This window comes from Molothrus ater (genome assembly GCF_012460135.2).
Source record: "Molothrus ater isolate BHLD 08-10-18 breed brown headed cowbird chromosome Z unlocalized genomic scaffold, BPBGC_Mater_1.1 matZ_random_MA35, whole genome shotgun sequence".
NCBI classification, from domain to species: Eukaryota; Metazoa; Chordata; class Aves; order Passeriformes; family Icteridae; genus Molothrus; species Molothrus ater.
In genome coordinates, this window is record NW_023416471.2 from 4,655,528 (window position 1) to 4,777,423 (window position 121,896).

The following is a 121,896-nucleotide window of genomic DNA, read 5'->3' on the forward strand; positions in this document are numbered from 1 at the left end:
GCCATTCTTTTCCATTTATTCCCTCCTGGTAGAAAAGCAATGAAATCTCTTGTTTCTTAGGTTGCTTGAACCATTATCTAACAGTTTTCTCCATATCCCATTGAGTTCATATATTGAAACTGAGTGATTTTGGAAGAGTATTACTAACCTTTGAGCTTTTGGCTGGGCTTGTTCCTGTCAAAAAATCCAATCTATCTTACTCCTTGTCTTTTACTTTTGGATTTAAAGTAAATGCATCAGACGCGTAAAGTGCTGAAGACAGAAGTGCCGGATGTGTTAACTTCCATATGAAAAAACTTCCTGCATTACATTGTGGGTTCTTTTAATACCCCAGAAAGTAAATTCTTGGGGGAAAACACCATGGATTTTTTGTTATACTATTCTTTTAATGAATGCTGGATGCTATATGGAAGATTTGGATGAATTTTGCTGGTTTTGTTTTGAGGCAAAATAAAAACCTAAAAGGTGAGATAAAAACAAAGGGATCAACATCAGCACTAAGAGAACAGTCTCAGTATGAGCTAGGTCTTCTAGATCGGCTTTTAAACTTACCCTTTTTGTCTGATTTTCTGCTTGTGCTTTCACTTACAACATTATAGGTGATAACAGCAATGGGAAATACTAAAAAAAACACCAGCTGCATGCAACTTACAGCCTTCTAACTTGGTCCTTCTCTGAAACAGAGTAAAATCTCATCTTCGTCCATATTGCCATCATTTTATATTTTGAAAGGAAAGGATGAGCGTATATGCATCCCAGTGTCAGGAAGCAATTTACTGTCTCTGCTTATAAAATAGGCATTCATGCAAATGACAATAAAAGTTGTTAATTTATTTAAATCAGAGTTTTCTGATCCCTATTGCTGGCAGAGAGCTTTGGTGGATTTCAGTCTGATCTTTGAAGTCAATAATAAAAAATTACATTCACTTTTCTGTGCAAATCATTTTTCAAGTCTAAATTCTAACACTGCCCCTCAGAGTGACTGCAAACTCTCCTATCATGGTGTTACCTGGAAACTGCACTGGTACATATTCAGCTATGAATGGAAATAGAGTTACAGAAAGGGTTTAGGACAGTAATCTGTCAACCCAGCCTGAAATTCTTTCTCTCTCAGAGGACTTTATTAATTGCTGATTTCTGAGAGCAGCCTTTCAGCCAGTGGTACATGAATGAACCAGTAATTTAATTTAGAACATGTTTCACTAGTTTGTTTTACAAACTGGGAAAGGCAGTAGCAGTAAAGTATTCATAAAAGGCCATGGACACAACAGCTGTTTCTTACTTAGTCTACTATTACTGTCCCTCTGTCAGGAATGAAATTCAATTGATTTAGCATGATTTGTTCTAGATAAATCCATGCTGGCTCTCTTACTGCTTTATTATCCAAATCTTTGAAACAGTCACATATAATTTTTTCCTGTCTCCTCCCAGGAATCAGCTTCAAGTGGGACTGCTCTGCAACTCTTCAGGTTGTCCCTTCCACATGCCTTTTTTAGAGATAAATAACACAGTGGACTTTCTTCCACTCTTCCTTTTTCTTTGAAGAGATCTTGGAAATAATTGCTGGGGTTTTCAGAGTGCTGACCGGAATACACATAACTCGTTTGGTATTCTTTCAAGGCTCTTCTCCCATTTTCTTGTCAGTTACTTGACTCCTAGCTAAAGCTATGTTTCGTTCAGGCAACAATCATAAATAAGCTCAAATTGCCTTTCTGTGAAGAAAGAAGCAAAAGAGAGAGATGAATGCTGCACCCTTCTCTGTTTCTCCTTTATTTCCTTTCCCCTTAGTTAAATTGCTGAATTATAAATTTCTTTGTAAGCCCCACACATGAGTTTTTTCCACAAAATTTCCACATTTTTTCAGCCTCTGCAACACACTCTGCCTCATTTTGTGCCTTAGTTTTGAGGTTTTTTTTAATTTACAGTTACATGCTCAGGTTAATCCTTTAAATTCATGTGCCACTTAGTTGTAGCTTTTTAATAACAATGTAATTCAGGCACATCATCTTTCCAGAAAGAATTCAGCCTAAACTGAACTTAATCCCTGCCTTTTCTGTGTATAAGAAAAGACCTAAGCAGAGGATGTCCCTACCAGTGATTGTAACATGAAGGCTGCAGTGGAACTGTTTTTCCCAGAACTCAAACAGTGCCTTGCCCTCAGCCCTGTATCACCTCTTCCCAAACACTCATGTGATGAGCACAGGAGTAGTTCCTCAGCAACTCTGACACATGGATCCCAAGAAAATGGGGAGAGCCTGGTGGGCAGCAATCTTCTTCATCAACGTGGCTTTTTGTTGACACAATGTGTGTCTTATTACAGTTAGCAACAGGGAAATACACTCCTTGTGAAATTTTCTATGAGGATTAACTGAAGAGGTAAGCTAGACTGGTGAATTCCAGTGACAAATGGTATCCCTCGAACTACATCAGTCAAGTCCAGTGTTTGTTTTCATCTTCCTTTCTGCCATAACTGGCATTAAATATTGAAGAGTCTCCATGAGTATCCCTTGACTGTCACCTCAGATAAAGTAGTGGTGTTTTCCAATCTCCTGTATCTTGGCAGAATAGAACACATATTTAAGAATTGACATCAAAATACTAGTTCCTATTTCAGCTGACAAAACAGTGGAATCAATTACTGACTTGGACGGAAGGAATGGATATTTGCATGTGATCTCTGGTGATTTGAGCTATGGAGATAACAAATGTATTCCAAAAAGTAATTTGCTACTTTTACAATGGAAAAAAAAAATCCCAGGCCCTGCTCTGTTATTTTCATGGGAGAAGCAAAAATGGTCTAGGAAAACCAATCATTGAAAAGGAGACTGAAACCAAGTGGTTTGATTGTTAATACTAAGTACCATTTACAGATGGCAGTAGTTGTGTTAAGTTTGTCAACATTCCATTACATAGTTAGGTAAAATGAAAATTAACTTTGAACTTTTGCTTCCCTTAATTATCCAGTTCACATTTTGAAAAATATATTAAAGTATAGTAGTATAGGTAAGTGTAACCTGATTTTGAGGGGTTTGTGATGTATTTTCCTCAAGCATCAAAGAATTTGTGAATCTTGAGTATATATATCATATTTAAAATTTTAAGCCTTGGCACATATGATTAGGCATATCCCACAGATCACTTGTTTCTAGAAAGATCTTAATATGTTCTACAGATTTTTAAAAATAGGAGTTGATTAGATTGCCCATTTGCAGGCATTTTTAATTTTTGTAAGACATATATTTAAAGTTATATTTCTTTCTCAAATTGCTAACCCAGTTTTGCGACAGTATTAAAAATGTGAATTTGTAGGTCTTAAACATTATAATATGGTGTGCTAACTGAAAACTTAACTAGAATGTTATTGGTGAATTCCTTAGTCATGAATTTCTCAAGCATAATTTAGCAAAGCATTAAAAATAGAAAGAGTTTTCATCTCTAAATAGCTGTCCTTACAGTTTTGTTTGTCATTATACTTCAGTGAACAAAATTACTTCAATGAGCTTTAAATTCTGTTTGCTATAGGAGAAAGTTGGTCTTGGATATTAGGAAGCAGTTCTTTCCTGTGAGCATAGTGAGACAGTGGCACAGCTTGCCCAGAGAAGCTGTGGCTGCTCCATCCCTGGATGTGTTCAAGACCAGTCTGGATAGTGTTCTGAGCAACCGGGGTAATGGAAGATGTCCTTGTCCATGGAATTGGATGAGCTTTGGGGTCCCTTCCAACCCAAGCCATTTTATGATTCAATGAGTCCATGAATAGGTGACATTGCATGTTTCTGGATGTGTTGCCAGGGCCTATTACGCCAGGGCTTGGCGTAAGACTTGCATGCCTTCACATTTTTGTCTGTAGTCATTTACCTAACCAGTCCTATCAGACCATCTTTGAAAAGGGTACCAGTTTTTATTATGATTTTTGCCATTATACTTAATGGCAAATTGAAAGTCATTACAACTTTAAACTATCTTACTAGCATTAAAGAGAAGCAGATTAGAATGTTACGATTTTTTTTCCTTTCCATCCACAGCAATAATTTTGCTGAACTATTACATTTCCTACCAAGAAAATAATTATGACATCAAAGAAAAGACTTAATAACTTATGGCATCTAGCTCAACCCACAAAAACCCAGAGTTCCCAGATTGCATATGTAATGAACGAATGAACCATATCTTTCCATCTTAAGGGACCTTCCCACAATTCACTAACAGCTTCAGGTCTGCCAAAAATTTTATAAATACTACAGTACGAGGAAGATTATGCATACATTTTATTAACTCCTGGCTTGCGTTTTAGGTTTCCCAAGAGACCATACATGGCAGACCAGTCATAAAAGTGTTGTGCATTTAGGCTCTCCTCTTTCTAAACCTGCCTTCCTTCCCTACAGCTGTCCACTGGTGTAGGGCTCCTATTAGCACATCAGGTGTCACATTTACAATTGACAAGAAAAGATACTCTTTTATTCTACTGAACAACCATTGTACAAACCTCGTGCTCTGGATCCTGATTTGTAACCAGGGGGTCCCCCAGGTAAAGACTGTTTAAAAATGTACTCCTGTCATCTGCCCATCCTTTACCAGTGGCACAAATATCTGACAGCTGCACCTTCTGAACTGTGGGGCTGATTATGGTTCCTTTTCATGGTTCCTTTTCATTTAATGCTGTGCTTTGAGCATTAGTGATTTAAGGTCTGGCTGTTGAGAAACGGAGCTGTCTGCAGAGCAGGGAGAAATGGAGCATCCCATCAGGTATCCCAAGTTAGGCTTCTGTTGAGCATCAGTCTGACCCTGCAGCTTTTGATTCACACCAATGGTTAGCAATGAAAAGATTTTTAAAGTATTTGGAGCCATTTATTTCCCCTATATCTTCAATTCTATATTTGACTAAAAAGAAGCAGTTTTCCTTTTATAAATTTTTCTCAAAACATACTTTCTCTTTCCAATAAACAGAACAAAACCAAATACAAAGAAATAAAACTTTCATAGGTCCTAGCAGCAGCAATATAATTTCTCGTTCCTGAATCACAAAAGACATTAAAAATCCTTAATTTACTGATGATATTGATCAATCTCTTTTATGTAGATAATTGCTTAGATTTACATATCTTATTTTAAAGCTAGGATTGGTGTATTGTGCAGGAAATAAAAATAGGCCACACTACTGTCACAATCCAACCAAAACATAAATATCCATTCTTCCATTACCTAGAAATTTTTAAGCAAAATGTCCTGTGTCATTGCTAAGACTGAGGAAAGAGCTAATAATGCTGAAAAGATCTAATTCTGTAACACTCCAACCCTGAAAAATCAGGGAGTGTGGCAACACTGCAGCAAGAAGAGTCATGCTGAGCAGCTGAACACTGCATTTTGAGTGATCAGGGGCTCTGCTGGACTGGAGTTCATGCGCAGTTCTGCTGATTTGCTGAACTCTGTGGAAGCAGGGAAGAAGAATCATCAGCCTGTGATGAAACTTTTAATCTCCCTATAATTCAGAAAGCTAGCCCAGCAGGCTTTGAACTCACTAGAACTCAAACTATGCACTTGGAGCAGACCTTTCAAGATGAAGCCTGTTTTATCTGAACACTGTGTGTTTTCTGATCATAAGTACAGGGAGGTCTTTCAGAGATGCAAAATCTTTCTATACTTAAATAGTTTTCTTTTAAGCCTTTTTATGCATGTAATATTTTTGGATCAGATAGGTTCTAGAAAAGCAATAAGGATCCCTTTGCATTCACAGTGAAGAAAAAATTAGAAAACATTAGAGAAAAATTTTCCCTTGAGGGAACTGAAAAGCTCTAAGAAAACATAAGCTCTGTCATGTAAAGTTTAATGGGAGGGGAATGATATCTTGTACCCAGCTCTTCATACTATCACTATGTTCTAAGGCAAAAAATAGTACTGAAGCTCTTCTGCATAGGAATTAAAACCCTTTTTTGGTATGTTTGATCTCTTAGTGACTGACTGCCTGAGTGACATTTAAGAATTTACCGTCCTTACCTGGAGCGGAACACACTTAATTGGGTATTACTTTTTCAAGGAGAAATATCCCAGATTTAAACCTGGCTCCTTAGCCCAGAGGGTTTGCTATTTTACTGCTGTCTCTGTCATGATATTAGCAGTCTTTGTATAGACAGGAACTAGAAATATAAATGCATTTAGTTATCACACTTTGGGATTTATGCTAACACCCCAGCAGAACTGTAATCCCCCTTGTCCCTGTATGCTAAGTAATTTTGTTTTGGAAATAAATGTCATTATTATCATTAGGTAAATGATATTTAAAATGTTAAGCTACTTACCTTGTTCCTCCTTCCTTTCTTCAGAACTGCTTAGAAGTCAAAGGCTGATGACAGTGTCAGGTGAATAACAAGAAATATTTTTGTCCTCTGAAGGACATTAACATACAGAACTATGCTTTAAAAGTGGGCAACATTACTGAAACTATATTACATTACCTATTGAACAGCAACTCATTTTGCAAGACTGTGATTCATTTATATTGAATATAGTCTCATTTCAGCCTCATCTGAGATAAGCACATGCCTGTCTTAGAAGAGTTTTTTTGATGAAAAATTGTTTGCACCCGGTAGGCTAACACAATGCTTATTCTTTAAAAGCCACTGGCCTGTGGAACCACAGAATACTTATTCTGTAGGAAGGAGAACAGGAAAGCAACTAGCTCAGTTGTGCCAACTTTTACCAGTTCACCAGGAGGTCAGGTGTGACTTGGTGACCACCAGAGAGATGCCTGGGACAGAAGAACATGAGCAGAGGGCAGAAAACACATGTTAATGATTTGGAGAAAATGTTGATTATACACATGTTTATTCTAGGAAAATCAATGGATACATATGTCAAATATTGTATATAAACAGGAGCTTTTTCTAAGATCAGTATGCACAGCTTTCTGGGGAGATACCCCCTCATGCATCCGGCCAAATAAAGAACACCTGTTTTGTAATGCGTCATTGGTGTTATAGAGTTTTATTTTTACTGATTTTTGGTGAGAGTTTCACTACATGGCTGTCATCCACACACAATAAATCCAAAGTACATCCTTATAATGGGATTTTCTGGTAGGATCACATAGCAAAATAAGGACTACCAGTCAAAAGGCACTAACTAGATTTAGGAGGAGACAGATCTGTAGGAATATTAAGAAAGCCTCAAAAAGTGGGTCATGAAATTTATATCAATTTATAGATTGAAGGCATCCCCCCATTTTTTTCTGTAAAATTAGTAATACAGTCAGGACAGTTGTATTGATACCTTAGTTAAAAGAATATGTATGGGCCACAATTTTCAGAGATACAGAGACATGGCAGGCACATAACATCCACTGCTGCATGCAGAGCTGTTGCAGATGTTGAGCCTACCAATAAATGTTGTTGCTATTAGTGCCATGTCCATGAGTTACAAAAACTACAGAAAAGCTGAAAAACATTGGTTTCTGTCTGTTCTCATTTCAGTTTTTCAACTGGTGTTTTCAGAACAGACAGTATGTTTTTCCTCCTTTGCAGATTCAGGTGTAAACAAAGACATGGAAGCAAGCAGCTGTTGTGACATGTGACCTACATTCTCTCTGTAATTTTTTGCATTAAAAAAAAAATCTAAAAGGGAAGAAATTGTGCATCAAACTAGCAGTTAAAGAAGATAACATAAAAACAATTATGTTTTAACATAACAATTATTCCAATACACAAGAAAACCGGGAAGTATATCACAAATTATTATATCAGACTCTTTATCATGCTTTGAAAATCAAAAAAGACCCACTGTAAGTAATGACATATTGCTGCAGTATGGTACAAAATAATAGTTGAAGTAAGTAGGTACAAAGCAGAAATATTCGATGGCTATTTTCACTATTCTATTTAAAATAAAAAGTATCCTGATGTAATTTTTCATAAATAAAAAGTAAACAAGGTAGTAGGAACACATAAAGGTAGTAGGAGCATCATAAAACAAGGTAGTAGGAACACATCTTTCAGAAGAGGAAATGAAGGCTAAAGGATATTTAAATGCAAGTATTTAAAAGTTTAGAATGTAAGGAGTTGAAAGGAGTGTGTGTAAGGAGTTGAAATCAATAGGGCCTGATGAAGATTACCATAAAGTAATGGTTCTCTATGGAATTTTTGACAGCCACATCTGACCACATTTCTCTCACAATACAGAGATAAATCATTTAAAAAGAACCTTTTTATTTAATTTTCTCAAGGGGAGAAAAAGCAGAGATTGAGGAATGGTTATGAGGCTTGTCATGTATACAGGAAATACTCTCACTATAATATGCTCAAAGCAGTCTTCAATCTATTATCCAGGTAGCTCACCATACAATATTTAAAAGTTGGACACTGCTTTGACAAAAGCTATCTCAGTGACAATTCTCCACTAATAGCACCTAAATAAAATACATGCCTTTTAATGTTTCTATGACTGTTTTTCTTTCCCCAAAATCTTGTTGTATTATTTTATTTGAGGGAGTATCAAGTTGTATTACTACTCAAAGAATTTTTAAAAAAATAAGAGGTAAATTTGCATACTGCAAATGTTAAATCGCAGAATTTCTTAATACAATATATTCTGAATATCAAAACCATAAATGCATAAAGATCGGCTGGACAAATTCATAGAAGAAAAAATCTGACCTGTAGTTAAAAGGCTCAGGAAATCCTGTAGTCACAACTGTTTCAATATGGAGTAGTAAATGGGGAAAAATACCCCTATATACTTCCTTCAGCCTCGAAAACTAAAGGCTGAATTTTTGAAACAAAATTAAAAGTTAAATTTTGCATTCATTTAGTTCTCCAGTTATAACCACTCAAATAAGAGGGAAATCATTATTTCCTAATCTGGCACAGGGAAGATATGGTGCATAATTCATGCTTTTGCAGCCAGCCTTGAAACACCAAGTGTTTTAATATAGGGGTAGAATTTTCTCTTTTTAAAGATAGATATCTCTAAAAATGCAGTATATTCCAAAGTGCACTGCCAAAATATTAATATAAATTTAATTCTTAATATCATGAATTTTGCTGAAGTCACTTATGCAGAGCGAAGAAATATCTGATAGAGCAGTTACATAAATTAACATTTTGTGCATGATGTATTTACAGAACAGCATGTGACTGTACAAAGCAAAAATGGTTATAGCACTTGGAGTATTTAAGATGAGAAAGCTGTCAATCACTATTGGCCTGTGGGGAAAAACAATTTTATCCAAAGCAAAAACCACAACACTAATTAGAATGAGTTATTATAGACAAGACTCCAAAAATAAGAGCCTTGGAGATTAAGATGTGGGAAAAAAAGACAAATAGCTAAGTTGTTTTTTTTTTTAAAGAATGGGTTTTGGTGGTTTTTTAAGTTAACTGCACATCAGTGTAGCTTTGCAGGACTCATAGTGGCTGGATGCTGGTCAAACAGCTGAAATAGGCTTGTGTTTGTGCTGCACATCATGTGGATGTATTCTCCAAAGCCCAGTGATTTGTACCCTTACCTTGTCCTCCCAAGACCATTTATGTGTTTTATGATAAACACTCAGCACAAAACAGAAATAAGCCCCAAAGAGGTCCAGAACAGATAATCACAATGACCAGTGATTATCACCACAATCCAGCCACTCCAGTTACTAGTTTATACATCCACAGCAACACACTGAAATGTGTCTCTAATAGGGATGTTCTTACAAACAACTGAATCTCTGACCAATGCTCTATCAGTGCTGAAAGTAAACAACCTCAGGGTTGAGCCTCTTCCTTGGCTGTGACCACTCCAGATGTCTATGAAACACAACAAGATACTGGCCAAAATCCTTTGGGCTATTAGTAAATGCCATTTCTGGTTAGAATCATATTTTAACAACTTTCAAAAATTTCAAATGTCTTCATGCTACAAATAAAACAGCTTCATTCTTGACCTTATTATTTTTCCATTTAACAGTTGCCTCTCTGACAAATCAACCCAGCAGAAAACTGTGGGTGAAATACTGCTGTAAGCAATGTATGCTTTACATTTTTTAACCTTGAAAATATAGACAAATTATTTTTTTCCCCCAGGAACTCCAGAAGTAAATAAAACTTGAATTTTTTTTCTCAAGTTTTCTTAACTGTTCAGGTCAGATTTGAAACTACAGGAGTACCTGACACTGAATTAGACAAGTGAACAAAATTATAACAACGGTCTCTATGTAATGTTTAACTTTTAGAAATCTGAAGTATCTACAAAAATTAATATTTTTTAATTTGAATATTATTTCTAAAATGTACTTCGACATCCCATCAAAGGAAACAGATCTATGATTTCTGTACTATGGAGGGCAGTAACATTCCCCTTTTTCACCACCTTGAAGCTCTCTGTTGAGGCAAAGCTCCAGATCATATAGCTCAGAAGGCATAAATTAAAGCAGTGAAGCTCTTTTCCCTCTTTCCCTTCATTCACTCACTGAATAAAATAATTTCCCTCATAATGCAGATCTGTTTCCTATTTTACTTTTCTCATGTAGAATAGCTGAGTTCACTTATAAGCTGTAGAGTATCAATGACAGAAGTGAAATACAGTGATTGTGCCAATATGGAGAGACTGATAAATACAAAATAATTAAATGCTCCCTTGCTGTTTTGGAGTTGTTTAAGATACAGGTTTCTTTACTTTTTTTCGTTCTCCTTGTGTTGTATTTTCCCTTTCCTCAGTCCATCCTTCCTCCTTTTCATTTACCTAACTTCCCTCCTATTGTTTTCCCATTGAAAATAACACTCCAGCTTCTGGTTTTTCTCATCAACTCCACAAGGAGGATATACCAAAAACAAACAAACAAAAAATCCCTATACTTCCTTTGGGAAATGATTCACCACAAGGCACAGATTTTCACTAACACTCTCACACAAACAAACAATGGGGGAAAGTGCCTCTTGCTCCAAGTGAGTGCACTCAGGCTGCCTGAATCAGAAATGTGGCTCTGAGGGTGGTTCAGCCCCTGTCCAGCCACTCTGTGAACATGTACGTGCAGGAGGAAGCATTCATTTGGCAGAGCTGTGGCCTTTTTCCTTCTACAGCCCTCCACACCAGTCTACAGAGATGGGTGGTTGCAGTGAAAGAAGCAGACTGAAAGACATGTGGACGAGAAGGAAGCATTAAGACTGGGTTACTGGTGTTTTCTACCTTGGCTACTTATCTCCCCACACTCCCTCAGTCAAGAGAGGGATCCTGAGCACCAAATATTGCAAAGCAGATGTGTAAAGCAAACAGGTCCGAATACATTCCCTAAAACTTTTTCTCAGTGCCTTTTCTTTGGAAGAGGGAGACTGTAGAAAAAGCAGAACAGACTGGACTAACTAAACCAGAGGGCTTCAGTCCACTTTCACTTTGTGGGTTTTTTTTCATTTCTATTTCCTTAATAAGAAAAAGTTGCTCTGCTGTACTTTTTATTTACTCCATAAAGGATTAAATAAATTCCTTAGATTGCAGTAGTGCTGCATATTTTTATTTACAAAGTGTCCAGGATAAAGATTTTATGCCAGGCAATTCCATGTTCAATATTCTGCTTACTGATGCAAAGCCTGACCATCAAATGTTCCTATACAATCACTCTCAATACAGTTGTGATATTAGTTACATTATTTTGAATGCTATTATTTTGTATTCATGTTTACTAGGAGGTATTTAGAAACTGGAATATGTAAAGGGCAATGCCTAAGGGGATGTTTTATTTGTAAAATGTATACAGATGAGGAGCCATTACAAAAGGACTAGATGGCAACCTAGAATAAGCAGGAGGTGTGTACTAGAGGAAAAGCCATCAGGGGATATGCATGTGTCCATGGTGTATGGGCACAGAAGACAACAACACCACAAAAAGTGTCACTCTGCTGACAGTGACTCTCTTAAAACCAATCCAGTTGCCTGAGGCAATGCAACACACTGGAAAACAGGATTGATGAAACCTACGTGACCATCATGGGAAATTAAAACACCAGTCCCCTCTGTTAGAAAAATACAACCTGTTTTTCAGAGGAAATGTCACTTACCCAGACATGCCCCCCTTCATTATTTGCATATTGTGTCACCTAAACCCCACTGGTATTTGGAAAGTAAACAGAGCTTGATACCATAACAGGAATACAGCACAAGCACAAATCTCTACATTGCGCAGCCTCCATGGTCCTCTTGGTTTAGTTTAGCTCTGTCTGCACCCCTGTCTGTGTCCAAAATCCACACTTCCTTATGATCTCAAGCTTTAACTCCATGAGAGTAGTGCTATCCTGATGTGGTAAATTCAGTGTAGCATTTACTGGTTAGAATGTGGATGAAACAGCTTGAGAATAACTTGATGAGGATCTAATTGCAGCCTAGAAGCTTAAAATAAACCAGTGACAATGCAACAGCTCTAATTTTTCATGGAATCACAGAATGGTTTGGGCTAAAAGGGACCTTTTAAAGGTCGCCTAGTCCAACACCACTGGAATGAGCAGGGACATCTTCAACTGGAAGGATTGCCCAGAACCCCCTCCCATCTGACCTCCAATGTTTCCAGGGATGGAGCACCTATCACCTCTCAGGGCAGCCTGCACTACTCCTTCAATTTTTTTATTCGGTTTCACATTATTTAAGAGCATTGTTTATTGCACAGTTCGACTTAAGAATGGCTATTTAGAGAGAAGATAGAGAATACATAGAAACGGAGATGTTATACCCTGTCCTGTCCATTTAGCATTAAGAAATTTTAAATGGCAGGAAAGAAAGAAAAATATTGTACACATTATCCCATATGTTTTACCAATTATTTTAAGACAAATAAAATAATTAGTTTCAAAATATTTTTAGATTCAGATGGGCCCAAATTGAACCTACTCATATGTGAAAAACTGCCTTATGTTTTCATATTTAAGCTTGATTCTCTTTTATTATTTTAACTTACATTACCATTCCCCTCCTGTACAGAAAGACTTTTAGAATTTGTTGCTTCTATTTTAAAAATGCAAGAAACAATTTCTAATGTGTTTATTGCTAAAATACTTACTAAATTAACTTGAATTCCAGAAATTAAGGTGCAATGTTAGTGTGTAAGCAGTGGAGAGATACAACCAAGGGATTGCTTTCAAAAGTGTAAATTTTTATGCCTGGAAACAGAGATACCTGTTTTACAGTGGTCACTTTTTATTAGCTCCACCACAAATCATGCTGACATGACAGTAAGACTGCACTTGAAACAGAAGTCTGTGTGTTAGCCAAGCCTCTGATGTAAAAATATCATTAATATACAGATATGCATTACTAATCTGTAAAAAGTAGAGCGAGTTGCTATCACAGGGAGAGAGAAAAAGTTAATCTTAAATAGAAAAATTTTCATAAGGCAGATTAAAAAAATATATGTAATCACACATGCAAGCTTGGAGGTAGGAATCTTCACAAATACCTGAGCTGATGTCAACAAGGGCAACTGAAGTCTAATTGCTGTGGTATCCCACTAATTTTTCAAGGAAAAAATATGAGAATAAATTCTATTTTGCTTCTTTTTTTTTTTCCCATTAATCAACAAGAAAGTACCATACTTGGTCACACAATGGCATAATGCCCAGGGTCATGTGATAGGATGTGCAGTGAAGTATATACCATGTTATCCAAACCAGGAGGAGCTAAAGAAGGGTGCATCTACTGTACCCCTTAGCAGATAGGAGAAGGATTACTTTCTTCCAAGCAGTGTTTTCATTTCTGGCTGGAGAAGACATTTAATTTCTCAAACAGAAAACATCCTTTTTAGAATGCACACACAGAAGCACCTGTATTATACTCTGAAAATTATTTTTGGCTATTTGCTAGGTGGTTAGTTTATTGATCTGAAATTACTTTACAAGATGTTAGATGGTAAGATTAAATTTGAGAATTTTTATTTATTTTAGACAATCTATCTATTCTTCCTCTTTTTCCTTAGACAACACTGTTTAATACAACAGCCCCTCATTAGAAGGAAGAGTACTTTCACAGCCTTAAAAGCATAAATTTACCCATCAAACTAAACATGAAGGAATGAGGATTTGCTTAAGTTTTAGCTTTTATATTTTTCAGATTCTGTGCTGCTTTAGTGTGTAACTCTGAGCTCCATGGTGGGTGTTAGCAAGCTCTCTTCACAGGGTAGGTAGACAAAACAATCCTTTTTCAGCTTGTGCAAGGACAACTGTTACAAGCTCCAAGCCCAAAAAGTATAAACAACAATGAATTGAAGAGAGAAAAACAAGGAGGATGGAACTTCATAACCTAAAGCTATAGTTGCACAATTAACCCCAATATGCAAATGGACCAAAACTTTATTAAAGTGTGAGACTGCATGACCGGTCATCCATTTTCCAACCATTCTGGGTCCATCTTGGGTGTAGCCCTTTCTGGGCTCTTGTACTGCCCAAGGTGTATCCACTGAAGCCTTTTAATAAATACCTACTTTATTCTTTGACTCTGTCTAGCCTCTGTTCTAGGTCAGCCTCCAGAAGGCATCAACAGAGAGCTCTCAAAGAAACTATGCCTGGTCCTCCTAGGTAGTGTATTGGTCCAGATAGGACAGCATTCCATGTTTAGGAGCTAGGGATCCACACAACAGCTCACCTGAGTAGGCAGAGGGCTGTGCTGAATATACAGGGTGGCATTCAGGGCTGTTCTGTGCTGCACAAAGTTCTTGGCTGCAGGATTAAACACAGCAAGTTCACTGGAACAGAGGAGCCCACAGGCAGCTCCCACTGGGTACCAGTGATTTCACCACCTGCCTGGCCTCACCTTTACTACAAGTACAGCAATGACTGCCCATTATAATCCCTTAGGAACAGTGCTGTTTTCTTGTAATGAAACAATGGGATATCTCCCAGTACTGAAAGGGAGAGTTTCTCTGCACAGACAGGATCTGCTCTGCACAATGTGCCATCGGAAAATCCATACAGGTCACATCTTGTGGTGCACAAACTCAGGGTGCCCCAGCCATTCATGGACCATCAGGTTTCACTCCTAGTTATATTACTCTTCTTAGTTTGTCTAATAAATGGAGCTATCTTATTGAGCCATTCGTTGTCAAAGCCTTTTTTATTGATCCAGAAAAAGCCCTGCATCATCTCTCCCTCACTTCAACTCTTATCTTCCACCCCAGTACAGAACAGGCAGGTACATGACATGAAGAGACAGGTATGCTTGTAAAGCTTATCCTCTGCATTTGACTTTTAAAAATTGTTGTTTCTATGAAAGTTTATACATATTTTCCATCTTCAGCAATAGTTTCAAGCTCAGACCTCAGAAGAATTAAATAAATGAATTCTATTGACTCCACCATGAAAAATTCTAATCCATAATCCATAGGCTGTAATCATGGAAATGCTTGCATAAACCCATAATCTTTCACAGCACTATTCCTCCTATGAAATACATTTAAGTAAAAGATCAAATACTTCCATGACTGATGCCTGAATTTCTTTCAATCCCACATATTTGATGGTTAAACTAAAGCATTTCTGTTCTCTTTCTTGTCTCTCTCCTTCCAGACATAGCAGCTTCCTATCATAGCACCTTAGCAGAGCAGATTTCTGTAAATAAGGTGAACAGAGAAAATCAGAAAGACATCAGGGAATAACTTAGAGGAGAAACGAAGACAGTGGAGATAGTAGCAATATATGGGTCTTTAGACTACCCAAACTACTTTAAGACCACACAACTTTTAGTCAAAGTAAATGGTGTAAATATTTTTTCTTTAATATCATGAAAACATAAAGCTGTAGATATTGAACAGTTATGCATAAAACAATTCGATTTGTAAAAAGTAAGCCTGCAGTCATTTGTTTTCAATGTCTCAAAATAAGGTCTTCTTTCAGGCCTACTTCTAACTATTTATCATAATCTGACTCTAGTTATTTTAAAATTTCTTTAATTTAATATTCTTTGTTGACAAAACAGGAATTTAGACTGCTTTTTGATGAAGTTGTGTGTTATGAGATATTTTGAATAATATATGATAATAGATTAATTTCAGAAACTGGCAGAACGTCTCACATAATCATATTAGGCTTGATTGAATATCTAAATCATAAATCATATAAATTTGAGGGATTCTGAATGTATAAAACATTATATGTGAGTTCCCGAATTGCTAGAGGCCAATTTCTTAATAACTGTTAAATGAATTTACCAGATGAGGTTTTGCTTATGTCAGAGTTGAAGGCACAGTTACTTACCCACTCTTCAAATATGTAATGGATAATCTATTCTGGTTGTTTATTTAAGTAACCCATAATAGCTACAGAGTTACAGGTAAGAAGAAGGGTAAAATTGGCTTCCGGTACTATTCTGCCCTTCCTTATTATCTCCATCTAATGAACTGTGTAAGAAGCAAACCATGCCTTTTTTTTCCCCATAGGGTATTTATAGCCCAGCCAGTTAGATTATTTCATGAAACTGCATCAGAATGTGGACAGAATATGTACAGGAGACAGCCTCTCTATTAGGATGCAAATGCTCAGTTAAAGTATTTAAGAATCATGTAGCAGCTGTGACAGTGCCAGAGGTAATTAAACTCAGGCTCTAAAAATAAGTTTAAAAGTGCATGGTGCTGCATCCCATATTTGATTTTTCCTCCAATTGCTAATTATGTAAATTTATCTTGATAAATTTTACTTAGACTGGAATTTTCCTGTTATGCATTCATGTCAATAACAAAAATCAAGTCAACCAACTTGTGTTTTGCTTCTGCCAAGGTCCCCACGTATAGTTAAGCTTCTGACAACTTTGAGTTTAGCTCCTGTGCTGGTATTATAATGCTGTTACCAACTGAAAAATGTCAAGTACGATAATAATCAGCCACTCAGGTAGAAGAAGCCAATTCTCTTGCTTAGGTTACCTCTCTTTGAACAGTCTCTTAGTTTCTATCTGTTTTTCATAATCAAAATCTTCACTTAAGGGACACTGTCCTTTAGTGTGAAGTTTAAGGGCAACCTGAACACACAGACATACAGGCATATGTGTTAATGTTTTGGAGCTACTTCTCATAGGGATTTTAAGCTATAATCATAGACACTAAATACAGTTTTTCCTTCACTTGTACATAACGACTCCAGTATTATATTTAGATCTCAGTTTATTCAGTTGTCTCTCTTTCTGTACTTGCTTAAAAATCGGTATGTTATCTTCCGCACCTCCAACTAAAAATGCTTCATCATAGTCAGAAGGTGGTTTTATTTACCTTCACCAAAAACTTCAGAAAAATACATTGGATGAATTATTCAGGTAACCAAAACTGACCAGGAACAGAAATCTAAGATAACAATTACTTAGAAAATTAAACTGTGATGTAAATATTAAATTACATTTATCAAAGTAGTTTAAGCACTCTAAAAGTCACAAATATTTAAATTCAGCAGTTTGACATTATCACATTCAAGTTTTTCAAATGGACTTGGAATATGTTCTTATTAATTCTATCCTATTGAACTACCAAATAAGTATGCAGTAGCGACAATATTGCTTAACAGAGATTCACTAGCATGCAATTCTTCTTGGACTATCAAGTTCTGCAAGATTTGGCTCCATTACTTCCTTAGGTTTCAAAGACTTTTCTAATTTTTTTCTCTTTGCTCAACTGCAAAATTATCAATATGACACTGATTTTAAAAGGCTTCCAAAAGAACTGCAGAAGAGGAACTAAAGAGCAGTAAACCTGAATTCTTCACAGGACAAGTTGGTGGAAACCATCCAAAAGAATGGGAGTCCAAAATTGATGGTCGTGTGGACAATCCAAAATTGACGGTAGTGTGGATTATCTTGACTGGGAAAGAATCTGTATGGGTATTTTATGAGTTTACACACAAATCCAGCAGCATTCTTCGAAGGAGTTAAAAATCATGTGCATTAGACAAGTCCTGCTGATACAGTCTACTTCAATTTTCAAATAATGTAGCCATGTTTTTGTAAGTTTAGGCACAATGGCAGTGTCTCTGTCTCAAAAGGCAAAGAGCAAAACTCAAAGAGGAACTCAGATGAGTCTGAAAGTCTTGGTACACCTTCCATATTGGGACTGACTAGCTCAACTAGGACAGTTCATCCTGGGAAAAAATATGACTGACAGGGCATTTCAGATCAGAAAGGATTACTAGAGAATGCTTTACTATCTCTCTGGACACATATAATTAAGTGGCTTTACAAAAAACTCACAGTATACCCATTCAGAGCAAACAGAACAATGCATTTTTCACAGAGAGCAATACCAAGACACACCACGTTCTCATATTTTCAGTAGATGTGGTTTGCTGATTGATTCTTGATCCCTGCAGAGAAGATATAATGATTTTATGAACAAGCACTGATTCACAGCATGAGGGAATAAAACAAATGAACGAATCAAATTAATTAATACTGCACAGGCAACCTTTAGATTTCTTAATATTTAAGTGCTTTTCTTTGCAAATAATGTTTTATAAGGTTGTCTGTACATTCTACCTAAGAGCTCTACCACTCCATGAAATTGTACACACAGATCCTGAAATTATTGCAAATGACAGCATTTAGATAGATATATTTCTGAAGAAATATACATCTCTCTCCAATACTCCTGCAGCACCCCACTGCAGTTTTCATCTGTTTCAGAACTGATTTTCAATTGTGATTTTTATTCTGCATGAGAGCTTCTGTCAGCTGTCCTGGTGCTGGAATTTACAAGTTGAGCAGCACTATTTATGACTGACCAGTGCCTCAAAAAATCTACACCTGTGAATGTGGAAACACTGTCTCCACTTCATGGTCTAGACTGATGGGCATGTCAGAACAGGTTTCTCTTTTAAGTAACTGAGTAGCTATTTAGAAGTATTTATTTCTGAATCATTATTAAAACTCCTGCAGTTTATCTTCTACAAAAACATGAAATGTGTGAGAGCGGGACAGTAGATATCTTAGCTGAGTTGAAATACATTGGTTTTCAATTGGAAAAATATCTATTTTGCTTCTAAAATAAGATTATCACATGTAGTTTTAGTAACATGCCAGGAATTTTTTAAGTGGTTTCAGATGTGACCTTTTGTGTGGTCTTTCCCATAGTGATGAACGTAGCAATACTGATATCTAAAGTCCAACTCCAACTCTCTTATTTTTTCTCAGAAAATTTATTAACTCAGTATTATTAAAATGTCACTTTATCTAAAATTAAATATTTTTTCCTAAATTCCTACTATTTCTCAACAACCAAATCAATTCTAATTATATAGATTCTGCTTCCTAATACACCCCTCCACAGTAAATGTCCCTGTAAATAATATAAATTTTTATATGAACTTCAGTAAATGAACTGTGCAAATGAAGGAAGCTTGGACACTACACAAAGTCAAGCTTTCAACAAGCTTTCAAGGAAACAACTTGATTCTAACACTTTTTTCTCAAAACTTGCATCAGTGATGTAGTTATAATAATGAGCTTTTCATTTAGGCAGCCTTCAAAGATTTTTCCCAGCATAGAGTGTGGACAGAGAAATCATGGTTATTTTGAACTTTACTTTAGGAATGCAAATACTGTTGCTATTGGTGAGCTATGATGCAGACTTTCAGAAAGAAAAAATGTAAAGATAGTCATGAGTGTGGCTATTTAATCTCACTGACATTGATGTGCTAGTTTAAATTGAGTTATATCTGACCTAGACCTAATAAATTAGGCTTCTGTGTTGGTTTGGGTTTTTTCCCAGGGAAACAGTAGTAATATCTCAGATAAATGATATATTACTTAAGAAAATACCAATGACAGAAGCAATCAGAAATGCAAACATTTCAGATGTTCAGATTTTTAAAATGTATGTCTTTTAGACAAAATTATCTACATTTGTTGATTCTCTCATAGTTTCTAGAAGTGTAATAGTTGCATTAACTCATTGGATTGTATCATATCTTATAATGTACTGATATATAATACAAGATTATCATGTTTTCTTTTAAGAACATGAATGCTAAACTATGACTTTATATTGGTCCCTTTTGACTCTACTTATAATCAGTAGACAGAATCAGGTAACTCTAGCAGGCAATTTTTCTTAAATGCCTAAAATAAGTTAGAATAATTGCCCCATATGATATGGTGAACCCAGCTTCAGATGGCTGAGCTGAATCTTATATATATATATGTGTGTATATATATATATATATATATATATATATATATATATATATATAAAAGATATTATATATATAATATATATATTTATATATATAATATATTATATATATATTATATTTATTATATATAAACTGAATCTTATATTATATATATATATAATACAGTGTACAAAACCATGTCCTAACAGCACTCTGTATTATCTGCCATATTTACTGAAATTTTACAGAAATTAAGGCTTAATATGGAAATGTTTCTTTTAGTATGTACTGTAGCATAAGCATGCAAAAACAAAGTATGAAGATTTTCATATAAAATATCATAATCTGGAGAACATTGAAATGTACTGCTCCATTCCCCATCAAAAATTTTTAATTCTTCATTCAAGAAAATTGCAAGTACAAGTATCAGCAATGTTAGTTCATTTATTCTACATAAAAACCAATAGAGGGGAAAAGTTTATCAAGCCCACATGCTGACACAGTTGCTTCCCTGGTAAAGAAGTCAATTCTGATCATAAGAAAAATTTGAGGAAGATAACAGAGATTTGCTTCTTTTGGAAGAATACATAAAAAATTGTTCAGTAACATTGCTAATTTTATTGGGTTTAGAGCTCATACAAAGTCCATATTATTCTTGCTGTTTGTAGCAGTAAGCTACTCCTATACACAGAAGAAGAAAGACGGATTTTAACACAGCTATATTTTTTTCCACTTTTAGAAATGACCGCATGAGCAAAAATTATCCACTTTTATTTTTCAAGTGCAGTTTTAGTGTCTTCACTGTGAAGTGTTTACCATTACTGTTTGCTCTGTGGTGGAACATTATCATGCAGATGGCTGCCTGTCTGCTCTTATCAGAGTAGCTTGGGTCACCATATGTAATTCTTCTATTTATCAAAGGCAATCTTTTAGATGCAATGACTGGATTCTCATTTCTCCAAAGATTCTGTCACTTGTGTCCTGACCTTTGGTAGCTATAGCCGACTTTTATTTCAACCTTTCCTCAAGAGCTTCCCTTGCCCATCTGTTAGATACCAGCTTCTCTACTCTTTGCAATACTTTTGAGTAATCCAAGAGAAAAATTTTTTACTCTGTGTCTTTGCCTAATGACATCTCCTGTTGTATAGCAAGAACTATTTAAAATCTTCCTGGTTTAAGAGATTTGGGTAAGCAAAACCCATCAACTGAACTTCACCTTTAGGATATCTCTATCCCTTCTATCTCCCAAGGGAAGCAACAATGTTGTTTAAAGATGCAGACATCTGTCTTTTGTGGAAAAAACACCCTTTTTTTAGAAAGCTGAAATTCAGGGTGCAAGTTCAGACCTCTTCTGATGTCAGGACTTGAGTGTAACTCAAAATTACTCATTCTCTGGACTACACTCAAAGCCATTTTTCATGAATATTCAAGACCCTCATAGCTCATTTTCTTTCCTGTTTCAGTTCCAGCACAGGAAACTTGGACATATTCCATTCAACTATCCCTTTCCTTTATATTGACAGGATAAGATTAACTAAAAATAATGTGGTTTTTGATCCTGTGATCCCAAGTTGGGATTTCTTTTCTGACATTAGTGTTTTTCTTTTTTCCTTTGCTTTCTCTTAGAAATGTGAACCTTAAATGAACCAGACTACCCAACACATGCTTCATTGCTTCAAGTTCTCTGATGTAATTAGCTAATGCATTGATATTTAGCTACACCAAAAATAAAATTATAAAAAAATAACAACCTTTACAGTTCTAATTATACTTTTAGGATTACAGGAAGTCATTCTTCTTAAGGGTGAATTTTCTTTGTAATTGGCAATCCATAAATAGAGAAGGCTAGTCCCTCTGTAGCAAACATCTGTAAAACTGCTACCTAAACTTTTTTGTCTATGCTTTTATTTACTTGGGGTTCTCCAGATTGGCCTTTGTCCTGAAAGATAAGTGTTCCTACAAAATGTTCTTTAAATATACCACACAGCAAACTGCCAATTGTAAGATATGCTTTCTTCCTGTAATTATACTCTCCAGAGTGAGGATAATATTATTATACTTAGTATTATAGTTAACAACATTGACATTTTTCATGCCTTTAAAATGTAGTTCTATAGAAAAGTTTTTCACAGTGAGCTGTAGAATTGCCCCAATGAAAGCACTTCTGAAAACATCCATCTTCCAACTAACATTTGAATATATGGGCCAATAGCTAGAGAGCTTATCTTGGTGGGCAAATTAGAACTATTCAGAGTGAATCTTCAGTATAATCATCTTGTTCAACTGTCAAGTTACTGAATTAGAGCTGCTGCCACTTTATATTGTTCAGTAGGTTCTGGCTTATTCTTGTGTATGTTGTTTACTGATTGAGGGCAGAAATTGATTTATGTGCATGAATCAAACATTTAAGTGCAATGGAATATTAATCTGATCATCATCTGAACATTGTCTTAAAAACTAAACAAGTGGTAATAACCTCCAATTGCATAACTAGCCAGCAAGCTGAAAAGACAAGAAAGCAGATTGTTTCAGAGACTATTTTGAGAAACACATCCACAACCTTCATGCTACCACAGTATACCCTTCACCTTTATTCAGCGAATTCCCCATCCAGCACACAGACAAATCCTGTGTTTACCTCTGGAATAGGTACTCGGCAGCAGAAGGCACAATGGGAGGAAAAGGAAAGGTCATAGCTAGGTTGTAGCAATAAGTTACTCCTATACAGAGAAGAAGAGAGACAGATTTCAACACAGCTATATTTTTTTCCTAGGGCAAATAGCTAGGGCTAATTCCTACTGATTTCTAATGGCATATATTTCCTTGTGGCACAATTTAGAGAGGTTACAGCCAGGTCCCTTGAGAATCCTAACTAATTACTGTTTTTCTACCTCTCTTGTATGTCTTTATCCCCTGTGAGGCAGGTTAGCTTGAGAGTCCCTTACTCTCCCTTTTCATGAAGACAGATGGTGTATTAGCCAAAGTTTCTTTCTCCACTAGCTACAGGTGTTCAGCCACAGGGGCCAGGGAGGATCTATAGCTGCAAAAGCTCTGCAGCAGCTGCTTGAAGCACCCTCAGCATACCAGTGAGCTGGCTTACACTGCTGGGGCAGATACATTCTCTGCTTTTCACCTGTGGCAACAGTCCCGTGCTGCACTTCAGCACAAAGGTGCAGCTTATACTTAAATGCATATGTTCACTTCATTACCTCAAGGAACCAAGGGTGTGCAAATTGTAAATGACTACTACTGTAGTTTCATTTTCCTACACTTGTTTGGACAAGGTCTCTGCAAGCTGAACATCCTCAGCTCCCTCAGCCTTTCATCACAGGAGAGGTGCTCCAGCCCTCTGAACCACTCCAGGGCCTTTCTCTGGACTCACTCCAACATGTCATGTCCTTCCAGTGTTGGGAGCCCAGAGTGGTGTCTCACCAGAGCAGGGCAGAGGGGCAGAATCCTCTCCCTCCCCTGTTGCCCGCAGGGCTTTGGATGCAGCCTTGGATGCACACTTGGCTTTCTGGGCTGCCAGTGCCCATGGCTGACTCATGTCCAGTTTTTCATCCACCAGTACCCCCAAGTCCTTTTTCTCTGCTCTCAGTTCTTTCATTCCTGTGCTTGTGTAAATAGTGGGGATTTCCCCAGCTCAGGTGAGGACCTTGCCCTTGGTCTTGTTCAGCTTTATGAGGTTCACATGGGACCACCCCTCAAGCCTGACAAGGTCTCCCCAGGTGACATCCCTGCTCTCAAGCACGTCAGCTTCATCACTCAGCTTGGTGTCATCTGTCCACTTCCTGAGAGTATACTCACTCCCACCGTGTCTGTCATTGATAAAGCCATTAAACAGGCTTAGTCCCTTGAGGGACACCCCTCATTACTGGTTTCCACTTGGACACTGAGCTATTCACTGTAACTTATTGGATATGGCCACCCAGGCATTTCCTTCTCCATCCTACAGTCAGTCCATCTATCAAGATCAAATCTCTCCAATAAGAATGTTGTGGGGGGGTCTGTACCAAGAGTTTTACAGAAGCCCAGTTAGATGACATCCATAACTCTTCCTTGTCCAGCTACAGTCCTGATACAGTTATTCCACTGTGGAGGGCTACTATGTTAGTCAGGAGGAAATCTGTTTGAAGACATTCCCATAAATTGGATTCAAGAAAAGTTGAAAGTTTCTCTCTTTTTATGAAGTGGAAGGTTATTGTGTGTACCACAGAGACATTCAAAATTGTCTTTATTTAGACTGTCACACAGCTGAACATTCTTTGATTTAATCCAAATTCCTTAGAATATAAAATTATTATTATTAATCTCATCCTTCAACTTTTGGGCAATATGCTAGCAAAACTAAAGGTGACTCAATTTACCAGAATATTACTGAGAAAAACTGTCTTTCAAAAAGCCATAATAGTGTGATACATCATATGACTCTGTAAAAGATACCACTTGGAACAGCTGAATCACAGGATCATTGAATGGTTTGGGAGGGACCTTACAAAGATCATCCAGTTCCAAACCCCTTGTCATGAGACACCTCCCATTAGACCTTAGCTGGCTCAAAATCCCATCCAGTCTGGACCTGACTTTCAGCACTTCCAGGGATGTGGCAGCTACAGCTTCTCTGGGTAACATGTGCCAGTGCCTCAACACCCTCATAGTAAAGAATTTCTTCCATATATTTAACTGTGCGAGTTTTCATAATATGGGTCAAATTTGTATCAGCTTGAATGTAGGTTTTCGTGATCATGGTTTGTAGGATACAATTTTATGACACTTGAAACAGGCATAATGATGAAACAGCAATGATAGAAATTGCATTTAAAAATTATATTCAAATCCTAGAAAAACTTCGTTGTTAAATTAAGCAGAAAAAACAATATAAAAACTTAAAATGCACAGACACAGCTATTCATCAGTATGTACCAGCTTTCTTAAATATGTGTTTAACACTCACAAACATTTGTGGTTTGACAGCCTCTTGTGAGAGGTTCTAGTGTGATCTTTGTCCAAGGCAATTCCTTTGATAATGAGGGGGCAGAACTTGTCAAGACCAAAATAAAGAGACCAGAAAGCTGTAAAACACTGCAGGTCACATCAAGGCAGGAAATGAGGACTAGAAAAGAATATCTTGCTAACGATGCTCAAAGTGGTAGTAAAAAGGTCTTTACATACATCAAAAGAAAGAAAGTAGTTACAGAACTCATAAGATAGGTTAAAAACAAATGTCTTAGTTGGGGGAGGGAGTACGATGGTGTGATCAAGGATGGCAAAGCGAGCAGAGAAGCTCAAAAACTTGTCTGCCCCAGGCTGCATCTGGATATGCTGGGAATTCATGGCACTAGATCTGCCTCCCACTGAAGATGGGATCTACATCAACTTGAAGTAACCTCACAGCAAATACAAGCCTAAATAGGGAAGAGACATACAGGCTGTGCAAACATTTCACCTGTAAATGAAGAAAGTAATCCAAACAGGTGACATTGAGGCACAAATGATGAGACATCTCAGCTACCAAACTGTGGAACTACTGGTTGTCGCAAAGAACCCATCCTCACAGTTGGGAGGTGACCACCAAAGCGTCACTGCCAAGCGAGGCCATGACAGCCCAGCTTGAGAGGGAGAAACTGGAGAGTCTGAGCTTGTCCATTGTGAAGCTGAAACGCTTGTGGCAAAGCTCACTGAGCACATGGACAAGCAGGGGCTGCCAGGGAAGATTTTATCCTCATGTGACCAGTGACAGGCTGCCCAGAGAGGTTATGGAGTCTCCCTCCCTGGAGATACTCCAGAACTGTCTGCACGCAATGTTGTGCCACTCAGGTGACCCTTCTTAAGCAGGGAGGTTGGACCAAATGAGGTGCTGTGATATCTTCCAACCTTGTCCATCCCGTGACTGTGATTTTTAAAAGGCAAACTGCCCGACTGCGTGAGGCTCTCGAGAAACATACCACGAGGGTCCTTCCCCTGGTTTCCTTCAGCTTCCACAGTGCCCGTGGGCACTCTGAGCTTTCCGCCGACATCCCCTCCCACACACACCCGGGAGCTGTTCGCATTCACCCCTCAGCAGGGACATCTGTTTGCTCTCACCCCGGCAGCCTCGGGCTCTTACCGCCCGCCGCTCGGACCGTGCCTCCCCGGCCCGGGCAGCGCAGCCGCAGCCCCGGGAGACTGACCCTGAGGGACCGGCCCCGGGTGACCGACCCCGGGTGACCGATCCCCGATCCTGAGTGAGTGACTCTCCTCGGGGTGACGGGCCCTGTGACGGGGATGAACTCCGGGTGACTGACCCTCCAGGGGTGACTGACCCTGGATGACCGGTCCCCGGCAGGTGACTGACCCTGGGTGGCCGACCCGCACCAGGTGACTGACCCGGAGTGACCGGGCCCGGGTGCTGGACGACCGCCGCGCGACCCCGTCTCGCCGCGGCAGATGCGCGCTCACGGGGCGGGGCAGGGCGCGCCCCCGCGCGTGCGCGCGCCCGCCGCTGCGGGCCCGGGATCGCCGCGGCCGCGCCTGCGCGCGCCCCTCTCCCCTCCCGGACAAGATGGCGGCCGTGGGGGCACCGGCTGGGGGCGGCGAGTGAGAGACGGGGGCGACGCGGCCCCGGCGCCGCGTCTGAGGGAAGGCGGCTGCTGGGCAGGGACAGCGGCAGGGGCTGGGCAGGAGGCGGCCGGGGGTGTCCCGGAGCTCCGCGGCGGGGATGAGGAGCCGAGAAGCCGGGGCAGAGAGCCGGTGAGGAGGGAGCGGGGTTGCTCCGTATGCGCGGCTGGCCGGCGCTCCTCGCCGCCCCGGAGTCGGGGCGTAGCTCGGCGGTCCGGCGGAGGCGTCGGAGGAACCGCGGCGGCTCTGGCGGGGGCAGAGGAAGGCGAGCAGGTGAGTGCCGGGAGCGGGATGAGCCCTCGGGGCGCTGCCCCCGTCCGGTCCAGTGCGTGTCACTCGAAGCCCGTGCAGCAGCTTTGCTTTGCTTTCCTTTTTTTAAATTTTATTTTGCGGTAGCGCGATGTAATTTGACATCACCTAGTGGTTTGGTCCTTCAAAATAAGTCTGAAAGCATTCCCGTACTCCATAGCTAGAATATTCCTGGAGTATGAAGGCTGCGTCTTAGGAAGAGCTGAGCCGCTCTCTCCTGTGAAAAGATACTTAAAAGCCTTGACCTCCAAAAACCATAGTTAAAAACTCCACTATTAAACGAGTAATTAACCTCGAAACTCTGTGTTAAGAGGTTTTGTTTCTTCTGTTACGTGCCCTCTGACCTCCGGTGATGAAGGGTGGCTGTGTACAGGTGTCTCTGACCACAGCCTCAGATTCTGTAGTCGTTTTAGCCTTAGCAGCCATTCACAGCTTCAGAATTGGCTGGATGTAAAGCAAAATAGCTCAGATTTCTGTAAACATCAGACATCGCTGAGTAAGTGCAGAGAAATGAAGATTCCGGTGTACTAAACTGACTTGTTTGCTGCTGCCTTGCATGTCCCCTCCCAGCTATAAACAATATAATGGTGCTGACCTGTAGAGCTGTAAGACAGGCCTTTTGTTAAGGCTGTCACAGAAACTTCTAACTTTTTGAAAAAATAAAACATAATTCTGCAGAATCTGTTTTCATGTAGTTGCTTCTACCAGCTAGTGGTTGAACTAGAGGAGATAGTTTTGTGTACAGGTGGAGAAGCACAGGTTTGCAAACTTTGCTTCAGAAGTACTGCTAACATTTTGTTAAGTTAAGGCTACATCAAGAGTTAAGTGAGATTAGGTCATTAATTGAAATGCATAGAAACAGAACCTTTTCCTCTCCAGGTGCTATAATATTACCTTTTTAAGCTGACTTTAAAAAAGCTTGTATGCCAGATGGGTTTGTCCAATCCTAAGCACTCAAGAAATATTGAAGTGGACATCATGAGATCATTGTTATGCTTCAGCTTCAACTTCCTTGATATGTTTTTTTCCTTTAGTTAGAGTGAAGACTATTTATAGCGTAATTGTGCCCATTGACAAAGGCCTTTCATGTACTTTCTCTCCTTGGATGCTTTAGGTGTCAAAAAAGTATAATACTTGGTATGGGGTGTATATGTACTCGGTTGCATAAAGGAGAAAAAAAGATTGTGGACTGCCATATGGTGATCTAGTTACTGAATTACTGTTTTTCATTTCTAAGAAATACAATAAGAAACTCTGCTGAGCATAAAACATGTATTACAGCCTGCCTTGTTTATGCACATCCCCCATGCAATGAAACCCATGCTCAGATGTGTCAAGTGTTGGTACCCAGAAATCTGTTGCACAAAATATTCCCCACGTAACTGACATCACAAATACACAAATGCAATTTTTCTGGAACATACAATAGATACCATCAGCAGTATGCTATGCCACTGTATGCATAGAGTTTGTGATACTGTTTTGGTTTGTATTAATGCTAAACTAGTAGCTGTTGACCCTAACAAACAAATACATTTTGTATTTGCAGTATCTCAAGTATGCTTTATACACAAAAATATATATTTTATGTCTACAACTCAGTGTAGGAATTTACTTTTCATAAATACTTTCAGGTTATTTTTAGAAAGTCTTCTATCTAGATAACCTCTAGAGTAAGGCAGTTATATCTCTCTGTCATTGTATTTAAAACTGAACAGCTTAGTTAACAATAAATCTTCCTCAATCCTGTCATGATTGAGAAAGAAAATTTTGATTTGGCTCACTTTATCTTGGCTAAACTCTAAAATTTCCTTCTTTCTGCACAAGCAAAACAGGTTGAATTGGTTTTTAATGGTTAACTTTTGTAGTGTCTTTCAAACAACTCAATAACAATAAACAGAATTATTCACACAGGTGTCAGATGTATGCTTTTGGAAATATTAGCAAGCTGTTCTGAAGTATCATGAATGCACGAAACACCATGGAGGAAAGGCTGAGGGAGCAGGGCCTGTTTTTAGTCTGGACAAGACCAGAGTCGCATCAATGTCTGTAAGTGTCTGAGGGAAGGGTGTCAAGGGAATAGAGCCAGACTCTTCTCCGTGGTGCTGAGCAATAGGAAAAGAGGAATGGGCAGAAACTGATGCGCAGGAAGTTCCACCAGAATATGAGGAAGAACTTCTTTGTGCAGATGATCACACACTGGGACAGATTTCACAGAGAGTCTGTGGAGTCTCCCTCGTTGGAGATATTCCAGAACCTGGACGCAGTTCTGAGCAATGTGCTCTAGGATGACCCTGCTTAAGTAGAGAGGTGGGACCATTTGAGCTACTGTGTCCCTTCTGCCCTTACACATCCTGTGAGTGGGAAGTGAAAAGACACCACTGATTTAGGGTAGTATTCATCTTGTCTCTACTTCTACAACTTCTCAGAAGTTGTTCCATAGCATTGTACAGTAGAAATCTGTTAAGTCTGTGGTCTTCAATCACACTTACCTAAAATTCACTGTAGGAATCTTTTGGGTTTTGTGTTGTGCCTCATATTCTTCTTTGAGTTATCTCAGTATAATTTGGACATTAGAAAGCAGTATGTAGTTATTTTATATCAAGTTACCATGTTTTCACAGTATGGTTTTAGTAACTTACCAGATATTGCTACAATAAGCAATCATTTAGCTTCTAGGTAATGGACTTGGTTAATAAAATACAGACTTTTAAACTTTTAATGGAGGTATCAGTATTACGTATGTTAAAAGAAAAAAGTGTCAGGATTATTTTATAATCATTGGAGTGTATTTGGATACATTGAAGTGTATCTCCCATTGTAAGTTTAAAAATGTATGTATGAAACATACTGAATGAATGTATGTGAACTCTGCTGGGAAATAGTTGTATCTCATTTTTCAGTGAATCTTCTAATTGTTTGCTGTTCAAACTTATATTATTTTCATAATCCTTTTTTTTACCAGTATTGGTAAAGTAAAACCCCTATTACTTCATAGCCATACCTCTTACACCCTTCAGATTAACATACCCAATTTAAAAAGTTTCAGTACTGTTTCAAACTGTTGGGATTTTGGTTCTAATCAACTTGAATTATCACTACAAATACAACTTTGGATAAAATAGTGTTAAAAATAACTATGATGGTTATTTCAGCAGCAAATCATGGTGTGCTGTCATAGAACATGAACTGTTGCCTCATTGCTGTTCAGTTTTAGTTGAAAGGTAACATTGAGTTGCATCAGTTGTAGCTGGGTGATAAAGCTACTGGGCAGTGAGCATTTCCTCAATATTCTACTTCAATTTAACAGGGATAATGAAGGATAGGGGAGAGGTATGTGGTTGGAAGAAAGGTTAAAAAGATAATACTTGTTTGGATTTGGTATCTCCATGTGCTACTCTGACACTACCTCTGATACTGCTTGCTGGTCATGGTCACAAAGATAGTATATGCTAATTTGAACCAACTGCCAAAGAGTAATTGGGTTCATGAGTATGTTCATTTGTGTCTTAAAGCAGTCATTCTTTATTAAATATTAGTCATCTCTAGTGGAAATAACACATTTTAGAAGCATTAATTCTTTTTGAGATCAGAGAGAATGCATTTTGCCATTACTTCCGCATGGATTTTAAGAAGATAAGAAATAAAATTCAGTAGACAAGACTATGGTCTGAATATGTAAATACAGTTGTATTACAGGACAAGTAGTTTGATTTCTCTATGGAGATGTTAAACTAAAGCATAAAGTTTAAGTAGCAATAGCATTTTGATATGGCTTTCATAGGTGTAGTATTATTCTTCGGGGGTGTGTTTTAACCCTAAGCTGATAGCACATTAATCAGTAATGGAAGAAGAAACCTTATTCAGGTAGACTTTTATTTTCAAAATAAAAAGAATTTATGCTGTGCAAAATAGTATAGTGATGCCACTCTTAATACAGTGATTTTTTGAAGCTACGAACTTTATATTCTTACCCTATAACAGAATTTTGGTGGCATAGTCAAACATTACTTAATACTTAGCTTTTCACACATAGATTAAATTGTTGGAGTGAAAGTTGCTTATTTTTCTGGAAATCAGATACCAATAAAAAGCTCTTACTTCTGCTGTTAATGGTATGATTGTTGGCTGCTTTAAATAGATTCTGAAATGTGCTGAGTTTCACAAAGCTGAGTTTGGCTTTTAGTAGATTGGCCTTTTTCTGTAGTAACTGGCATGTGGAGAGAACTGGAAGGAAACTAGGACTTGTCATTGTTGTGTGACAAGAGTGCAAAGAAATCATGAAAGCATAAATTGCGTGAGTTGGCTTTCCCTTTATTAATGGAAAAAGGTTCTCAGGATCACATGAGCTTTTTCTCTTCTCTGAAACCCCTGCTATGGAGAGTCCACATTGCTGCTGTTCTTCTTTTTAAAGAACCTCAGCCAAGAATCTCTTTAGAGCTAAGCAATATATTTTCTTACAGAATAGTGTTAAAAAGTCCAATTTAACACATTTTACTTAGGTGTGTGAAGCAAATATGCCTACTTCATCTCATTCTCTCACTTTAAGTGAAATAAGTCATAAAACTCAGTGTGGTACTTGGCTGTGCTTTGCTATTTCTTGGAATAACATTTAAATTTGTTTGCATACTATAAGTTCAAATTCAGCTGATGAATGAGAAGTATTTCCCTCAAGCTCCTACTGGCTTGTTGTGTTACAGACTCAGCTGGAGTTTGTGGGCTGAGGACTCTGTGTGGGTAGTGAGGTGACTTCTGATTCAGGTTTGCCAAGCTGACCTCAGTGCCAGGGCAGGCCATGGAGCAAATTGTGCTGAGTGCCATATGTCTGCAGGATGGCCGGGGATCAGGCCCTGCCTGCCTGGGATCCTGGCATGGATTTATGAAAGGCAGGTCTGGCTTCACCAGCCTGGTCTTCTATGACAATGTCATCTGCTTGGTGGCTGAGGGAAGGGCTGTGGCTGTTGCCTGCCTGGACTCTGGTAAAGCCTTTGGCACCATCTCCCACAGCATTCTCCTGGAGAAACTGGCTGCTCATGGCTTCAACAGCTGCGGTGTCTGGGTGAAAAACTGTCTGGACACCTGGACCCTGGGAGTGGCGATGAATGGAGTTACGTCCAGCTGGTGGCTCGGAGTTCCCCAGGGTCCAGTGTTGGGACCAGTCCTGTTGAATGGAGTGTTCCCTCAGTCAGTCTGCAGACAACACTACGTTGGGCAGGAGTGTTGATTTGCCAGAGAACCGGAAAGATCTGCAGAGGGATCAGAACAGGTTGGATCAGTGGGTGAGGCCAACGGCCTGAGGTTTAAAAAGAGCAAATGCACAGTCCAGCAGAAAGTCCTTGAGGGGCTGCAGCGTGTGTAGAGGAGGGAATGGAGCTGGGGAAGGGAGTGGAGCACGAATCAAATGAGGAGCAGTTGAGGGGTCTGTGGGTGTGTAGCCTGGAGAAAAGGAGGCTTAATGGTAACTTAATGGTAACCTCCTTACAACTGCCTGAGAGGAAGTTGTAGTGAGGACATTGTTTCAGTCTGGTAACAAATGATAGGACAAGAGGAAACAGGGTGCACCAGGGGAAGCTTAGGTTTGATATTAAGGAAAATTTCTTCACCAAAAGGGTCGTCAAGCATTGGAGGAGGCTGCCAGGGGAAGTTATGGAATATCACAAACTGGTAGAAAAAGTTACCATTTCCAGCTTCCTGGAGGTACTTAAAAGACATGTAGCTGTGGCACTTAGGGACGTGGTTTAGTGAGTGATGTCTTGGCAGTGTTATTGGTGTTCATGATCTTCAGGGTCTTTTCCAACCTAAATGATTCTTTAATCCTAAAAAATGGCAAATGAATGCCTGAGTAAACGTGTCAGGATAGAATTTTTTGCTGAAGTGGATTCCTGCTCCTCATTTTGGTTTGTCTTCTAACATCTGAATTGTTTGGTTTTGGGGTTTGTGATTTTAGTGTATATTGTTTTGTAACTGTTTTTGGTAATATGGAAAGGTAAGAGTGTGAATAAAAATACCATACTGGTTATAGAAATAAGAAATGAGGTTCCAACATAGAGGTGAAAATTAAGAGTACTGTAACATTAAATGTATCCATATAATTTCAGTGGATATTACCCACCATTGTCTTGCAAGACTTTTTTTGTGCAGAAGCTGTGTGAATATCTTTGGTCACAGACCTCATGTTCAGATATATACAGAATGTACAAATCTGTACACAAGCAGTATTCCATGTTGCTGCTTGTGTTATGCTTGAAGAAACAGAAAAAACTTCAGAGTGATAGAAGCAAATTGTTACTACATCAAAATTATTATAAGGAATTTGTCCAATCTTCTTGTTATATGTCATGTGGCTTCGTGTTGGAATAATTCAGTGGAAACTCCAGTGTGTTACTAGAAATGAAGAAACACGGCATGTAGTGTACTGAGATCTTTGTTATGATAAGTGTTTCTTGCTTTTGGGTTTTATAGTTAATAGGTTTTTTATAAGTCGTTTTGTAATAAATTTGTGTCCTTCTCAGTTGGGATAGAGTTGCAGACTCTTTCTTCTCTACAATTCATTACACAAGTCGTTACAAAGATGGTATTCCTGATTGCTGTAGGTAGTTGTGTGCATAGAAAGCTCTTGCTTGAAACTGATCTCTGTTCTCAGAAATTATTCATTTGCCAAGTAGCAGAGTTTGATGAAACTAATACTGTTTTTCATGCGACTCCTCGGTTTCTCTTAATTAAAACTTACAACTACAAAAAAGCTAGTGCTGCAGAGAAAGGGAAAATTTAGGCGAGTTTATAGCTAGACCTCTATTTCAGTGTTTTTATTTGCAGGGAGGAGAAGGGGAAGGTTTAGTTATTGCTGGCAGCAGAGACCTGCTTACACAGTCTGTTAAAAAGCAGTCATATATGCTACTACAAGAGGACTGCCTATCAAAATCGCTTTTTGCACAGGTATGCGGGCTCTTTGTTATACAAGAGGATAATACTTTTTTCACAGCTAGTGTGTACAAATTACTAAAATACTGAACATATATTTTAGAAAGTCTTGCTGCATAGTTAACATTAATTAACCTTTGGCTATGTTTTGAAGCATATGCAAGATGGAATGGGAAGGAAATCTACCATGTTGATACCTACTTTGAGACATTGGAATTTAGTGGCTTGGAGAGTACACTGGTTTAGTTTGTAATTTTTTTAGAAGTGTTCTTTGTTTCAGACTTGTTATTTGAATAGACTCTCCAACCAGTTTGTTAGGTTAGGATGTTAACATTACTCAGTTTGCTGAGTGCATGGGGATAGCTCCACCCAACATCCGCACCCATTGTCAGAACTTTTCACTATGCATTGTAGCAAAGAAATGAATGTTCATTGTCTATAAATAGGGTAATTATCTTCATTAATTAGTGTTCTGTCTTCCATTGGTTATTGTTTTCTTGCTTCTCATCCTAATTAGCCCACCTTTTCACTCATTTTATTATCTTTATCCCAGAAAGAGAGGGTTTCAATACAATTGCTGAATTTTCTTTGTTACTTTCTTGTTTTAGAGTTTTGCAAAATGTCCTTGTGGTCCATAAATTCTGTTTTCCTTGTGTCCAGTTTCAGCAGTAGATCTCTCTCCCAGGCTTTGTTAACCTCCTCCTAGGACTGAGATCACTGAAGCTTATCCAGGTTAATTGGAATTGGTTTAGAAGAGTTTCAGTAATTTTCCCAGACTCTGTTCCCACAACAGCAGGCTATGACAAACCTTGCTAAATTCTGGCTACAGTGACAGATGACAGAGCAGAAATTTACACTACTTATAATTAATTAAAATAATAAACTAGAAAAGTTAATTCGAACAATTAATTAGAAAAGTTATTGGGAAAGTTATATCATTAGCGAAGCACATATGGTACAAAACTAAGCATTAGTCCTGGCTAGGGATCAAACATTATTTTGTGAAGATTATAAGAATTTTCCAACATTTTCCTGCACTGCTACATAGACTCTTTTTTTAAAAAAATGTAACTTTGTATGGAAACAAACATAGTAACAGGACTGTCCTGTAATTGACTAGCTATAGGGAAAGCATTTTGTGAGGCTGTGGTATAAGAATTTGAGCAGATATGTTCATGTTCTACAAGAAGCAGTCATGCTGCTTTTCCATCATAGACAGTCATGGTTTCTTCTACTATTGTGATGTAACAACCACTTTTATTTTCATTTTCTTTCTATTGGAAACATTGAAACATTCAGTTGTCGCTGATAATCGAAATTCTTAAAATGCTTCTTTATTAAAAAAAAAAAAAAAAAAGTGGAGTAAAATTTGCCCAATTTCTGGTGTAGTTTACTATTACAGTCCATTCCTTGCCTGCTTGAAGAACTTGTTGGGTAGTGCAGCATTTTTTAAGTGCAGTTGTGTTGATTGTCATTTCAGTCATCAAGAGTTACTTCCATTGCTTTTGTAAGTCTGACATTCTTTGGAACAGGCTAAGCTTCATCAAACTATGAAACAGGACATTTATTTTGGAAATGGAGTTAAGTACTTTTATCAGACAATCTCTTAGTTTTATTAAGTTTTATTTGTGTGTACAGTGTCTGAATAAAAATACTGAATTCCTCAGCTGTTCCTCTTGGACACAGGTCATAGTAGCACTGTCTTTGTAGTTCTAAATTCAGATGCAAGTCTTGCAAATAACTTCCACTTTGTCTCAAGTCGCTGACATCTTAGTGCCATACTGCTACTGTCCATCTTGGTTAGTGCTGCTCAGATTTCATGTGTCTTCTCCATGGTTACTTGTTTCCAAAACACCATCCTAATTTTTGATGTGTTTTGAAAATACACATTGAAAGTACTTTTTTCTGTGTTGCAAAGTCTTTTGGTAATCATATTGATCTGGATGGTTTGTTGTGTTGGTCTTTACTATTCAAAAAAGTGTAAGCTTGTTCTCAGGACCAGAAATTTGGTATGCCTTCGTTTGTTAGCTTTTTCATGCAGTTAATAGTGAGTTCTAGTGCCCAACAGTTTGAAACATTGTCAGAAGTCTACTTATTGTCTTTTAAGGGTCCAAGTGGGTGACCTTTGCACTGCTTATAGCCTATTTAGTAAAAAATACTTTTCCTGTAGCTGATGTAGTTCCTGATTTGAAATTTTGGTATTCTGTAGCAACTTGATTATTTCAGTGAAAACGCTGGCCATCTTACCATTTTGCTGTTTAGTTAAAGCTTCAAGTACATAAGTAGAGACTTCATTTTCATGACAAAGGGAAATCAGCTTTCATTCTGAAAGAAAAGTTTTTACTTTCAGGCCTGCGCCGGTGCCCTTCCAGCACCCCTAATGCTTGCCCAAAAGAAAGAGTGTCTCTTATCCTCATGTTTAGAGATTCTTTGAGTGAAAAATTCCAATTTATGATGGGCAAAGCATAGATCATAAAGGGCTAAGTAGCTGTGCTGCTTCTACTGCAGTAGAAGCGATACCAGACCAAAGTCGTCTTGAACTCCTCAATACTTTTTTTTTCTTTTGGAGGTTGGGGGGGGGGGGGGGGGGACGTTGGGGTTTTTTTGTTGTGTCCTTTAGAATTCAGCTATGTTGTGGAGGGAGAGATACAGGTACTTGAGTTAGACATTCTACAAAGAAAATGCTGTATATGCCTTGAATAATGGGATTTCTGGAGTTAAATGCCTGCCTCTTCTCACTGAGATTGTTTGCAAAGTCTGTATTTTTTGCTCAGAAAGATCTACATTTAAGATCCCTATTCTTTCTAAGCTGTTTCCCAAGAATTTGCAATCCAAGGGCTCAAGTAAAGTCTCCTTGATTACTCTGTATTAGTCGTAAAAGACTTGGATGTGGAATGAAGTTTGGGTTAAATTGTTGGCTATCAGCAGGTGGTGTACAACAAAAATAACGGCTGTGTAGCACCTGCTATACACCAGGATCTAGACCAATTTAAAAAAAAAAAGCTGATTATGTTACAATTTACTTACTTCTGTCATCAAAAATGCATTTGTCGGCAGTTTTGGAGTAAATGCTTCAGTGCCAGTAACCCCAATGCTACAATTGTCACCTGTCATTGCTGAGGAGATAGTGTCAGCAGGTAGTGCTAAAATACCTGAGATTCCAAGGTTAGCAAATCCAGTATATGATCATATATCCTTCCACACAGTTACTTTTTAACATAAAGTTAAACTGATTTTTAAAAATAATTTTTTAGTATAATAAAATTTTGTTTACAGACTTTATAAATACCAAAATTAAAAACAACTGAATACTTCCCAATTTCTTTATATACCTGTTTCTTTAATCATTCTTGGTACCAATTTTCCTTCTCCTCTATATTTTAGCAGAATTACTGCATTAGGGTTTTTTTCCATGGTATTCAAATTGTTCAACTGCAAGCATTTCATTGTATAGGACTCTAATTTTAGCCCATTGTAGTGAAGCAGTGACTCAGTTTCCACAAAAGCAGGGAAAAAAACCTTACGGAATGCATGCAAATGATTTCTAGTATTTGCTCTAGCATTTTTTCTACTTCTTGATTTGTTATTTCAGTGAAAACTGCAGGTGTAAATTAGAAATACGAGGTGAAAAAGGGCACTGTGATTTTTCTTTCTTTCCAGATATAGCTTATTTGTTTGTATGTATTGTTATATACATTAATGACTTTTTAGAAATCTGATGTACTGAACATGTGTTGGGGGAGAAATGACAACATAGAATAATGATACTTAATTCACATGTGTAAGTGTATAAATATGTTCAGAGTGAGCTCTAGAAAGGTTTAAGAGCAGGGCATAGCTTGGAATCAATTAAACAGTTTTAATTAAGTCAATTTTTTTGCTTTTTTTTTCCTTTTTTTCACTTGATTGTCTCTTACATTTCATACAGGGTACCAAGAAGCACAAAGTATGCCCGAGTACCAATTCATATACATATATGGTATATGATTACATTTTTGTCCTATAACATCTTTGTTAATTTAACATGTATACATTGTAAATCTATATCCTTGCGCTCAGTTAAATTCATTCCACTGTTGTGTTAATGTATGCCAGTGCAATCAAGTAGCCAGAATATTACGAGGCTTCTTTTTAGTTAATATAAGACTAATGGGATGTTTGAATTGGCATGGAATTAGGTCTCTGACAAAAGCTTTAGATGCCAGTCCAAGTGATGGCTTGCTAATTAAATGTCTAAATGTCATTAAGACCTTGAGAACTAGGCTTGATTCATAAAGCTTTTTCCAAAAAAATGTTTCAAGTGCTGAAAGCTGAAAAGAATTAATTGAATGGAGAAAGAGAACTAGTCTTCCTCTAAAACCAGTGGATTTGTGTATTGCTTTGTTTTCTATGAAAGAGTAGTTGTCCATACATGACTGTCTTTATACTGTTCCAAATCACTCTCTCAATTTTACTTGTGAGCAAGATGTCCAGGTCTTTTTTTTCCACAAGTGAAATAGTGCCCAGAATGATGTAAAGCTACTGAAGAATCCATGTGACAGTCTGGTATGCATGCAGCCAGGAAGACCTGAAACTAGTTGTAGTGACAAAGCCTGGTTGTAATTCACTGTTTTCTTATTTAGAAAACAGTGGTTTTCTAAATCTCAGGTTTAGAATATTTTAACTTGTTCAGAAAATACTGGGAGATGTGTCTACCTTCAAGGTACCCGTGCTCCTGTGGCTGTTTTATTTTTGCTCTCTGCCAGTATATTAACTCTTGTCTTAAAGTCAACTGCTCTGAATATGAGTGGCTTTGGAAGGTACTTATCTGTTACTTTCTTAGCCAGTGTCTGTTGTTTGAAAATTTTCTGACTAATGACGTGGAAGTGATGGAGTTCTTTAGAATGCCAAGTAATTGTTAGTGTGGGCAGTTTGCCACCTGGTTCACTGTTTGAAGAACAGCTGTCTGTTTTATTCAATCTGTGTTCCTTTTAAGTTTAGTGTACCATTTCTGAACATGGATGGATAGTACTTTTCATCATTCTTGCCTCTGTTCAGAAGTTTCTAAGTTCTAAATATAATTATATTGCTTCTGTTTTCTAGAAGCCCCATAAGCTTCAGAACTGCTTTATGTTATGGAAACCTCAAATCCTTAAGAAGACACTGGTTTTGTGCTAAAGCAATTCTGCTGTTCAAAGCCCGCAGTGCAGAGCACTACCAGGCCCTTGGACTGAGCAATAAGGTTGTCATGAGCCTCATTACCAGCACTTGGGAGCATTTGCTCCTTGGGGGAAGGAGGAGCGAAAGTCAGTAAATAGGAGAGCACCAGGAAAAGTGTCAGCTAGGTGTAGACTAGAAGGCCCCTGCTCTTATAGCTCACTCAGTGAAGTCATGCTGTGACTCCAGCCTTTCCTGGAAGTGCTTGGACATTGTGGAGTCACACGTGCTATCCCACCCTTCTGTGTGGTGGGTGCACATCTGGGCACACAGAGCCAGTTCTGGTCGAGTCACTCATCCAGGTGACTTTAGTCACACCTGTGTGTGATAATGTGAGGAATGAGTGCCATGACATGAATGTGGAACAAAATTCCCAGTGTCCAGTCACAAGATGGGGCAAAAAAAAATCAAGTAAAGCAGAAAAATAAAGAAGTGAGACCGGACAACAGGTCATTCATAGTCTTGAATAAGAAAATTTCAATTACTGCCTATTGTGTTTCTGGAGAACGACTTTGGTTTTCTGTTTGAGTGACAGAAGGGATTTTGTCAATGGCATGGGATCTCTCCTATTGTTTCTTCCTTGTTAGAACAATTATTACCTACTGTGAAGATTTCTGCCTTTCTCTTGCCACCTGGGGTAATTAGCTTACAAAATTAACTCCTTCAGTATTGTGGGAAATACTTAAAATTTTTGAGGTCTCAGTTTACCTTAATTTTCAGGCATTAAGTTTCCTTGCAAGACTACTCTATTTGGATTTTTTCTTTGTGTAGAAAGAATGTATTATGTTTGTTTACCAGAGTTTTCTTGAGATTGCTCAGTTTACTTGAGTTTGCAAGACACACTTTAAACTTGAATAGTTTGAATTTTATCATTGAAATGTTACAAATTACTTCTGGCAAGGGATTCTGTACTTGATTAGAAATATATACATTTATAAAGAGTCATGGATCTGTGAAATGCAAACCCATGCTGAGAAGGACTGTTTGTGTCAAATATGACTAAAGGCTGGTGTTCTAACTGACTTGTCCTGGAGATTTTTGAAAATACAGTCTTTTCATTTAAGATTGAAGTATTTGGGTTATGTATTAGGAGGAAGAGTAGTCCTCTAGTACACTTAGTGATGGAGAGCTTTTATAGGTATTGTTGTGATTAACTAAAATTTTTCCGTCTCATATCCATAGGGATTGAAATCTAAGATGCAAAGTACACCAGTAATGTTAGTTTTAAATTGTTACATTTTAATCTGACTGTTTCTGCAGAGTTACAACATTGTATACTTCAATCATGCATTTATATTATGGATTCTAAGATTTAGTGCATGTAATTTAAGTATTTTGGTTGAGTAGCTGGTGACCTTGAATTCAAACTGGGAAGAGAAACTGGAATTGAAGTATGTATTCTATCTAGATCAAGAAATTCCTTCCTTCTCAGTTTTTTTGACAGACTTAAATGTGTTTTTTCAGCTCTTTTGCTCCACTGATGCTTTATTTGTTCTGGGCATGGATATCAGTCCTTTTCTTCAACTGCTTTTTCCCAGTACTGTACTAAAGTAACTTGGGTAGTGATAAATTTATCAGTAGTAGCTGTCTCAGATGGTGGTTTTGTTACTTTGGAGATGCATGGTAATTTCTAAGATGATGAATGGCCCAAAGAAAGAGCAGTTTTGTGTGACTCCTAAAAATGTGGATCACAGAGCACTGTTGCTACATGTGTAGAGCTTGGTACTGGAAGCAGCTTGCCTGGAAATACAATGAATATTTCAAATTTGTATTCCTTTTCTACTCCACAGATAGACCAATTAAAAAAAAGTATTCATGCTGCGTGAATACTAGGCAGAGCAGCTTATGCTTGAATTTTTACCCCCTGTTGGCTATTCAGTAAGCTGGACCTTCATTTTTAGGAGAATATATCATAAGATATTACAGATTTCTTAGACTTTTATTAAAACACTTCCCTCTCCAATCAAAGGAAAAAAAGTCTTTCCCCCCTCTCTAGTGTTACTGAAATTAAGATTTAGAGATATCATTCATTCAAAACCCCAACAAAAGAATGTAACTCCTAGCACCCACACCAGCAACACGTATTTTGAATTGAAGTTATGTATTTTTAACTTTAATAAACTGACTAAACAATGTGCCAAATGAGGAGGGAAAAAAATTAGTATGCCGCTATTGCCTAGAGGATTGTGTAATGGCAATTCCCTAAGGGAGTGAGACCCAAATCATCCAATGACACATTTTTATGGTGAATAAATAAGCTGAAGGGAGTAAAAATGCTTCCAAAACAAAAGCTAACCCAAAAATATGACATGAATCATTATTTGTAGTGATTAATATGGCAGTGAGCAGAAAAACTACATGTTGGCCAGGTGTCTTGGAGGGTTGTGCTACCTGAGAGCACAAGTCCATTCTTGTCCTGGTTTTCAGCTGAGATAGAGTTAATTTTCTTCTTTCTGCAGGAATGCTGCCTCCCACAGCAGCTGATCTTTGCATGCACAGAAATCAATTAATGGTGAAGTTCCGTATTGGTCCTGAGAAATGAGCTGGGGGATTTTCTTTCTTAACCTTACCAAGCAATCAGCTCGATCTTGGTGGTGTGAGACTTGATTATAATTGTTCCAAGACCTTATGAGTATATGCACACTGCAAGGAATTAAATTCTGAATTAACTGAATAATAAACTTTCATGTATTTCGGACCTGCAGTGGATTCCAGCACTTTTCAGTGTGATCCTTACATTAGAGGCTGTAGAACAGTAAAAATTGGTATTTTTTTAAATACCTAGTCTCAACTTGTGGGCTTAATTCCTACTGAACTTCTGTGATTTGATTAACTGCAGTAATGTTGAGAAATTAATTTCCAGTTTGTCTGATCTGTGCTGATGGATCTCTTTAAACTTGTGACACTTAAAAATATTTTCAGTATACAGTGATAAAAAACAGCCTACCTTTTTCTAAACCAGCTACGTTGTACTCCTTAAACCATACAGCATAAATCTTCCTTGACAAGCCATTTTTATTTGTGTTCTTTTTTCAAACTCCCTAGTAATTACTTTTATGTACTGAAATGTGGAATTTTTTTATATATCTGAGTATGATGTATGTGTCCTCAGATTCTTTGCCAGCACTTTATCTTGTAAATTATAGTTTTTCTAGATTGATTTGATACAGTTGTCCTGTTGTAGCTAAGAGCCTCTAAGGCTTGAGCCTTAATTTTAAGTGTTCAAAAGATTATAATTATGGTGAAAGAACTCACAGCCATGACTTAGCAAGATCTTTGTGTTTCAAGATGTTGTCACAGCCTTTCTTAATGCAGTAGGTTTTAAGAAACTTGCGTCTAGCTGGAACTTTTTTAATCTTAGCAGACTTGGAAAATGGTCATGGTTAATGTATGTTTTTTGGAAAAGGTCATTGCTTACAGGACTCCACAAAAATTTACTTTCCCTCCTTTTCAATACCATTGGCAAAAAATGTGTTGATGACCTTTAGCTAAATAGATGACCTTCAGCTAACTGATTTATTACCACTAAAATGTCAGAATGCTTACAAGAAATCAGCTCTTGCATTAAGAACATCTGGTTCAAACCAAACAAAGGGAGGACTGAAAAAAAGATTGTGAAGAAAAAGGTAAATATTCTACTGATAGACCTTCCATTTGTCAGAGTGGTGTAGAATTCTGGGATGCTCCTGGGCACTATAAAGCTTACATAACCATGTAGCATCCATCTTTTAGCAGGGACCTCTGTCAACCACAGTGTAACAAGAAACTGAATCTAACCATCCACTTGCACATGCAGCCATCCATGTGTCATGTGAGTACTGTGACTTCTTATGGTTAATGCTGAGTATGAAGAAGCAGCAAAACAGGGGTTTATCTTGCAATCCAGGCCACTGCAAGTAAGTGTTCCAAGTCTGCACTCAGAGCAGATCTGCCATCAGACAGATCCAGAGTCTGAGACTTCCCAAGAAACATGGGAATATATACTGGTTTTTATCTTTCTTTAAACATATTTTTCTAGTCTATGGCCCCAATGGAGAAAAGATAAAAAATATGTCTTTTTGAAAAAAGACCTCTGGGAATAATCTTCCATCTGAAAAATAATCAGCAGAGAATCCCTGAGGTATGCTGACCAAGGGCTTTTATATTGAAGGCCAATATTGAAGTTTGGCCTTCAATACTATTAACAGACTACTGAAACAGAATTACAGATGGGCTAAAAGGTGCAATTACAAGTTTTCAAATTCGCCAGATAAGAAGTTGGAATGAGTGTGTTGGCACATACCAACACAGCCTGGTCAGTGGGCTAAGCTACGCTTGAAAGTCAGCTCTTTATCTGATCACTGTGAACTCACTTTCTGCAGATTACAGACAAAGATTCCTAGCTCACATCTCTAAAATCAGCTTCCAAATCTCTTCAAAGGTTGAGCCACTTAGTGGATTGAATAAGCACTATCAATGAAGCAAGAAGTGAAAATTACAATATGCAGATACAGTAAACTACCTAACAAGCCTGAAAGAGCTACAGCAGAGGAAATGAAGTGATATAATGCCAGAATAGTGTGATGTTCTTAATTAGTGGAGGAGGAAATCATAGGTAATGTGACACAAAGTTTTGTCAGGTGGTGTTTATTATGTAGCTGAGATAGAAGAGTGGATGGTGAAATACAGTGGATTAACGGTTTTCTAAACAAACTCTTCATTATTGCTTTACTGTTTTTAGAAAATGTGACTAATATTGCAGCCTGGGCTATGGCTCCACACTAGAGCTAACAGATGTGAGGAAGGAAGCAGTATTTCTCCTTGGTTCTTTGGGTTTTTTTTAATTTAGAGCAAGAAAGCTTCATGCAGATGGAAAAACTTAGTGAGAGGGAAGAAAGTATGAGTGGGAGATGCTCCAGAGAGCAGACTACTTCTGGACAAAAGTTAGGAATTGGCAAACAGTAGAGAGCATTAAATAGTAAAGGATTTAAAGAGCAAGTAATGTATTTCTGTACTTCTGACTTAGTTATGAAATAACTAAACAGCATGCATTTTCTACTTTTCTCATTTAGCTTATGGTACATATCTGTGGGGTAATTAATTGACCCCACAGACAAGGAAAGACAGACCTTGTCATTGCTTGTGGAAAAATCTTCTGAAGTTCAGGAACTGGTAGCACAGCTTCCTGGGGAAAAAAAAAAACCAACGTGTAATTTTGTACATTAGTATAGTAAAAAATCTGTTCTCAGTACAGAAAATTCCTGGTTTGTAGGACTACTGCATATGTTCTGGATGATGCATTGGGAACAATGACAGAGTTATTTTCTTCATTCTTTATTCATGTGCATGAGAAAGGTAGTCCTTTAGGTTCTTGATCCTCAGGAAAACTTCTGATGACCTTTCTAGTGCTCATAGTTGGAAGTTCCTATAGTTGGGGAAATAATATGCAATATAGGTGAGAGAATTTTGATGGAGAAAGCAGGGCTACAGCTCTTAATGGCCAAAACAGTGATACTAATGCCAATGGGAGCAAGTTATGCATTTTCTCAAGTGAATATATACAAACTTTCACTGGTCCTGGTCCCATGGTAAGGACAGACCTCAGAGGAAACCTGGTCTTTGTGTGGTAGTGGGAGACATAAATGTATCTTCACATACTGAAGAGAAAATAAGAAACAAAGAGAATGTTTGGCTTCATTGATTTTTTTTTCCCCCCATGTAAACTTGAAAGACACAAGGACAACCTTTGGTTACAGCAGCTGCTAAATTTGTCATCAAGTCTTGTGTTGAGATAAAAACTTTGGTCTATGTAAAACAGATATGAAATGTCTTCAGTTTATTTTGTTAATGAAATCTATGAAGTACAATCTTTCTAAAAAGTGCAGTCTAATACAAGTCAATGCCTAAATCTTGCACTAGAAAATTCTGAAGGCAAGATCTCAGCAGCACTATTGTTTTACATTTGCAGGCAATGCCAGAACAGTTCTTGGCACCAGAGGGAGAATTTAGTTCATTACCCAACCACTCCCTGCCCAGGGTTTCTGAGGTAGGTAGTTCTGTACATGTTCAATGACTAATAATGAAATATCAATCACTTTAAGTGATTTACTTACATTAAGTATGAAAAGCTTCTACAGAGAAGAGTATTGCTGCAGAGGGTGAGGCTGCAAAGGTTGAAAGAATTGCCATTTATGAGCCAGCTATCTAAAACCAGAAAACCTCTTGAAATTTCTTTTGCAGTAGTTGTGATTTTATGTGGCAAATAGATACTTTGGGGAATGTACCTTATGTTTTTAAAAATTTAGACCTTAACCTACTCCGAGATTCTAATTAGCACTACTTAGTAGTGGGTTGTAACAGTTAATGACAATTTCATTTGGTCACAAAATATATTTTTATAAATGCAGTGGGAGATACCATAGAGATTGCGTCAAAAATTGCCTAAAAATACTGCTGATTCCATTTCTGAGCCCAAATTCCCATCTGACTGTTTGAGAATGCTGGGCTGAGTAGGCTGCAGGGAATTTGTCCAAAATCATAGAAGTAATTTGAAACTGAACAGGTATCTTTAGATACTAAAGTTTTTGTCCTTTGGATTTGGTAGCTTACATGGATTCATGCAGAGATTTGAGTCTTCTGATAGATTTAAAAGGGTGGGTTTATGTAATATCTTGCAGGTATTGCTAAGTCTGACTTGTTAATGGTTTCTTTCAAGGAATGAAAAAGTCATCTTGTTCCATCTGCCAGATAGGAAATAACTAGCCAAAAATAAACTTAGTCTAAAGACTTTTTCCTGTAAAATTCCTTTCTTTTTTCCTGAGAGCCTGACCCTTTTTTTTTTTTCTCAAACAGTGTTTCATTGGTATCAGTTTTATTAAGAAAATCCAGCACTGCACATAGAAAGCAGTTTTTGAGGGAATATATTCACCTGTATGGCAGTGGTTTGACACCACTGAAAGATGTAATCTGGGAAGGGTCAAAGCATGCTTATTCAGTTTATTAGACTGAATTTGACTTAATAGTGGATATTGCTGCAGAGGCAAGTACATGTGACACAGACACAGGCCATGTTTATGAAATCATAACAGAATGGGCATTACAATGAGGGAGGAAGGGAAGGCTTTTTCCCTCCCACTCAGCTGTCATCTTGGCATAAAGCATTAAAAAATTTGTGTTTCTGCTTGTTCTGCAAATAAATGTGGGACTTCAGGCTACAGAATAGTGAATTTGCTCAGGTTGTGACTCCCAGACTCAAAAAGTATTAACAAGTACCAGGAGTAGCAAAATCTTTTCATGTAGTGGGAACTACAGTTAGTTTTTCAGAGCTGCAGAAAATGAACTATGGTGTGTGTAAATAAATACATTATGTAGCCTTCCATCTTTAGTACACCTGGTTTGGGTTCTAGTAAATTACTTCTCAAAGCTTAGTTTTTCACTTTTAAGTATGGAATTTAGTTTTAAAGTACCAAGTATTTCCGTTTCTTTGGTTCTCTGGTGTAATCTTTGCACACATCGTCATTCCTGGCTGTGTGGCACTTGCCACTTCTGAACACTTGCCACTCTTCAGGTTTAAAACTATTACTGGAGTATCCTGGTTTGTTATTAAGCTACAACTCCTATTGCAACAATTTGCGAACTGATAATGAAGGTGTTGAGTGGTGTCTGTATTTATTTGTATGTACGCTTGTATGTACGCTTGAATGTATGCTTATACTAACGTAAAGAATTTTGGGATGGAGAGAGCTTCACAATAACAACTGAGAGCATTTTCGTTTGCTTTTCTGAGGGGTGGAGCAGTGGTGTATATCACTAAGATATCAAGTAAGATGGCATTAGGTCGAATGACTAGCTAGGTTCTAAAATTTGAACTGTAAAGAGTACTGTGACAATTTGTTACAGTAGGATAGGATAAACTTGGTTGCTGTGAAATGGAATCAAGTGGATCATAAACCACCATAAACCATAGGATGTCAATGATTACTGTAATTAATAGAAGCTTTAGAGCAAAAAAATCATAAAGCCTGGAACACTCTTAACTAATGGCCCACTTAAGTTTGGCTTAAAGTGTTTTACCATAACAGATGGAGTGGCAGTACCTCTGCAGTTAGCCTGAGTGATGAAGTTATAGAGAATTTTGTGCAAAAGTGTCCTGAAGATAGCAGATGACGTGTCACACGTCTTAATCGTGAAAAGTTTGATAAAAGGTAATCTGGTAAAGGGCATCTTTCCTGAGTGTGGATTGTTGCCTTCTCTGATTGGAAAAAGGAGGTATGAGGAAACAGCCGAAATAAAATTAGTAGCATTTAAGTAATGTGTGGTGCAATTGCTCGCATGCATGCACAGGCGTGCCAGTGCCTTTAATTTAATCTCATCCCAACCACGAGGTCCTACATGTTTGCTTGTCTCATGCAAATCAAAAAGATTATTATAAGCCAAATGAAGGATTATAAGAAGGCATATCAGAACATATGTTTTTAATGAGTTACCTATCCTTATGTCCCCTTGTATAAGCATACAATGCCATAATTTATGTAACAGACCACAGGGAAGGGCATTGTTCTGCTCTAGGTGGGGAACCACTGCACCTTTTCAGATGTCTTCTATCATGCCCTATTTTGTTGAGATGGGTTGCAGTGCTCATAAATCTATTCCTGAATCATTCTAGGGGATTAAAAAGGTTTAATACTGTGCTGTTTCTGCAAAGCTGACTTTGATATAAAAGTTTTTTTAAAAGATTCCTATAGTACCTGCTATATAGATAATTGTTTTATAAAATGAAAAACATAGCTGAAATACGGCTTAATTTCTGCTGTCTTTTGGATTTCATTAGTGTGCTTCTGTGAGATTTTAAGTCATCCTCATGAACACATTGTTACATCCTTACCCTTGGCGAGAGATAATTTCTGAAAGGAGATTATAAAATAGTTTCATAAATTGATTTCTTTCATAAATTCATTTGTCTTTTAGATTTTTTTTTTCCAACTGGTACTTAATGTTCTGATTTAACATCGCTTAAATGTTAAATATATTTGATTTGTTATTAAGCTACCAAGTTGCAGTAACAACTTCATATCTGAAAAGCACATGGAAACAATGTTTTGCTGAACCGCAGAGAAATCTGAGATTCCCTTGAAGGACACGCTTCCTTCTGCCTTTTTAATAAGCAATGTCTCAATTTATTTCTGGGTGAGCTGTGCCAGCTTTAATGCTACTACACGCAGAACCTCGTTTCATTTCTACACGGAAAGTGTTAAATGTTGTGTTTTGGCGGGCAGGTTGAGAGGCAGCGGTGCGGCCCGGGAGGGTTTGCGCGGCGCGGGTTCGGTGTCCGGGCGCTCGGGCAGCGCCGGGGCCGCGCCCGGGGCCGCGCGCGAAGCTCCGCCCGGGGCGGGGCGGGGGCGGCCGCGCGCGCCATTGGCTGCGCCGCACGTGACCCGCGGGGCCGCGCCGTGCGCGCGGCGCTGGCACAGCCGGTGGCGCGGGCGGGGCCGGGCGCTGGCGCTGGCGCGGGGATGGAGGCGCGGCGGCCGCGGCCATGGGGTGAGTGCGGCGGCGGCTTCCCGCGCGGGCGAGGCTCACCGCGCCCGGAACGGGCAAGGGTAGCGGGGTAGAAGCTGTTTCGCGGGTTAAAAAAAAAAAAAAAAAAAAAAAAAAAAAAAAAAAGCGCAACCCCTCTCCCCCCGAAAACCAAAAAGAAAAAACCGAAAAAACGGGGGTGCGCGAAAGGGCTTTCGCGCGGCGGGGAAGGGAGCTCCGGAGCCGCGGGGACGGGCGGGCGGGCGCGGCGGGGCGCCGCCGCGGGCGGGACCGAGCGCAGTGCGCCGCGCCGGCCGGAGGCACAAAGCCCTGCGCAGCCCCTGCGCGGGCTCCGGGGCCGGGAGGAACGGGAGGAGGAGGGGGAGCGGCGGCGGGCAGGGGTCTCGGTGCGGGCAGAGCCGTGGAGGCGCTCCTCGCAGGGCGGCGAGGCGCTGCCCGCGGGTGGCACCGGCCCGGCTTTGTTAGGGACGGGCGGCGGCGGCGCCTCCGCTGCCGCAGCGCGGGGGACGCGCGGGTGGGCGGCCGGCGGGAGCGCTCGGGGAGCAGCGCTGCGCCCTCAGCGCGCCCTGGGATCCGCTGACTTCTCACAGATTGATTTAACATCACAAAGAGGTGCTTGGGTCCGCGACTTAACCTGAATGCTGTGGGAAATCTTAATAAATTATGTATGAAGCAGTGGGTCCTTTCTTCCCCTTTGTCAGATACGCAGCTTTTATGCTAGTAATTAGGTCATTGCTAGCAGAGCGCTCCTTGCTTTTGCAAAAATGTGTGGCGATTTTTGGAGGACACATATATCATTTCATCCTATTCGGGTTTCTTGTCAAGATACGGAATTCTTCCTATCGATTCACATGGAGGACCTTGTCTGTGGGCTGTAAGGGGCATTTTTCGTTTGATTGGATTTTCTTCAGAGGACCAGTAGGGCCCGGTTTTGACTTGATTTGGAGAGTCATACCCTGAAAAATGCCTCTTAAAAGCATACCAAGAAACACACAGCTTCTTAGTGTGCAGAGAAGTATTTTCAGTAAATTTCATTTCATACGTGAATAGCACGATATAGATCTATTTCCGTTTTTAAGTACTTCTTCCACCCTTTGCTGTTTGTTCTGTTGAAAATGCTTCTTAATTTTTTTTCCCTACTGTCTTTTTACCATATGGTTATTTTTTTCTGTTATCTAATACAGGTAATAGATTTATGAGTATTTTGTCAAGATTATAGTTCTTTGAAAATGTACATAAGCATGTATTCTGAAAGCCATTTCCTGGAACCAACTCTTCTGTATTTTTAAGGAGACTTGAAGTAACTATAAAAAGCTCATCTCCTCAGTTCTGTTAAATACAGTGATGGGCAAAAAAGGTTTGATAAAGAAAAGCATCAGTTTAAATACCTGCTTTATACTAGCCCTCAAAACATTTTCTATACATACACCATTATTTTTAGAATCATGAATCTGCTGTTTTATCACTTACAGAGGCTTTGGATAATATTACATCTTAAAACATCACTTGAGAACTTACTGTTTGGAATAACTGGTTTCAAGAGGTAAATTGGTGACAATAGATATTTCTGTTTTGGCGTTCTTTACAATTGCTTAAATGTTAAAAGAAACGAAGATGCAGAGGTGTTTTCACCACTTTTTTTCTAAAAGGAAAGAGTGACATAAGCACAGTAGTGGTTATGATGATTATTATGGTGATGCTTCTTCCTGTACTTTTTTTGCTCTTAAATAGTATCGTTCTATGTAACCACTGTAGTAGTTCTGTAAGCCACACTCTTAAAATGATAACTTGAATAAAAGATCACTTTTTAATTTAATACTTTAATTTACTTATGGGTGCAAACTTTACTAAACATCATCCCTGAAGTATAAAATACTTGGTTATGATAAATGTTCTGGTACATCTTGTCACACTTTGCCATTGTTATATCATTGTTATATCATTATATCAGTATGGAATGATACAGCACAAGGTGGAAACGCACATGGCTACAATTGGTTCCCTTGATCTCTAAATTCTTATGTTGGATTTCAGTATGCATCTTGATTTAGTGGGTAAAACATTTATGTTGATGACATATGGTAAATTCTTTTATTATCAGTGTGGCAAAATCCTGTTTAAAATAGGCCATACTATTAATGGTGTGCTGTGATGGTAAGTTATTGTCAGCAAAGATCTGGTTTCCACTCATGGTTTTCCAAAATTCACGCAGCACCTGTATGATCAGGTGCTGATACATTTCCTGCAAGACAAATTGTCTTCTGGTCTTTAAAAGTTCTGAAGGGAACCCTGAAGATGGCCCTGATAGAGCACCCAATATTTATTGTAAATTATTTTTATAATATATAATAGAATTTTTATAGTATGTACAATGTTTTTAATTATAACTGATCTATTTCATGTTAGTTGTTTTGAGTTTGTTTTCAGGTAAAATAGGAAAAGAAATACTGGTCTCAGACTTTTTAATAGCTTAAACTTTCTAGCATTGAATCCTTAAAGATTACGAGAAATGTAAAAGTAAACAAGAGCAAGTCATGTGCAGTGAGGGCATACTCAATTAGTCATGAATTGCAAAGATGATCATCTTGAAGGATGAGTGTTCAGGCTTATGAATCATTCCTGATCCAATGTAAGTTATGATTCAAATGATGTCTGGAGTTGTTTGTGTTCAATATAGTATTTAAATGCAAATCATGGTTCGAATATTCACAGTCATATTCTGAATACAGCATGACTAACCAGCTAAGGAACTTCCCAACCCTGAATTATAAAGGAAGAAGTGGGAATTTTCTTGACAGTGTAAAGAAGCTGAACTTGACAGTTCATAGCCTGAAACATACAACTTCTTGATTTTTCTTTTTGTATTAATAAGAATTTTTTTTCATTGTTAGCATTCTTTAGTGGCATTCCAAGCAATAAATCATTTTTGTTTTTCACACAAACACACACTTGACCTTTATCATACTTGACGTGTCATGAGGCACACAAGAGTTCAGACCATGGTGTTCTCATTTTTTCTCTTACGGAATGCTGAGAGCATGGATCACTTATCACTTTTGGTTAAAATGAATAGATGATGCTTCTGTTCATGGTTGGTGAGTACAGGCCAAGTATTGCATTTACTGAAGTATCCCAAAATATAATGATGGGTTGAAAGCTCTTGCCAAGTTATGAATTAATTTCTGAAAGAATTAAACACAAAAACACAGTCTTTATCCAATCACCACTCAAAAGGATTTAGGAAGGTTGGGTATATTAACATTTGTTTTAGTCTGCTGTCCACAAAAATAGCCTTCATGCAGAAGTGGATAAAAAAACTAAAAAAAAAATCTTCTTCATGCTACCAAAGTGTAGAGAAAATTGTGCGATCCTCTTTTAAAGGGACTAATGCTTTCACAAGTTGTGTTCGGATAACTAATAACAGTAATGGCTCTTCATCTGGCCTTTGCCTTTTGGTTGAAAACCCTTTGCCATGGTTGAAAACCCCAGGAATCCACAGTACGCAAAATCTACAGATTGTAATTTGTTATCCATCTTTTTCAACGTCATCCTTTTCAAACGTATTAAAAAGAGTAGTGTTACATAACTTGCAATTAATTTTCTGTTATCAAAGCCCTTGTTGCTGAAAGAAACTGGATGAAGAGCAGTTTTCTGTGATGATTGCTTTTTATACTCCTTCCTCCATCTCTAATCACCTAAGTGTGCTAAAGCAGAGTGAATGAGAACATGAACAGATCTGCTGCTCCACTCATGGATGGTTCTCATTCTGGGCTGAGTATTTTCTTAGTTGTCTCTGACCACATTCAAAGCCACTTACAGACACCTCATTATATTTGTGTGCCCACATTGCCCAGTTGAAGAGAACCCAAACAAAATGGCTTCCCTTTCAGCTGCTCCTGACTCAAATTTGGGGGATTGTTCTTACATTCAGGTGGGGATAGGAGAACCAAATATGCTGGCAACAAAGGCCATTTTAGTAAAGGATGGATTTAGCACCAGATGGAAATAACATAGTTTTTCAGTGTGATGCTGGAGAAGGCAGAAATATTTTTTCTGCTGTTCAGAGGGAGTTAGGATAATGGGCTTTTATGATTTGAGTCCAGTGGAGTATTTTTCAGTGAGTAGGGAAGGAGAGAATTAGACAATGCCAGTGAAGGATAAACATTTTTAGATTGGCAAACCTTGAAACCTTGCCCATACTGAAATGGATTAGACAATCCCTGGCACAGTGATACTCATTTTTGATAAGTTCTTGAACACAGCACTTGGAGTGCTGATATTTTGCCAGAGCTGAAAACCTGAAGGCGAGCTTCAAACAAAATAATGGAAAATTCAATACAGTATTCAGTCAACAGAGAAATTGAACTAATGCAAATTGGCGTGGTTTGATATGTTCAAAATAAGAACAGCAAAACCCCCCCCCCACTTCTTTCTTATGACTGTATAGATAAGGAAGCTGCATGAAAATAGTCCACTTAAGGAACTTAGCTTGGAACAGCTGTGCTGGATTTTTTGCTCCTGTCAGCCTTGCCCCTCTTTTGGAAATAGCTCTGTAACAGCTGCTGAAGCATCGTGGCTAATGACCCAGCGAAGTAAGCTTAAACTGACACCTATGTCAGATTACCTTGGCAGTCGAGCAGTAATCTGCAGTGGTTTAGCAGCTGCCACTTGAGCAGCTGAGGTCTTCCCTGGGTGGGAACCGTGAGGAGATGGGTGGAGCAGACAGCTGGGAAGGCACCAGCACAGCCCTCCCTGCCACTAGCCACAACCACTGCTTCTCAGAACCCCTAGGCCTAGTGCTTAAAAATAATCTGTTTTTAAAGGGGGTTTAGCGTAACTAATAGGAAAAATGTCATGACAGTGTCAGCATTTCCTCCCTGAATTCAGTGTAGTGTGCCCTTGGAGAAACAATTCCCCATTAGACACATTCCTATAAACGAATTACAAAAATTGACAGAACGGTAAAGAATAACAAGGATGAGATCCTGGGCCACGGACTGAAGAGTTGCATAGAATTTGTGGATGTAGAAAGAAATCTGAGCAGATGGTCCTTCCCAGCCTTACTAAATTATATTTTAGATAGTCATGAATTTTGGACTAGAAAAAAAATTTAAATGTAGATACAAAAAATTTTCAGAATTTGGATACAAAGATCAAAAAGATCAAAGCTATAAGCATGTAGATGCATTGTATCTATGTGTAGAGTTAAATTTGTTACATCAAGATAAACAACATTGTGAAAAATCTAAGTTACAGAGTTTAGGAGTAAATCTGCTTGCTGGTGGTAGTACAGTGTGATGGTGTTGATAGAGTGTATGGATAAAAGCAATAATAGGACTCTGAAATATTTTCATAAGGAGATTTAATATATGACAGATTGTTGGGGTTCTTAAGTGGAACCTGTTCAGGGCCTATTGAGTATAAACGCTTGCTGAATTCAAAGAAGGCGGCTCTGATCTATTAAGAAATTCTAAGTTTTCAGGCAACATTATATTTTTCCTATTACTTGGGATTTGAGATCAAAATGATTGCATGTAAATTCCTGTCTGGGCAGCGGCTACTGGTGCAGTTTTCTTAATACAGGAAAATGCATATCTGAATCTTAACAGTATGTTTGCATAAATTTAGGCTTCTCATTAATTTTGATTTTAATGCATAAAAGAGTTCTATATAGCTTGAAATTCCTTTTTGATATGTATATTCATGCAAAGTGCTGATTCAGTAAAGAGTGAAATTTCTTGTCACAATTTCCTCTTACTCTGATAGGAGATGGAGAAGAAGCTTTTTAGTGATGAGAAATATGGGTCAGGGAAGTAGCACAGCTAGATTTTTTGGGTGTCTCTGACATGAGGGTATTGAATTTTAAACTTTCTGCATTCTGAGACTGTTATTTTTCAGAGTAAATCTAGGGAACTCAGGATCTGTTCTTGCCTTTGATGACCACTTCGTGAAGAAAAAATGCAGTTAAGAGTGTAAAAGGGAGCTTGATTTGAAGCATAATACTGAATTTCACAAAGGTGGGGTTTGTGTTGCATTTGTGATGCATTTTCCCTTGGGCTGGGTGAAATGTGGAATGGATTCTGGAGGTCAGAGTTCTTCCCTTCTCCTCCATTCTCCCTCATTATAATGGTTTCCTACAGGGGGAAAGAAGAGATGTTTTATTCTTGATCCAGCTGATTCTGACACTAGTGGTGTTGAACATGTTTGCATGTGTAGTAGTAGAGCTTCAGACTAGTGAGCCATGTCTAAAGTAGTCCTTGTTTTCCCATGGGCTGGTTAATTCTGCTCCAAATGAAGAGTGATGTGGCTGGGAAACCTGTGTGGCCAAGAGGGTTGAGAGTTTAACTCTTTCCTCATGGCTAGTAATTTAACCACTGAGAAACTTCCAAAAGGGGATGAAATGGTACAGTCAGTTTCTATTTATGCTGGGGCTTCTGTGATTAGAAAACCTATAATATATAATTTATAAATTATTTTTAATTTATAATTATTTTTTACTCAGAGCATAAATCCTAGGATCATTTCGGGACCTGAATTCTGATCTCATGTGTCAAGTTTGAGGCAGCTGGTAAAAATGTATTTTCAGAAGAGAGGCAGATTTTAATTTTGAGGGGTTTATCTCATACATGGACCAGCTTATGTGTAACGGAGCCCAGTGATTTCACTCTACAAATCACGTGCCTGAGAGATCACACAGTGTTCAGCATCAGAAAGCCTAAGCTGCTTTGTGGTCATACATTACCTTTGTTAGTTTCACCAGTTTTAAAATTAAATAACAGTATCTTGTGTGAAATACTTTGGCATTGTATTATTTCAGAAGAAGAGGCAAATATTTTGGAGATATCAAAAATAAGTACAGCATTTGTCTGTATTGAAGTTTAGGATTGGATTTCTCGAGCCATGAAGTCTGGCTCCTTGTGTAGTATGCTTGGCAGGGGTCCCACTGAACTACAAGTTCTAATTAATGTTGCCAGCCTAGGTTGATAAATGACCGATTTACACCCATTTGTTCTGTGTCAGTATTGTGTTTCAACATAAATGTTGTTCTCCCTCTTCAGTGTTTTCTGCTCCCTAATAGCAAAGTATGGCTGTGTCATTCCAGCCTTTGATGTGCTGAGGCAGCCAAGGTTTGCCTGGCTAATCTCTTCTAAAATACTCTGTCATCCCCTGATCACTTCAGATCTTTCTCTGCATCCGCTTAAATTCACTTTTCTTACCCACCTCTTTGTAAAATTATTTGCTAACTCTGAGAATCGTGTTTGTTCTCCTTGTGCCAGTCTCATTGGCAGCACATAGTGCCCCGCAGGCTGGCTGCTGAGAGGCTTCACTGCTCTAGGTTGAGATTCCTTTGTGAGTGACCCTGTGTTGCTATGCTCTGCAATTCCACCCTGTTTCTACTGCTTTATTTCTCAGTTCATCAAATTCATTGTGTATAATGTGGAGCCCTCTGACCTTGTGCAACCTCGTGAATTTATGGGAGCAAGTTTTGATGCTACTTCTTGTGCCAAAGTCAATCGCAAAACATTTTAAAATGCCTGTCACTGTCTGGTTTTGGGGGAACTTTTCTGACAGCCTACCTCCAGCCCAATAATTTGGCTCTCAGAACTGTCCTGTGTCCTCTTGATGTCTTTGAACTGCTCCTTACCTATGTACAGTTTTTCTGTTCATCTCTGTTGCAACTGTGGTGACAGTGTCGCTTCCTTTGGGCATTTATTTAGCACGGGGGAAAATTGTTTCGGGTTGCCTAGGCTGTGGTAGTTAGCTAAATTTTTTTTTTAATCTGAAAACCCACAGAGCCTGACATTTGAATAAATCAGGAAGTAACTCCTAGTCCGTGGTAGGGTACTGTCTCTTAGTGATGTCCTGCTTTCATGTTACAGGAATAAAGGAAGCTTAGGAACTTAAAAGGGTGGAAAGCCAAACCTCATCTCTCCTTCAGGATCCTTACTCATTTAGCAAAAATATACATAAGTTTGTTATGCATATGAAATACCAGAGCTATGCAATTTATGTATTTCTACCATAGTCCTCCCCTCGTCCATTTTTCTCCATTTAATGTATTGTGTGTGTACATCTTGTTAATAGGGCTGGCTGTTCTAAATTTCAAATCTGTACGTTAGAATTCCTAAAAATGGACCAGAAAGTGAAAAACTGGATACTTACTTGTTATTACCTGTCCTTTCATAGTAGTAGCGAATTATAGCAATGGGAGAAAAATACACTCTATCTAGAAACAAAATGCATGTCCTGTGTGGCACAGGGCAGCTTCTGTAAATCACATGTAGATGAATAAATGTGATATATTTTACTGATATACTTCAGTAAAAACATCCTATCAATATTACAATATAGTGCTAATTCGTGACAAATAATGGGGAAAAGTTTCCATTCTTCTTCACTTCTGTCTGCCTTTCCTCGGGCTTGTGCATGCAGTGTGTTCTGAAATGTGAACTATAGCTATTAATTTTCTTAATAATAATAGGAATTGTTACTTAATAGATAAAGGCATACATGAAATAGAAACAGTCTGTCCTTACTGGTTTCTTGGTGTTTGTGTGTTTGTTTTGCTTTTGCTACAACTCTCCTTGACAAGACTCAAACTTTTAGGTGAAACAGCCTGATGCCAAAATCCCAGAATTCACATTGTAGAGTAGTTATTTCAGATTGCCTTTATTTCTCAAAAAGGAGGTCTTCAGCAAAGCATGATCCAATTTTGAAAATAAATGTTACCGATTCTTTTCATTCATGGAAGTCACGATTTCATAAGTGGCAGGTGTCTTCTTTTTTCTTTGATGGTGGCAGGTGCTTGGAAAGGAAATAAACCAGTCATATCAACTGCACTACAGCTTTTTTTACTGTTCCTTGCTTCAGTGATGTCCTCTCTCCTTTACATTTCATTCCGTTTAAATTTAGAAAGGTTAAACAGAATTTTCAAAATTTGTACTGAGGAACTAAAATGTTTTTGAAAAATTTTACCTTATTTTTGGTAGACTGGGTAATTCAATTGAGTTTCATCAGGAAGAGGAAACATGATTTATAAGGGGTTACACAAGCAGGTTAAAGTAAATACAAAATAATAGCTTTTAATTGTTTCATCTTTTCCAAAGTATATATACTGCAATAACAAAGAAAGGGAATGTTGCCATGTAAGGGGTTTTTTTTGTTGTTTTTTTTTCCTCTGAGTTTCAGGCCACATACTCAGGAAAAGTCTGCAATGACATTGGAAGGGTAACTTGTCTTATGTGAAGTGCTAGGCTCCCTTTTTTTCTCTGTAATGGCTGATTAATAAGAAACTGATAGCACTAATTCTGAAGAGCTTCAAACATTCATTACCCATGTTTTAGTTAACTTATGTTGTTAGATTAACAACTGCCAGCTTTTGGTTTGGAAAGTCGGGAACAGTTTGTAATTCATAATGGAAATCGAAGTATTTGTTTCTTTCTCCTATATAATGGCTGAGCAGTTGTGCTGGTGTTCTGGGACTGTGTTACAGTTTTTCTGAAAACAGTATGGGGTGCCTTGATACCAAGAGTAGGCTTTCATCTTTAAATTAAATGGTGCAGTATGACCACTTTGTGTGGAAGAAATTTGTTTTAATCTTGTGCCTCGAAGGATATTTTTACAAAATATCTACATATTTACTACATTTGATGATGTGGAGTTTTTTCAATTAAAAATTCCCCAATATTTACTGATTTCCTTTAGTATAGCATCTCCCTCAGAGTGTGTGCTATTCCTAGGAACATTGAACATCTGTGACTACCATTCATTTCCTAAAATAAGTAGGCAGCCAGCATCTTTTAGATATGTGTGAAGATGCTTGTTATCTACCCAAAAATTACTATATATGGTCTATTATCTGCAGTTCTCCGTGTTGAAACTGAAGTGCCAGTAGTAAAGATGCTTTTGTGTGATACAGTGATTTTCTTTCATGTATTCTAGCTTCTCCTAATATCTGATGCAATTGACAATGAACTTTTTTCATTTGCTTAATCATGCACCAAATGGAAGCCCACAGAAAAAAAAGTCTTGATCTGGCACTAGTTATAGTCATTAACAGTTTGGTGCAATGGATTTAAATTAAATGTTTTGAAAGACGTGTGGTAAATGGGAGAGAGATGATTTTGTGGTTAGATACTTTCAGGAAGTGAAGGTTTTTTTCTAAAATGCTTAAATTTAATATCTTCTCTTACCTTTTTAAGGGCTGAGGGTAGCCCAGGATGGCCGCAGCTTCATATGATCAATTGTTAAAGCAAGTTGAGGCATTAAAGATGGAGAACTCCAACCTTCGGCAAGAGCTAGAGGATAACTCAAATCACCTCACAAAATTGGAAACCGAGGCGTCCACTATGAAGGTATTGCAAGCTCTATGCCTGTGTGTGGGGTTTCTGTCACTGCCCTTTGTGTCATGGACTGGGAATCGCTCGGAGAGTTTTGTGTACTTTTAGATTCCTATGGAAGTCATTTTCCAGGCTGTAAAGGAAAAGCTATCAAAGCTACATTTCTTTATTATTATTTTTTAATTTCAAAATTGTTTTCTAGAAACAGCTCCCAGCATGCTCTGGTAAGCACTACCATTTTAGCACAGCTGTGCTTCTCAGCAGGAAGTCCAGAGTGCTGACCAAGGTTGACAAAGCAAGTATTGTTTGGCTCTTGAAAATGTGGGAAACATTTTCAGTGGAGGAGGTTTTCAGTGTTTTAGGTAATTTTAAAAATTTGGGGGTTTACTATAATTACAATATCTAATGTCTTAACAGGAGTAGTTTCTTTTACATAAACCGCAAGTTCTCCAATCTTTCCCAAGGCCTAAATTAATACTTTAAAAATTCACCCAGATCAGTTCCTGCTGGTGTTTTTTGGCTGAGTGTAGACCTTCAGAGCCACTCATCCAAGAGCAAACACTACGCTCAAATGGAATTTAGATGGATTTTAATCAGTAGGAAGATACACTGTCAGCTGCATCTGTGTGATCCATGATAGTGAACATGGCAAAATTTTGCAAGCCTTAGAGCTGCATTAATGCAGTACTCTTCCTAAGCTGACAAATCCTACTGCTAGCAGCAAAACCGGTCTGCTTTTGATACCTCAGGTAGAAGGGCTCAGAAATTGTTGGTATTTCTCTGTATACTCCTGTATAGGGTAGGCATATTCTAAGTATTAAACTTAAATTAAATTTTTTTTCTCCATTTCCTTGTTTGCCAATCATTTTATGACAGAGTTACTGTTCCTTTACATGCAGTGTTTAATTTTTAAAATGTGGTAATTTGCTTAGCATAGCAATTAAAAATATTTGAACTCAATTTTCTTCTCCTCCAGCATGTAGACCATAAGAAGAAAAATTCACTGTAAGAAGTAAAATTCTTCTGCTTTCTGAAACACTAGTTACGACACTTGAAAAAAGCATAGATATTTCAGATACATTTAATCATTGCATTGCAGTGTAGAATGAAAACGACTTTGCTACCTAAATTAAAAGGATACTATAGTCCTCTACACTAGGTACTTGAAATGGTTGTCATTAACAGCTACAGAAAAAAAGTTCATTTGCTGAGTTACATGTCTGAAAACTAGTTCTGTCATTTATATTATTTTTCTTAAGATAATATTACAACAAATTTATAAGTAACTCCCTTACACTCCTTGTAATTGCAGTCTAAATTAAGGTAGGGAAGAACAGGACAGATGATCTTACTGCTAGTTTTACAAAAAAAGAATAAAAATGTCTTTTTTCCTTCTTCTTCATCCACATACAGGTGTTTTGGGGTTTGGTTGTTTGTTTGAGGTTTTTCTACCTTTTGTGCAGATAATTATTTGTGCAGATAAATTATAAATTTCCAGTGACCTAAAGCCAGTCCAGCTGTACAAGCTGGTCTCTGGGGCATTAATTTGGGATGTGGAATGGCTTAATGTTCTTACATTAAATCTGGCAGACCACCAAACAGAAAGTGGCTCTATTGCACTCCTCTGTGCTTATGAACATATGCAGAGTAGAGGTCTCATTTTTTTCTGTCCTAAAGTTCCCTTCTAGATCTAAGGAATGTAACACAAACCTCAAATATCAAACTCGTTATGTTTCTTTTCATTTTGGGGGATGGATGGAGAAAAGATTGTTCAGATTAATTAGATTTTTTTTTTTAAACCATCTTCTATTAGGAAATCATGGGTTCATTCCTGCGATGTATTTGCTCCTGCACTTGAACTAAGTCCTGTCTTTCCCCTGTTTGTTTCAGACCCCTTTCTTTGTAAAGGGTCACAACATAGTTTTGATTTGACTAAAATTTGAAGGATGGTGTGGGAATGATTTTGGGGTCAGATTGGAGTAGGTGGGTGAAGTTTGGTTGGGATAATTGCAGGATTCTCTTAAACTGGAAGATTATTTTAGTTTCGCAGGCTTTTGGAGAAAGTATGTGTTGGCTTTTTTTGCACTGAAAGAAACTACATGGTTTGTACAGTTCCAGTGCCATAATTAGGGATAATTACAAGCAAAGTCATTAGCAGAGCAAGAGCAGTCAGGATTGAAAGCCATTTGGCTACGATGTATGCAGTCAAAAAATTTCCCAAATGTCTTGGAAAAAATGATCCTTTGGGAGCACAGAACTGTCACAGAGCCCTTGTAACCCATCCTGCCAAGTGAAATCCCAGATATTAGCCAGGGAGCAGCAGTGGGGAAGACAAGCTGTGGCTCCATGGCAAACATCCCTGTTCTTGCAATGTGAATTTTGGTCTGTGGCCCAGTGCAGAGACATCTCACACTGATTCTTTGGACTGCTGCTTTGTTGGTGTCCTCATTTCTTTATATTCTTTAATCAGTTGTGAAGGGCGGTAGTTAGGAAGGACATTTTAAAGACAATATTTAAAGAATTTTATTTTGGAAGTAACAGTATTAAAACGCTGTGTAAGTGTGCCCCATCTTTATAATCCCTTCATTTCAGAATTATAAGGTAATCGTATGGGAATTAAAAGCTTAACATGAGCTCATCTTGCACATGTATTTATTATAAACTACTACTGACCTATATAAGAACTATTTCTGAATGCTTCCTGTTTAAAGCTAAATCTCTTATTTAAAAGTAAAAACTCTATTTGCTGACCAGAAAAATGATGGGTAAACAAAGAGAAATGTGATAATGGGGGGGTGCCAAAATGATCAGTAAAACAATCTCCACTTTATTTTTTAATTTGTGTTGTCCTAGGGATTAACTGTTCAAACAAAAGAAATCCCTCAGAGTGTTATGACTAACTTGGGAAATTCAGTTGTTTTTATTGGCTTACTGTCAGATGAAATACAGCAGTTTGGTATGATAAAAGTTTCTCTCTAAATCAACAAATACCCTGTTTGATGGCCAATGAAATAATAATGTTGGACCATAAATAAAGAAAAATGGTGTCAGTATCCAGATGTAAGAGTAACTGCATAAAACACAGACTAAGGACAGATTTAAAAAAATATTAACAGTTTTATCTGAATTCAAAACCTGTAAAATGCACAGAGAGACGAGAAGTAATCCAATGTCAGCTATACTACTTTGTGCATATCCCTACATGTCTCCTACATTTGCAAAAGACTTTTTGTGAGACTTTTCTGCCTTTTTCTCTTTAAGGATGGCATTTATTTTTAATGTCATAGCTAAATAATATCAGCATTTTTCCCCATATAAAACCTGGGGTGGAGCTGGTATGTTCACCTTAACCTCCAGAAATCACTTAAGAGTGATATCATGCTTGATTTGCACACTCAATATTTGAATGCTTTGATTTTGTAGTAAACCAGTAATTCATGATATCATGTGTAAGAAAGCCATTTTTAGTAAATGTGATGCTCTGTGAGCTAGACATTTTCTCTTTTGTTTTCATGTAGTGCACTTAAAATTTTATTCTACATATGGCTTTTCAGTTTATTCAGTGTCTTCTGTATTGTGTTGACATGTATCAAAAATAAAAAGACTGTTGCTAGAGGTGATTCAGACATGTTGATTTTTTTGGAGAAGTGCTCTAACCAGATAAATATACGCTATAAAGAAACATGGTAGTGGTTAAACTCTTTTCAGAAAATTATGAGCTGTTCATTTGTGTGTTGTGGAGGGTGGTGTTTAGGCAGATCATTTTCTTCATATAAATATTTTAGTTGTAATTATTTTCTGTGTGGTTTTTTTTTATTTAGTTTGTGTGTTTGAAGGAATTAATGTTTAAAAGACAAAGTCCTAGAGAGGACTGTCATTACTATCATGTCCATTTCAGATCCAGAGAGTGATTTGTTTTTGACGTTGACAGTGTTTTGAGTTTCTTCTGCTAATAAGCCAACTGGGCAATAAAACTTGCAATGCTATTATGTTGGATTCAAGTATATTTTCACTAAATAAAAAAGCAAGAATGAAGATATTTTATTTTGAGGATTTTTATTTTAAATGTGTTTGTAAAATATTAAGCTATGGTAATTTTATGTGATAGCAAAAGGAATATTAAGTCTCTGGAGTATAATATCCCATATTTATTTCAGTGCTGTGGATACTTTGGGATGTTGATGAATTAATATGCACATTCTCAGAATTAAAGGTAAAAACAATGCCAAAGAGATGCCATGGGGCCTGGTTTTCATCTTCTATCATGATGGCTTTGAAAAAATTGTGAGAAAGCTTATATTGTATTAAAATTACAGTGTACTTCTATGTCTAAATATGATTTAGTTGTATTTTACCTGCAAATTCAACTTTCCATTATATTTTTTATGTATATTGGAAAGAATGAATATACAAATCCTTATCAGGAATAGCAGATTGACTATTGATAATTGATAGAAATTTAATTGACTAATTGATAGCAAGCTAGCAATTTAGCAGCTACAGTAGCTTGTTTAACTCATTTTAAGAAGAGGGACTCTGGAAAATGTGCTGATTGCAGATTGAACCTTGTTAGCCAATGTTTGTCTATAAAAAAGGGAAGATGGATGTTCAGAATGTTCCAGAATCTTAACTGAAGTGTCTTGTACTGTTTTCAGATGGAAGCTGCACTTTGTGATCTCTAAGTCATAAGAGTTACATGAAAAATTTTAAAAGTGCTGATCCTTTACATCAGGTATACTCTTGGCTTAATCACACCCATTTTTAGGAGTAAGATTTCAGATACTATTTGTATCTGTTATGCCCCTTGACTAAATTTAAGGTTTCCTTTTAAATGTCTACTGGGCCATTCTCTCTTTAGGAATGAGTAGCTGCTTTTATCAGATGTCTCCCTGATCAGGCAAGCAGGTGATCCCTTTTTCTTTTAAATTGACAAACCCCACTTGGTGGCCTTACAGTCTGCATAGCCATCACTTCTTGATATTTAACCTTGAAAACATGTTTTGTTCTGATCAGCTGTCTCTGATCATCAGTGCTTATTGATCCTTATCATAAAGCATAGAAGGTACTGGCAATGATATTCTAATTGGCACAGCAATTTTTGGTTCAATGTGTTGTGGTAAGCTGTATGCTTGCAAATTAGAATTTGAAGCCCAGCATATTCACAGAGACCTCTAATACACGCTGCTTAACATATTGCCATGTGCTATATGTGCTTGCAGTTTCCATCTGTCTGTGTGTGTACTTCTCAGGTAGGTGGGAGATGAATACATTTGAGAGATACCCAGGTTTGCAATAGCATTTCCAGAAGTCTAACAGCAGTTTTTCTTCTAAGGTACCAGAAATGACACATTTTGCTGTGAATACTTACTGTGTCCAATAACATCACTTTTCCATCTCTGTGCAAAGGGAGAGTGTTTTTAGCTGCATCCTGCCTTTTTTTAATTTTGTCTTCATTTGGTTGGCATTGCATGCAGTGAAATGTTTTGCCAAGGCATATATAGAAAAACACAACTGAAAAATTACATTAAGCTATGAAAACAAACCATTCAGACGAGAATGAAATGGTTAAATATGTTTCAATATGTTAAATATGTTAAAATAGATATATTTGATGTGGAATTACTGTTAGTGAGTAGGCTACATGTAGTAACTAAACTGCTGTATAACCTGAGATGCTTTATTTGAATCCTGAATGTAGTACAATAGGCATTTCTTAGTGTATCCTGTTGCGCATAAGAATATTAGCATTATTTCCAGAACTGGATTCCAGAATCTGATTTCTGATTAGAGTTATCTGGTATGTTGTTATTTCTGCTAAGAGATCAAGTCAGATATAGCACAGTGGATTATAGTTGCTTCATGGACCAAAACCAGTGTTGTGAAATCTCCACAGCAACTGGTCACAGAGAACTTGAGGGTATTCCCTAGTATGCTGAGAATATCTAAGTAGCCCTGTCTGGAATTTTAAGGTTCTTGGTTCTTTGATGATTATTCAACTTAAAGGTAGAAAATGAAGTGCAGAATAAATAGTCTTTTTCTTTTTACTTTAGAAAAACACTAGTATCTTAGTGAGATTTCTGCCATTACCTGTATTTCTTTTCAACATAGTCTTATGTCATGTGGAAAAAAGAGATAGAAGAGTTTGACTGGTGATTTTCATCATGGTAAAAACGAACACAGGAGTGTGAAGAGTGTCAAAAGAATCTTCTGGTGTTGAGTGAGTGAATACATGGAAAATAAAATTCCATGGCAAAAGCATAGAAGAATCATAGCTTCTAGAAAAGAGCCTTAACTTTATGTACACCATGAGGACTGAATTAATATGGCAACAGTGTAGAGAGAGGTATTAGTAATACTCTAAATACCTGAAAAATGAAAGGGCTTTTCCATATAGTGTCAAGTTAATGCTTAGTTTGGATCCACAAAGTTGGTCTGATATTGGGAATTACTGGGCATAAGTAGGGAAACAGAACGATTATAATTGTGCCAGGATGAATACATGCTGATCCAGAAGATGAGTATTATGTTCTGTTCTGATCAACCTCCTCAGGGACGACCTAGTAGAATTCATCATATTAGGTGCCAGAAAAATCAAGTGATCTGAAAATCTTCCTTAAGTGATATGATTGAATAAAATGGGACTTTTCAGGTGAAGACACAGGAAAAGGAGAGGGACAGAGGATGGATGTTGAGCTCTAATAAAAGATCGTGTCATGAGGAAAGTTACTAGGGAATTAGTAATTTTCCTGAATACTAGATCTAAGGGCATCAAATAACATTGTGAGATAGACAGTGGAAAACAAACAAAACAAAGATTGTTTTGCATCATGTGTTTGCCATGGGAGGTAGAACCACTGGAGATGTGGTTTTAGGAAGTCTGCAAGTCAAGGCCAGAGGGAATCTGAGGAGAGGACATTCAAGAAAAATGAACAGTAGGTTTTGTTCATGTATCCTCTCAAGGTTCCTGCTGTTGGAGAGGAAGGAGGTTGGTTTGGAAAGATGTTTGGTCTCTCTCAGTGTTAAGGATGGTGTTTGCTCTTGATTCTGTTCTTGATTCTTGTCTAGAGCACAAGTCATATGAGGAGCAGCTGAGGAATATGGGGAGGCTCAGCCTGGAGAAAATAAGGCTCATGGGGACCTTCTTACTCTATACAACTTCTGACAAGAGGTTGTTGGTGAGTTGGGGGTAGATCCCTTCTCTTAAGTAACAAGGAACAGGCTAAGAGGAAACGGCCTCATGTTGTACTGTGGATGTTTAAATTGGATGTTATGGAAAATTTCTTCACTGAAGGAGTTTTCAAGCCAAGGAACATTCTGCCAAGGGAAGTGGTGGAGTCACCATCCCTGGAGGTATTTAAAGGATGTGTAGATGTGGCAGTGAAGGATATGGTTTCATGTAGGACTAACCCAATAGTAGCTTTAATGGCTGATCTTAAAGATTTTTCCCAGCCTAAGTGATTCAGTGATTCTGTTATCATCCTGTAATGTCAGTACTATGCTGCTGTGAGGTTGCAGACATGTTACCACTTTTACTGCATCCTTCAGTTGTGGTATTTTTTTGTTTCCCATCATCTTAGGTCTGTCTGTGCATGCCTGGCTTACAGCTCTTCAGAGAAGAATTCTGTTTACCTGGATACCAACTGTAGTAAATGAAACATCTTTTTTTCACTTCCTACTTGAAGCAGTTGAACATAAATTTTCCCTCCTTAATTAGCCTATGTGTCACCAAGTAATGAGAGCCTTCTAGCACACTCTTCATTTGCTCATTGCTATGCAAGGAGTGTACCTGACAAAGTGGTGCCTGTGTTGAATCTGCCCTTGTCCTGGCATTGTTTCCTTGCAACTTCCAGCCAACTCTAATGAGTCAACTTCATTTTGTCTGACTGATTTTTCAGCACTATGGCTGATGTGGCCAAAGTTAAGGGGTTTGGGATTTTTCAGCACTTTTGTACTCCTGGCTCTTAGGAGTTGTTTATATGGTAGTGCAGGCTCTGCTGTCTTAGCAGAGCTTGTTTTTCTTCTTTAAACTTACTGTTCTTTTAAAGCATGTTTTGATCTCTACTCTGTCTGGCACACAGGAGGTGCTTTGTCTTAATTTCTCTGATACTTCACTGGATTTGTTGTTTCATTCCACCAACAATGGTTGTTCCATTTTGAAGAGCATTAAGCAGGAACATAAATTTCAGCCATCAGTAAAGGGAAATGCAGAAGGATTTGGAAATGCTTTGAAGAGCAGCTAAAGATCCTGTAACAAGTGAGGAGTTTGTGCTATAAGTTTCCTCCTTTTGAGAAGGAAGCTATGTGAGGGAATCAATAAATTAAAAGCATAAATGAATAAAATTCATGTGCAATTCATGTTTGTATCAGTTGCAGTTTGACCACCAGATCTGTTCTTTGCTTCTAGCAATAACAAACTTTGTGTTTGAGGTTAGCTACAAAAATACCCTTAGTAATTTGCACAACTGAGTTTATTTTTACTCCTTATTTTTAGATTTAAAACCCCAGAACAAACAAAAACCCCAAAAGCAAATAAACAAAGGCATTTTATTTGGGTTTGCAGATTGAAATATTAAGGAAATTACGGTTTTTAGGCAGATGATCTCATCCTGATTTTGCCACTTGGTTCGTACATTCTATAATACAACTTTACCTATTCTACAAAAAAATTTTCCAAAGTCAATGTGCTCAATGCTTCCAGGATGGATGAAAATATATATTTGTATAACAGTGTTATTTTCTAATTTGCTTCTGCAAAAGAAGTTTTTAAATCTGTACTTTTCAGGCATATAGTGTTGTGCAATGAGTAAAGTATTTCTCTTGAAAGTTACTCCTTTATAGAAATAGACTCTACAGGAGGAATTGAACATTTTTAACTAGAAACTATTTTTTTTTTGTTCACATTATTAAAAGTAAACTAAAACTCCATCTTCCTCTGTCAGCTGGATTTCTTAGCTAAACTCTCTCTTTGAATGACTGTGGTCTCATTATGAGTGGATCACATACTTTCTGGAAATTGCACTCCCCATCAGAAACACTGTCTTTGGACAGCCAAGCTAGTCAGGGAGAAATAAGTGAGAATTATGAGATACACACCTCAGACAGCACTGAACAGTGGTCAAAATCCAAATGCACTCGATCTAAGCTAACAAAATATTTTGCTTTGAGGGTAACCGAATTGTGTTTTGTCTCTGAAATAATACAGCTTTTAAAAAAATTAGTACATTAGCTGTGAATCAGCTAGATGTAGAAATTTAACATTTTACCTGCTTTTTATTGGAGAACATTGGTAACATAAGAGTATCTGACATTCTAAAAGTCAGGTCCCTTCCAAAGGGCTGGCTACACAGGCACTTGCACAGCAGGTGCATATATGTCCCTGCTCTCAGTGTGAGCTTCTTTTAGCTTTCAATTCATCCCATTCTGCACAACAAGTGTGATAAAAATGGACAGAATATGGTATAAACTAGTTTTCTTCTTTGAGTAGCCATGCTAGCTTTCAGATTTTTTCAAATTTGCTGTTTTCAACTGCCTGAATGAACAGCCTTAGCGTACATGATAATAGCTGGTCTTGTCTGGGAGTGAAATGATGCTTATTTCTCTTTTTTTTTTTTTTTTTAGCAAATGCATTGTTTGGTGAACAAATAGGGAGAAAAGGGATTGATTCAGCAGTAGCATTCCTTGTCTGTGTTAACATTTGTGAAATAGGTGCTAAATTCTGAGCTTCTGTAACTTGTGCTGTGTGAATTCACCCAGTATTTTCCTTTTCATATCTGCCTGGTTTTCAAATAATTTCAACACATCCTTACCCAGCATGCAAGCACTTGAACTTTTGAAGTCTTGCAAGGGAAAGCAGTGATCACAGGAAACATTATATGTACTTATGATTTTTTTCCCGCTAGTGAGAACCTTCATCTTCATTCTCAAATTATTTTATTTGCTCTTAGCTGGATTTTGCATTTGCAGAATGTTTTTTGTGGCTTTTTTGTGCCCCATGCACTCAGTCCTTTCAGGAGGGAAGAGGTGATGTTGTTCTGAAAGCACATTAAGTCACATCAGGATAAAGTGACATAGGGAATTAGAACACTGATAGGCATGGGAGATACTGCAGGAGATAGCACAATAGTTAGATCCTCCAAAACAGAAGTAATTTTGAAAATAATGATGTGTATTGATCATTCAGTAAATTCGAATGTGTTAATGGAAGAAACAGTCATAAGCCAAATTGATTCTTACAAAGTGTATCAAGTGATGAATTCTGGGAATTCAGTGATGGCACATCTAATGCAGTCAGGGATGTTATTAGGCTCACATGAACTAAAAATGTGCTTATAAAAGTCATTTAGCATTCTACAAAACACAGATATTTTAAATATCAGTGAATTTATTTAATCTGCAAAGAAGCAGCAACAGCTTTACATTGTGGATCTGTGTGTTTTTATGATTTTACATTAAGAAATATTTTTAGATCTTTGCAATTCTGAAGTTTCTAACAGGATCCAAGTTGGCTGGAAAATTAAAGAAAATATTTGTTTACTTTTCTTTTTAGAATTTAGGTGAAATTAAGCTGGTGATACATATAGTTAATTCCATTACTTTAGACATCCCTCTTTCTGAGCATAAAATCAGATAATTTTAGTTGACCTGACAGTGTACTTGCACTAAGAACTTGGTACTGTCTTCTGTAAGTGGTTATAGCAAGTGACAGCTCCTGAGCATGGTGACACTGGGTGAATATTTTCCATTTAGAAAATGACATTGTTGGAAATTAAAATGAACAACATCATTTCACATAAGAAATGCATTCCTCTTTCTGCAAGGTTGAAAGTTGAGTTGCTCCAGTGTTCCACCTCAGTCAGCAGTGCTGTCACTGGTGATATTATCATTTGGACCTGGCTACAGGGTTGAGCAGCCTGAGCAGTTCTTTGCACTTGAAGGGCTAGAAGGGCTCCCAGCAAGCCTGATTAAGCAGCCGCATAATTCACCAAAATGTATAGGAGCAAAGAGCTCCTTCCAAGCACTCTCTCAGCCACTGTGAATGTTCTACCATATGTGACAGAATTAATTGCACTGTCTAGTTCATGTAGTTATGACAGGTCATATAAGACCTTGAACTTAAAATTTCTACTATCTCAAAAAAAAATAGTATTCTGATGTCTACCCCCCCCCCGCCCTCCACCATGGTTCTGACATTTAATGGTTTTGTGGAATTTGAGTGATATTCTTTGAGTATATGTTACCTTTTTTTCTGCTTTTCTAAATAGTAATTGAAACTACACTCAGCTCCATTGGAGGTCAAAAATTACTTTAATTTAGAAATTTTATGTTACATTTTCAGCATACCAGGTTAAAATTATGCATACCAATGTGGTCAGAAATACTGTAATTTAAAAATAACGCTGATTTGGTAAACCATGATTTTTTATTCATTCATTATGCATATTCCCCTCCTGTATGCTGCTAATAGATGTTGGATTGCTCTCTGAAATTGTGAACACTTTCATGTGTTTGTGTGATTAAACCTGGTTTTATACTCAAATGTTGTAAATAGAGTGGTAACCAGCATAACTGGCCTGTGAGTATATCTGGTGTCCTGCATCCAGGAGTTTCATAAATTTAATTTTCATTGTGATTTTCATAGATTTTGTCATTCACTGAATCCACATAGCTATGACAAAAGTGAATACAAGTAATAAGGCTTAATGTTTAAGGAGTGGGGGAGAGAGAATAGTGTTTACAGAAGACCAAACATATCTGAATTGTCACCAAAATGTATTTTTACATATACCATATTTTGAAATAGTCCTAGGTATTCATATTTATACTTAAAGTTCCCAAAAATGGAATACACTTTAAGTCTTAACTCCTTGGGATTTTAAATCCACCATTGTAAGCATTATTCCTCTGTGATTCCTTTCCTTATTAGCAGCTTGAGTAAATTTACAGCCTTTAAGCCATGTTATTTACAAGAACCCTTACCACTTAGCTGGGTGCATCTACTTTTAGTTAAGGTGCTTTTATTTACCATAGTTGTGCATTTACATGCTGACAGATCTGATCTCTTTTATTTAATAATTCATAATGTGGGTTTTATGTCAGGATTATATTCACAGAGTCCAAGCAAAAAAACCCACCCAACCAGACAAAAAATAGACAATGTTTCAGTACTTCCCAGTCCAGAGACTGTGAAGACAGAAACCCTTTTAAATGATGATGAGTCATAGGGCCTGCTCCATTTCCAGAAACATTCTTTTGTACTTCTGCACAGAACAAGATATGTTATACTTAAGTGACCATTAAAATAATTTGACTTGTATTCTTTAAAAGAGCAGAAAAAACCTTGGAGCCTTTTCTTATAGATTTACATTTGTGTATATTTTCAGTAAGTCACTGCTAAGTCAGTAAACAGTTTGCTTAGAATAATGCTGTAAACCACTACTAAAATACTTACTGAAATTTGCAATAATAAACAGATACTAATTGAACCTTGGAGACTATTTTATGCTTTAGTGAACATGATATCAAATTTAATATAAAATTATCATGGAAAAATACTATTTCAAAGCACTATATGCAGGTAAACAGCGTTACTGTTGAATCCTAGATTATAAATAGTGAATAAATAAAAATTTTCATTAGCACAGTAACAGGTAACTTGCCATGTTTCCTCCAGAAGGATTATTGCAGGAAATGGCTCTGTTCCTTGTTCAAGTAAAAGCGCAAATTCCCTGACTTGTCATTTTAGCACACAGCCTCATTTTCTACCAGTACCTGGCCCAGGGGCTGCATCTCCTGCTCTAAAAATTTCATCTCCTTTATTTAACTGCCTATTGAGTGGTCAGCTTAGATTTTGAAGTGTACTGTGGTGGAGTTTAAAATTGATGTCACAGCCTCGTAATGGCATTGTTGCCTTAGCAATAGCACTGTAGAAAAGAAACGTAGAAAAATACAGAAAAGCTAACTTGAGAAAAGTGCATGTGCTGTTGGAGGAAAAAGGGGATGATACAAAAACTAAAAGTTAGAACTTAAAGTTTGAATTGAAACATAAAATTTGAGCAAGGTGATCCAGTGTGCTAGTGTTTAACTGTTGCCAGTATTTAAAAAAGAGCAGTCCCTTGCTGCCTGGACACCTCAGTCATGTAATTTGATAGGGCAGGAAAAGCTGATGGTAGTTCCATTTAGCATCTCATATTGGCTCTTAGAGCAGGAAGACTCATTACATAGGGAAGTATCCTGAACATGCTGAAACAGCAGATGTGTCACACATTTGAGAGAGAGGCTTCTAAAAAGGGAATGGAAGGAGATGTGGGATTTTAGGTTTCTCCCTTGTAAAACAGTGCTGTTTTCAGAGAAAAATGATCCATTAGTTATTTCTATATTTATCTGAGTTGACAGGTTTCCAACAACAGTGCAAAACTCTCTCAAGACCACTTCATGTATCATACTGCCCTTTAGACTTTAAGCCAAGACTGCTGTCTGCAGATCTGCTCTTGCATCACACAGTGCAGGAGCCCTTCTTTGAAAAACACCATATCAGTTGTTTGTCTGCCTTTGCTGACAGGGCAGATGTTACGTATAGAGATGGCTGGGCCATATGGCTGATGAGGGTGCCCTTGAACATACTTATAAGCACAAGCAAAGGGAAGATGTCTTTCCAAGAGTATGGATTTTATCATCCCAGGCTTGATCCTAAAGGCAAAGCTGACATTAACAGGCAGTGCAGTAGGAGAAGCTCTGTCGGTGAATTGTCTTGAGGACCCAGCACACAATCAATCTATATATCAGAGTATTTTGTCTGGACTAGTTTCAGCCTTGTCCCATGGAGTGAATGCCCATCAGCAGTCCTGGGTGTAACTGCTGGCTTGACTGGATCCAAAAGGAGTTTGGTTCATGCTCCAAGATATCTGCAATGGGAATCCAGGTACAGCTGGTGTGGGAGGATGGAAGTTTGGCATCAAACTTGTCCAAACTAAGACATGAATGTGGACAAACATCTTGACTCCATCAGTAAACTGGAAATTTGGGTGTCTGTACTCCAGAATTCTTCTTCCCAGAGCAGCATGGCAGAGGCTGCAGCACTTGGGCTGCTACCATTTATCTGAGTCTAGGGCTTGAGATTATTTCCCCAGAACTGCACAGTTCTGTACTCAAAATCGTTTTAGTCTCCTCATTTTTTTTTTAGTTACAAGTAACAACACTTGGAATACAGAAAAGCTCGTTGCTGCACTGCTTTAAAAAAAAAATCTTGACTTTTTGTAGATGCCTTTTCGTATATGTTTTTTTTTTCTCTTGAAAAGAGAAAAATGCATTTAAAAGGTACCTTTTGTGTAAGTTGCAAACCCCTCTAATATTGACAGTAAGGTATGCTAGACTCTTAAAAGAGCAAAACTTTGGTATGGACATATTTTTAAATTGTCTAGAATTCATTAGTTTTCAGTACAATCCTTCGTACATAGACCCTTTCATACAGGGTCTATGTATGAAAATTACAGAATACCTTCCATTATTCAGAATTGGTTTCATCTTCTGACTGTTGCTGCTTCTAAAAATATTTTCTGTGGTTCAGTATGAAAAATGGTACTTTAAATTCCATTAAGGGCTTTTTGCCTTGTAGCCAGTCTTTTATTTGTTCTTTCTATTGATACATCTGTCATGATGATATTGAAAAGACTTTCATTAAGTTGCATTTAATTTTCTATGTGAATTTAGGCCACTGAGCATTTGGGACCTGGGGGCTTACAAGCCCCTCTAGTGTAACAGTCATTATTGACTATGATTTTTTTGTACATCAGAACTATGTTCCTTCAGATGTGTAATTTTAGCATGCACAGCACATGGTAGCATTCTTGGATCTGAAGCTTCAGCTGCATGAAGGAGTCTACATCTCTTTCTGGTGGGCCTGAGGGTGGTTGAAATAGAAGTAGTAATAATACAAATAATAGGTGCCATGAAGGAAACCTAAATCTTTTGCTCACAGGCATGGAAATGGTAGCATTTCTAGTAAGAATAACATGAGTCTTCTTGTGGGTTTACAGTGGTGCTAGGGCCTCAAAGAAAACACATCCTGGGGATTGCTTCTAGTCAAGATGCTTTTCTGTTAGTTACATAGCCAAAATTTATTTTTACAAGACTGACTGATTTCTTTGTGCTTAATTCAAAAAACTGTTATTCACTTTGAGAAGAACTTCCAAATAATCCAGTAGATTGAACTGCCAGATAGGTTTATGCAAGATACACTTTACATCATGACAGTGCTGGGGTAAACATTGTAGAATATATCTGATGGCAATTAAAATTATGACACTTGATCACTGCTCACATAAATAATTTAATTATAATTTACATCAGTGTCTCAGCAGCTGTTACATGAGTGTGCACTTTAGGGCAGGATAGGATGCATTTACCTTGTGTGTTACTATTGTAATGATTTCTTAATTAAGCTTAATTTCTTATAGGAGGTACTGAAACAGCTACAAGGAAGTATTGAAGATGAGGCAATGACATCTTCTGGACAGATTGACTTACTGGAACGACTTAAAGGTAAATCTAGAATTATGCTTTAAGTAGGTTAGTTTCTTTGTCCTTTGTTTATAGTTTGGGATAACATTTTCAAAGTCATTTGTATCTTCTTTTCAGTGCTGAGCTTGATAAGTAGGCATAGTCTCAGTGCCTAAATATTTTTGCTAAACATTTTAAGACACATCCTCAGGGGAAAAAAAGTCTCCATTTGTACTTTTGCTACTGTAACTCTAGAATTTCATATAAATTGCATTTGATATAACTCACATTTGTTTCTTCAGAAAAAACAGTCAATGTTGGTGTAGTTCTACCAATTTTCTATATTTATTTGCATATCCTGCCCTCTCCATGTCATATTACTGAAATTGTTTCTGTTATTCTGCAAATTTATGGTCCCTTCCCTATAGCACGTGCTGGAATGTGTATATCCCATTGTGTGGGAAGTGCCAGCAAGCCCAGACCACTAACTCCCTGTATACATCCATCATCCCTGCCTCTGACCCAGAAATTTCATATGGATGTCTAAGACCCCTGTGATGAACAGGGTATTCATCTGTTACATGATGGTGAAACATTTGCAGGACCTCTGGAAAAGAAATTGTTCGCAAGTGGGCCACAAGGTAATTCACATGATGTTTATGCAAAACCCTGCCCATTTCTTAAGTCCTCTAAGGAGGAGGCAGGCAGGCTTTTGTAGGATACTGTTCTGATTGCCAGGATTGTAATTTGGCCATCTGCTCAGATAACTGCTGTTCCCCGAGTCCACTGTATCCATTGTTTTTGTTCACAGTATTTTCACTGCATTTCTGTGCAAAATGCTGCTGTAAAAAAGCTCATGAATTTGTTCAGAAAGTAAGAAATTAAGATAGAAATGATCTTTTAAGTTTGTGCTACTGAACTTTCAGCTCTGAAAAATGTTTGCTGTTTATTATCCAGAACTGAATTTGGAAAGCACCAGCTTTGCTGGGGTGAAGTTAAGGCCAAAGATGTCGGTGCGCTCGTATGGGAGCCGGGAAGGGTCCGTGTCGAGCCGCTCAGGGGAGTGCAGTCCAGTCCCCATGGGGTCATTTCCAAGAAGAGGCTTTATGAATGGAAGCAGAGAAAGCACTGGTTACTTAGAAGAGCTAGAAAAAGAAAGGTAAATTTATTTGTTTATTCCTCCAGTATGTATTGACTTCTCATTTTAATGTGGAAGCTTACTGACACACCTAGTATTTAGCTATCATGAATATGGTTTTGATCAGTGGTGTATTTACCTGTCATTTACCTTGACAGGTAAGAAACCAGGAATCTACATTTTATTTAGATGCACATGGAGAAAAATATTTTAAAAATAATGAAGTATCATTCAATTTCTACTGTTTCTTCATTTGTGCATTTCATTGTTACTCTTTGTTGGCTCTTTTATTTTGATAAGCAGGTTGTCACTGTCTGAAATATGTTTAAATAGTGAGGGTGGAGCATTCTAACCCCCTCCATATCTCCTCACCACTGTTGATAAATGCTGAAGCTGTAACAATGTGATGGTGAAATAGTTTTCTCTCTTTTGCAAATGTTTATTAAGTACCATAACTGGTTTATCAATTATTTACTATTAGCAGACATTTACCTAGTGACTTTACTCTCTCAGCAAATATATCAGCTAAACAAAATACATGTTCTTATCTTCAAGGTGTTGTTCAGACATTTTGTATTGATAAAATCCTGGAATTTCTTTTCTTGAAAGGCAGTGGTACCCATTTATAGGAAGAACATACTTTCAGGTCATAATACAGAATTGTAGCACTTTATCAGTCACTTACAAAGGAAATGCAAAGTAAGAGATGTGCAGCTGTTTCCACTGAATTCATCTTTATTTCTTAAAATGAATCTGACTGAAATACCAGGTGTTTTCAGAAGCCCATCTGCAAGATAAGGTTTCTTAAAGATTTGGTCCTACTTAATGGATGGGGTACCAAGCTGTGGGCTGCAAAACCAAATAAACTGGAACACAGTATTTTTATGCCTAGTATACATTAACAAGCAGAAAAATCCAATTTGAAGTTGTAATAGAAAAGCTTTGTGGGTAACAAGTGCTTTGTGGATAGCCCTCTAGAAACCCCTCCTCTAAAGGATTTTCTCTGAATATCAGCAAAATTTTTACAGCCAAGACCTGAAAGGACAATGCTTTTCTTCCAAGATCTAGGTCCCTGGGGTTTTTTTGTCCTATCAGCAGAATAAAAGTAACTTCCCATGGGTCCATACTGAGCCTGTTCTATCAAAACCACTGTTTTTTACCTTCTCCTAGCCAGGACCACCACTAATGATACTTGTTCTGTTGCATAAAATGTAGTTTCCTGAGGAGCTGTATAAGAATATTTAGGAATTTGGGAAACTATCTACTTGTTCATCTCAGTCTTCAAGAGTCTGATGTGTCTGTTATTTACTGTCTTAACAAACTGTCCATTTGTTTATATTCTTCCAGTGCTATGTTTTACTATGGGTGATGCTACAATCTTTAAACACAGTTGGAACTTCCAGTGTGGTTCCAGTGAACTCCTGCTCACTTGGAACAAGCAGTATTTTTAGCAGCCAGAGTTCTTTAAGGTGATTAGCACCTCTGATTTATGATCTATGATCTTTCCTCATCATGGGGGATTCTAAGGTGATAGTTTTTAGGACATTTTTCTTGGCAGTGAAGACAACTTAGGCAGTGAACCAGTCTGTGTTCCAAATAACACTGGAGAAAAGGGATGAGGATATTTAATTTCAGAGTAGCTTAGACACTGTTACTGTTGTAGCTGATGAGGTAAATATTTGTGCTGTGGAGAAGATGGATGTATGGAGGCATGGCCAGATCACATCTAGCTTTATTATTAGTGAAATGGTGGATAATCCAAAACTGCTCTGTTCTTTAAGCTGTTTCAGGGTACATGTGGAAGCATGTAGGGCATTGATAAGAATCCTGGGTAGCCAAAAATGAATCAAATCTTAGGGGGGAGTGGCATAGGACTGTGCATCTAAAACCACTACCATTTCTAAAATTAAACACTTCTTTTCCCGTGTTTTGTGTATGAACTTGTTTGGCATATTTACTAAATTTCTGTGTATCTAAATGTATATATTTGCTAATCAAGTTTGGATTTTTGCACTTAAACAGACTTTCAAGAACTTGTTGAACTTGACAAGACTAAAATAATTTGGAATAAAATAACACTTTCCAGACATATGCAGCAGGAGACCATTTCCATTCAGTACTTTAACAGGCTGGCACAATATATACTATTAATGGGCAACAGTGTTTGTGGGAGGACTAAATTATGTATTTAAATATTTACAGCAATTCAGTGGGCACCTGGCATCCAGTCAGGGTCAACCCACCGCACTTGACTGAAGGTGAACTTCTGAGAGGAAGACAGTTTATCAATTGATTCATCTGCCAGAATAAAGATTAAATTATTGGCACGTATCTCATTTGCTTGCCTCTCCTCTAATTCTAAAGTTTAAAAAAACAAAGAGAAAAAAAAAAAAAAAGAAGAGAAAAATTGGCAGTGGCAGCACTGTGCTTTTAAATTGCCAGTTTAGAATACTCTAATAATGAAATAGCTCTTGCTTTTTCTGGCTATTTCCAGGAATACTTGGTAAGAGCATCATATCAACAACAAAACTTTTCAGAGTATACTGCAGGTTAATTTTTGTGTTTGCCCTTGGCAATTTAGCAAATTTAATAATCTCACCTTTTTAAATTCTGTAATTGGCTACTAAAGATGACAGTCTTCAGTGAAATTTAATATATTTTTATATATTTTATATGAAAATGTTTGTATGCCTTCTTTATTCCTTCTGGTTTATGCCATTTCCGTTTTTTATTTCTTTAATGTTGATTTGGAGCATTTTCTATCTTTTGGCTGGTTGGTAAAACTTACCTCAAACTTTACAGCATCAGAAATGCTTTTCAAGATTTTATTTTATCTCCCACCAATTGAAGTGAAAGTATTAATTATAGTTGTAATTTACATAATGCAAGTAAAGTAGCATATAGTTTGTTTCTATTCTCCCTTTTAGCCAGGAATAATATTGACATAATTATGCAGAAAATACTTGCAAAAGAAGTCAAGAGTTTTCTGCATTCATTCAGCTTCCTCTATTGTTGGGAGCTTCAGAAGTGCCACATATGAGAAGTCTTTGAAAAACCCACCCTTCAGAAGAACAGCTCAAATTGAAAACTTTTTGTTAACTCATAAAAATAGTGTCAAGTTCCAAAAGCTTTCTCCATTTGCTTTGCTGAATTCTCCGTGAACTTGACAGGGTATGACACAGAACAGAATTTTCTCTGATGAAAAAAGTAAAAGTCCTAATGTACACATCTTGGGGGTATAAAAAAGATGGAATAACTGCACTGGTTTTTTTCCATCTTGTTTTTCATTACCAGTAGCAGCTCTTCCACTTAAAATCCTCTCCTAACCCTGAGAAGCTCCAGGAGGCTGAGAAGCAGCTGTACTTCTGGTTAGAGTAGTATCTGAGAGTAGTGTTCAACGTGGGGAACAGCTTATCAGACACATCTACAGAGAACTGCTGTTTCTTGCTGCTTATTTTCAAGAAAACTGAAGTGCAGCCTGCTGTTGTTGTAGCAACCTTTCAGGTTCTGTGCTGAGAGAACTTAAAGACTGTTAAACCTGCATTCTTACAGAGCAGTGATACCAAACTAGTAATCCCAAATGAAGCATCACTTCAGAAGACAAAATGACAATATTAAATTAACAAGTCACCCTTGGGTCATGCATTATGTTATTTATGCAGCACTGATGGTTCCTAAGTTATTTTCTTGCTTCCAGCATCCATTGTACATGTCAAAGCAGATTGAATGACACACTGTCTCACATACTGAATACCCTGCATTTCTTAAGAGGAACTTAATCACATGTTTACTTAGCTGAAAGTAATCCCTCCGGTTTCTGCTACCAGTTCTTTGACATCCAGAGGCAGAATTAGTCAGTCCTTTCACATTTGCAAGTCCTCAAAAGTGAAAATACTTTTTATAAGGATTGCATTAATTGTGCTTTTGCGAATTTTATTTCACAGCCTGAACACAACTGGTGCCTGGGCACTCAAGGTGGTAAAAAGGGAAACTCTGCAGAATTCCACTCTGTCCAGAGATTAGGCACTAGGGCTGTGTGGCAAGAGAATAGGCAGGTGGGAGGCAAAAAAAGCTTTCTCAACAAGCTTTTCCCAAGCACCATCTATTAGTTTTGCCTTCAGTCTGTCTAAAGGACTTTAAGAATTTCTGCCAGCCACATCCTTGTGACTGAAGAATTACGGCTGTCCTGTGATACTGCTCCAGTTACCTGCCAAATTATGGTAATTGTTTGTTACTTCTCTTCAATCATTTTTATTGTAAACCATGGCATTCTTAAAACAAAAAGGTTTCAACGTGACTATTGGATCAATTCTGGAAATTTATGTAATTTTGTTCATGTTTACAAACATTTAGCACTCTTAGATATGTGGTTTTCCAGTCTCCCATTGAAGGGGAGGGATCCTCTCATTCAATTTTCCATTTGCAAGCAGGCCAGGCCACTTGTATAGGATATGGACTAAATGTTAAATCACCAAAATTAGCTTGAAATATTTTTAAAGCAGGAAATAGTCAAACAGATTCTTTTAAATACAAATTTTAAAGTTCTTTCTTCTTTGTTTTGTGTGGAAGATGGATTACTATCTCAAATAATGTCTGTGATGCATGATCAAAATAGTCGGGGGAAATTTGTACTTTTGTTGTCTGCTGTGTAATTGTTCCTTAATGACTTACGGTAATTATTTATAATGTATTTGTGTGCTTTGTAAAGGTTCATATGCTCTTGCTCAGAACTGCCACAGCCAGAGAGGGATGCAAAAGTTAAGGGATGGAAAATAATAGTGGGCAAACTTGTATGCAACTTTCTGTCTTCTGGCTAAATGTTGATTTTTGTAATTTCTGTTAATGAGCAATATTAAAATATCAGAAGGGAGAGCAATACTCACAGAAAGCATTAGAAAGAAAATAATAAACTTGCATATTGAAAAGAGTGGATTTCTGTTTATTCCTACTAGACAGATTTTGCTAAAAAATTTTAGTATCTATTTTGAGGAGTGTTGTAGACATGAGTATTTTACTATATTCATAAGATTTAGAATTATATAAAATTCAATTCATGAAGGATTGATAAAGTAGCATGTGAAATTTTTAATAATTTTTTCCCTGGTAGTCTGCATATATTACTCATTTTGTCTTTCCCAGTTATTACTCAGGTATGCAGTGTGCTTATGATACCCATTTAAAATAAAGTTTCTAACAGCTGCAAACGTATCTTGTCTATAACATTTGCTGGAAAATACTGATTTAAAATATTTTAGACACTCATAGAAATGGCTTGTTTTGTGTGCTTTACCCATAGTGTTGCTATAGGTGACAGATGAGTAAAAGAACAGTGCAAAGGTGAAGATTCTCGATTCAGTAATTGAGGACTGATGGTTGTACATGTTTCTTTGACAGACCTTTTCTTAAATGTTTGCACTATACAAAATGTATTTTTCAAAGAAGCAGGGTACAGGTTAACACACCACTAATAACTGGTTTTGCTTTCACAAAATGTCTCTTAGCTTTGGATTTTGAAGTGGGTTTTTTTGAGAAATATGTATATTTTTCTCTCTCATAGATGAGGACCTGAAATGCTTAGCACAAAGGAGTGGATAGGTTGATTAGCCAGGGCCAGGGAACTGAGCTAAATGTCTCCTTAGTGCCTTCTTCAAACTTCCACATGGAAATGAGGTGTTAATGGTGAGAAACTTCCTCCTTCTGCTTTTAATAGATCTCTGCTGCTTGCGGAGCTTGAGAAGGAAGAGAAAGAAAAAGACTGGTATTACGCCCAGCTTCAGAACCTGACTAAAAGAATTGATAGTCTTCCCCTTACTGAAAATGTAAGTACCTTCTGAGTGCTTGATGAGGTGTCTGGTGCTACAGTCTCTGTTTAGATGCTGTCTGTATTTTATTAATTTGGTGGCATTCTCTACTATCACTTTAGTTCCAAATTGTTTTTTCATTCAGTATGTAATGATAACTTAGCCTAAATAATGCATTTCATATAGAATTTTACACATCAAAATTCATACATGTCAGTGAAAAGAGAGGAACATTAAGACGTCATTGTGACAAATTAATTGCATGTCAGTATACTTCCTTAACTCTCTTCTCTCCTGTTCTTTTATTTGGTGGATTTTTCTAGTTTTGAGAATAATATTAGCATATGACAATGTACACAAGAGCTGTTTTTTTATAACAATCAGTAAAGTGATTCTATAGCCTATGCAGGTGTTTGCTGTAAGCTTTTACCTTGGCGTCTCCAAACTATTTATAGTCAAGTCACTGTTATCTGGGATAATAAAGATGTCTGATATCCCACATAATGCAGGATTCCCTGTTAGATGTCAGCAACATGGATGTATCTTCAGTGCATCCTTCACACATAGAGTTGGGAAGGTGTGGTTGAGAGAGTCGCACCTGATGAAGGTTCAGTCAACCTTCTGGAAATGGAAACAGATGGCAGAAACACTTCCTCAGTGAGCAGAAGTAACACTGAGTCATAGCTGAGCTTAGCAGAGCACCAGAACCAAGGCAGAAGGCCTGAAAAAGATTTTGAGGAACTGCAACCCATTCTCAAAGCACTGTCAGCTGTTTCTGTGTCACTCTGTCATAGGTTTTTAAGTTTGTCTCCTCTGTTCCATGGATAAAGAATTCACTTAGCTGCTCTTAGGATTAGAATGCATTACTTAACATCTACACTAAAGGTCTTTTTTGGCAATTTATATCCATTACTACTTAGGCCAGACACAGCAAAATGAGAGGTCCCATTTGGTCCTTGCAGATGATTGTCTTGTTTTGACTTTCTGAATTGACCTTGGTGAAGTCTTCTGGAAAGACTGCTCTTGGAAACTCATTTATTTACAGACTGAGTAATTGTCCAAAGCCAGTGAAGAGCTTTGCTCCTGCCTTGAAATTTCTTTTAGTTCAAAAGTCCCTTAGGCTGTATTGCTGCTCTTGGGTTTAACACTTGTGCTCTTTTCACGGGGTAGTTAGAAATAATGTAAATAGCAGCAGTATGAATACCACCACTATGTGCAGTAGCTTAATACATCTGAATATTTTTGAAAATGCCAATTCTGATGGCACACATCACAGTTTTGTTGGTAGCAGCCATGTGTTCCTGTAAGCAATTATACTTTCTCAATGCTTATTATATTTAGTCATTTGACAAAACTCAGGTATAGTCTACTGGTTGAACATTGCTGTGTACTTGTTTTTCACGATGCAGTCATGTTTTAAGAATGTATTACTATGTTTTGTTTGTTTATGAAATTTGTTGTAGAAAAGTAATAGTTCTGCCTTTTGTTCTGAGAAATACATTGGTTACATCAATGTTATTTGCTAAAATGCCTTCCCTGTACTCTTGTTTCAGTTCTCCTTGCAAACAGATATGACCAGAAGGCAGCTGGAGTACGAGGCCAGGCAAATCAGAGCTGCAATGGAGGAACAACTGGGCACTTGTCAGGACATGGAGAAGCGAGCACAGGTAGAGTGTCTTTCACCATTAAAAGCAAGGGAAAAGGTTTTCCTGCATATTTATTAAATTATTGGTAATTGTACCTTTAAACTGTGTGTAAACGCAGCACTTAGTTAGCCTTTCAAATATACAAATAGGAATCAGGACATAGGAAATAATTACTCGGCAAAAAGTACCCTCATCTGCCTGTTGTAAATAATTCTTTTTATTCAGCAGATGTAGACAATTTATCCAAGAGAAAATACTTTTTAATGATAATTTCCTTACAATTCACTACCATTTTAGCTTTAGAAAAGCCAATGTATTTGCAACTGCTTAATTTTTCATCTTTTTGCTGGATTTCTTCATGCTTCTATGTCAAATAAAATCCAGCTACTGTTCTTAATTTTCCTTAGGCAGAAAAGATGTATCACAAGATGTTCAAGTAAAATGTAATTCACATACATATCTGGAAGTTGTTTGCTCTCACCAGGAGTTGTTTTGCATTCATGATGAGGATATGTACATATCTAACCACATGGCCCACCCATTTGGAAGTATAAATTAGAATGCAGTCATGTGCAAATCATAAATTAATAATCAGTTGGTTGCTGGTTATAAAAAAGAATCCTCCATAGTAGGAAAACAATTTGAATTATTTATTAGCATGCATTTCTAGACGTATTAAATAACCAATTTAGTAAGATTTGGAGTTTTTTTGGTGAATGACAATAATCAGTTTTTTTCAGTACAAAGTCTTCTTAGGCTCTATCTCCCTCACTAGGTTGACTCAACACAAAATTTTGCTACATGAGAAACATTTCTCATTTGGGTTTACATTTAAAGTAAAGCAGCTGTTCTGATTACAAGAGGTAATCAAAATAGTTGCTTTAAAGTGAGTAATCTAGTAGGACTTCTACAAAAATTCCTACAGTTGAAAGTATTTAGCCAAAGAGATACCCTGCAGCTGTCGGGTTATGTGCGCAGGGCTGTGCAGAGAATGTCTGTGCTGATATTCTCAGGCAGGCACAGGTTCAGTGTGTTTGGGGAGTCACTGGCTCTGATCTGGGAGCTGTAAGGCAGTTACCAAGGTTTATCAGCAGGGGTGATGCCCTCCACAGTTTCAGCTGTGCACTTTGTGTCAGCCTGTCCCAGGTGAAGATCGTGGGCAGCAAAACTCCTGGGAAACTTCTGCTGCTGTTAACAGGCTTAAGTGAGAGGAAGATGAATTAAGCTAAATAGAAATAAGCTAAGCAGGCTAGGCTTCTGGCAGCATTCTAAATGCACTCAGGCAGGGATCAAAAGAAATTATTCAGACACACAACTTGGCTGTGGTTTTATCACTATATGGAAATAATCAAGCTGACCATGCATTTGCTTCTTCCCTGATTGTTGGGGGTTTTATATTTGGTGGGGGGAAGAATGCTGCCAAGATGTTGTTGAAACATTTTGAATTAATGTTTGACATGGGTTCTGTCACAGCTGTTTCACTCTCTCTCTGTATGTGTGTAACATTTACATACTTGCAGAAATTACAGTGCCTATTGTGATTATATACAGATTATTGAATACAAAGTAACTACTTCTACATGTGCTTCTTGTGAATTTAACTGGTAATTCCCCTTGGTTTCATTCTGCCATGGACCAGTGCCAAAAATGTGTAGAAGCTCACTGATGTACAAATACATAAGAGCAATTTCTGCATTATTTCACTGTGATCTTTAAATTTGCAAAATGAAGCTTCTGTATTTGGCAAGGATATTCAGCTTAGTAGTTTTACCATTTTCTTTCCGCTCCATATTTTCTTTCCACCCAAATTGATAGTGATATATAATACTATGCAAAATGTAGGCTGCAGGGAGGGAATATTTCAGCTACATAAAGGCTGGCATTGCAGACATCTCTGAATTAAGAGTCCCAGAGATTATTCTGTGAGGGAGCTGGTAACCTGCAGTTGCCCAGGTAGTCACTGCTCTTTCTGTGGCTGTCCTTTCTCATGAGCCTTGAAACAATGGCTTTCTCCCATTTTAGTGTGGCATGATTTGGCTTTGTTTCCTTCTGAAGCAACTTAACTCACAGCAACTCACTGTTGATGTCTTCTATGAAGATTGTTCACAACTACTTGCCCAGCAGTTGCTCATAAAGATGAAAAAGAAGGGTTTTGGCAGTTTATATCAGCTACTTTAATGATTTGTACTAACTTAGAAACTTGTAACTATTCTCTGAAGCCAATAATTTCACATAGTAGTGCTTACTTGAAAAAAAGGAAAAAAGCATTCTTAACGATGTTTTATTTTTACTTTTTTTATTTGTTCAAAGGTTGTTACTGTAGCAACCAATAGTTGGCAAGTAGCCAATATATTTAGTTATAAGTAGAAGCAAACTTAATTTCTGTAAGATATATTTTAAAATATTTCAATTCTAAGACTGAATTCATGTTCACATAGAATTTATTTTTCAAGCCAGAACAAAAAGGCTCTAATTTTTTTGAGGTTAAGAGTTCCTTAAATTCTTATGTTAAATTACCATTCATATAAGAATTTATCCCAAGATCTCTAAAAGTTGGCTAAAACAGCAGAACACTAAAGATACAAGAAAATTTAGTTCCTGGACTTTCACACAGATAAACATTTCAGCACTGTTATATTTATATGCTGGTCTTATATATATACCAAGCCGTTAATGCATTTGTCTATTATATTTGTTTATTTTGGAAAAAAACCCAACCAAACAAAAAAGGCAGACAACATTTTAAAAACAAAATGTTATTCCCTGTTTTTACTTTCTATATAGTGATTATTTTTCTCTCACTGTGAGTGTGGAGGAATTTTATTTTTGCTTTGTTAGACATGTTACTGGGGCAGTGAAAACCAAATAATGTGTAACTTCAAATGTAAAGTTACTTTCTGCAACTATTTTATGTTTATAAAAATTACAAGTAAATACAATAATAAATGGGAATGTAGTATGAACAAATAGAAATCAAAGGTGATATTTCTCAAGTAGGTTCCAAAGTTAAGAACATTGTTGCTTGTTCCATTGTTTTGCCCATTTGCCAGTAGGCTTCACCCCTTTGTGGCAAGAAATGCATCCCTTTTTTCTGTTCTGCAGTGTTTGGCACAAAGTACAGTCCTGGTTAGTGGAACTCCCCAGTTTCCCTGTACTAGAAAAAAGTTAATTAGAAGTATGATCTGATGTTTAAATCTCTGGACTGAAATTGGAAAGGGTGGATAGAATTTCTGTCCCTTTGGAGGACTCAGTAATACTTGGCAAATCATGCAGTAGTTAATTGTTTTCATCTGCACAACATTTTTTTCCTGTGTTTAGGTGCATATATAAAGATACTCAGATATTCTTGATGCCCTTTATTGGCTACATTGCTGGTTACACAGAAAGAAACTCGATTTATGGGAAATTTTGGGGAGACCTGTGTCTCTTGAGTGCTTGAAAGGGGACCTATAAGAAACTTCTTAGCAGGAAATAGTGATAGGAGAAAGGTAATGGCTTAAAATTAATGGAGAGTTGATTCAGATTAGATACAAGATAGAAATGTTCTATGGTGGGAGTGGTGAAACGCTGGAAAAGGTTGCCAAGAGGCAGCAGGGGCCCCATCCCTGGAAACATTCAAGGTCAGACAGGCTTTCAGCAACATGATTTACTTGAAGATGTTCCTGTCCTTGGCAGAGAGTTTGGAGTGGATGACCTTCCAAGGTCCCTTCCAACCCTGACTGCTCTATAATTCTATTAAATTCAAGTAATTCTTAAGGACAATGAGAAATGTATTTTGTCAGTCATGCATCATGTCACCAATATAGATATTCCCAAAATATTTTTCTATTATCTTTCTAATACTTAAAAATTTCTTGAACTAGGAGCAAAGGGTGGGATAAATTATCTGTTTACCTCTGTGCTGAAGCTTTTTTTGTATTTTCCAATACTTTGCTTTACAAAATCAAATCAAATGTATAGCTTAAAGTTATACCTTTCTAGCTCTGCTAAATGTTGATGCTTATGGTGTTTTCCCCACAGCTGCTTCTGATGCGTGTTTCAGTAATTCATATTTTTTGGTTATGTTTTGTGTTTCTAAATTTTCTAGATAGCATTGTGTTTCTATTGCATGTGCATCTTCTGGCATTAGCACCTTTTGAAAGTTCATCTTATTTCCATTTTCAGATTATAAACATGTCAAATAAGGTCGGTTATAATGCTGATCTTTGCAGTGTCTATTAGATTGCTTTTCTAGTATAGCACTGTAAATGTTAATCAAATAAAGGCATTAGAACTTTTTTCAACAATATGTCTATTTTATTAATCTATCCATGGCACCAAAAAAAAATACGCTTTAATCAGTTTGGTCTTCTGCCCACATTTAAAGTCAAATAATGTGAATTTATTAAATTATCAAGGTTATACACTAACTGTTTTACAGACTGATAATGCATCCTGTGCTTCACTACAATTTGTGTGGAGTACATGTATCCTTTTACATTTGGAGTCTCTTAATATTCCCTGTTCTTACCACAGAATGGTTGCAGTGGGAAATGTGTAGCAATATGCCTGTAAAAGACTGATTCAGAGATGTCTGTAAAATCCCAGATAAACCAAAGAAGCAGTATGTAGATTTTTTTTTAATATATATATACTTAGCCTGTTAAATTCTTTGAGATTTGTAGGAGCAGAGAATCATCCAAGGTTGGACATAAGCAAAATTCTCACATCAGTAGAGCAACTGAATGTAATAAAAATCTGTCAGGGTCTCATACCTTCCAAGACACTCTGCAAATAAAAATATTTCTCAGATCACTAAAAGGCAAGTAAAATTCTGATACTATAGATGAAAGTGAAGTAATATGCCAAAGATCTGCATAAAATGTCAGTTTCAGAAACAAGAATATTGTGCAAGTTAAGGGGAGCATTTTTAAATACCTAAATGTGTGCTGTGTGACAACCTATTACATCCAAATGAGTATTCAGTGTTATTAGAACCCCAACTATTCCCTTGCTTGTTTTCATTACAAAGAACACATGAATTACTGCATGTAATTCCTTCCTCTGCTTGTATCTACTAAAGTAAGTTTTTTTGTAGTCAGCAGTATTTGCCAAGAACTTTTCATGCTGTCACTCTGTACAGTAAGTAAAAGGAGCTTTTGAACAAAATTAAATGTGAAAATCCATTCATTTCAGGCAAGGGTGGCCAGAATTCAACAAATTGAGAAGGACATTCTTCGTATACGTCAGCTCCTGCAATCACAAGCAGCTGAAGCAGAGGTTAGTGAGCAATAACTTGCTTTTTTTTATTGTGGGATGTGTATTTTCTCTAAAAAACCCAAAATATTTTAATAAAGTGGTAGGCAGGATTATTCCCATCAGCCGTTGATGTCACAATCAGGTAGTCAATATTCTTGGACTGTTACTTGCTCTGTTTCTAATGAACTGAAGATGGAATACTTGGATTAGTCCTCGTACTACTGTGGATCTTCTATCCACAGTAGTATGAGGACTGTAAGTTAAAAGTTTAGCTTGAAATTTCACTGAAAATGTCAATGTGCAATGTGCTTACGAAGGCTGAGTCCTGGTTTTAGAAATAATTAAAACAATCAGTTGCACATGCCTTTGTAATTATGAATCTGTGATAAGCACCTTCATTTTTGTTTGTCTTTTGAAGGAGATAAGATGTAAGAAAAGGATGAATAGAGCTTCTGTCAGACTTCATTATAGAAACCTGGTATATTTTAGTGTTTAAGTACAGGGTTCTATATTAAGAAATGCAGGATGTTTCCTGTAAATTACGAAGTCCATAGCAGTAATTGCCATTAGCAAAAACTGCTCTCATGGAAATTCACTTAGAATGTCAACTCCATTTCTTGTACTGGTAAATTAAATTGTGTGTTTGACATGAATATTTTATGACTTGCCTTCACCCAAAATAACTACAAAAAAAGCTCAGAGCATCATTTGAATCACTAAAGGATGTATATTTTTCCATTTTGTAAATGGAAATTTTCCACTTGTTTCATAGTTCCAGGATTTGGGGGGGAAATAAATTCTTATAAGTGATGCAGACCGTAGTGTGTGAAATTAAAGTTGCCTGGGCTATTGATATCAGTCAGTCCAGATGTTTATAGATATTGACAAGATCTCCCTGAGCCTTGTTTTTCTCCAGCTGAACAGGCTCAGTTCTCTCAGCCTCTCTGTGTGTGAGAGATGCTCAGGACCTTTAAGGACTGCTGAACCCTGCAGAGGACTTGTTTCAGTGAATCAATCGTAAATCCAGCTTTATTGTGCTGGGCAGGCCTTAACAGGACTTTGGATGCTGAGGGGAGAGGAAGGGCCACCTCCCTGGCCCTGCTGACAATATGCCCCTCACTGCAGCAGAGGACAGTGTTGGAATTTTTGCCTCAAGACCTTTGAAAGGATGGCACAGCAGGACCTCCAGGTGCTTCCCAGCTGGACAGCTCCAGCCTGTGCTGGTGCCTGGGGTTGTTCCTTCACAGATGCAGGACATTGTACTCCCCTTCTTGAACAGCCTGAGCTTCCTCTCAGCCCATTCTACCCACCCATCTAGGCCCCTTTGGAAGGCAGCTGAACCCTATGCTGTATCAGCTTCTCCAGCTTGAGGAGAGTGCACCATGTCCCAGCATGCAGATGTTGGACAGTATTGGACTCAGTTTGCTTCCAGCTGTACTTTGTGCTACTGATTGCACCCCCCTGATTGCTAGCTATTCCAGCAGTTTTCAGTCCACATCCCTGTCCCTCACCTCCTGCTTGCTCCCTGAGCAGCACTGCAGGGATGTGCCAGAGAGCAGCACCCAGCCATGCCCATTGCCCAGCACAGGCCTAGGAGTGTTCCCAGCAAGGCAGCTGTGCTGCACATTGTTCTTCCTTGCACACCTGTGCTCAAGGACGTGCTCTTATCTCAGCTGTGTGCTTTGCCCTTGTGTTCCCACCAGCCAGGGCTCCTGCTTGCCAGCCCTATCTTCTGTCCTCTGTTATTTCTGGCATAATGCTCTCACTGCCTGGTTGACCAGCCTCTCAACAGATACTTTTGCCTCATATAGTCAGACAGAGTGTTTATCTTTTACTCTGGTAGAAAAAGAAAGACAATATTTTGTGATGCAACTATAGAAAAAAGGTTGTTTCATAGTTTTTCACTCCTGCCAAATCATTTGGCTGCCTCATACACTAAAGGGCTGATATATTGAAATTTTGCATGATGTGTCTTATCTGGAAAATGTTTGGATATCTGGTTGCATAGTTACATGTTTTAGGACAGACTTACCAGCATGCTGATGGTGGTAAAGGAGGCAGTCACAAGACACACCCTAATACTTTACAGTGTGTTTCAGTAATTTCTGAGTGATGACCATCTCCTACAGAGAACAGCTAGATCTGAAATTGTCTGGTGGTGCAGTAACACTGTGAAGTACATATAACTGAAAAATACAAACATGAGACATTTTTTATATTTTTATCCAGTGCCTGATACTGAATAAGTATATTTTTTTAAGAAGAAGTCTATACAGTAGTGGGGAAAAGCTGGAAAATTCTTTTAACCTTAGCACAATAGGGTTTGATCCCTGTATTTGTGGTTAATGCTTAGTTTGGTACCATTCAGTGCTTAGTACAAACGCCAGAAATTAGCACAGCCTTGTGTTAACTCCCTACATCTGTGACTAATAAGTTGTGTTCCAACTAATGCTTCCTTATTTACTTATATCAGTAATTATTATGTACTAGCTGATACATTAGTTTTGAGAACAAGGATTCTGTGTGACAACAAAGAATGATAAGAGAAGTACATTATGGCATGATCACATATTTGAGATACTCTCAAGGAGAAAAGATTCATCAGAAAATCTGAACTGTATCCAGATAAGTCCATGAAAATAATTAGCATATATGCATATATTCAGGAAATGTGATGAATATGTATTTGTTTCAGGAATATACCCTGGTCTGTTAGTCTGTTACTGAGCATGCTTTGAGCAGAATTCCCCATGCATTCAGCACTGGTAATAAAGAAATGTTGGCTTTCTGAGCTGGTAAATTGGTTGGAGACTTTATTTCCTGGTTTTCGGTGCCAATAACCAAATTGAATATGCTCCTTCTGTTATAAAGATCTGGTAACAACAATAATAAATATCACAGCTTGTCTGCTGATACAGTAGGCCCTGTGGTGATACCAGTCACTGTGGAACCCAAGTGCAATATATCTTGAAGAGTAAGACCTAATATAAAGCTGTGGCGTAAAATCAGCTTTTGAGAGTCAATGAGCAGAGAAAATTCTCACACACATTTTATCACATTTTTAAGGTTTGGCAAATTGCTAAGTCTCATGAATGATTTTAGAAAAATTATTCTAGACCTGTCCAGAAAGAATTTTCAGCTCTTGGGTACAATATGAAATTATTCAAAAGGAAAAAGGAAATTTTTGGCAGTAGTTGTACAAGCCCTTCTTTCATAATATCTGTAACTTGAAAATACTTCCATTGGGCAGTGTTGCCATAGATAAAATGTAAAGGATTTTTTTCTTCCTGAAATTATGCTCAGCAGGTTTTATACTGTGATGGACAAGAGCATTCTCAGTCATTTTTCTCACAAGAGTTTCTTTTGTCTTCGAATCAACCGTAGCAAAATAATTTCTTACAGTTTCATTTGTTGCATTTTCCATTTTCTCATATATCTCTTACTTATACATGTATATCTATTGTGTTTAATATGGAGTAATGGCAATTCCTAATGAATATATAAGCGTCAGCATCTCAGGTTGACAAAGCATTAGGTAAAATTATTTATAATTGGGTTTCTTAGCAGAAATAGTCAAGGTCTAGTGTGCTAGCTAGAGTTTATAATTTTCTACTAATAAATACATGGAAATTAATAACTGATAATGATAATTCTTGCTGACTTCAGAAGCACTTAGAACATTGTGGCAAATGCGATGGAAGGAGTAGCTCCATGTCCCTGTAATCAGCACATGCAGTCTCCCACAATTTTGCTGCAAGAGCAAACAAGAGAACTCTGTCAAACTGACTTTCATGGTCTGATGCCAAAATTCAGCAATGGCAGGGGTTACAAAGCCAGCTTAGGCCTCCTCAAAAGTCATGCTTCAAAACAGGTTAACCCAGGGGACCTGTGTGCCATTCTCTGGCTGCTGTGCCTCACGTAGGGTTTACAGAGCCTGCTGCTGTTCACATGCTGTTCTTTGCTGATGTGGTTGGTGGCTTCTGTATTTTCTTCCACAGGTCCTGTGTTGAGTGTTAAAAGGCACCATGAAGGAGGGATATACTTTCAGTGGTTATATGGCCTTTCTAACCATTAATCTGCAGTCTGTCAGATGAATATTAATTCATTTACAGTAATACTGTATCTATACAAAAATATTTTTACATTATCCATCTGCATGGATATGTGCTATTTTCATATGTAATAAATAAAAATGTTTAATCATTTAATACATTATAATAATATAATACATATTTATATAAATACTCCATTTTCAACTAATAACCTGCTTTCTGCTGCCTGTGTTGTTATTAACTCTTTTGTGCCAGTCTGCATTAAGAGAACAGTTCACTTCAAATTACTTCAGTGGCTGAAGTGGTAGGGAGTCTTCACTGAGAATTCACAGATTTGATGTTCAAGTCCAGCTGATAACTCACATGACAGTAATGGGTTTGTATGTTGTGAGCACATTCTGCATCTCAAATCAGATAAACCCTGCTAGTAACTGTTAAAAACTGCCTTACAAATTAATTTGTGCGTTGAGTTGACTACATTTTGTATTGGCATATTCTTGAGAGTGCTTAGGGGAAATGGGAAAGTATCTCATTCTTAAATAGCTTGTAGAAAACAAATGTATGTTAATAGAAGCAGAAAGTGTTAAAGGAGAGCAGAAACTTTTCTTGTCAGGGAATGAAATATCTCTGTGCTGTGGATGCAGCAGAACTATTTAATAGGTACACCCCATTTTGACCACCCTGTCCCAATCCCCAGGAGTGTTCTTGGAAAAGGAGTAGTATTCCCTCTCAGGTGACCCAGTGGGTCAGAGCCCTGCTAATGAACCATTCAGATTTTCACCTCTAGGCATGTCCAGTACTACTTTCTTCGTGCTTTGCAGTCATTTAGTGACTGGAAAAATCTGTCTTGATTTTGTCAAACTCATAATTACATTTTATTCAAGATTGAAGTGTGTTGTGAGACAGGAATTTAGCATTATACTGAATTCACTTCATGTACAGCAAGGCCTGATCTTAACTGAGTGTCCGACTCTTGTATTGAGAACCAAAATTTCTTCAGTTACTGTATGAGCATCAATAGCAGTTTCATTTTATACACAGTGACAGAGAGGGTGAAAAATTAGATCAGATTTTAGAAAGAAGTAACACTGTGTGTGCTAAAATACTTGGAGATTTGCTTTGTGGCTTATTTTCTGTAAGTGAAGGTATAACGTCAAGGAATTTTTAACCTATAGTTGTTTCCAATTTCCTCACATTACTAGTTTGTATAATAGCCTGCATTTTTTACATACCTTATTCATTTAGTTAAACTATATTTACACTTTTAAATTTTTCCCTAAATTAATTACTTCACGTGCTGATTAGTGGTTTCTGAAATTCTGCTTAATGTTAAGTGAGACTCTTCTGTCTTAGATGAACAAAACAGAGTTATTTATGCCAGTGATACTGTATGAATTTAATCACTGAGAGTATCCAAAGATGTTTCAGGGTGTGTACATTGAAGAGAGGTATTGCTAAAAGTCAGAGATAAATATCCTTAAAGCATGATGAGGCAGACTGTGCTATGCTAGGCTCTGCAGCTCAAAAACATTGCAGAGCCACATAGAAACTGGATGACATAGACCATATGTGGCTAAACAAATTAATTAAGATTGTGTTGTCTGTTAGGTAGTAGCCTTTCAGTATGTGAAATGAAGCTTGGCAACAAAAGCAATACTTAGAAAATAATATTGCTTTCAACTCCAAACTTCAGCCATTTCCATGGATTATTCATGTCTTTCTGAAAATCTGAAATGTTTTAAACCTATTAATAGCTGATGTTTGATACTTCACATATTTCATAACTGCTCATTTAAATGCCTATCAGCATCAGGAAGACCAATTTAGTTTTTATGTAGATGTATAAAAATCTGTTTTCCTAAAGGAACTGAAACCTCTCTGTACCAGCTTGCCACGTCAGTTAAATTTATTTTGACAAAATTTTAGATGGATCAGTATCGGGCTGTATAAATTTCTTTTCAGTCAAAGTGGTAATTCCTGCACTGTTTGTCCTTGACATTTAGAATATTCTTATAGTAGAGATATCCTTCTGTTCAAGCAGAAATTATTCATCTTTAAACGTGAAGCTTAATTGAACAGTGCTGGCCATGCTCCCCAGTAAAAGCAGGGATCACGTGTCCAGCAGAGTAGACAGTCGTTTGCTCCAATTCTGTTACATTTCTGATAGGGATGTGAGCACAGCTGGTGGAAAATGGTGCTGCTGTGTGTCACAGCAGATCCTTTGTCTTGCAGGGCTGTAATCCTCAGAGGAAATGCTTCTCTTTCATCTCGCAGTTTTTGAAGGCGCTCAGTCTCTGCTGTTAATTTTTGAGGCTCAGGGTTATGAAATGCAAAGTGCTGCTCAGTGGCTTCTGAGGATGCAGTATTGATGTGCTCACAGCCAAGGAAGCTTTGAATGGTAAATTGTACCTCATTTCTGTTTGTAATTTCATAAACTCTTGTATTAACAGAGAGCACCTCAAAGCAAGCATGAGGCAGGTTCCCATGATACAGAGAGGCAGAATGAAGGTCAAGGAGCAGCAGAAATCAGTGTGGCAACCATCAGTACTGGTCAGGTAAGTAAGAGTATTTTCCTTGTTTTAATATAATTAAGTATTTAAGACATATGATGCTTACATGCTGGTATTTAACTTAGTGTGTTTGCATGTCTACTCATTTAAAAAAAAGTATATTTTTCCTCTTTCCATCTATATCTGGGAAATTTATTGTATTTACTGTAAGGAAGTGTTTGAATAAAGGGACATATAAATATTCAGTAATGCAGGGAGCATTTTTCTTTTGTTTAAATGATTAATGAGCCTAATGGTGTGAAAGAGATGGCAAGAGTGATTAATGGTGTGAAAGTGATGGCAAGAGAGTATTTCATTGTAGGTGAACGGTAATATCAGAAGTGCTAGTAAATTACGAAAATTGTTCAAATTTTCATTTTAGAAACTACCACTAAGATGCTGGTGATTTTTAAAAAAAGAAGAAAAGCAAATGACAGGTTTATTATTTGAAACTGAAGTATCAATGAGGTAATCTCCTGAAAGTTGGCTGAAGGGTTATTTAAATGCTTCTAAATAATCTTCCATTGCTGTTTCTCCTTTTATTACTGAAATACAGTAGTGGAATATTTTGAGGTATACATTAAATTCTTTACTTATCCTTTAAAATCAATATTTATTACTACTCTCTTTGGCTAAAAATACTTTCATTTATTTACCATGATTATTTTCTTTCATGATTTCCAACTGTAGCTTAGACATTCCCACTAGTAATTTGGGTTTTTAAAACTTCACACTACAGATTTAATAGCTGAATTCATATACAAGATGTTTTTGTTACTCCAGGGAAGTAAAATTATTTAAATATTTCCGAAAGTGTCTTGTAGAAGATTTATCAGAAAGAATTGTGGTTTGGCTGGAATATTTCTCTTGATTAAACATTAAGCACAGCCCATAATTTTGCTTTTGAAATACATTTGATCACCATTTGGAATTAAATTCTATCATCCATATCTTATTGTGGTTCTGACTCTTAATTCTTATGACAGCTTTATTGTTTGGGAAGAAAATAGTTCACTGCTGCTTTTGGGCTGAAAGCATAATGTATTTAAATAATTGATGCATTGTTGCTCTATCATCCATCTTCAGAGAATGAATTAGGAGTTTTTTCTGGACAATGTATTTTACAGAGAAGGAAGGAAAAAGGGATTGACATGTCTTGGCAGACTTATGCAAATGGAAGATCCGTTCATAATTCAGTTGAGGCCTTAATGTTGAGGACTTGTGCAATTTTGACCTTTGCCTTGTAAAAATATATAAAACATGGCTATTCCTTCCTCCTGGTGGGGGATAGAGCCATGGCACTCTATCTATTTTAAAACAGCCATCTGGGGATTATTTACTTTCAGTGCAAGTCCAGACTGAGAAGGTTTAATGGATTGGACATAACATTTATTTCTGATAAACCAGCTCAGTATACTTAGAGCAATCATCATTCAGTGGAGTGAAAAAAAAAAATTTTCACCAATTTATTTTGTTCTAATTGATTTTGTAGTCAGTGTTAATTGAATCCAGGATTTTTCACTTTTCAAGTGTGTCCTTTTCAGCACCATCTTTCAGCTGTCTTTTCCATTGCACTCACTACTTTCCTGCTGGACTAAAATTTTGTTTATAGCTTCATTTTGGAAGTTCTATAAAGGAATTTGTTGAGATTGACCATGTTGTTAAGAAAATACATCACAAAACAGAGAAAATTACTCAGCTGGCATGGTAAATAGCAAGGTAAAAGAGTGAGTGAAAGATAGTGAAGTATAAAAGCCAGAAACAAGATGATGTAGACAGGAAAAGATTTTGAAGGAGGAGGTCCTATACAGGAAGGGTCCACCTAACATTTCCTTGTCATTTCCCATTTTCTTGGATAAATGACTGCTCACCTGACATTAGTTCCTTGGCATTAGTCTTTACAAGCCAGTGAGAAATGTAGTTACACTTCAGCTGAGCAGGTGGCCCAGCCATGTGATGGCCCTGAAGGAATTGGTTACCTGAACTGAGGTTGCTTTTCCATCTACACCATGGTGAATTTTAATAGATAGTGCCCCAGACTTGAGTCCTTTTTTACCTTTTTGCATGAAACAATCACACTGAGCTTAATAATGGATAATTTTGGTACGTACATTATGTTGAACCTGTAATCCTCTGAATGTAGTTTGAGGAAATATGAAGGGATTGCAGGGTGTAAAATTCCAGGAATTCATCCCCATATATGTCACATATTCTATAGTGAAGTGTATGGGAATATTTCCCATATACTTCACTATAGCACTGAACATTATTTAACTGAATTATGGAGAAAATGTAGTGTGATTTTCTTCCTAGGCTTTTAGATTCTGATTTTTTCCCTGTAGCCAACAGAGAAAATAAGGGTTTGTTTACATAGGAAATATAGAATGGAATAAATGGAGTTAATATAAATAATTCCAGTTATACTCTTGTAGCATAAAATACTTCTGGAACATGTATCACATTTTCTGGATTCAAACATGGAAGTGAAATGAGTATAATAATGTTAATGTGTTTAAATATTCCAATATAACTAGATTCTTTTCTGTCTATACGAACACTTCATTAAGTTACTCCTACCTTGTACTTACAAGTCTCTTTCAATTTCATGTTTAAGATGTTGAACTGTATGAACTGCAAAATTCCTCTTTCTTTATGGAGCACATAGAAGAAACAGACATTATTTCAAAGTGTTTTCCATGTAATTTTCTTCAGTGTTACCTATTTTTACTGGGAAAAAAAAATTATATCCATTGATCCTCATAGTTCGAAAATGTTTTGCAAATTAGGCTAATAATTCCATAAACTGATTTTAGCTTTTTTAGAGGATCAAATTAAAACTGGTGACTACCTCAGGAATATAGTTATTGATACTAGAAGTGTTCTCTAAACAAATATATTTTTAATTTCCCAGAGCAGAAGGGAAGGGAGTGATATAGTAAGGGAAACATCACAGATAGAAAACAACAGCAAATAAAACGTAAGAATATGAGTGGATAAAAAATGGCAGAAAAAGGAAAAATGTAAATACATTAAATAATTAAAATAAGACAAAGATGCTAATAATTGAGTCTTGCTAATACGGGTAGGAGCATACCTAGATTCTAGGAAAATTACATCAAGTGTTGTCAGCATTATTCTATAGTTTTCACTACACCATTATGCTTTGCTTTTGAAATAAACAAATTCAGGTGGAGTTATTCATTGCCCAGATCAGTCTCTTCTTACTGGTGGGTTCTCAGATACTTCTCCAGTGCGCTACAAAATCTGACATAAAAATGGAGTCTGCTTTTTTCACTGTCAAAATTATTATTCAGTTTGTTCCAAAATCTACTTCTTCTTGGTGAAAATAGTAATTAAATCCATTCAGTTGAAATTACAGTTCTATTGAGACTGAATCTCAGGAAAAAAGGTTAATAGAACCAAGTTTAACAGTGACCTCTCTGTTGTGTCAGGGCAGAGAGGACCTAAGGAGAAGCAGGTTGATAGTTCATTGCTGTCGGCACAACTGCATCATCCAGTGCTGAAACTCAGTGTTGTTCTGTCCCTCAGACTTTGTTTTATATGAGTTGTTGTTTAAATCTGTAGGGTTCTGCTGCTCGAGTGGACCATGAGACAGCCAGTGTTATGAGCTCTAGTAGTAACTATTCTGTTCCTCGCAGACTGACAAGTCATCTGGGTACCAAGGTAACCGAAGATTACAAACCACAGGTCGCTAATGCTACATTTTTACTAATACAATAACCTCATTGTTTCTGCCAGTAGTACTAATATTATCTGAAGAGTCTTGTCCATACATAGTAATTTTTATTAAGTTAAAATTTTAGTATATTTTTCAGCTTTGAAAATATGTGCACAGAAATCTTTTTTTTGACTTGTTGATGATGAGTTAAGAGTTGTTACAGTAAGGAACAAGCAATTCCTAGAAGCTACTGGGATATCAAAAAACCTTGTGATGTTTCTTTATAATCCATGATGAAAATTAACCTTTTTAAGAGCGTTTCTTCGAATACTTTTGCAGAGTCCAAATCCACAAAACAGACACAGTTGCCAAGAAATTAAACAGACCAAAAAAATTTATTTAAGCCCTTCACAGCATCTGCCGATAGAAGACTGCACTAAAAAGTACATATGAAGCATGAAAAGAGAGGGGAAGAAAAGGGCAAATTCAGGAGCCACTGGATCTCATACTGCCTCTGGAATCAGCAGCAGTATGGATATTGTGGGTGGTGTGCTGAGAACAGTTCTCTGGGAAGGTGGACCTATTAATTTTGCATAGTGTTAATGATTTTGGGCCTTAAAACAGTATCACAGTGTTGTAATTTCAGTCCCACGCTGTATGCACATCCTAAATGGAGTTGATAACAGCTGTCTGTCTGCCAGTTTTCACTGCAAACTGTAGAACTCCACAAAGTTACAAGCGGTGGGAAAGCCCTGAACGCAGAAGAGGAGTGAGTGTGGAAGGATACAGGCAAAGACACAGGTTTAACTGAGTGTACTCTGGGGTAGGAAATTATTAATATTAATGCCTTAAAAGGGAAAATGGTAGAGATTCTAAATGGAGGAGTACATTTACAGGTGCAAAAAGAGATGAGTCTGTGGGCAGTCAGTCTAAACAAGAGAAACAAATAGATTTGTTTGTTTTTCCTATAATACATGAGCTGCAACTTGGAGGCCTGATTTGGTGGCTTCTTCAGCTTTATTATCTGCCAAAAACTTAACCTTCCAAATCCAAGTAACACTGTATTATAGCTGCCAGTTGAAACATTTGCAAAGAGATACACATAAAGCAAATAAATTCATTCTCCTTTAAGAATCAAAGGCTTTGTTTAAATGCTACATTTGGGGTTTCCCAGACCAGGAAGACAGGATCTCCAAACTGGGATGCTAGACTGTCACAGAAGTCTATTTCAATGGGTTTTGCCATGTGACCATACATTTTAACAAACTCTTAAGATTTGTATTGCCTCAGCAACCTGTAAGTGTTTAGAGAAGTCCATGTTACCAGACTCACTATTTAGTCTATTTAGTCTGCCTGCTGATGTTCTTTTTTTTTTTTTTTTTAAACTTGGTATGTGTATTAATCTTCAGGCACATTGGAATTGTCACTGAAGACACCAAATAAAATCATTCATTGACAGGGCAACCAGTGCAAATATCTAATTGTTAGTAGGAAAATTTGTCTAATGGTTCTAAGTCTCATTTCTTCCTTATTTACTATATTCTAGAGAAACATACATGCTGCTACTTTATAATTCCCTTTGATAGTTTCTTTATGTTGTGCTTTGACTTTCAGTGTTCCTGTTTATCTTGGCTTTACAAGTTTGGAGTTTTTTAGATAGTATCTAAGCTCATCCTCTACATCCTGTTATTCTGCTAAAAGTTGACTAGAAGAATCAAATGTATTTCTTGATTGAAAGATGTTACTGAAGAGTGGGAGTACAAATAGTGCCTTGACCACAATATTACACAAAAGCCAAGGGAATCACTAAAAAAATCACTATTTTTAATTTTAAGAAGTGGGTTACTCCAAGTTAAATGGGTAATTCTGGGTTTTCATGGCATGAGTTAACTTGACAAATGCTCAGTATTTTATACATATTAAATAAGCATTTGTTTGCTTTACTGTTTTTATCCCTGTAAACTTGAAAAAGTATTAATTTAACTCTTTAGTTTTGCATTTGCTCAAAATAATCTGGTTCATATAAAAGTCAGTGATTATAACAAAAAATTATCAGTTAATTTGAGGTGTTTTAAAGGAAAACTTTAAAATACATGGATGTTTTTTCAGCATGATGTAGACTATAAATAAAGTGTAATGAATTCACACACAGGATACCTTTTTAAAAAAAGATTAAATTTTGAAGGTATTTTGGTTTCCCAAAATGAAACACTTTAATTATACAATTGTTTAATCTTTTTGTATGATGGAAATCTGGAAGTCTTTGCTATTGGTTTTCTAGATTAATACAGTTACACACAGCTACGCCCCACTTCCAGCCATTTAACCACTAAGTGGAATTTATTAAGATTATGAATGCTGAAGTAGTACAATTTTTTTCACCATTAAATAAGGGGCTTTTTTGCTCATATGTACCATTCAAGTTTCGTTTCAATTTTATGTGTGTTTTTAAAACGTAACTGTATTTTTAAAATCATTTGACCTGCAGGTGGAAATGGTGTATTCATTGTTATCAATGCTTGGTACTCATGATAAAGATGACATGTCAAGAACATTGCTAGCAATGTCTAGCTCCCAGGACAGCTGCATAGCCATGCGTCAGTCTGGATGTCTTCCTCTCCTCATCCAGCTTTTACATGGCAACGATAAGGACTCTGTGTTGTTAGGAAACTCCCGTGGTAGTAAAGAGGCCCGTGCCAGAGCCAGCGCAGCGCTGCACAACATCATTCACTCCCAGCCCGATGATAAGCGAGGCAGACGGGAAATCCGTGTGCTCCATCTCTTGGAGCAGATCCGTTCTTACTGTGAAACGTGTTGGGAATGGCAGGAGGCACATGAACAAGGCATGGACCAAGACAAAAACCCAAGTAGGTTCTGCAAGCCATATAAAAGCATTTCAAAGATATATTGAAAAGAGTGAATTTACAGAAAGTACAGCTTTAATCTAACTTCTTGTTGAATGTATGCAAGTTTTCTTATCTATATATATGTGTGTGTGCGTGGTTTCTCCTTTATTTAAGTTCAGCTACTGTTGAGAAATAGTATGTGTCACAGATACAATACCCTATTTAGAAGCTTTTTAAATTTAAATCTTGGACTTTGGTGTACTTTACAGATAGTAATTCTAGTGGTTTATATTTGTAATTTGTAAAATAATATTGAATATATACTCATTCTGATTTACATTTTTATGGATAAACAGTCCCAAATTGCTCTTCATGCAGATGTTTAGGAGATAGCACTTTCCATTTGGGAGAGGGGCAGAGAGAACCAATTAAATAATCTCTATCTATCAAAATGAACTGCTGTTTATAATGTTATATGTAAATGTAAATTGAGAAATGTAAATTAATAGGATTTTTCTCAGGGAACAGTTAGAAAAATAGATTTAAGCTTAGAGTTACCTTCATTGCTCCTCTGAATTGAGGGCATCCCGTGAGTGTAGCCTGTAGGTGTCCATGGCAGGTGTGTGACTGAAATCAGGGCTGCCTTTTGCCTGATGCAATTCAGCAGAAGTGGCCTCTGCAAAAGCTGTATCAGTACCATTTCTGCATTATTCAGAACCTAGCTCACAAAAGTATGAACTTAAAAACTTCTAGGTTATGAAGCAGAAGGTTTAATTAACCATTCGTAAGGATATAGCACCCAAAGAAACAGAATATTATTTATTGCCACCAGAATATTTGACCATATTGATTTGTTTCACAAATATTATTAATTTCTAAGAGTAATAAGGTAATATTTTTTGCACTGCAAGTTGTGTTTCTAGCTCAGCACATACATTCAGAATTCTCCCTAATTTGTTTTCAAGCATCAAATATATTTACAGTACACACTTTCTTTAGTAATGGTTTAACTAATTGTGTGTTCATGGATTACTGGGAAGATACAGACCTGACCAAAGCTGCAGCTGGTTTATTTTTAAGATTAGATTTGCTCTGGAGAACTTATGATCTAGACAAAATCACCTGGAAGGTACTAATTGTTACCTGTTTCTGGATCAGTGCCTGCTCCAGTGGATCATCAGATTTGTCCTGCAGTGTGTGTTTTGATGAAACTTTCATTTGATGAAGAACACAGACATGCAATGAATGAGCTTGGTAAGATTGGACTTGTGAAGCTTGCTAGAAGCCATTGCTAGAAACTTTGTGCATGTCACTGCATATATGGCTTTTTTTTACTAACAATTTAAGCTATTAACAGCAATTCATTTGTGTCAGTTGTTGCCCCCTAAGTGCTGAAAGCAGTTGAAATTAACTATACCATTTCCCAGTGCATAAATTATTACGTCAGTTACTGTTTTTTCTGGCATGAATTGTGAATTTCTGAAGAGTAATATTATTGTGGAAATATTTGCAATTTTACAAGTATTGGACTTAAAATTGAGACTACTTTCCAGGATGGGTGGTTTTTTGATTGGTGTTTTAGTGGCGTTTTTTATCCTGCATATGTTCTTATTTGACAGCCTGAATTTTTTTTAGTCCATGCTCAATAAATTCCATGCATGTAATTTTAGCAATTCGTATTTCTTTCTGAGCATTGTGGTTTTCAGACATTTGAGGTTTCTTCTGTACATAAAAATGCAATTTGTTCCTTGCTTCATATGTCCTGTATGTACAACATTAGAGTACAGGTATGACTGTTTTTCTTACCTGAATCTTTTTAAAGGAGGTTTGCAGGCCATTGCTGAACTGCTGCAAGTGGATTGTGAAATGTATGGACTCACAAATGATCACTACAGTGTTACCCTAAGGAGGTATGCTGGCATGGCTCTGACAAACCTGACTTTTGGAGATGTGGCAAACAAGGTGAGAACAGAACTGTAAACTTGCAGTAATTTCAGTTCATAGCTGTTTGAATTACAGCTCTCAACACAGGTGATTAAAATCTCCAGGATAGGATATTGAGTTTAAACTCAAGGCAGTTGAGTTCATATACTATCTCTATTCCATCCTGTTGCTGACAGAGAGCAGCACAAACAGAATGTTCCATCATACATCTATGGTATTGGCTCTCAAATCACTTTTGTCACTGAAAGCAAGGATTTTATCTATTGACCTGCTTTTTTAATGAGAACTAGGTTAGAACAGCACACAGTGATTTTATAGTAACTGATTCTTTCTGAGAATGTTAAATTAAAATATGTAATTGGGTCGTTTTCTGAAGTTTTCAGTTATTTAACAATACTATTACTGTCTAATGAAATTTTTCCAACCTCAATTCAGGGTAGAGCTTGCTTTTAAATATATGGAGTGTATCTGGATCACACTGGGCACCACTTCAATCATTATAAAAGAAAATTGGTTCCCCTAATTTCTGACAAAGACATTTCTTTAAACTCTAGAAACTTCCAATAGATTTGCCAGTCTGTGTATCTTAAAATAACTCAATACTGAAGACCTACCCTTCTGCTCTAGAGGGAAGAGATTTCAGCAGTAAATGGAAATAACAGACTTCAGAGAACTCAGGATTTGTTCTCTCACTAGGCAGTAGGTAACAACACATTGCTGGCTCACAGGGGTTTTTATGTGGTGCAAAGGAAAGAAGGCTTCTAAGGCAGTAAAGATCACATCCTTGAAGTGCTGTAAAAAATAAATACAAAATTTTAGCACAATTTTGCCACTTATGTATTTACACTGATAGCTGTGCTGAAATTTTTTAGTAGTTGTAAACCAAGTATTTATTGTTGACAACATATTTACTAAGATAAATAGATATGAACATATGATTTGCTTAAAATATCAAAACATTGTGCAGAAGCAGCCATCTAACCTGCTATTTAGTACTACTCACTTTCTTTTTTGATCCTGATTCCTAACAGGCTACATTATGTTCCATGAAGGGCTGCATGAGAGCTCTTGTAGCCCAGCTGAAATCTGAAAGCGAAGACTTACAGCAGGTAATGCTCTTTTGAGATAAAATACTTTTTTTGTTGTCTTATCTGCCTTAACTTTGATGTAAAATTTTTCTCATACTTCATTAATTAGGAAGTACATTCTTCTTGTAAAATGTTCTTATCTGTGGGATCACGGTCTGGGTTTTTTGTGGTTTCGTTTTTTGTAAATCATAATGCATGGGCTGCAAATTTTTTTTTTATGATTCTGATCTGTTACTGTCTGTTCTAATGGGTCCTTCTGTGTAAGGAAAACAGCCTGAAATAAAGCCTTTAGGAAGTGCTTAGGATAATCCTCAGAACTGAGAGAGCAGAACTGTTGGAACTTGTGTAAAATTACTAAATATTAAATTATAGTCAACTTTAACTAATGCTTATTGCATACAAAGTGGAACACTTCTTTAAAATAAAACCACCTTTTTCCTTGCAGTCTGACTGAATCATCTGACATAAGAGCAATTTTAAATAAAATTGACCTTACCTCTTAAAATGCTGTTAACAAAATATTCTCTCCTTAACAGGAGGAGCTCACTAGTTACAATTGAGGAAAATACTAGAATTACAACAGAGACTCTTGGATAAACTCTGTGATGTGGTATTAGGACAGGTATTGAGTATTCTTGAAAGGAGAGTCACAGCCCCATGGGCCCTCTGAACTCTGGGATGTCTCCAGCCACTGACACTTAGACACCACACAAACACACACACAGAGCATGAAATCCTCCACTCAGGACAAGTTATAAATGAGATTTAGTAAGAATATGGGATCAGTGTACTCAAAAGGCATGTCCACACAACTGTATCAGCCAATCAGCTGTTCAGACGTCACTGTGCCTTTCTGTCCCCTGTGCATTCCTGTGCTGAAAGATCACCTCAATCCATCTGTTTTCCTGCACTTGAAACCTTTGGGTTCTGCCATCCCGCAATAAGTTCTACAGTTCTAGAGTGCTCTTCCCCTGGTTCCCACAGTGTCCCACATCCCCTCTGTCCAAAATGGGCAGACAGCTGCTCCCTTTGACTCCCTTGAGTGTCACAGCCATGCCACGGGGTGGTGGGTTCCCTGGGAGAGTCCTGGGAAGAGCCTGGACAGGGCACAGTTCCCACCTGGCTTTGGGCTCCTGTGTTGCTCTGGCTGTGTTGAGGTGGGTTCTGAAGGGCTGGTGGCTCCTTGGGAGCAGCCAGGGCTGGGTGTTCCCAGGTTCTTCCATGTGCCACTGGCTCCCTGTGCTCCACTGGGTGGGTGAGCAAGGGAGCATTCACCACGTAACCTGAAAAGTTTATGCACTTCTGTGACAATGAGAACACCCATAAGCAAAAGTTTTCTATCAAATTAATTTCATGAGGAATATGCATGCTTACAGCTGCTCATGAATGGATGGAGTTTAATGTGTAATGACTGCCCACTACAGTGACAACCTATCTCAATCTAACTGCTGCCAAGTACCAGGACATCTTCTGGACATAGCTATTCTGCTTGTAAAAGGCAGAGTGTATTTTAAAAATACTTTAAAGAGCTTTATAAACATCAAAATAATCATACCACATGAGAGACAGGCAAGTGGTATTGTTCTAAGTGAAAAAAGTGAAAAAAATATTATATAAATCTCTCCTTTGAGATAATATAAGTCTAAAACAGACATAAGAATAGAGAAGCAGGAAACCTGACTTCCAATCTCTGTTTTAAGTACCAACACACAAAAGCCAATACCTTTGATCAAACTTGATGCTGAAACGTTAGACAGTCTAGCAGACAATACAACAAAAAGCAGATGTTAGCAAATTTTAGTTCAGTAACTGAACATGACCACTGTTAATTAACATAGCATTTTGATAAGTCCAGGAGGAAAGTCTGATAACCTGCTAAAAACATACCTACCTTGAAATATGTTACTTTTCTTTCTCATTTTGCAGGTCATTGCAAGTGTATTGAGGAACTTGTCCTGGCGAGCAGATGTAAACAGTAAAAAGACTCTAAGAGAAGTTGGAAGTGTGAAAGCATTGATGGAATGTGCTTTAGAAGTTAAAAAGGTATCTTCTATAAGTTATTAAATTGAATTTTTGAGAGATTGCATTTATTTTACACAAAACGCTAATATGACCATTGACCATTTTTAATAACAGCAGTTGCTGAAACAGTTGATGTGGCTCAGGTAATTTTTTCTGGAAGAAGAGTTTGATTTAACATAGCAGCAGACCACAATGGAGCAATGTCACCTCAAAACTAGTATTGATCTGATTTTATTTATGAGGGTTGACTGCTTTTGCTTTTCAGTTTCATGAGCTGTGCTGTTAAAATAGTCTTTTTTATAATTTTGTCATTTAATAAAAGCTCTTTTGAGTTAGTTAGTAGGCATCTACAACTTTTTTGGTATGTAGATGAGAGTATATTCCATCCCAGAGACTGCTGCCAACTGTTCTTCAAGCCCTTCTATCATTGTGACAGCAAACAAGTATTGAGGCACATATTTCTGATACTTCTGAGGCAGGCAGTACCAAATCCATGGCTGAAGGAAGGAGCAAAGTAAACAAAATACATGTGCACTGCTGCCTGCACCTTACCACCCCAGAAAACAGAATTGGAGCGTACACAGCTCCTTGAAGCTAACTTAATGAAGTTTCTGAGAGCTTAAGGTCAATAGCTCAAAACTTCTCCTGTCATGTTGCTGTTTTCCTAGGAATCCACCCTGAAAAGCGTTCTGAGTGCCTTATGGAATTTGTCAGCTCACTGCACTGGGAATAAAGCTGACATATGTGCTGTTGATGGTGCTCTTGCATTTCTGGTTGGCACACTGACATACCGGAGCCAAACAAACACTTTAGCCATCATAGAAAGTGGAGGAGGAATACTAAGAAATGTTTCTAGCCTAATTGCTACTAATGAGGACCATAGGTGGGTACACTTCTGACAATTTTAATTGTTCTACATGTATATTTATTAGATAGTTTCTATGACCAAGCCTTAATATGAATGCATGTATTAAGTATAGTAATTAAAAACAGTTAATTTGTAGTACATTTGATGAAGTGGGTATTTCACTTAGATAACAGGAATGTGCAAACAGATTAAGAGCTGCTGCTTGCTAATGATGAACTGTACTAAAAGCTAACTATTCATATTTGTAATAGGATTTTGTTAGCATTCAGATAAAAGCTAGTGGAAATACAAGTTATTTGCACAGGAGAATTCCTAATTATCCTTTGTAAGGGCAAAACTAATTTCTAGAAGAATAGGTTTCTGTTTTGCTTTGTCTCTTATCCTTTTGAAATGCCACTTACAGATGTTTGTTTTCAATTACTCAACCCCAGGCAAATCTTGCGAGAGAACAGCTGCTTACAAACCTTGTTACAACACTTGAAGTCACACAGTTTGACAATAGTTAGTAACGCATGTGGGACCCTGTGGAATCTCTCTGCTCGAAATGCAAAGGATCAGGAGGCGCTGTGGGACATGGGAGCCGTGAGCATGCTGAAAAACCTGATTCACTCTAAACACAAAATGATAGCCATGGGTAGTGCTGCAGCTCTACGGAACCTCATGGCAAACAGGCCAGCAAAGTACAAAGATGCTAACATCATGTCTCCAGGATCAAGCCTCCCATCCCTCCATGTCAGAAAGCAAAAGGCACTAGAAGCAGAATTAGATGCTCAGCATTTATCAGAGACTTTTGACAACATTGATAACTTAAGCCCGAAAGCATCTCACCGCAATAAGCAGAGACATAAGCAAAATATATACAGTGAGTATGTGCTGGATGCCAGCCGCCACGACGATGGGGTGTGCAGGTCAGAGAGCTTTAATGCTGGCAATGTGACTGTGCTCTCACCATATACCGTAAATACTACGGTATTGCCTGCCTCCTCCTCTTCCAATAGAGGAAACACAGAAAATTCTCGGTCTGAGAAAGACAGGAGTGTTGAAAGGGATCGAACAGTAGGTTTAAATACCTATCATCAAGCTGCAGAGAGTACTGGGAGTTCCTCTAAGAGAATAGGAATGCAGATTTCTACTGCTGCAGCTCAGATTGCCAAAGTTATGGAAGAAGTAACAAGCATGCACATTCCACAGGAAGACAGAAGTTCTGGTTCCACTTCTGAAATACACTGTTTGACAGAAGACAGAAATGCCCAGAGGAGATCAGCCTCTACCCATACTCACTCAAATACATACTTTCCAAAATCTGAGAACTCAAACAGGACATGTCCTGTGCCTTATACAAAAATGGAATACAAAAGAGCTTCAAATGATAGTTTAAATAGTGTCAGCAGCAGCGATGGCTATGGTAAAAGAGGCCAAATGAAACCTTCCATTGAGTCTTACTCCGAAGATGATGAAAGCAAATTCTGTAGTTATGGCCAATATCCAGCTGACTTGGCACACAAGATTCATAGTGCAAATCACATGGATGACAATGATGGAGAACTAGACACTCCTATTAATTATAGTCTTAAATATTCAGATGAGCAGTTAAATTCTGGAAGGCAAAGTCCCTCCCAGAATGAAAGATGGGCAAGGCCTAAGCATATAATAGATGATGAAATAAAACAAAATGAGCAAAGACAGTCAAGGAACCAAAATGCAGCCTACCCTGTGTATACTGAAAGTGGAGAGGATAAACACATGAAATATCAGACACCTTTTGGACAGCAAGAGTGTGTTTCTTCCTTTAGATCAAGAGGATCCAGTGGCTCAGATCAGAACAGAGTAGGCCCAGCTCTTGGAATGAATCAGAAAGTAAACCAGTCTTTGTGCCAGGTTGATGATTATGATGATGATAAGCCAACCAACTATAGTGAACGTTATTCTGAGGAGGAACAACATGAAGAGGAAGACAGACCAACTAATTACAGCATAAAGTACAATGAAGAGGAACAGCATGTTGATCAGCCTATTGATTATAGTTTAAAATATTCAACAGAAGTTCCAGCACCTTCTCAGAAGCCATCTTTTACTATTCCAAAGACTTCTTCAGTGCAACTCAGTAAAACTGACCATATTGCCCCAAGCAGTGGGAGCACATCAGCCCCCTCAGCTGGTTCAAAGAGGCAGAACCAGCTTCACCCAAGCTCTGCACAGAGCAGAAGTGGTCATGCACAGAAGAACGCCTCGTGTAAGACTCCCTCTATTAATCAGGAAACTATACAAACTTACTGTGTGGAAGATACACCAATATGTTTTTCAAGGTGTAGCTCTTTGTCATCCTTGTCATCAGCTGAAGATGAAATAGGACGTGATCAATCTGCACGTGGCACAGATGCCAATAACACACTGCAGATTGCAGAACTGAAGGAGAACAGTGGGGCTCTACCTACAGAAGGTGCAGCAAGTGAAATCACATCAACAGCACAACACATCAGAACAAAATCCACTAGACTTCAGACTTCTAGCTTGTCTCCTTCTGATTCCTCTAGACATAAAGCTGTTGAATTTTCTTCAGGTGCCAAATCTCCCTCAAAGAGTGGTGCCCAAACTCCTAAAAGCCCACCAGAACACTATGTACAGGAAACACCACTCATGTTCAGCAGATGTACTTCTGTAAGTTCCCTGGATAGTTTTGAAAGCCGTTCAATTGCTAGTTCAGTTCAAAGTGAGCCTTGCAGTGGAATAGTAAGTGGTATTATAAGTCCCAGTGACCTTCCAGACAGCCCTGGACAAACAATGCCTCCAAGTAGAAGTAAAACACCACCGCCTGCTCAAGGAGGTCAAGTTAAAAGAGAGGTACCTAAAGGAAAAGCATCTACTACAGAGAAAAGAGAGCCTGGTCCTAGACAGGCAGCTGTAAATGCAGCTGTTCAAAGAGTTCAGGTACTGCCAGATGCTGATACACTATTACATTTTGCCACAGAAAGCACACCGGATGGGTTTTCTTGCTCTTCTAGCCTGAGTGCTCTGAGCCTTGATGAGCCATTTATACAGAAGGATGCAGAGTTAAGAATTATGCCTCCAGTTCATGAAAATGAGCATGGAAATGAAGCAGAACCTGAACAGTCAGATGATACTAAGGATAACCAGGAGAAGAAACCAGAGAAGCCAGCTGAAGCAGAAAAAGACATTCTGGATGATTCTGATGATGATATTGAAATCCTGGAAGCGTGTATTATTTCTGCAATGCCAACGAAGTCTTCACGCAAAGCCAAAAAGCCTTCTCAAGCGTCTGCTCCGAAAATACCTCCTCCTGTAGCCAGAAAGCCTAGCCAGTTGCCAGTTTACAAACTTTTGCCTTCACAAAGCAGACTGCAATCACAAAAGCACGTGACTTTTACACCAGGAGATGATATGCCACGGGTATATTGTGTTGAGGGTACACCAATAAATTTTTCAACAGCTACATCTCTGAGTGACTTGACAATAGAATCCCCCCCAAGTGAGCTGGCCAATGCAGACAATGTGGGTGTGGGAGCGGAGTCAGGGGAGTTTGAAAAGCGGGACACCATTCCTACAGAAGGCAGAAGTACTGATGATTCTCAGAGAGCAAAAAGCTCAGTTGTGACTCCCCTTAGCCTGGATGACGACAAAACAGAAGAGGGTGATATTCTAGCTGAGTGCATTAACTCAGCTATGCCAAAAGGAAAAAGTCATAAACCTTTCAGAGTGAAGAAGATAATGGATCAAATTCAACAAGCATCTTCATCTCCAAGTAATAAAAACCAACCAGAAGGTGAGAAAAAGAAGCCAACATCACCAGTAAAGCCTGTTTCCCAAAACAATGAATACAGAGCACGTGTGCGAAAAAGCATAGAACCCAAAAGCAATGCTAGTAATGAAAGAGGCTATCTAGAGAACAGAGATGCAAAGAAACAGAACCTTAAAAATAATTCAAGAGAGATTCATGACAAATTGCCAAATAATGAAGAGCGTGCAAGAGGAAGCTTTGCATTTGATTCCCCTCATCATTATACGCCTATTGAGGGAACTCCTTACTGTTTTTCACGGAATGATTCCCTGAGTTCATTAGATTTTGATGATGATGATGTTGACCTTTCAAGGGAGAAGGCAGAATTAAGAAAAGGAAAAGAAGGAAAGGAAATTGAAAGTAAAGAGTGCTCTAATGCAGAACAGTCTTCAAATCAGCAGCCAAGTAATAGGACACAAGTTTGTCAAAAACACCCAATGGGCAGAAGCCAGACAAAGACTTTCTCTCAGTCAACTAAAGATATTCCAGACAGAGGAGCAGCTACGGATGAAAAAATGCAGAATTTTGCTATTGAAAACACACCTGTTTGTTTTTCTCGCAATTCATCTCTTAGCTCCCTCAGTGATATTGATCAAGAAAACAATAACAACAAAGAAGGGGAACCTCCAAAACGTCCTGAGGCTCCTGAGCCACAGGTGGAATCCAACAGACCACAGACTTCTGGTTATGCACCTAAATCATTTCATGTTGAAGATACTCCTGTGTGCTTCTCTAGAAACAGCTCTCTGAGTTCTCTTAGCATTGACTCAGAAGATGATCTTCTGCAGGAGTGCATTAGTTCTGCTATGCCTAAAAAGAAAAAGCCCTCAAGAATGAAGAGTGATAGTGAAAAAAATAATTCCAGAAACACAGGTGGTATACTAGCAGAAGATTTAACACTGGATTTAAGAGAGATACAGAGGCCAGATTCAGAACATGGTTTTTCACCTGATTCAGAAAACTTTGACTGGAAAGCTATACAAGAAGGTGCAAATTCTATAGTTAGTAGCTTGCATCAAGCTGCAGCTGCTGCATCGCTGTCTAGACAAGCTTCATCAGACTCTGACTCTATCCTTTCATTAAAATCTGGTATTTCTCTAGGGTCACCATTTCATCTTACCCCAGACCAAGAAGAAAAACCTTTCACTAGTAATAAAGGTCCAAGAATTATTAAGCCAGGAGAGAAGAGTACACTGGAGTCTAAAAAAGTAGAATCAGAAAGTAGGGGAATCAAAGGAGGGAAGAAAGTGTATAAAAGTATGATCACAGGAAAAGCACGCTCTAATTCAGAAGTTTCAAGTTTGAAGCAACCACAACAGACAAGTGTGCCTTCAATTTCACGTGGCAGAACAATGATCCATATTCCAGGGGTTCGAAATAGTTCTTCAAGTACTAGTCCTGTTTCGAAAAAAGGACCCCCTCTCAAAAACATGAATTCCAAGAGTCCCAGTGAAGGCCAGAGTTTGACTAGTTCTCCAAGAGGAGCCAAATCATCAGTGAAACCTGAGCCAGCTCCTGTGACTAGGCAGCCATCAGGGTTGAACCAGAGTGGATCAAGTAAAGGACCTTCTAGATCAGGATCTAGAGACTCCACTCCTTCTAGACCTCAACAGCAGCCATTAAGTAGGCCTCTGCAATCTCCTGGACGAAGCTCCATTTCCCCAGGAAGAAATGGTATTAGTCCTCCCAACAAACTATCACAGTTGCCAAGAACATCATCTCCTAGCACGGCTTCAACTAAATCCTCAAGTTCAGGTAGAATGTCATACACACCACCAGGCAGGCAGATGAGCCAGCAAAACCTTACAAAGCAAACTGCCTTACCTAAGAGTACCAGTAGCATTCCACGAAGTGAATCTGCTTCAAAGGGGTTAAACCAAACTCTCAGTGCTGGTGGATCAAACAAAAAGACTGACCTATCCAGAATGCCATCCACAAAGTCTAGTGGAAGTGAATCTGACAGATCTGAGAGACCTGTTCTCGTTCGTCAGTCAACTTTCATTAAAGAGGCTCCAAGCCCTACTCTGAGACGGAAATTAGAAGAGTCAGCTTCATTTGAATCTCTGTCACCTTCCAGGCCAGATTCTCCCACAAGGTCCCAACTACAGACCCCAGTTTTAAGTCCTTCTCTTCCTGATATGTCTTTATCCACTCATTCACCTGTCCAGAGTGGTGGTTGGCGAAAATTAGCCCCTAATCAGAGCCCTACCATAGAATATGATGGGAGACCAGCAAAGCGTCATGACATAGCTCGTTCCCATTCTGAGAGTCCATCTAGGCTGCTGATCAACAGATCAGGAACGTGGAAGCGTGAGCACAGTAAGCATTCCTCATCACTTCCTCGTGTAAGCACTTGGCGGAGAACTGGAAGTTCCTCCTCAATTCTGTCAGCTTCTTCAGAATCCAGTGAAAAGGCAAAAAGTGAAGATGAAAAGCAGCATGGAGGTTCTCTCCCTGGACACAAGCAAAGCAAAGAAAGCCAAGCACCAGCAAAAGGTACTTGGAGAAAAATAAAAGAAAATGAAATTCCTCAGATAATGAATGATCCTCAGCATTCTTCTTCAGGTGCTGCAAATGGCTCTGATTCCAAAACCCTCATCTATCAGATGGCTCCAGCTGTCTCTAAGACAGAGGATGTGTGGGTGAGGATAGAGGACTGCCCAATTAACAACCCTCGATCTGGAAGGTCCCCAACTGGAAATACTCCCCCTGTTATTGACAGTATTTCAGAGAAAGGGGGTATGAATGGTAAAGATCCTAAAGAGATTCAAGAAAAGCAAACCCCAGGGAATGGAGGTGGTCCTGTTCGTACCGTTGGCTTAGAAAACCGTCTGAACTCTTTCTTTCAGATAGACAGTCCAGACAAGAAAGGCACTGAAACAAAGCCTCTGCAGAATAATCCCGTTCCTGCACCAGAAATTAATGAAAGTACTGTTAGCGAGCGTACTCCGTTCAGTTCCAGTAGCTCAAGCAAGCACAGCTCCCCCATCGGTGCTGTGGCAGCAAGGGTGACTCCTTTCAACTACAACCCGAGCCGCAGGAAGAGCAGCATGGACAATAGCTCTGCTCGGCCCTCACAGATACCAACCCCGGTGAATAACAGCACCAAGAAACGTGACACCAAGTCTGAAAACACTGACTCCAGTGGAACACAAAGCCCTAAACGTCACTCTGGCTCTTACCTGGTAACTTCTGTTTAAGTGCAACAAAAAGCAAAACTGATGTATTATATACAGCAGCTACTTAGAAACTTTGTTTCAAATGAAACAAGAAAAATGGGGATTGATTTTTTTGTTTGTTTGTTTGTTTTGTTTTGTTTTTATTTGTTGTAAATAGCTTTGATTCCTGTTAGATGGTCCTTGTTCTGGAAGCCATATTTGATAGTATACTTTGTCTCCACTGGTGATATTTTGCAGGAATACCTGATTGACAGTTTGGAATAAAATTGCTAAAGCAAGTGTATTTGTACAGTATGTTTAACATGTATTCCCATGTTTAACATGCATCTCATCCCATTATCCTTTGAATATTGCTTATCATTGAAATAGAATAGCACAATAGAAATGATGCAGTCATATTGCTTTACCAATAATTTCTAGATTACAGACCAACTAAACTACATCAGGGAAGAATTGGTATTATTTATGCAAAAAAAAATATATTCATGTTTAGTATTTGTGAGTTCATCTAACCCAATAATTAATCATGTGGCTGTGAAATTCACAGTAATATGGTTTCCGCTGAACAAGCTTTCCTAGCCTGCTTTTCTGCATGAATGGAGCTGATGGTTCATTTTATGAAGTAATGATTAACATTTCTGTGGTCACATAATGTGCATAGATAGTTATGGTGTAACAATTTACACTTTCTTTGTGCTCTGAAAAAGAAAAAAAAAACAACAAAAAAACAACTGTGTAACTGTAAAACCTTGAACAAAATTATTTTACCTGAATTAGATTTTATCTTAAAGTAGGTAGATTTTTTTTGCTATGCTGTAACTTGTTGTATATTCTGGTATTTGAGGTGAGATGGCTGCTCTTTTATTAATGAGACGTGGGTGATGTCTCAACAGAGACTAAAATGAACATTTCAGAATAAATTATTACTATATGTAAGTTGTGTGTGTTACTTCTGCATTACATAAAAATACAGGATTTTACTTTGAGATGTCACCATATAATGTGGTTGTATGCACTTAACACTTAAGGCCTGATTTGGGATAATCCTGCACCTCCAATATCTGTTCTTCCTTATCACTGGCAAATGGCTGTTGTAGGATGCTTTTAACATTTGCAAGATCAGGCCCTACGTCTTCTGTAATATATTTGTAATTGAAACAGTTTCACACATCTCAGGTGCATAACAAGGCTAAAGGCAGGGTATTTCCAGTAGCCACGCAGTATAATTGTTCTCACGACTGAAAGCCTGAAACAATATTGTATCTATACAAATAATATTTGTAAAACAAAACATTTTTTGATTGGGGATATAATGTAGAATGTGAAATAGTGACTATAAGATGAAATTTTGCTTCTATTTGCGCTCTCTATGGGTTTTTTTTTTTAATTTATTTATTTTTAAAAAAATTATGAAGGGAAAAATATCACAAGAATCCCATGGCAGCAAGAAATTTGTTACCATAGTAGAAAAATAATTTTATGCAAAACATGACATGTGCTGCCTCAAGCCTTTTTGATGCAAATATAGACTGTGCTAGAACAATGCTGAAAATAAACCAGATTTGTGCTTTAAAAATATAAATATAGTCTGAATTTAGATGAGGATTACTTCAAAGTAGTAACATGAGAGAACAGAACATTAACCATTCTGTGCATGTTTAAACAAACCATGAAATGAAATGGTATATCAGTTTCGTTGTATCTCGACTGGATTGTCTAAAGGTAGCTTTCTAAATAACTGGTATGTCAGAATGCCCTGATTTCAGGAAGCCTGAAATAGAGCAATTTACCTTTATGGTAGCTTTAACACAGTTGCAGAGTGTATCACTTCTGTGGCTTTTGTACTTCTGATACTGAAATGAATCAGTTTAATTCATTATAAATCACGCACTGATTTAGGAACACAATCAAGACATTATGAGCAGACAGAAGTCAATTTATATAGAAGCCAGTACCAAAATACCTATCTGGGAGAAGTGGTATCTTACTTGCTCTTTTGTTCTTTGCTTCCTGTCAGATTTTCTTAGAGACATGCCATGTTCCTGTATCATCTTATGAACCTGTTAAGAAGCAGCACTCCTCGTGTTAGCATTTGAAATATTTTGCATACAAGCATCTTCATTAAACTTCTAATATAAATGAATATTTAGTGTCCTTTTAAAGATGAGATAGAAACAGATTATGGCATGTGTTTAAAGTCAGGACTTCCTGCTGGAGTAGAATATGGAGCTCCATCCTTGAGTTTTAAATGAAAGACCACTTTTGTTCTACATGTTTTGATTTTTTTTCTTTTTTATCATTATTTTGTGCTGGGCTTTTAACAACTAATACAAAAATATACGACATAATCCAGAATAGTTGTTTAACACCGGCATTACATATTTGTCCTGTCAATTAAAGAATTAAAGGTGAACTCAGTCTCAGAAAAGAAATTCTGGTTTCAGTTCTGTTACTGAAAAACTACTGAAATCGTTTTTTTAATCAGAAGAACGTGAAACTATAAATAACTGTATGCGTATCAAACACCAGAATGTCTTTGAAAATTATAGTGGCTTCTTGATATAGACTTGGGGATACTTCATGATCATTATAATTGGAAAGTTTCTCTTAGTATCCACTTAAGTAAACCTATATTTGTAGCAAAGACAAGCTAGAGAAACTTTCCAACTATAAGGGTAGTGATACACTAAAATATGCTTCCCATGGGAGTTGTTAAATTTCCATTATAGAAGTTTTAAGAAGAGGTTTATGAAACATCTCATAGGGATGGACTGTAGTATATTTCATATTGCCTGTGTGCAGAGATGGGTGATCTTTTGAAATCTCTTCCAGATCTACATTTCTCTGATTCTTTATCTAAAATACTTAGTATCCACTAAGAGCCTTTCAGAATATTTAAAGACATCCATGATGTTTGATTTATGATGGGGATATAAAGTTATATTCTTTAAGCTTAACTAAAAAACAGATCCAAGAAATATAAAATCAAAGATACAAAAAATGGTTGCAATAAGTATATTTGGTCTTGGATTTTGTTAATGATGTCAGAGTCACAATAGTCAGATTTGATTTATGCTGCTAAAGATAACCTCTTGTTCCTTGGTTTTATTTGTACGAAGTTGCCACAGCAGGTAAGAGGACATTATTTATGTCAAGGCAAAACAAAGAATAGCAAGGAGTTAAGGAAACCAAGACTCAATTTACTGTTCTGGGATGCACTGCCTTTCTTTCTACCAATTTTGGTATAATTTTTTGTGACTTATGCTCAGACCTTTATTTGTCCTTGAATTAGCTTATTGTATCTAGTGCATACCAAACTTACACTTCAAAATTAGTTTATACTGAAAAATAACCATAAAGCTCATTTCAGACTGTCTTCTAGCTTTGTCCTCTTGGTGTGAAAAGCAGAGATCTGACCTCCCCATAATTTGTAATTAGTTCACTTTTTAAAATGTACTTCCATTTTAGTTTCTTGCAGTGTGCCACAGTTAAGGTTACTGCTCAATTTCTGTGTAAGCTCTTCTGACTAAATATTGCAGTCTTTAAAGGGGAATTAATCTATTTCTATTTTTCATGTGCAGTTCTCTATTGAGAGTATTTTCTCTTGAAAGATTAAAGATAATACAGCTCTGTCAGATATGACAGCTTAAAAATTGAAAGCCTTGCCATGGTTTCTGGATGAGACTGGAGTATTATTTCAAGTAGGCTTTGGCTGCAGAATACAAGCATAGTTTATGCTATAAATGTCAGTAAGCTGCAGTATTCTTCAACATAGACAAATACCTTTGATGGCTTTGGGAGGTTAGCTGCACTGTCTTTGGTAAAGGAGGAGGGAGATAAAAAGGACAGTTTCAGTGAGTCATGTTGTCCTAGGGATGTACTTTCCTTTTTTCCTCAGTAAATTACATAAGCTGTACCAGAGAGAGAACAGCTTATGCACAAATTAATGAGGCATTATTTTGAAGTATACCAGTAGACCACAAAACTGCATAACCCTTGCCTGATAATCTGAAAACTGAATTATTTGATGTCTACTTTGGAGTACTTCATAGCTGTCCATCCCCTTGATCCCCTTAACAGAAGTTGATATTACCAACAAAGATAACTGTGTTAGCTTCCTCTTTCTTCTTAAGGATAATAATCCATACTATTTCTAGAACTGAAGAAATGGCATGTGCTGTTCAAAGAAGTTTTCTTCTGCATTCCATGCTTCTGGCTATGAATCCTGGCTCTTACATGACCATTCACTTGCTCACCTCTTACCTTCTACCCTGATGGGGTTAGTAGGATTAGTGCTGCTTGGAAATGCTGAAATTGCTCACTGCATAGTTGGACAAGTGCCACCTGAGCCAGCAAAAAAGTAAACAAAACAGCTAGGGCTGGTTGACAGAGGTTGGGATAGTTTACTTTATAGGAGATCATTGGATTGAGCCATTACAGGCAATTTTAAGCCTATGTGCCAAGTTTCAGACCTTCACCCATTTTGATGCAGCAAAAGCAAATTGAAGTTGGGTTTTTTTGTTTTTTTTTTTGGTTTGGGTTTTTTGGGGTTTTTTTTACTGAATTTTTGCCTAATGACCTCTAGTGCTTTGCATTTAAGTACCTTATATTCGGGTAAATCCTCAATCCTGAAATTCTGACAACTTAACTTCAGAAGTATTACATCAGTATATGGATGTGGAAAAGATACATTTCTTCATCAAAAATCTGCCCCCCCCCTTCAAAAAAAATTCTACCACTTGTAAACTTCTGGGAGACTTGTTTTAGATTTGCAATATTAAATTCAATGCAGTAAATCAGTAAATCCTTCCAGTGAAAAGATTTATTGCAACTATTTCTTTCCCAGAAGAGGCTTGAAGAGGGAGATAACATCTCCCTTTCTTAATGAGGTCAGTATTGTAGGGATGATCTGGAAAATGTTTAGGTGGACTCTTCATACAAGGAAGTTGTAGTTACTAGTTACTAGATGCCTCCCAAATGTCCTTCCCATCTAACTTTCATGAAATAGTACAAACAGCCATAGGAGCATCACTAAAAATCACGTATAGACTTCCACCTAAATATAACTTCCTACATCTACTGTAATGCCTTGCAAAGTTAGACCCACCTGTGCGACAGCTTTGTTCTTGATGAGATGTGTGATTTGGATGAAGCTGTGAATCAGAAGTGAAGTGTCAGTTAATGTAAAGCATGACTTTCTCCACATGTTTAAAACTGAGGAACTTTTCGATACCAAATTACCCAAGTGTATTCGCTCTCTGGTTCCACAGCCATCTCCTTTGCACTTTGACATTTAACCAGAAGAGATGCTCGTTTTTAATTTCATTTCAGATCACATGTAGAAATAAGATTCCTGCATCATAGTTTCCTATATGCAGAATAACAGTTTGTATCTGTAAATGTGTTTATAGAGAATGTTACGTAGCTAAGGTTGAGTTTTTAGTCAGAATGGTAAGTTAACTGCTTACGTGTGTTGTGTTTGGTTACATATTGGAAGTGCAAGGGAATGTGGTGTGGTGCTTTAAGAGTTCACAACATAATTAATGCAGGTGTCAATTAACTTGTGATGCCAAGATGAATTTTCTGCTGTGAAGTTTCAGTTTACCAGATATGCTGTTTACTTACTCTAAGATTGGGGAACACCTCCCTAGTAGTTTTGCAAATTACCTTTCTTAAGAAATTTCCACACAGTTACAGGCTTATGTATTAGTGAATTTCTGCCACTTCAAGATTTAAAGAAATTATTCAAATTTTGCTCTTTTGTGAAAACATCCTCTGCTTAAGTGGCTGTAGAATTGCAATTAGAATATCAGAAAGGTGTAGAGGGAGCTAGTTCCCTCAGTAAAATGCACTTCTGTCCAGAGCTCAAGCCATACGTACAAACACAGTATATCCAATGCCATCCTTTCTGGTAGGATCTAACATGAATAAAGCTTGTGCTGGTTCTCTGCAAGTAAACTGTCATCCTTTGAGATCAGATGAATTTGCCCACCTGTAAGTGTTGTTTCTCTTGAACAAACTTGGCCCACAATTATCTTTCCTTCAATTTTGTTGTTTGCTTCTGCCTGAGATGCATTACTGTTTATATCCTAACTCTGTAATTAATTCTTTCTTCAATTATTCTAATGTATTTTGTTTCACAGTATACTTATTCTGAATTTAGTCTTGCTATGCATAATTTATTTATTACTTGCAGTGTTACATAAAATTTCCTCCTGATTGCACCTTGTCAGAGTGGAATTGTTTTCTTGGCTACTACTGAAAGTTAGGTGTCTGTCCACTGTGTTAGAAATATGATTTCATTTAAAAAGGAATTTGTTGTTTAAGATACTTCAGTAATTCAGTGTATCAGAACAAATGCTCTAAAAAAACCCCATGCATTTTCATTTTAGAGATACCTGCATTTCAGATAAATAAGTGGAAAAAAGAACCTTGAAAACCTGGTTCACCTGTAGAGTTCTTTGTTCTCTTCCATGTTTCACCTTAGAAGGAATTGCACAAAACAAAATCTAGTTCTGACACAATATAATTCCATAATCCCTCTATTACTTACCAAAGTTTCACAAGGCTTATTTCATTATGACTTATAAGCATAGCAGAGACTAATTACAAAAGTCTTTTTTTCCTGTAAAGAATGAATTCTTTAGTCCCTGATTAGACTATTAAAGGACCTAAGTTGATTAATTCCCAACACACATACACATATATACTAATTTCAGGACTGATTTTCAAGTTGTTCTAGGAAAAAAAAAAAAAAGCACTTAAATCTTTGTTTATTTGCAGAAAATTGCTTTGCCAGAAATTTAAATGTTTTATTAAAAATAAGATTTTTAAAAGCATTATAATTATCACCTGCAATTTAAAATCAGTAGGGATCACGAAAACAAGGAGACTTTGAGTGATGATTATATTAAATACAAATGAAGGTAGGCTAAGCCTAATTATGCCCTTTTTTCTCTAACAGTCCTCTATGCAAAAAGCACATTGGTAGCAGGGAAGGACTTGTACATCTTACCTGACTATTGCTAAGGTCTGGGATGGCACACATTCACACTGGAAGTAACTGTGGAAGAACACACAAATAGATGTAAAAGTTAAGCCATAAAAATGAGTTATAAGAAAACTCCCAATTTTTATTATTTTTGTAGTAGAATTTTGTTATTCCACTGAATGATGAAAAGGAATTGGCATCCTTTTTTTCCAACTACACTGAGCAGCTGAAAGGCTGTGATGGAGTATTTGACACTTTTAAGTGTTTTATGTGACATTGTTTAACCACAGTTGGCAATCAAACACTACCCAGCCACTCACTCCCCTCTTATGGGATGGGGGAGACAATCAGAAGAGTAAAAATTAGAAAACTGTAGATTCAGATAAGGACAGTTGAATAAACAGGAAAGGAAGAAAATTACGATGATGATGATGATGATGATAATAACAATAATAGAGAATCTACAAAACCAGTGAGTCACGATACAGTTGCTTACCATTTGCTGACTGATTTCTAGGCAATCCCTGAGCATGGCCTCCAGCCCACCTTCTCCACAGGTATATCCTCAGCATGATGCCATAAGGTCTGGAACTATCAT

At 37.5% G+C, this 121,896-nt stretch overlaps 1 protein-coding gene across 3 annotated transcripts; it reads left to right on the plus strand.

Moving 5' to 3' along the window:
• Positions 1-26,688: 26,688 nt before the first annotated feature.
• Positions 26,689-120,531, plus strand: APC (APC regulator of WNT signaling pathway). Of its 3 annotated transcripts, none has more exons than XM_036403174.2 (16): positions 26,689-26,957; positions 58,829-58,981; positions 74,419-74,503; positions 75,419-75,620; positions 81,310-81,418; positions 82,954-83,067; positions 88,222-88,305; positions 94,787-94,891; positions 98,471-98,593; positions 101,053-101,431; positions 102,569-102,664; positions 103,233-103,372; positions 104,386-104,463; positions 106,369-106,485; positions 107,133-107,347; positions 107,764-120,531. In XM_036403174.2, the coding sequence occupies exons 2-16, from the start codon at positions 58,847-58,849 to the stop codon at positions 114,326-114,328; spliced, it is 8,547 nt and encodes a 2,848-aa protein (XP_036259067.1). In that variant the 5' UTR covers positions 26,689-26,957; positions 58,829-58,846; the 3' UTR covers positions 114,329-120,531. The 3 variants fall into 3 exon arrangements, with proteins under 3 accessions (XP_036259067.1, XP_036259069.1, XP_036259068.1); XM_036403176.2 differs by having other exon boundaries at positions 98,471-98,569; XM_036403175.2 differs by lacking the exon at positions 26,689-26,957 and adding an exon at positions 48,566-48,629.
• The last annotated feature ends 1,365 nt before the right edge of the window (positions 120,532-121,896 follow it).

What these genes read in the sequence shown, in the direction of transcription:
- APC (XM_036403174.2), top strand. Translation starts at nt 58,847, where the DNA reads ATGGCCGCAGCTTCATATGATCAATTGTTAAAGCAAGTTGAGGCATTA. An exon ending in CCGAGGCGTCCACTATGAAG is followed by an intron (nt 58,982 to 74,418) that starts GTATTGCAAGCT and finishes AATTTCTTATAG; the next exon opens with GAGGTACTGAAACAGCTACA. An exon ending in ACATGGAGAAGCGAGCACAG is followed by an intron (nt 83,068 to 88,221) that starts GTAGAGTGTCTT and finishes CATTCATTTCAG; the next exon opens with GCAAGGGTGGCCAGAATTCA.